General features: G+C 44.0%; 1 protein-coding gene across 4 annotated transcripts; it reads left to right on the top strand.

Annotated features, from left to right (window-relative positions):
* The first annotated feature begins 56,740 nt into the window (after window positions 1-56,740).
* On the top strand, window positions 56,741-142,912 carry PELI1 (pellino E3 ubiquitin protein ligase 1). Of its 4 annotated transcripts, none has more exons than XM_084823391.1 (8): window positions 56,741-57,132; window positions 117,020-117,078; window positions 118,084-118,228; window positions 120,190-120,319; window positions 128,612-128,713; window positions 137,201-137,398; window positions 137,521-137,709; window positions 140,875-142,389. In XM_084823391.1, the coding sequence occupies exons 3-8, from the start codon at window positions 118,158-118,160 to the stop codon at window positions 141,439-141,441; spliced, it is 1,257 nt and encodes a 418-aa protein (XP_084679517.1). In that variant the 5' UTR covers window positions 56,741-57,132; window positions 117,020-117,078; window positions 118,084-118,157; the 3' UTR covers window positions 141,442-142,389. The 4 variants fall into 4 exon arrangements, with proteins under 4 accessions (XP_084679517.1, XP_084679525.1, XP_084679532.1 ...); XM_084823406.1 differs by lacking the exon at window positions 56,741-57,132 and adding an exon at window positions 105,090-105,557; XM_084823399.1 differs by lacking the exon at window positions 117,020-117,078 and having other exon boundaries at window positions 140,875-142,912.
* Window positions 142,913-144,179: the final 1,267 nt, after the last annotated feature.

Below are 144,179 nucleotides of genomic sequence, written 5' to 3'. Positions count from 1 at the left end.
AAAATATTCATTTTGAAGAGAAACTAGATCTTCTCAATCATCCCAGAGTGCAGGACATGAAATAATGGGCTCAAGTTACAGGAAGCCAGATTCTGGCTGAACATCAGGAAAAACCTCCTGACTGTTAGAGCAATACGACAATGGAACCAATTCCCTAGGGAGGTGGTGGGCTCTCCCACACTGGAGGCATTCAAGATGAAGTTGGTCAGAGATGCTCTGACTTGGATTCCTGCATTAAGCAAAGGGTTGGACTCGACGGTCTTGTAGGCCCCTTCCAACCCTACTATTCTATGAGTCTATGATTCTAGAGTATAGCATGGAATATTTGATCAAATGCCAGTGACGACTTCATTGTACTCACATATTTGGACTATGTCACCATTTTAAAAAATTCTCTGATGGATACAAAAATGTTACTCCCAACCCTAGGTTGTCAATCAGCAAGGGTGTGTCCCTTCCCTTGCATAGGTTTCAAAGATCCTGTATCTAAATTAAAAAAAAAAAAAATCTCAAGTATAGCTTTGAGGAATTTAGAGGATCTTTAATCTTAGACTTTTCCTACAGTTTCTCAAATGTTCAGTTTACATTTACTTGGCTGTATATAATGTATCTCTAGCTGTTTCTGTGCCAAAACTAGTTTCCTGCTCAGTCCAAAGTAACTCGTGCTGGAATCCTATGCACACTTTCCTGAAGGTAAGCCTCATTAAACATAATGGGGCTTCTGAGTAGGCATACATAGGATTGTATAAATGAGCAGTATGTATCTCCCCTCCACTTAAAAAACAAACCAAAACCTCCTATTTTTATTAAAGCTTTCTGTTCATAAGAACATAGGAAGCTGCCGTATACTGAGTCAGACCCTGGGTCCATCTAGCGTAGTATTGTTGATACTGACTGGCAGCAGCGGCTCTCCAGGGTTTCAGGCAGGATTCTTTCCTAGCCATACCTGGAGATGCTGGGGATTGAACCTGGGACCTTCTGCATGCCAAGCATGTGCTCTGCCACTGAGCTACAGCCTTTCCTGTTGCTGGATAATGGCAACTAACAAACAAAACAGGCCCAGATTTGTTTCTCTGCAACCATGTGAACCCACTCTTCTCAAAGGCTTGAGTGAGGAGAAGGAGAAAAACCAACCCTCTTGTCTGTTTGTATAAAATCAAATACAGTTCAGAACTTCTCTTGCTCACCGAAGAGAATTCTCTTTAAGGATTCCTCAAGATATGCTCTGGGTAGAATAAAGAAGAGAAAGAAAGAACAGGATAAGGGAGGGAAGAAGAAGAATGGTGACTGGAAATGTGGGGGCGGCAGTATTCCCTAGGCCAAGTGGCTCCTTTCAGAGAGGTAGTACTTCAGAGGAATTTAGCAGGCTGTGGGGGGTTTGTAAGGATTGCATGTACATAGATGAACTTTACGAGGTGAGGTGGGTGAGGGCTTTTTCTAGCTTTTTTTAAACTGTAGAACCTGTTTAAAAGCCTTAGCAGTTCTTCGATCACGATGCCACATAGTCCTAACCCTCCATAGTAGCAGCTGATAATTTGACTTCTATAGATTTAATTAGCATGAAATGTCATTGGTAACTCCATTGCCACTAGTAAATGTATGTAGAAATTGTGGGTGGAAAATCTGCTTCAAGCCCATCCCATCCAATTTGATTGGTTGACAGAATTTGATTGACTGATGCTACTTTTTTCTGGCAATATCATCCTCCCACCCCCCTAGCAGGGGGCTCACTGCCAGCTGCTTGGGGCCCTGGCTCTGCTCTTACTCATCTTCCTTGCTGTGGCTACCTGGGCACTTGCCCTCTCTCAGTGGCCAAGTGGTGACAGGAGCAACAAGAAGGAGCAGCAGCCTCTGGTCCTCACGCCCTGTTCCTATAGGTGGCCATGCAGATTGGGCCTAGAGGAAGGAGGCAGGTAAATTTGGGTGTGTGTGACTGTGGCGAGGAAGAGCTGACCATGGAGGGCAATTTGCCCAGGAACCTCCTAAAATCTGTATAGTTCTATCCTCAGTCTCTGTTCTATAGTGCAAGTTATACACTCTTTCAAAATTTAGATTTCCTGGAATATTTGGGGAGGCAGAGGGAGGCAGTGTGGTTTTTTCTTTCATGTCAGAAGATGGATTATGTTCAGAATTCAGTCTAGCTTTCATGGCTTGATTAATTAGAACATTTCTCTCCTGCCCCAGCAAGCATTAAGGTGACAGACCTGCCTGGTCCTTAATAGATGCAGTGAAAACTTTACAATTCAACATCATAAAAAAGGGAAATCTTTGGAATATGTGTGGGAGGACTTGCATCTGAAATGCAGATTTTAGTGTGGCACAAAGTGAATGCAGGAGAAAGCGAAGTGGCAAGGAAAGTTGAATGGCTCAATCTCTAGAACTTATTTAAGCAGCAATTACCATACATCCCCATTGGTTTCCCATGCAGATGAATGACACCTCCTCCACATGCACCTTGAGAGAACTGAACCCACCTGCAGAATCATGCAGTGCTCTATTTTGTCTAGCAGGCTGTTAATAGACTGGCCTTTTCTGCAACAGGAGTACAGAACAGGAAAGGCAACTGGGGTTGCAAAGGCTGCTGCCTAGAGTTTGTCTGCTGCTGGTTGGTCATGTATGATGTTTGATTTGGGTGGGAATTTAAGATGCATAATCCTTGTGGCATCTGCAGGAGACACCTCAAATAAAAAGTGGAGTCAAGAGGAGTTTTTAAATTCTATTGTTTCAACTTACAGCACCACAAATATGTGTGCAAACAGAAATTGCACACCAAGATCAGGACTAGCTCACAGGGAATAGTTCACCGAAGATATTTTATTCACACACGTGTAGCCCCAGTTTCTCTTCAACACAAATATTGAGGTCACAGAAGCCCAGTCGTCCTTTTGTCTGGTCATCCCACCTGTGACCAGAGATATATTGTCTTATTCTCACTAAGACTGGGAATACAGGACCAGAATGGGGAAGTACATCCTTCACACCGGGCTTTTATCCTGCGATTGAGATTGCTCCTTCATGGAAGTTTGCGGGCTCTTTACATGACGCCGTGACCCTGCTGCACTAAATGCCCTTTGTTCCATTTTTAAATAGATCGCAGATAATGAGCTATCAAATTACCCTGTTGTGTTCCGCTTCAGTTTCTTCCGTGAAAAGACTTAAAGCAGCAAGAAGAGGAGCAGAGGAGCGAGATCAATGGAAGGTAATGGAAGACTCAAATACGGGAAGAAGCGTTGGGGGAGGAAGCGCATGTAAAGGGAGTCAGTTGTGATCCTGCATTTAAAATGGAAGCAGAAAGGTCCATTTTAAATGCAGGATTTTATGCTGGTGTAGAAATGCCCAAAGGAAGCAGTGAGAGGCTTTGTAGGTAGAAATGGATTTGCTGTAGGTTCAGGACAGACAAAGTTAAGTATTTTACACAATACATAATCAACTTACATAATCACTATCACAATCTACCATATGGTCACCCTGTGTAAATGTATGTGCTATGTGATTTTGAAACATATCTTACTAGCCATTTTCTGTAGGTTTAAAATGTTTTGTCACAAAGTCCTTGAAATTTCCCTTATGGCTATTGGTATTTTTTTCTTTCATGAGCACCATTCACCTGGTATCCTGTTGCTGAGTTCCCACCAATCAGTCTGGAATTCTTATATGATTCACCCTGGTAACATTGCTGTAAGTACCAGGATGGTGCACTCACATACAAACACAAGACTTATTGAGCCAATTCTTGCACACATTGAAAAAACCCATAGCAACACAGGCAACAGTGTCGTAGCATCTACTACATCAAAGAAAAAATTGAAAGCTATTCTGGTACAAAACATGTTCCCTATTAAGGTTTTAAAAGTAACAGTAACTGACAAAATATCAAAAGTCTAATAGGGTCCTATACTTAGACAATATCTATCCAGAAAGACACTAAAAACCTCATATACATAGCTGTCCTTTACTCCCATATCAACAGTGATGCTATAAGGGCAGGAATTTGAGGCAAGTCTATAGCCGCACTCAGCAGAATGACCAGGAAGGCCCGCAAACCCAGCAGGGCTGACTGACTTACCACATTTTGAAGTAAATCCCGTTCACTAGGGTTGGGAAAGCCCTTTCCCAAAGAAACCTAGAAAATTTAGATTTGAAATCTCCTGCCAGTAGGGTGACCAGGTGCAAAGGAAGAAGAAGATCCCTATGTCTTTAATAATTACATAGAACACTCCAGGTTTTTCCCCCTACAACTCCCATCAGCCCTAGCCAGCATAGCCGATGGTGAGAGATGATGGGATTTGTAGGCCAAAACATCTGGAGGGCCATATATTGCCCACCTCTGATGAAGAAGATGCCGTTTCAGTTCTCACATCTTATACTTTCCAAAAGTTTCTCTTCTACGCAAATACTGACATCACAGAAGCCGAGTCATCCTTTTCATCCAATCATTCCACCTGTGACCAGAGATATACAGGACCAGAATGGGGAAGTACCTCTTCAGTCAAAGGAAGTAGTGAGAGGCTTTGTAGCCATCTTGTGTCTGGAAGCTCAAATAAACAATGAAGGGCTAAAACATCTTGCCTCAGAGCCACCCTTGAATGTGTGTCACTCAGAGAACATAACAGAAGGTGGAAAAGGGCAGGGCACCTAAAACTTTAGCAAGGGAAGGATGACAACAATTATTACTTGCATACAGTTGATGTATATGCTTTCCTATGTTTTTCTGGGGAAGTTTTTTGAAGATAAATTTGGAATTGCATGCACAAGATTTCACTAGAAAATATATGTGAAGGGCACCTGAAAAAATGTAAAGAGGGGTAGTGGTAGTTAAGATCTTTAGATTTGTAGCCATAAACTAAAGGAAGATGTCACATGCCCTGAACATGACAAGCTCTGGCAAAGTTTCCTATAGTTTCACAAAGAGTATCTTCTTTGTATTGTGGTTGTGTTAACTCTGTTTCAGAACAATCAGTTCCACGAAAGAATATATTTGTTTTTAAAAAGAACAATTAAGCTGTTGACACATCACAGACTGTTCCCTTCTGCAGGGCAAATTTTGCTGGTGAGACCAGCACATCAGATGGCTATGCAGGTCTTTCCCTCAATAAACTTTGCCTCTACTAAACTTGAAATGTTTGGTCATAAATGTGAGCATCGTTACACTCTGACCCTAAGAACACTTAGTTAAAGGGAGGTTTCCAATGGAACTTTCTTCTGAGAATATGCTCATCACGGGTGTTGCTAGGTTCTTAAAAGATCCAGGGCACAGGCCCATAACACAAATTTGCATATATATATATATACATACATACATACGTGTGTGTATGTGTGTGTGTCTAAGAGCATGACTAATATTTGTGTGTGTGTGTGCATGCAGTGTGCTTGCATGTGTGTATAGATTACATAGATAAATAGCTAAAAAGGCGAATAAAAAAGGAACGCAAATAGCGCCCACTATGCTATTTGCGTTCCCCTTTTTTTCGCTGTAATAGTCTACATAAATATTTACGTAGACTAAAATGGCGAAAAATAAGGAACACAAATGGCGGCCACTGTAGCTGCCGCCATTTGCGTACGCCATTTTTTTTTTTTTAACCCAGGCGTGATAGGCTACGTAAGTCTTTACGTAGCCTATCACGTCCTGGTAACAAAAAAAAAAGACCAGATTGCAAATGGTGGCCGTGGCAGCTGGTTGGAAGACCAGGCGCCACCGCTGGAGCTGCCGCCATCCGGAATATCCGCCCCAGGTAAGTCTCGTCCCGGGGCGAATCCGCGGGGGGTGGGCCGTTCCACCACGGATTCGGGGGGCCAAATGCCAGTGCATTCTGCCTCACTGAAATCCATGGCGGAATTCTCCACCATCCCTATAATGGGCTGCAGAGAGAGACTGGGTGAGGGGATCAGGGTGGTGGTGAACGCCTCCCTTGAGGAGGGAGAGATGCCATCAGCCCTCAAGGAGGCAGTGATAAGACTGCTCTTAAAGAAGCCCTCCTTGGATCCCCAAGTTCTGAACAACTTTCGCCCAGTCTCAAATCTGCCATTTTTGGGTAAGGTGATTAAGCGGGTGGTGGCGATGCAGTTGAAGGCACACTTGGAAGAAACAGATTATCTAGACCCATTTCAGTCAGGCTTCAGGCTTGGGCATGGGACAGAAACAGCCTTGGTGGATGACATGAGGAGGGCTTTGGAGAGGGGTGAATGCTCCTTCCTTGTTCTCCTCGACCTCTCAGTGGCTTTTGATACCATTGACCACGGTATCCTCCTGGACCGCCTGGAGGGGTTGGGCATTGGAGACACCATATTATGGTGGTTCTGGTCCTTCCTCTCCGGCAGGTACCAGAGGGTAGCACTGGGAGAGGAGGTTTCAGACCCGTGGCCACTCACTTGTGGAGTGCCACAGGGTTCCATCCTCTCCCCGATGCTATTTAACATCTATGTGAAGCTGCTGGGGGCTATCATCAGGAGGTTTGGGTTGCAGTGTCATCAATATGTGGATGACACGCAGCTCTACCTCTCGTTCAAATCTTCACCAAGGTTGGCCATAGAATCCCTGTCCAAATGTCTGGAGACGGTGAGTGGCTGGATGGGGTGGAATAAGCTGAAGCTGAACCCTGACAAGACCGGGGTACTTTTGGTGGGAGACAAGAGGAGGCTGGGGGATGTTGACCTGGGGTACAGCTACCCTTGAAAGACCAGGTCCGCAGCCTGGGGGTCATTTTGGACTCCCAGCTGTCCATGGAGGCTCAGGTGTCAGCTGTGAGCTGGACAGCACTGAATCAACTCCATCTGATACGGCGGCTGCGCCCCTTCCTTCCCGACCATCTGCTCCCATCGGTAGTACATGCCCTGGTCTCCTCTCATTTAGACTACTGTAATGTGCTCTACGTGGGGTTACCCTTGAAGACAGTTCGGAAGCTACAGCTGGTACAGAACGCGGCGGCTTGCCTGATTAAAGGCAGCCACCGCAAGATCACATCACTCCAGTGCTGAAGGAGTTGCACTGGTTACCAGTTGTTTCCCGGGCCAAATTCAAGGTGTTGGTTTTGACCTTTAAAACCCTATATGGTTCCGGCCCAGCCTATCTTAAGGAGCGCCTCCAGCAGCACCAGACAGGCCGCTTAACAAGATCAGCCTCAGATGGCCTTCTCTCTGTCCCATCAGCCAGGACAGCTAGGCTGGTGGGGACGAGGGAGAGGGCCTTTTCTGTGGTGGCCCCCACTCTGTGGAACTCCCTCCCTAGGGAACTCCGTCATGCCCCCTCTTTAATGAGCTTCTGCCGTGCATTAAAAACGTTGTTGTTAAGGCAGGCATTTGGGGTGGGTTAGGGTATTTTAGAAAATGTTTTTATTGTAGAATTTCATTGTTTTAAACTGTTTTATTATATGCTGTAAATCGCCCAAAGTGGCTGGGTAACCAGCCAGATGGGCGATTAATACAATAAACAAACAAACAAACAAATAAATAAGCAAGCCAAGTGGCTCCTTTCAGAGAGGTAGTACTTCAGAGGAATTTAGGAGGCTGTACAGGGTTTGCAAGGATTGCACGTACATATATGAACTTTATGAGGTGAGGTGGGTGAGGGCTTTTTCTAGCTTTTTTTAAACTGTAGAACCTATTTAAAAGTTCCTTGATCATGATGCCACATAGTCCTAACCCTCCTTTTCGAATAATTTGAATTCTACAGCTATTTAAGAGGAATTAAAGTGGAGGGGGAGAAAGAAGTTTGTGGAGGCTGATTGGATTGATTGTGGAGGCTGTACTGAAGCTACTAAACTTCTGCAGAATCCAAAGATTCCACTTTGGGGCAGTAAAATCAGGTGCTGTGTGAAATACCAGTATTTCACATGGAGGTCTTTCTTCCCTTCCTTCTCCCTCTTCAAAATTTCATTGCAGGCAAGCTCCCAACAGTGGGCCTGTAAGAGCAGAAAAGTAGGGCGCGAGAGGTTTTTTGCACCTCAAAAAAACCTACACCAGAGATTAGGGATAGTGACTTTCTAATGGTCACCTTAAACACCTTCTGATTAGGATCTCTAATCCCCTGGGTGACTTGACAGTTTTTACTTTTTGTTTTAGACTTTGACAAAAGGAAATGTTACGCATGGCTAGCACAAAAGCCACTCGACCTAACTGTCTGAAACTGGTAGGTTCAGTCAGCTCCATAGGGCCTGCTAGGACCCCAAATTCCATGAATTTATCTGGAAGCACAAAGAAATTATAGCTCTTTACTTTGACAGATTTTGTTGGAAAAAGCAAATTTTACCTGTGGCTAGCACAAAGGCCACTAGGCCGAACTGTCTGAAATTTTGCAAGCTCAATCAGCTCTATGGGGGCTGCCAGGTCCCCAGTGTCATACATGTATGTGGAAGCACAACAAAATTGTAGCTCTTTGCTTTGACAGATTTTCTTGAAAATAGCAAATTCTACCTGTGACTAGCACAAAAGTCACTGGACCTAACTGCCTGAAATTTGGCTTATTCATTCAGCTCCATGGGGGCTACCAAGCCTCCAAATGTCATGTATCTATCATACAAACTAAAAAAGTTATGGCCATTTTTGTTGTCCGATGCAAGTCAATGGGAAAATGTAAAAAAAAATTGGCAATTAGGACAGCTCAAAAGATTCAGGGCACAGCTCAAAAAAGATCTGGGGCCCGTGCCCAGGTGAGCTCTTGTATAACGATGGCAACCTAACAACTACATGTTAAATGTGTTTATTTGTGAGTAAGTCCCATTGCTTTCAACTGAGCAAGTATACTTAGGATCACTACGTTTGTGTCAGGTTCCCTAGACGAGGGGTGTTGAACCTCTTTCAGCCCAAGGGCCAAATTTAACTTTGGAGAAGGTCTCAGGGACTGCATTTGAGTGGTAGGTGGTGCCAGAGGCAAAGGGAGTGGAGCCAAAAATACAAAATTACCAGCATATTATAATTTAAAGCCCTTGCTGCCAGTAGCCAAGCCTTTGGAGAAGCATCTAATCCTTTCAGAATGGAAACCACCCAATGATCCTTGGTTGGGGGAAAGGGGGTGGGGCCAGGAGGAGTGGGTGTGGTCTTCTGGGAAACCCTAGAAGGCTGGACTGGGATCCCAGAAGGGCTGGATTTGGTCCCCAGGCCTGAAGTTCCCCACCCCTGGCCTCGACACTGGGACTCAGTCTTGCAGCCTTCAACACGGTAATGAATGTTCCAGGGATATCTCTCATCATATGATCCTGCAAGGCAGAACCTCCTTGCAGGGTCAGGAAGATCCCATGTTTACATTTATTTCTTTATTTATTACACTAAAATCTATAATCCCTCTTTCTATGCAAAACACAGTCAAGGCAGTTTGTTTTTTCACTTGTTACCTTCATCCTGCATTGAGGGAACCAAGGAAGCATTGCAGGCATGAAGCTTTCCCCCAATCTCACACTGTGTAAAAGTCCTGGGGGCAAAGTAGGGTCTGAACAGGCCCTGTTATATCTCTACTCATTAACCGGTCTGCTGAACAACTACCATTGCAAAAGGAAAGTCCACAGGTGAATTCACCACTATTCTTTTATGGATAGCAGTAAAGTTTTAAAGGTCAATTAAAGTTCCTATGTGGAAGGCCTGATCAACTAATCTACACCCACTCACACACAGAAACACACAACTACGTGTTCTAAGGGACTCTGAGGCAAAGACAAAAATGTATGTTACAAATCTATGTAACCTACATTTCCTACGTCGTAAACAAACAAACATAAATGACACCCGCCCCCCAGGACTTATAACAAGTTTACTCAACTTTCCTGTAGGCATAATTTAAGAAGAGGGATTTTCCCCAGTTTTCCTGTGTCCATTTATTCTAACTGTAGAGTAACTTTACTATGTATGTATGTTTGCCTCCTGCTTTAAGATCAGTTACCTACTCCAATAAATAATGCAATATCTGCCTGAGTAATTGTTTGAAATATAATCTCACCTGATACCATCTGAAGCATGCAAGGAAAACAAAACTTCCCTTTCTGAGTTGCTAAATTTTAAAGGTAAAAAGCCCCTGGTAACAGAAAAGCTGGTACACCTGGGGATTTAATTCACATGTAGAAAAGAGATAATGACCTTGTCTACAAAGTACAGTACAACGTCCCAGGCTAAAACAAGGAACCTCAGGTGCTAAAGGTGAGATCTAACCTGTATCATTATCACAGACCACACGACTCAGATCTCTTCATACTTAGTAGGGAATCGAGATGCCTAACATTAGTCTGTGTAATAGGCAGGCAACAGGAAGTCTGGCCAAGCCACATATAACTACAAGGAGCTATATATAAGTACTAGGAGCTTTCCCCCCACCCCCTCGCCTGTTTGACAGAGAAATACTAGTCCTTGCTGCTTCATAGGATCGCAGCTTGGTCCAAAATCGACTTAATAGATGCATAAAGTGATGTCAGGAACCACCAAGGTTAGGCTCAGGAATGGTCAGAATTTCAAGCTACTGCCCTGTTTGGTGAGTGACCTCCAGAGACTGCAGGCTGGAGAGTTTCCTGAGCTTAGGTATAGCTTTAGACTCCAGGATTATTCCCTCCACTGAGACAGCCTACTGGCTTTAAATAGTCTAATGTAAAACTATAAACGATAAAGGGAATCAGTAGGCCCGGTATCAGCATCTGGTATGGTGGGGGTCCACCTGGGCTGATGCCAGGATTTATCATTGTTGTTGTTTTTATTATTACATTTGAAGGGCCTAGTGGTGAAACGTCAGGCATCAGGCTGGGCAGCTGCAAAAATCACCATCTCACCCCACCAGTGCCTCTGGGTTCTGTTGGGGGCCAAAGACATTTGGGACAAAGAAGATGGGGGTCACTGCAGCTGCAAAGTAGGCAGGATTATTGGCCCATACCTGGAAAGCTTGCCGGGGGAGCATAGGGGGGCACTTTGGGCCAGTCAGCCTCCCTCAAGCATTCCCCTGGGCCCCCCTGGCAAGCTTACCAAGGATGGAGGCAATGCCCAGACCAGCACTCCCCCGCCCTTTTTCCTGGGCCTGAAAGGAAGCCAGATGGCTACAGTGTGCTCCCCTGACACTTGTTCCTGCTGATGCCTGCCTTTACTCACCAGTAAGCTCACTTTGGGTTGGGAAGTGCTTGTAGGGGGCCACGAGAGAAGCGGCTCGGGAGGGCCTGGAGGTCATGTTGACCGGGAGCCTCAAACCTGGCCCTGCATCTGGTTCCAGATTAGGCCAGAGTGCAGAACAGTAGTCTTCTGGCAGCAAGAGCTGACATATTTATTATGAAAACTGCTGCTCTTCAGTAAAAAAAGAACAAACTTTCGGAGTACGTACACAAGTTAAAAACACTGTAATAATAATGTCAGTAAATAACCAGTAGCACCATAGCAGCCTCAGCATAAACCAAGAAAAGCCATCAAATCTAAAAAGCTCACAAGATCTAACAGGTCTGACCAAATAAAACTGTTTTCACCCAATGCTGAAATGACATCAAATTTGGCACCAAGTGAGTTACCCTGGGGGGAGTATTCCATAATCAGCATTCCACTACCAAAAAGGGCTTAAATCCCTCGAAGGTGGGTGAATTCTGATAAGTGCCTCTTTGTCGATAACACTCAGGCAGGATTATGCAGGAGGAAGCATTCCCTTGGCTACCCCCCCCCCAAGCTATTTAAACTGTCTAAGATCCAACAGTGAAACTGGTCACCTAGGCAGGCAGGCAGGCAGGCAGGCAGGCATACACACACACACACGCACCATGAGCACAAGAGAAAAAGGGAAAATATATTATTTTACAAAATGAAGCCAAGCAATGCATGCAATAGTAGTAGGTATGTCATATTAATATGAAGGGCACACCCAGGCCGCGTTTCCACGACAATGGAAGGAGAAGCTGATGGAGGAGTACCAGATTTTTTAAAAGGAATCGGCTTTGCTGTGAGCAGGGTTCCACGAGCAGATTCTCTGGACCAGTAAAAACCGCTTCACAGAACATAGTTCCTGGTGGGGGTGGGGGTTGGAGTGAACATCGTCTGAGTGGCAGAGGCTGCTCAACCAATAAGAGAGGCTTCCCCCCTTTCCTCCCCCTTTCTGCTTTTCCCTGAAAGTCCAGATGCACCTGCATTTCAGGAGCAAGCCTCATTGAGCACAATGGGAGTTACTTCTGAGTAGACACACATATGCTTGTGCTGGGAAAGAGGTGGGGAGAACACAAAGACGGAAACCAGTCCCCATTTTAACCCACAGGAGCTCATTGACCACAATAGGAGTTACTTCTGAGGAGACAGTAATGGATTTGTTGCGGGAAAGAGACCAAAGCCAGCCCTCATTTTAATGCACAGGATCTCTATACAGAAGCTATGAAGGAGTTACATCCTAAGGCAATGGATCGGAGCCTCACTTAATCACATTTAAGGAATTGGGCTTTGATATGTGCCGTGTCAATTGAGGAGATTCTCTGTTATTTCTGTGGTCATTGAGAGGTCAAGCATCATTCAGCACAATGGGAGGAAATACCCCTTGACTGGGGTCAGGGTGAAAGGCACACCCCAGGGCAGGGCTAGCAGAGGTTGGGGCATACAACAACTATACCGGGGAGAACCCGAGTTAAATAAAAGAACTGGACTTCAAGCAGCCTCAGGAAATCCAGTTTTTCCTGATAAGCTCCAGAGTGGCTGCTGGATGGCCACGACATCATGTATCCCTAGCAACCTCAACATGCAGCGGTCTCCGAGTAAATCGCTCGTGGAAATGACCCCCAGTCGGCTTCTTATGAGCCATGGTGTGATTGGTCAAGGCTTTCTACATGACATCCTATTGTTCTCTCCCCCTAAGTCACAGAAGGGCTTCCTTCTAACTGATAGTTATAGCTCTGGTCTTTCACAAACAGGTTGACACCATCTTGTCTTTGTAGCAACAACATTTATTCTAGGACTGTGCACCACTTTGGATCCAGATTCAAATTCCAAGCCAAAGCAGGCCAAGTCGGACCGAATTGGACTGGATCCAAAGCAGGTCCAGATCGGTCTGAAGCCGGTCAGATTGATCCAAACCACTTTGGATTGATCTGGACATTCTGCATCCCTGCTTGCACCCCCTGGATGCGTCCGCCGAGCTGCACAAGCCCCCTGCTCCTTACTGGAACACGTTGTGAGTGCCTGCAGCCATTGCTCTCTTCAAGGCAGTCACAATTTTCTTTTAAAATGGCATCTCATCTTTTCCAGAAATCAAAACTTATGAAAGTGGCAGCCGTAAGGCCATCATGTACGCAACATTACAGGCGTAAATAGTGACTCCCTTGAAGAGGGCAAGAGATGTAGGCAGTCGCAAATGGTCCAGGTAAGGAGCAGGGGGTCCGCACAACTCAGTAGGCGGCTGGCACAGCTCGACGGTCCAATCCAGATGTCCAAATCTTGCTTTGGATCCGGAATTCGAAGTGGGTTGGTCCAGGTCCAAATTGGGCTGAGGCAGGTCAGGACCAATTGAGAAGGTCCAAATCAGCTTCCAATGTAGGTTGGGGGAGGGTCCATGTGCAGCCCTAATTTATTCAGCCATCCAGTACTTTTTTTTTGCAATGCTGTTAAAGTGAATTATATTGCCCACTCTGGTAGCCTAAGTAAATACATTCCTGGCTTGTCCTATATATTACATCCCCCTCTCTTTTTAAACAGACTACCCCTTATTGTTTATTTGAAAATGAACAGCACAATTTAACATCTATTCCAAAGTCTTTGGCTTTAAGTGTCAACCATATCTGCTTGGTGTGCATTTGACATAGGGCTGATCTACACTTACGGGTTTTTTCGCTTCCAATGAGGTTTCACCGCCCATCTTTCACACTACTCAGTACCCGCCTTGAATTGGAACCAGAATTTCCCACTTCCGTGCTCCCACTTTCAATACCCTGATATCCTGGTATTTCCCCTTAATGTGTTCTGATTTTCCTCCTTCGCTACCATATCTGGTCATAGTCCCTTCCCCTGCCTGTCCATATATGGCAGTGTTTGTATTTCCCTTCTGTCCAATCACAGCTCTCGACGGTCCCATGTCATCTTCCGACTACTGATCACATAGCTTCCTCAGCACTCAATGTTTCCTCAGCAACAAGCAAAGGGCTGGATGTGCGTGTGCTTGTCTGATCTCGGAAGCTAAGTGGGGTCGGCCCCGGTCAGTAGTTGGATGGGCGACTGCCTGGGAATCAGGCTTCCTGCATTGAGCAAGGGGTTGTTCTATCCCTTCAAAGAAGACTAAGTTTTACCCCCTCCTATCCCCCGCTCCAGATGTTTTTTTTAATTCAGGCATTATCTTCAAAGAATCGTAGCTTCTCCACGGTTGTTTTTTCTAATTCAGGCATGATCTTCGAAGATTCGAAGATTTGAAGCTTCAAATCTTCAAAGATTCGAAGATTTGAAGCTTCAAATCTTCAAAGATTCGAAGATTTGAAGCTTCAAATCTTTAAATTTTCGAAACTTCTAAGATCATGCCTGAATTGGGGGGGGGGGATCGCAGAAAAGCCACAATTCTTCATAGATAATGCCTTAATTTTTTTTTTTAAAGCCGAAGCAGAGGATAGACGGGGTAAAACTTAGTCTCATTTGAAGGGATAGAACAACCCCCACTCAATGCAGGAAGCGTGATTCCCAGGCGGTCGCCCATCCAACTACTGACCAGGGCTGACCCTGCTTAGCTTCCGAGATCAGACAAGCAGGCGCACATCCAGCCCTTTGCTTGTTGCTGAGGAAACATCGAGTGCTGAGGAAGCTATGCGATCAGTAGCTGGAAGACGACATGGGCTGCTGAGAGCTGTGAGCATGGTGGGCATGGAATCAGCAGGAACAGGAAGAATTTCTGATCCTCCAATGACAGCCTCTGCCTTTAAGAGCAGGAAAACAGCACAGCGCTCGAGTGTGAACTGAGTTCGCGCATTCGCTGAAGCACCGCAATGGGGAAAATGGGTAAGTGTGGATAATCACGTTTTAATGCAAGAGTGTTTAACCCAACAGGACACTGAATTCATTGCGATGGTGGGTGCAATGTAGATCAGCCCATAGATTCTGTTTCTTTGAGCATCTTCATCCATAGTTCTGTTGACATATGTTGTATCTTACAATTCATTCAGTATACTTATCAGCTGGTGAGGAATTTTTCTTGGAACTTCTCTTCAAAACCGTCGATATGTGTATAGTATTCTGTTAACTTTCCTCTTCCCACATATTTCAATTGTCTTATATTTTACCTGTACTCCTTTCCATTCCATATCTGCACTATGTATGAATGTGGCATTTCTGCAGCACCTGTTACTATTGCTGCTTCCCAATGTCCATCTTGTTGAACCATTAGAAAATATTCTTTCTTTAGAGGTTTGAGCAACTTGGCACCTCTGTCATAATATAGTTTTTCTCTGAGCCTTAAATTTATGGTGTTTTTTTTTCTGATCTAACACCCACCCACCCTCCGCACCTTGGATGGTTGCTAAGAGTTGTCTACTTGTAGTTGAAAAACTGGATTTCAGTTCATTAACATTAACAGCTCATTAACAGCTGGGCAGGAGATGAGTCTCCTTCTATCGGTGTGTTTCTGTAATTCAGCAAGCTTAAGTATATTGCTCTGTTTTGCTTTTTTCATCATGCTTTTCATAATCTGTACATAGTTCTCTGCTAACCCAAGTAATATGGGCTCATGAGTGTTTTTTGAAAATCCTGCTGTTGGGCGAATGTTGCAAATTCAACTGATGGGCACTTGTCAGATATAGTTTCACTGCATATTCCATGTCTTGCTAGAAATGAGTTTGAAAAACTGACTACAGCACTTGCCCTTGTATGCATAACTGTTCAGTCTCTGGTTACCCCCTGTAATAGTCCACAATGAGCAAATAGTTGTTTTATTCACATAGAAACAGATTTGCCCCAATTTGTTACCATGGACATTAAGGTGTGCCTCAAAGATTGGAAGTCCCCAAACTTGGAGGCTTCTGATCATCCAATGCGGGGCAGGAGGAATGGAGGCAATCTTTGCTTCCCCATTCTCCTGCCCTGCATGTTTCGCTAGATGGGCTCTCAGAGGGGGAGAGAAGGAGGCTGGCAGAGGGTCAGGCTAGCTCATATCCTGGCCTGGAATCATAGAAACATAGAATAGTAGGGTTGGAAGGGGACTACAAGACCATTGAGTAACCCCCTGCTCAATGCAGGAATCCAAGTCAGAGCATCCCCGACAGATGGCTGTCCAGCCTCATCTTGAAGGCCTCCAGTGTGGGAGAGCCCACCACCTCCCTAGGTAACTGGTTCCATTGTCGTATTGCTCTAACAGTCAGGAGGTTTTTCCTGATGGTCAGCGGGAATCTGGCTTCCTCTAACTTCAGCCCATTATTCCATGTTTTGCATTCTGGGATGATGGAGAAGAGATCCTGGCCTTCCTCTCTGACAACCTTTCAAGTACTTGAAGAGCACTATCATATCTCCCCTCAGTCTTCTCTTCTCAAGGCTAAACATGCCCAGTTCTTTCAATCTCTCTTCATAGGGCTTGCTTTTCAGTCCCCTAATCATCTCTGTTGCCCTCCTCTGAACCCTCTCCAGCTTGTCTGCATCCTTCTTAAAATGCGGTGCCCAGAACTCGACACAGTACTCCAGATGAGGCCTAACCAGTGCTGAGTAGAGGGGAACTAGTACTTCCCAGGATTTGGAAGCTATACTTCTATTAATGCAGCCCAAAAGAGCATTTGCCTTTTTTGCAGCCACATCACATTGTTGGCTCATCTTCAGTTTGTGATCAACAACAATTCCAAGATCCTTCTTGCTTGTAGTGTTGTTGAGCCATGTATCCCCCATCTTTTAACTGTGCATTTGGTTTCTTTTTCCTAGGTGTAGAACTTGGCATTTATCCCTATTAAATGTCATTCTGTTGTTTTCTGCCCAGCACTCCAGCCTATCAAGATCACTTTGAATTTGTTTCTGTCTTCCAAAGTATTAGCTATCCCGCCCAATTTTGTGTCATCTGCAAATCTGACAAGCATTCCCTGCACCTCCTCCTCCAAGTCATTAATAAAAATGTTGAAGAGCACTGGGCTCAGGACTGAGCCCTGCGGTACCCCACTCGTTACCTCTCCCCAGTTTGAGAAGGTCCCATTGAGAAGCACTCTTTGAGTCCAATTCTGTAGCCAACTGTGGATCCACCGGATTGTTGTTTCATCTAGCCCACTTTGAGCTAGTTTGCTCATCAGGAGATCATGGGGCACTTTATTGACAGCTTTGCTGAAGTCAAGGTATATTATGTCCACAGCATTCCCACAGTCCACAAGGGAGGTTACCTGATCAAAAAATGAGATCAGATTCGTCTGGCAGGATTTGTTCTTGACAAATCCAGGTTGGCTTCGAGTAATCACTGCATTGTTTTCAAGGTGCTTCCAGATGGATTGTTTTATCATCTGCTCCAGAATTTTCCCAGGGATTGATGTCAGATTGACTTGTCTATAGTTCTCAGGGTCATCCTTTTTGCCCTTTTTGAAGATAAGAACAACATTAGCCCTCCTCTGGTCATCTGGCACTTCACCCATCCTCTGTGATTGCTCAAAGATAATAGACAGCAGTTCTGAGAGTTCTTCTTCCAGTTCCTTTATTACTCCAGCTTATCTGGCACTGGAGATTTGAACTCATTCAAAGTAATTAGGTGTTCCTTGACCATATGCCTATATATCTCAAGCTGCAATCCTGCCCCTTCAGCCTGTTCTTCGCCTTTGCCAGGGGGGGTCATAGACCCTCTTTCGGGAGAAAACTGAGCCAGAGTAGGAATAGAGCACTTCTGCCTTTTCTTTGTCATCTGTTATCATTTTGCCATCCTTATTTAATAGCTGAACAACCATTTCTTTCCTCGGTCTTTTACTTTGCATATAGCTGAAGAAAGCTTTTTTGTTGCTTTTAGCATCCCTCACTAACCTCAGCTCGTTCTCAGCTTTAGCCTTCCTGATGCCATCCCTGCAATTCTGTGCTACTTGCCTGTACTCTTCCTTTGTTGCTTGGCCTTCTTTCCACTTCTTATATGTGCACTTTTTTGTTTTCAGGTCATCTCTTAGCTTTATGTGAAGTCACATTGGCTTCTTCTGTTGTCTTCCACCCTTTTTTCTTGTTGGAATTGTTTGTAATTGTGCCTTGAGAATTTCCTTTTTTGAAAAATCCCACCAATCTTGGACTTCTTTTCTCATTAGAGTCACTTGCCATGGGACCTTACTTATCATTGTTCTGAGTTTGTTAAAATCAGCTGTCCTAAAATCCAGGGTACAGGTTTGGCTACACTTGGCTTGTGCTTCCCTTAGAACCATGAACTCAAGTATAACATGGTCGCTTTCCCCAGAGTTCCTGTAACTGCTACTTTACCCACTATGTCATCTCTGTTGGTTAGGATCAAGTCAAGGATAGCTGATCCTCTAGTTCCTACCTCTACTTTCTGTAGGAGGAAGTTATCCACCACACAAGTCAGGAATTTCCTGGTGGGGCCATGTTTTGCAGAACTTGTCTCTAGGGATGGCGGAGAATTTCTCCCCGAAACTTCGGGTGGCCGAGCGCCAACGTGTTCGGCCCCCCGAACAAGTTTCGGGGAGAAATTCTCCGCACCCCCCCTGCCCCCCGCACCCGCCCCGGGACAGGACTTACCTTTGCCGAATGTCCCTCCTGGCGGCGGGTCCGGCCGGCGGTTCGGCGGGTGTTCGTCCTGGGCGGGGGCGGCAGCCGATCTTTCGACCGGCTGCCGCTGCCGCCATTGCAATCAAAGAAAAAAAAATGCCCCCGTGATAGGCTACGTGACGATTAACGTAGCCTATCACAGCTAGATTTGCAAAGTCAGCCATGATAGGCTACGTCAATCGTCACGTAGCCTATCACGGGTGACTTTAAAAAAAAAAAAAGCGCATACGGATAATGGCGGCCCCCATAGGGAGCCGCCATTCCCGTTCCTTATTTGGTTGATGTAGTCTACGTAAAGATTTACGTAGACTACGGCGAAAATAAGGGTAACGCTTATTAGCGTACGCGCTTTTTTTCCTATTTTTTTTTTAAAGTCACCCGTGATAGGCTACGTGACGATTTACGTAGCCTATCACGGCTGACTTTGCAGATCTAGGCGTGATAGGCTACGTTAATCGTCACATAGCCTATCACGGGGGCGTGTTGTTGTTTCTTTAACTTTCGAGTTCGCGGCCGGGCGAGGCGGGAAGCCTCCTCCCCGGCCTGAATTTCGGCCGGGTGAGGCGGGAAGCCTCCCCCCCGGCCTGAATTTCGGCCAGGCGAGGCGGGAAGCCTCCCCCCCTGGCCTGAACTTCGCGGGGGGAGCAGCGAAGCGCCTCCCCCCCACCGCGAACAAGCTTCGAGGACAGGTAAGTCACTTTCATCCACCCCTACTTGTCTCCCAACAAATATCGAGGAAATTGAACTCCCCCATTACTACTACATCATGCTTCCTTAAAACATTGGCTATTGGCTTTTAAAAAGTTTCATCCTTGTCTTCTTGATTGGGTGGCCGGTAGTAGACTCCAACCACCAGGTTCCTTTTATTCTTTGCTCCATTTATTTTAACCCAGATGCTCTCGATGGGGCTACCAAGCTCATCCTCCTGTATTTCTGTGCAGAGATATGTATTTTTCACATACAGTGCAACCCCACCTCCCTTTCTGTTCCTCCTGTTCTTTTTGAACAAGTTATATCCTTCAATTGCTGTATTCCAGTCATGAGAGTCATCTCACCAAGTATCACTTTTACCTATGAAGTCATAATTTCCCTCCTGTATTAAGGGATCAAGTTCATTCTGTTTGTTTCCTATAATCTGGGCATTAGTATATAGACATCAAAGACCATGTGCTTCATGGTCTGGCTTTCTTCCTACATGTTTGTGAAGACTATTATTGGGCACTATTAGAGCTGTTCTTTCTGTCGTGGTGCATGAGCCTTCATCCACTGTTACCCCCAACTTTATGTCTCCCTTCCCTGTAGGATTCAGTTTAAAGCCCTCCTGATAAAGTTCTTCATGCTGTGGCCAAACATATTCTTCCCAGCCTTTGTGAGATGCAACCCATCCCTTGCCAACAGTCCATCTTCCAGGAAGTATAGGCTGTAGTCCCAGAATCCAAATCTCGTCAGCACCACCTTCGTAGCCAGTCATGCATCCGAAGTATTTTTCTTTCCCTTTCTATCCCTCTTCTAACTACTGGAAGGATGGAAAAGAAAACTGTCTGGGCCCCAAATTTCTTGAGTTTCCTTCCCAAAGCTTCAAAGTCTGACGTGATTTTTTCGTAGCTCCACTTGGCGGTATCATTTGTTCCCACATGGATGAGAAGAAAGAGATACCTGTCAGTGGGCTTTATGAGTGCAGGCAACCTTTCAGTCATGTCTCTAATCTGTCCTCCCAGGAGACACAATGCCTGGCGAGTCCACGGGTCTTTGCAACATACTTTGGTTTAGATTAGGGATGGCAGAGAATTTCTCCACGAATCTCCGGGAGGCCGAATGCCAATGCATTCGGCCCCCCGAAATTGGTGGTGAAATTCTCCACCGGCCCCCCGCCCCCCCCCGGGATGGGACTTACCTCGTGCGAATGTCCCTCTCAGCGGCGGGTCCCGGCGGCGTTTCAGCGGCGTTTCGGCGGGGGTGGCGGCGGCGGCTGGTCTTCTGACCGGCTGCCGCTGCCGCCATTGCAAAATAAAAAAGTAAAGTAAAAAAAAAACCAAACACATCCATGATAGGATACATAACGATAGCGTTCCCTTATTTTCGCCATAGTCTACGTAAATCTTTACGTAGACTAGACGTGCCAAACTAAGGAACGCAAATGGCGGCGCCCCATGGGCGCCGCCATTTGCGTACACGCTTTTTCCCCCCCCCAAAGTCACCCGTGATAGGCTACGTGACGATTTACATAGCCTGTCACGGCTGACTTTGGAAATCTAGCCGTGATAGGCTACATAAATCGTTACGTAGCCTATCACGGGTGTTTGTTTTTTTACTTTACTTTTTTTTTTCACAGCCGGGTAGACGGGGCACTCCTCCCCGGCCTGAATTTCGGCGGTGAGGGATGGGGCGCCTCCCCCCCAGCCTGAATTTCGGCTGGGTGAGGCGGGGCGCCTCCCCCCCCCTTGCCTGAACTTCGGGGGGAGAAGCGAAGCGCCTCCCCCCCACCGCGAAGCAAGCTGAGGGACAAGGTAAGTCCCTTTCGTCCATCTCTAGTTTCGATCCCATGCAGCAAGGAGTCTCCCACTACTAATACTCTTTTTGTAGCTGTAGGCCTTGGTTTCATCACCTCTGTTTGGCTGACCTTCAGCCTCTTGCTTAGGGATGTCAGAGAATTCCGCGACGGATCTTGGTGAGGCCGAATGCCAGTGCATTCGGCCCCCCGAAATCCATCGCGGAACGAAGCCCCTGCCCCCCCAACCCACGAAAGGCGCGCAGGATGAAGTCCCCGCCGCCCACACCCCACAAAAGGCACACAAAACAGAGCACTTACCTGCTCCCATCCGCACTGCTTTGCGAATGGCGGCCGTCCTGTGGCCACCATTCGCTTCCTCCTCTTCATAGCTGTGATAGGCTATGTAAATACTTACGTAGCCTATCACAGCTAATGCAGGGACGCCATTTGCGTCCCTGCGGAGGCCATGATAGGCTACGTAAGTATTTACGTAGCCTATCATGGTGGGGGGGGGAACCCAGCGTACGCAAATGGCGGCGGCTACTGCCATTTGCATATGCTGGGGTTTTTTTCCTCAGCATTTATGTAGCCTATCACGGCAGGGGGGAAAAAAACCCAGCATACACAAATGGCAGCAGCTACCACCATTTGCGTACGCTGGGGTTTTTCACCCTGCCGTGATAGGCTACATAAATATTTACATAGCCTATCACGGCTCAATACAGGGACGCAAATGGCGGCGGCTACAACAGCCACCATTTGCGTCCTTTCAGGGCTGCCTAGCGGCCGGATGTCCGGCTGTGGGCAGCTGGAGCCAGCCGGCAGCTTGGCCGCGGAGCGGAGCCAGCCAGGCAGGATTCCAGGGGGAGGGACGGAGCGCCTCACCCTCATCAAGGATTCTGGGGGGAAGGATGGAGCGCCTCCCCCACACTGTGGATGCCCTTGCGTGGAGCCAGGTAAGGGATTCGTACATCCCTACTCTTGCTCACTCTCATGCAGGTTCCCCTGTAATTTTTCCTCTGCCAGCTGTCCTCCATTCTCATCCTCAAGTACCTGGAAATGGTTCCCTAATTCCACTGCCTCCACTGGTGCTGAGTGTCTTCTAGATCTTCTGCTCCTGTCACCCTTTTCCAAGGAGTATCCTCTACTTCATTTTTCCTTACCTCAGTAGTTTCCTCTTCTGCCTCAGCTTGCTGTTGCTCTTCTAGCTTCTGTTCTTTGCTTTGTTGCTGTAGTTCCACCGTTATGTCTAAGAACTCTTCGTGTTCTCTTATTCCCTGGAGGGTCAACACTCGCTGCTCCAGTCCTCTTACTTTTTCTTCCAGCAGCGTGATCAACTTGCACTTGTTGCACGTGTAGGCCATGTTGTTCTCAGGCGAGAAAACAAACATGGCGCACACCTTGCAGGTCACCACCACTGGAGAGTCTTTTCCTTCCATAGTCTCTTTTCCTTTTTTGTGTCTAGCTTCCTGGTTGTTCTAGAGTAGCCTGTGCCTGGTCCTACTCACTGGAGGTTAAAAACATCGTCCCACTGGTATGGATGTGTGTGTAACAAGACAAATATTTTTCTAAAAAAATGTTAGGGGCCTCTCCCTTGACCTCCCCTGCCGAACTCCCCTGGCCAACTCCTGATTGCTCTCCCTCTTCGCTCACTTTGATCACTTGCTCTCTGGGAGCTTGCTTGTTTCTGTAGTTCCTAGACCAGCTGGAGCAGTTTCCTCTGCTCTGCTCAGCTGGGAGGCGGGAAACAGACTGAAGCTTTCCACCCACTCAGCTGCTGGGAGTACTCAGGCCACACACCCCCAATTAACTGAAGCTCTCAGGGGCACCTGGTGAGCTCACAGCCACTCAGTAGGAAATGGCCTCTCTGGTCTCCTCTCTTCTCCACCCACCGGAATGCCCCAGTGATGTAACCCTCCCTCAGTCCATCTGCCTCTGCTTTGGGACAGCTGTCGTCACTCTCCCACAAGCTTCAGCCCCTAAATTCACCAGGTACAAGAGACACCCAATATACCTAATAGGTTCCCTCTACCCAACCAGGAGAAGTATGCAGGAAATATGAACACTGTTGATAGCACAGAAAGATGAGCGAGACGTGGGATTTTATAATTTAAAAACAAATTAAAGTTTATGTAATACAAGAGATGTTATATCTTATAATTAATCACTCAGTCCTCGGTTTTACCCTGCCTACTCTGCCCCTTCTAACTCCTAGTCTCACAATCCCACTATCTAGATGTAGCTTAATCAAATTCTAAGGCTCTATGTCTATCTCACCAACTACCTATCTGCTCTCACCTTTTAAAACCTCAGAATCCTCTCTCTCTCTCTCTCTCTCACACACACACACACACACACACACGCCCCTCCCACATTTCACTCACTCACTACCAGCCAGTTAACCCTAACTTGCCTGAGTTCTATTTAATACAGCAAACACATATAAGCATTAATATAAACCCCGCATGGCAAGCATTGTCACAGCCCCCTTTTCCCCCTCTCCGAGGTCGCGCTTCGGACCTCCAAGGCCAGCTGGCATGATTCTTTCTATGCCAGCTGCAAGGGGGCAGATCTCCAACTCCCCCTTCCAAGGTTGGAGTGCTGTCTCCATCCTCTGAAGGGGGAATCCCCAGTAACCTATGACCCCCTCAGACAATGTCTAGGGGCCATGGGATTGCTCCCTCCATCTCTTTTGTTGTTTGGCATTTCACTTTTTAAATCCTAAACATATGAAGCACTTAGACTGAGGAACCCCAAATTTTGGTGTTATGAAAGGGAGAAAAAATTATCTCCCTCTACTTTGTCCATGTTATGCATAATTGTATAAATCTCTAGCATGCCTTCCCTGCCTTGCAGTACCAGCAAAACATGGTGGGAATTCTGGCAAAGCATGTAAACTACTCTTCTCTTTGCAAATGCAAGAATGTTCGACCTCTTGGATGGATAATCCCCTCTAATAGCTGATTTGGTAGTTGAGTGGTTATCATTTTGCAAATGAAATGGGGCTATTCAGAAATAAAGTAGTGGTTTCTACATAGTTGGGGACTCATAAGCTATGCAGAAGTATATAAATTTCTAAATTATAACAAAAATAGTGTTTCTACCCATCCACCCACCCCAACAAGGACACATTAAAAATCCCCATACATGTAAAACAAAACTAGCCCACTGGAGCATGAGCAAATGCTTGGTGTTGTGTTTTCCTGCCTTCCTCTTTCTTCTATATGAATCCATGGCACAACTACTAATTGGAATAAGTTTTAAAGCAGAGAAAGCAAAGTGGAAGAGGTAACATAGTTTTGTGGCAAATAAGAACATCTTGTGTGATAGGGTACATGTTGACTTGTCTGCTCAATTTTGGCCTGTAAATGGATCTCTATGGCCAGGTCTGCAGAAAGTAAGTTTAACAGTCCATATTCAGTGTGTTCCATGTTCCCTTCCAAATATCATGCTTTCTATGCCCATTAATTATTTTGATTGTTTTCACTTTCTAATTGTATTCACATTCAAAATAGGTATGTTGCATAATAAGCACACAGTATTTGCTAACTGTGGAACTAAGAGACACATATTGCGGAGCATCATTCAAGCACAGTTAAACATACTTAAGTCCCACTGGAATTACCCCCTCTGATTACAGTCAGACTGGAAATCCTTCTGTATAAGCCTCACCATATACAGAATATAAGCTGTATATTCTTATACAGTTCCCATTCATTTCAATGGAGACCGCACAGAATATGTCCCTTGTTTGGAACAATTGATATAGTTGTTCCAAACAATTGTGTTTTCCTTTTACATAATGCCTTTCTGAGTACGCTCTTGGCAATACACAGCATTGCCAGTTGTACACAAATTGCATGTATTTAAAAGGCCCGCTGTTCTTATATTTCAGTGTACACCATAAAATAGCAACATTTTGAAATAATTAAACTGGGTTAAAGAGAGCTTTGGCTATTGGGAGGTATAAAAATGTAATAAAGAAATCAATCCAACATTTGGAGCTTTCTCCCTCTCTCCTGCACCCCCGCAGCCCGCTACACTGCCCCCAGATCTTCTCCTGAGGGTTTCCCAGCCCTCCAGAACCGATTCTGAGGGTACGCAGGGGGCTGCAGAGGGAGGGAGAATTGCTGCCCTCAGAACACCTGGTTCTGCTGACAGAATTACTTCAGTCAGTGGAATAACAGCATTGGATCCAACCCATGATCATGACTGGAGATAAGGAGTAACAGTGCTTATGGATAATCCATGCTTCTGGCTGCATTTGCTTTTAATAGATAGAACTGATGAATACCTAAACATGTAATCAATATTTTGTAGTGAGGCTAAGTGCTGAACTTGTTCAGTGCTTCTTGATCAAGAAAGCAAGCTTTGAACATAGGTTTAGAATTAAAATGGGATATCAAGCCAACATGCTTTGAATGTCTAACACACTTCATTATTGTAGGCAATTGGCGTCCCCTTATTAATTCCAGGTATCCTGTACGAACCACTAGAAACAAAACAGACGAATAATCAAGGACAACATAATGCTTTGAAATGTTTTAAAGTGATTTATTGGAGTGCTCACACCAAGTAAATGTAAACACTATTCCATACAATTAAATTATATTAGGGGTTGTTTTCAAGGACTACTATCACAAACTCAGTTGCTTTGAGGCCATTCCAGAACCTGTAAGCTCAATCCTATACTTGCTTACCTGGGAGTAAATTCCATTGAACTTGGCTTACTTCTGAGCAGATATTTATTTATGCTTACATTTATAACCCATCTTTTTCCCTTTTGCATGGAACCCAAGGCGGCATACATAGTCTTCCACCTTTCCAATTTATCTTCACAGCAACCCTGTGAGGTAGGTTAGGCTGAGAGTCAGTGACTGGCCCAACGTCACCTGGTGAGCTTCATGACCAAGTGAGGACTAGAACCTGCATCTCCCAGGTCCCAGTCCAACATTCAGACCAATACACGACACTGTCTCTCTGGATAGGATTGTGCTGTGAATGCCAGTGTTCAGTATGTGCAGGAGCTCCATATGAATATCAAAGTTCCCATAGAAAACAGGAAGCAAGACTGATGTCAAGGTGGAAGCTGAGCCCATAGAGCCCCAGAGCAGTTCTGATTCTGATTGCTGTTCTTCCTCAGAATCAGGAAGAACAGCAATCCGTAGGAGAGGAGCTTGCTTATCTCTCACAAGCACAGGAGCTGGCAGAGATTCCTCCTGCCAGCATTCCTGGGAGAGATAGTGACCCTGGCAGCAAGAGAGCGCTGGAGGGGGGCTTGCTGGACACTCGGCGCAGACGCAGGAAGCAGCGACAGATGGAGGGCGCCGAAAGGAGGCGCTCCACTCGTTTGGCGCTAAAACAACGGTTGTGTCCCGAGGACCCAAGAGAAAGAGGGAGGATCTCTCCATAGCCCATAAGTTCAGAGTCTTCCCACGGTTCTCCTTCAAATGGGGACCAACTGACTTACCTAGAGCTTAGGCTACTCTGCTATCTATCCCCAGTGCAGTTCCTTGCTTAGTCGCTAGTGATTCGTATCTGTAAAAGTCATAAAGGAATAAAGGAATAAAGCCTTGGAAAGAATCCTCATTGTCTGTGTCCTGCGTTGGCTATTGGAGGGGACTGCAAGAGGCAGCTAGGGCGCTCCTGACAACCATATGTGCAGAGGTGTAGAATGAATGAATTCACACCAAATCCTGCCATCAGTCTGCCACCTGGATCTTTGGTAGGTGGCAAAATGCTCACTATCTTATTTGGGAACTGGATACGACACTGTGAATTCTGAAGTGGTGGAATTGACAAAGAGGTGTACATGATAAAGTGCTGTAATTTAATACCATGCTAACATTAAATTATATTGTATGGGCTATACAGAGATGTATAATGTGAGGCTCTGTGGTGGCACATGCCATCAGTCTCCATGGAAATGGCAATTGGCTTGCTTACATCTAGGCTGTGAATATCATGTCCACTTAGGTAAGAAAACCATGTCTGCTTCATGGAATTGCCAAGGGATACATTTGCCAGTATGTTAGAACATAAGCACTGCTGGGCTGTCTACCCCAACATTCTGTTTCCAGCAGGGGATTGCCAGAAGATTCAGGGACTCATAAGTAGGGTGTGAAGGCAGCAGCCCTTCTCCATGGCTTATCTTCAACACTTGGTATTCAGACTGCCACCAAACACAGAGGTCCCATTTAGCTAGCGCAGCTAACAGGCCTTGTTTTTAGGACTAGTCTGCCTGAATTTGTCTTAACCTTTTCAAAGCCATCTAACCTAAGGACCTTCACTGCATCTTGTGGCAGTATGTTAATTATACGCTCTGTGAAAAACACTGTATGTATGTATATGCCATGTGAGTACATATGGTAACAGTTCTGCAGATAGGTTTTGCACAACAATTTCTCCTGTGATTATCCAGTAAGGCTTGCTGGCTGACTGCAGCTGGTATGCAATGGCTGCAATAAATCACTTGCCAATAAGCTGGGTCATAAACCTGCCCAAGGCCAGGCAAGGGGGAAGGATGCCCAGAGCCAGGAAGTTTACCAATTCCACAGAGACGAGTCGGCAGGCAGAGATAAGTCCTTTTAGCAGGCCAGAGTCAAACACCAGGGATTCAAGAGTACAGGGTGAGGTCCAGGCCCAGGGTCTAAGGCAAGGCTGATAAGACCCAACATGTATGTACAACATTGTTCTCCAGCAGCTTTGTCCCTGCCTGCTTCTGCTTTTAACTACAACATCCTAGAGCAGCTGCTGGCAATCAGTCCTCTGGCTTCTGGGAACCTCTCCATCTCAAATGGACAGAGGCTCACCTGCTGTTCTTTCACGTGAAGCCACCTTTGCTCTGCTGGGGTCAGTGGAACTTCACCCTCTGAATCCAAGGGAGGGGCTACAGCAGGGCACTGATCAACAGGTGGTAAGGGGGGTTGAGTTGCTTCTGTGGTAGTCCCTTCTCCTGGGTCTGGAGCCTCCCATCCCCCTTCATCCTTGGAGGAGTCCAAGGGAGGCATGACCCAGGGATGCAGAACCTCTTTCAGCCTGAGGACCAAATTCAGTTTTTGAGAGGCTCTTGGGGGTTGCATTCCAGGGGTGGGCAGGGCTGAAGGCAAAAGGGGTGGGCCCAAAATATAAAAATACCAGCCTATTGTAGCTTCATGCTCTGACTGCCAGGAACTCAGCCTCAGGGGAGCCATTTCAACCTTCTAGAATGGAGGCAAAAAATGCACAAAACCCAGGAAACCACCAAACAATTGGTGGTTGGAGGAAAGGTGGCACAGCCATCTGGGGAATCACAGAGCACCAGGTTGGGCCCTCTGGAGGCCCAAATTTGGCCCCATAGAGGGTGGGACTTAGCCCCTGGCCTGAGGTTCCCCACTCCTGCAATAAGAGATATCATAGTGTTCTATATATTCTGGTTTGGGATATTGTACCCACAAGCATAACATGGCCAAGTCTGAGGCACCATTTCTGAAGCTACTCCTAATTCATTACTACTGATTTTTGCATATCTATGTAACTCTAAAAATAACACAGCAAGGCAGAGAGATTTAATAAACTATATGAAAAATGAAATTTTACAGAACAAAATATGGATGGATTCTTTGAAAATATATGAAGACCTGTCCCTTATTATTAGCAATCGTTTGGCCATTTTAAATAGTTTTAATCACTTTTTTAACTGGTGAAAATCTCCTTGGGGATACTTTTAATACTGTTTCAACCTGGATATTTTTTTCTGATTATTCAGCCTTAACCTGATTTATATTTATATACCGTGTAGTCCTACACACACCACACACCTACCTAGGAGTACATCCCATTGAACCCAATGGGGCTTACTTCAGTAGTCTACTCAATCTTTTATTCCAGAAATGTTTTAAATATAATTTAAAATATTCACCCAGATTTACGCATGCGCACACTTATCTGGCAACATTAACTTTAAAACCATAATCCAAAGCAACTTTTGATACAGATCAAAATACTTGGGAGTCAAATAATCCAGCCCCCAGTTTGGCTGCTTCTGTACAGCAAACAGTGTTGGAAATGGAATCACAAGCTAGAGGTAGCTGACATAGGAATTACCCACATTATGGAGGATCACTACACCAACCTAAAATCCTGCATTTAAAACGGCGCCTCCCTCTCCCCATTTCCCTCCTTATCTGAGTCTTCAATATTTCATCATACAGCAGCTAGATGGCACTGTGGTCTAGCTCCTCTTATCACGGGTTATCTTCTTTTCATGGAGGGAACTCAAGTGGAACTCAAGCACTGTAATTTGATAGCTCATTATTTCCAATCTTTAAAAAATAGAGTAAAGGTCATTTAGTGCAGGAGAAGCCCTGGAGATTCACAACATCATCTAAAGGATGCACAAACCTCTGTGAGTAACTAATCTCAATAGCAGGACAAAAGCTCCGTGTGAAGAAGCCTATAATGTTGTAATGGTTTTATTTTTTGCTGCTGGTTTTACTGTGGTTTTATTCTGCACTGTTTTTATTTTTTGTTTTCATGTTTGCAAATAAATAAATAGATATATTCTCCCCTGCTTCAGGATCCCTGATGTTTACAGAAAGGGAATCTAGTCTATAGAAAGTCTCTCTGCATATCTGTTTTTCCAAACACAATTAAATTGGTTTGTTTATACATGCTTCTGTTCCCTGTTACAAAGTTGCCCAGAAGGAAAGGGAGAGGGAATTACTGGCTTGGATCCAGACTTTGAAGCTAGTCATGATTTCAATGGGACTGCTCCAAGTATGACCAAGTCTAGATCTACGCTACTGCTTTATAGCGGTATTAAAGCACACTGATAACTGTTGGGGCACATTATGCCTTCCCTATACCACTTTTCTAGCATTATTTCCTGCTTTTTATTCCACATTATCCAATATGCCACAACAACTGTCCTTATGTCCAATAAATCCCCGAGGATTGTATAACTCTTGTGAATACACAGTGGGTTAACCAAGGTTCCTACTGGAATAGCAACACTAGAGACACATAATGTTCTTTTTTGCTGCCATGCATAGCAAGAGAAAGAAGTAGGTTGGTTGCTAGGGGGAACTGGGAAACTGGCCCATCTTGTGTAGTTCAGGAGGTGTCTAAATATGGATGAAGATATCTAAATTTAGGACCTGGTCCCTGAAAATCAAATCAGGCTCAAAACTCTTAAGCAACACAAACAGTTCTGGAATGACATGCTGGATGTATGACACTATTGCTAATGGAACTGTTAGATGTTCCAGTAACTGCACCCTTATGGCATAAGCATATGGTCTCTGTTGACTTCATGAATTGCTAAACTGGCCTTCAGGGAGCTTTCTGGCAATCAATATACTGTTTAATAACTTACATTTGGGGAGCTGGGTGGGAAACTGGGGGTCCAAAATAATTCCAGTTTTCAAACATGCCTTTTTGGACCCTTAGACTTTCACTTGGTTACCTAAAGGCAAACTCCCCACACACAAGTTCCCAAATCACAAGAGCATATGAAGTGCAGAAGCATCCAAAAATTATTATGATTAATAATAATAAAAACAGCAATGTTAAAAGCAATGGGGCTGTTTGCCTTTGCCCTTGAAAGTCTTTAAACAATTGTAAACATGTCCATGTCCATGGATACCATCTCCATGGCAGCATGGTAATAGTTAAGGCCTTGTTCTAAACATATCAAAAAGGAAACTAAAAATAGTTTGACAGTGTCAGAATATGTATATATATTTGGATAACAGTACATAAAAAGATGAGTTTGCCTACCTCTGGCTAGCTAAAAAGAGACACGAAACAGATGGGGTGTGTGTGATTATTATTTTCATAGCTCTGCACTGAATTTAACAATTAATAAACTCTGTTCTTTTTATCGGCATAAATGGCAATGTTGAGTATACACAGCTCATAACCGACACATGTCAGTGGACCCATTTTGTGACAAAGGATCATTATAAGCGATAGCTTTAGTCAATATTAGGTGTCACCTTTATTCCCTGATAGACAGCTGGCCATAATAAACATGATATGGTCTAAATGGTATGCACTCAGTAACTTTTCTGCTTGAGTGCTCAGCAGCCTGTAGTTCATTTATTCACCCTTTGACCTCTGTAAGTTAGGTGATCACTGAAATAGCAGTTTTATAGGTAGTGGAACTGAAGCACCTGCGAACAGAATGTTATTCAGTTGTGTTAGTGGGACATGCATCAAGCCCTTGTCATGCTTACAATATCAGATCGATATGAAGTTTTCTGTGCAACAGCCAGATCAAAACTAAATATGTTGGGTTGGATCCAGACTTAGTTATACTTTGCGTAAACCCATTGAAATCAATGAGACTTAAGTTAATCATCTCTGACTTGTCCCAGTAATAAAAATGGGTCTACTCTAAGCATAACTAAATCTGGATCCAACACATGGTGTATTACACAACTTATTTGAAACCCTGGCATCTTAGGGAGAAGAATTTGGAATAGGGGAAAGAAACCTGGTGCCATCTAGAAGTTATGGACTGTAACTTCCATGAGTCTCAGTCAGCATAGCGAATAGTCATGGATTATGGGAGTTGTCAAAAACATCTGGAGAGTACCAGGTTGCCTACTCCTGGTTTGGAGTGACCACTGCTGGAGGTTTTGTGGAGCTGCTCCTAGTCAAGCAGACAATATTAGGCTAGATGGGCCAAAGGCAACTTCATATGTTCATACCTATGTGCATCCATGTGTTTCCGATGTTGGCCCTACTTAGAGTAGACCTATAGAAATGAATGAGACTTGAATTAGACTTACCCAAAGTAACTCAACCAGTGGGATGTACTGCTAGCACAACAGGGAGCTAGCAGTTGCTAAAGCAACTGGAAAGGAGCGGAAACATTAGTTTCTGAAATGGGGCAGGACAACTGAGCCCTCAAAAGGCGAAAGACAGGGGTGCAAATGGTGGCCGCTACGCCATTTGTGCCTATTTTTTTGCTGTGATAGGCTATGTAAATATTTACGTAGCCTATCACGGCAAAAAAACAGGAATGCAAATGGCGGCCGCCGTAGCCGCCGCCATTTGCATCTGCAGGCTCCGCATGCCTGCGAATGCACCCAGCCAGCGGTTCCGCAGAGTTGCCGCAGAGTGGAGCCGGACAGGTTAGGATTTGGGGGGAGGTGCAGAGCACCTCCCCCCCACCGTGAATCACCCCTTCGAAAAGGTAAGTGACTTTCGCACATCCCTGCATTAAGCTCTGCAATAACATTGAACTCCTCAATGATCTATCAGTGCCATACACACTAGAAGCACCATCCTGTGCACACTTTCCTGGGATTCTATTCAATTGGGTGTGTCTCTGACTAAACATGTATAAGATCAGGCTGCAAGTGCCATAGTAACGTAGACAAAATTAGCTCCCCTAACCTTTATTTATTTCCCACTCCAACCTAGTAAATAATGCATCCTTGGAAATGCTAGCATAACTCAAGTTTCTTTTTTCTCCAGTCAGAATCAGCATCTGAAAGATCCATAGGTGCTGATTCTTTGAGCTTTCACTTTGAGCTTAATGGAGTTTTAAAAGAGACAGCTGCATGAAACAAGTTTCTACACTTATTCAAATTTTACTTTGTTCTTTGATTTTGTACATGTGCATTTTCAAACATTCACTAGTTTTGTCCACTTGATGCTGTAGATCGAGGAACTGGAAGAAGCAAGAGGAGATGGATGCTCTGTTGTTCAAAGGCCTTGGTGCCATGTTGCAGAGGGAGCAATGTGCTTGGCAGACTCCCAGACTGGAGTGGACCAAACAGCTGAGGATGCTCTGTATTCTGAAAGATTTTGAAGTTCTTTTGGGACATTTTTTCAATGTTATTGAGTATTGATTACAATTATACAAGGATTCACATCAGTCAGTCAATCTGTATAAAAGGAGTGTTGCTTATTTAATCCTGAACTGAAGATCCATCAGCTGTGGGGCTATAGGATTTGGCCACTACTCTAGCAGAAACCAGATCCTCCTCCACCATGAAGAATACACCTGCAGAACACCGTAGATATGCATGCAGAACATTACAGCAGAATGGCTAAAGTGGGGCAGTCATGCGCAGGACATGGGTGGCATTGAGGAGGCGCTCACTCCTTCAATCCATAGCCACACCCCCATCATCAGTAGTATGTTAGACCAGGCACAAGAAACTTCACATTGACTTGAAGGAGATGGGGGGCAAGGGGATAAAAAATAGCTGCCTTTGTATCAACAGATGACCTGCCCACATTGCCACAACAGAGCATAAGATATGGTTTAACTCGGCACCCAGTCATAATACACCACTACCAGTATATAAACCCTACACAATATTGGGGGCGGGGGGCAACTGTCATTTCGGAACCATTTTTAAAGGTAGCCTGTACAGTGCATTGCAATAGTCTAAAGATGGCAATGCCGTGATGTCTTTGTGTGCCCTGAAGCACTGTTTTGACACACGAGAGGGTTTTTTTTGCTTTGTTTTTAACTTGAAACCTTAGTCACACAGTTTGAGTGCTGCTTAAAAGTGTTTGGCAAACACACTCAGTCTGTGCCACTCCAGCACAGCTGATGTTTTTCTTTTAGGCAAAATTTGTGAATGTATTATCTTGCCTGGAACACAGAGAAACAATTTCCTAAGGAGAAAAGTTCACATCAGCTCTGAGTGTATTTCCTCTGTTGTGTTTCCTTTGTTTCTGTCTTTCATTCTGTAGCTGTGGTGATGTTTTCAGTACTGCTAAGGTTATGCCAACCCACTATTTTTCTGACTGATGTGGAATCATCTATATCAGCCTTCCCCACCTAGTGCCTTCAGATGTGTTGGACTAAATCTCCTAGCAGCACCAGGCTGGGGAAGGCTGATCTACATATTAACTGGGAAAATTAGAGAATGGTAAAGCTACCTAATCTTAATGTAATTCGTGAGCTCCGCTGGGCAGGATGTGAGAAACTCAAGCTCAGCTATAAAATGCTTTGGGTGGGCCTGGCCAGGTGTCTCTTAGCCTAACCATTCTCCCTTAGTCTGACCTTCCTAATTTTGTTGTGAGGCTGAAATGCCTCCATGAGCTCCCAATATATAGTCAGTGCCCAATGTACATCCAAACAATTCTGGAAGAGGCAAGCTGGAGCGGCAAAGAGAGCAAGTATACATGTTTCCTCCCAACACACACACACGCCGGTTATGGCCATCTCAGTGGCTCTGATCAGGGGTGTTGCTAGACCTGGGCCCTTGAGTTCTCAGCCCTGATTCTATTTCCCAGGGCCTGGATCTACTCCACAGAACCCTGTGTATCCATTAGCGTCAACTGAAGGGTTTTTTTCTCAGCTCAATTATCATTCAGGGGACAATTTTCAAGGGTGACTGCAGCTGGGGAGGGAACAGTTATTTCTTCCCTTCCCATGTTGTATAACCCACCACCAACCCACCTCCAGTCTTCCCTTGTATGGCAGTTAAGCCCAGAAAAATCCTTTTCCCATTGATTTGGGATGATCTAAGCCAAGGTGCAACTTAATTGAACAATTTGTTTTATTTGAGATTATTTGGATGAGAAATTAATTTCTGTCTTTGCCTCCTGTGAAATTTAAATAAATCCTAGTAATTATTTCTAAATTTGCATATTCAGATATAAATTAGCATGGGCAGATGTTATGTAGATCTGTGTCCTATGGGCCTGGGCCCTGGATCTTTTCAATGTCTAACAATACCCCTTGCTCTGATCCTCAGAAAACTCAGCCAACACAATTACTTGCTTCGTTATCTAGCTTCTAGGAAAAGTCCTGCTGGATCAGACCAAAGGCTTATCTAGTCCAATGTTCTGTTCCCACACTGGCCAACTAGATGCCCATGGGAAGCCCACAATGAGAGAAATAGCTTTTTCCCCACTGTTACTCCCTGGTTACTTGTATTCAGAGGGCGTATTTATATATATATTTATTTAATTTATTTAATTTATTAATCTCCCATCTGGCTGGTCACCCAGCCACTCTGGGCGATGTACAGCATATAATAAAACAGTTTAAAACAATGAAATTCTACAATAAAAACGTTTTCTAAAATACCCTAACCCACCCCAAATGCCTGCCTGAACAACCACATTTTTAATGCACGGCGGAAGCTCATTAAAGAGGGGGCATGACGGAGTTCCCTAGGGAGGGAGTTCCACAGAGTGGGGGCCACCACAGAAAAGGCCCTCTCCCTCGTCCCCACCAGTCCAGCTGTTCTGGCTGATGGGACAGAGAGAAGGCCATCCGAGGCTGATCTTGTTAAGCGGCCTGTCTGGTGTTGCTGGAGGCGCTCCTTAAGATAGGCTGGGCCGGAACTATATAAGGTTTTAAAGGTCAAAACCAACACCTTGAATTTGGCCTAGAAAACTACTGGTAATCAGTGCAACTCCTTCAGCACTGGAGTGATGTGATCTCGCCGGCGGCTGCCTTTAATCAGGCGAGCCACCGCGTTCTGTACCAGCTGCAGCTTTCGAACCGTCTTCAAGGGTAACCCCACGTTGAGCGCATTACAGTAGTCTAAACAAGAGGAGACCAGGGCATGTACTACCGATGGGAGCAGATGGTCGGGAAGGAAGGGGTGCAGCCGCCGTATCAGATGGAGTTGATTCAGTGCTGTCTGGCTCACAGCTGACACCTGAGCCTCCATGGACAGCTGGGAGTCCAAAATGACCCCCAGGCTGCGGACCTGGTCTTACAAGGGTAGCCGTACCCCATTCAACACCAGGTCAACATCCCCCAGCCTCCTTTTGTCTCCCACCAAAAGTACCTCGGTCTTGTCAGGGTTCAGCTTATTCCTCCCCACCCAGCCACTTTCCATCTCCAGACATTTGGACAGGGATTCTATAGCCAACCTGGGTGAAGATTTGAACAAGAGGTAGAGCTACGTGTCATCCGCATATTGATGACACCGTACCCCAAACCTCCTGATGATAGCCCCCAGCGGCTTCACATAGATGTTAAATAGCAACGAGGAGAGGATGGAACCTTGTGGCATCCCACAAGTGAGTGGCCACGGGTCCAAAACCTCCTCTCCCAGTGCTACCCTCTGGTACCTGCCAGAGAGGAAGGAGGACATAAGCGTGTGTGCCACACAGCCTCCCTATACCCCCTAAGCTAGTCTGCCCTTCTCAGGTGTAGTTAAGGACACTGTCCCTTGCCAGTTCAGTTGGTTTTTGTACATGGCATGTGGGGAGGGTACCATCTTGACCTTTGCCTCAGGCACCAAAAAGCCTTGGGCTGGCCCTGGAGGTAGTGAATAGCCATCATGGCTAGGAACTCTTGATAGCCTTATCCCCCATGAACTTGTCTAGTCCCCTTTTAAAGCCAATTAAGGGTGCAATCCTATCCAGATAGTCAGCAGCCTCTAAACTCAGAGGCTTCTGAGTATCCAATGCAGGATGGGAAGAGAGCAGTGGCTCCATACTCCAGCAGCCTGCATTTCTGCTAGATAGGCAATTTTGCCCGTCAAGCAGCAGCACCTTGGAAAGGGAGGGAAGGAGGCTGGGGTGGCCATAGGAAACAGCATCAAGCAGTCGCCCTGTTCTCCTCCACCACCTGCCCCAGGAACGCCCCCTTTTCCTTGTCTCTGCACTCTGTTTTCCGAGCGCGGAGAGGTAGCCAGTGCGATGCTCTCCATACAGGCTATAAGGGGGAGTGGAGAGAGGAGCGCAGTTTCCTGGCTCTGAGCTCGGAGCCGGGAAACTGAATTATCCTATCTCCCCCCGCCCCCATGCTTTCTGACGGGCATAGGATTGCTCTCCCCATCGGTGGCTGTCAGTTGTTGTTGTTCAGTCGTTCAGTCGTGTCCGACTCTTCGTGACCCCATGGACCATAGCACGCCAGGCCTTCCTGTCCTGCGCTCTTTCCCGGAGCGTGCTCAAGTTCATATTCATTGCATCCGTGATGCTATCTAGCCATCTCATCCTCTGCCGTCCCCTTCTCCTTTTGCCTTCAGTCTTTCCCAGCATCAGGGTCTTTTCCAGGGAGTTTTCTCTTCGCATTAGGTGGCCAAAATATTTGAGCTTCAGCTTCATTATCTGTCCTTCCAATGAGCAGTCAGGGTTGATTTCCTTTAGGATGGACTGATTTGACCTCCTTGCAGTCCAGGGCACTCGTAAGAGTCTTCTCCAGCACCACAGTTCGAAAGCATCAATTCTTCGGCGCTCAGCCTTCCTTATAGTCCAGCTCTCACAGCCATACATTACTACTGGGAAAACCATAGCTTTGATTAGACGGACCTTTGTCGGCAAGGTGATGTCTCTGCTTCTTACTATACTGTCTAGGTTTGCCATAGCTTTCCTCCCAAGGAGCAAGCGTCTTTTAATTTCATGGCTACAGTCACCATCTGCGGTGATCTTGGAGCCCAAGAAAGTAAAATCTGTCACTGCTTCCATTTCTTCCCCTTTTATATGCCAGGAAGTGATAGGGCCAGATGACATGATCTTAGTTTTTTTAATGTTGAGTTTCAAACCAGCTTTTGCACTCTCCTCTTTCACCCTCAACAAGAGGCTCTTTAGATCCTCTTCACTTTCTGCCATTAGGGTGGTATCGTCTGCGTATCTGAGGTTGTTGATAATTCTCCCAGCAATCTTAATTCTGACCTGTGATTCACCTAACCCGGCGTTTCTTATGATGTACTCTGCATATAAGTTAAATAAGCAGGGTGACAATATGCAGCCTTGTCGTACTCCTTTCCCAATTTTGAACCAATCGGTTGTTCCATCTCTGGTTCTTACTGTTGCTTCTTGACCCTCATACAGGTTTCTCAGGAGACAGGTAAGGTGGTCTGGTACTCCCATCACTTTCAGAATTTGCCACAGTTTGTTGTGATCCACACAATCAAAGGCTTTAGCGTAGTCAATGAAGCAGAAATAGACGTTTTTCTGGAATTCTCTTGCTTTCTCCATGATGCAGCGAATGTTGGCGATTTGATCTCTAGTTCCTCTGCCTCTTTGAAACCCAGCTTGTACTTCCGGTAGTTCTCGGTTCGCATACTGCTGAAGCCTAGCTTGTAGGATTTTGAGCATCACCTTGCTGGCATGTGAAATGAGCGCAATTGTGCGGTAGTTTGAACACTCTTTGGCGTTGCCCTTCTTTGGAATTGGAATGTAAACTGACCTTTTCCAGTCTTGTGGCCACTGTTGAGTGTTCCAGATTTGTTGGCATATTGAATGCAGCACTTTAACAGCATCATCTTTTAGGATTTTAAATAGCTCGGCTGGAATACTGTCATCTCCACTAGCTTTGTTGTTACTAATGCTTCCTAAGGCCCACTTGACTTCACTCTCTAGGATGTCCGGCTCAAGTTCAGTGACCACACTATCATGGCTATCAGGGACATTCAGATCTTTCCTGTATAGTTCTTCTGTGTATTCTTGCCACCTCTTCTTAATCTCATCTGCTTCTGTTAGGTCCCTGCCTTCTTTGTCCTTTATCATGCCCGTCTTTGCACAAAACGTTCCCTTGAGATCTCCAATTTTCTTGAAGAGATCTCTAGTCTTTCCCATTCTGTTGTTTTCCTCGATTTCTTTGCATTGTTCATTTAAGAAGGCCTTCTGGTCTCTCCTTGCTATTCTCTGGAACTCTGCATTCAGTTGGGTATATCTTCCCCTTTCTCCCTTGCTTTTCGCTTCCCTTCTTTCGTGAGCTACTTGTAAAGCCTCATCAGACAGCCACTTGGCTTTCTTGCATTTCTTTTTCTTTGGGATGGATTTCGTTGCTGCCTCCTGAACAATGTTACGGACCTCCGTCCATAGTTCCTCAGGCACTCTGTCTATCAGGTCTAATCCCTGAAATCTATTCCTCACCTCCACTGTATATTCATCAGGGATATGTACATATGGCAAAAGAAAATGCCATAGTTTAACCACACATTGTGAAGAGTTTTGTCTGTCCTGAATCTCCCACCATTCGGCTTCACTGGTTTCTAGCATGATGAGAGAGGGAGAAAAACCTCTCTGTCTAACCACTTTCACCACACCATGCATAATTTTATTAAACCATCATCATTATTATGTCCTTACTTGTCTTTCCCCCAGTTTTGATAGCAAAACACTGTGAAGTTCAAAATATGGAAATCCTCCCCGTCTGTTGTAAATAAGATGAATGGTGCCAGAAACATCGTAACTGCCCACCCCAGCAGCCAAAGAGTACAGCAGGCAAGACAGCAGAGGAGCAGGCGAGGACATTCAGCACCATCAAGTGATGCAGTGCCTGGTCCTTGGTAATTGCTGTGCTGAGAAAGGACCACATCCAACAAAAACTCCCCCCACCCCCACCTGATATTTGGGGTGGGTGGATGTCTGCCAGGCTAGGGGGTCTCTATTTTACACTGAAATTTTGATGTGTGCCTGGGAAATTCACTGGATAATCTGGGGAGGGATGGGTACACACAGCAGAGGCTGGATGAGCCAAGTTGCTCCAACGCTGCCTGGATTTCCAGTAGGGATGGGGGAGAAATCCTCCACGGGCCCCAGTGAGGCCGGGTTCAAAAGAATCCCCCCCCCCCGGACTCCATGGAGGATCGGGAGACTTACCTCCGCCTCTTGGAGGAATCTTCGCCGGCTGGATCCTCCTTGCCGGCTGGTTCTGGAGCATCAGCAATATGGCCGCCATTGCCGTATCGCTGGCTGGGCGGACTGACTGCGGACACAAATGGCGTCCACTGTGCCATTTGTGGCCGTAAAGGTTTTAGTTTAAGCTGAATGCAGCAGCAATCAATATGGTGGCCATATCGCTGGCACTCTCACAATATGGCAAGCGATATGGCAATCAATGCCGGCCGTATAGCTGGCACTCCAGAACTGGCCAGCAGCTTCACAGAATCGCCACGGAGCGGAGCTGGCCGGCTAGGATTCCGGGGGGGGGGGAGGACAGATTCCCCCCCCCCACAGACACCCTCCCAGACCCAGAGGTAAACGTTCCGCCCATCCTGAGTTTCCAATGAAGGCTTTTAAGCCTCAAACCAGCCAGACGGACCCCATCCAGAGCTCAGCTGCAGCAATCAGTGCTCTCTTTCCAGAGCCTACTCCTGAGGAATCCCTTTCTCCTGAGGAGAACTTTTCTAGAGGAGAGCAATCCTTTGCACAGGAGCCCTGCTAGCCTGTCACTTGAGGTGACAACGCTCCCAGGGATCAGGGGGTGGCTCAGCCTCTGCCTCAGAGGCAGAGTCCCTTTCTCCTGACAGGGATGGCCCTGCAGCCACTTCCCTTGAGGGTTCAGGCTCCTGTGGTCTGGTGACAGTCCCTGGTCTGGGGTACTCTGGGCTTCTGGGGCCCCTAGCTCCTCCTCTGAGGAGGACTCCTCCACTCGGGGCATGACACTAACCTGGAGAAGCTAACAGAGGCAGAGTGGTTGGTGGATGAGATCTTCAGGGACCTATTAGCTGTGTCTCACTCCCAGGGTGACAGCTCCCCTGAGGTTATGGAGTATGCAGGTCTTGAGGAAGGAGAGCGTCATTCTGAGGAAGAGGAAAATGATCCCTTAGAATGATCCCTTTCAATTCCTTGGAAAATGAACAAATATCCTCTTGCGCTGAGGATGTGCCTCGGGCGGGAGGGGGGCTTGTGGTAGTGGAAGATTTGATCATTAGACACACAGACAGCTGGGTTTGTGATGGGCATTCCATGACCAACAATTGGTCATGGAACTAATAATGAAGGCATTATTAAAGATGAAATTAATAAGCATAAAGAAGGACAAGCCCTGCTGAAAAAGAATTAACACAGCTTCTGCAAAGGTAAGTCCTGTCTCACTAACCTTTTAGAGTTCTTTGAGAGTGTCAATAAACATGTAGACAGGGGTGATCTGGTCAACATTTTTCACTTTGACTTCCAAAAGGCTTTTGACAAGTCCCTCACCAAAGACTCCTGAGCAACCTTAGCAGTCATGGACAGGTTCTCTTATGGATCAGAAACTGGTTAAACAACAGAAAGCAAAGAATAGAAATAAATGGTGAATTCTCCGAATGGAGGGAAGTAAATAGTGGAGTCCCACAGGGATTTGTATTAGGACCAATGCTTTCCAACCTGTTCATAAATGATCTGGAATTACGAGTGAGCAGTGAAGTGGCCAAGTTTGCCTATGACACCAAATTATTTAGGGTGGTTAAAACAAAAAGGGATTGTGAAGAACTCCAAAAGGATTTCTACAAAATGGGAGAATGGGCATCTAAATGACAAATGCGATTCAATGTAAGCAACTGTGAAGTGATGCACATTGGAGCAAAAAAACCCAACTTCAAATATAGCCTGATGGGATCTGAGCTGGTGGTGACCAACCAGAAAACAGATCTTGGGGTTGTGGTGGACAGCTCAATGAAAATGTCAACCCAGTGGGTGGCTGCTGTAAAAAAGACAAACTCCATGTTAGGCATAATTAGAAAAGGAATTGAGAATAAAACTGCCAATATCATACTGACCCTATTCAAATCTATGGTGTGACCATACTTGGAATATTGTGTACAGTTCTGGTAAAAAAAGATATTGTAGAGTTGGAAAAATTACAAGAAAAAAGAGGACAAATTCCTGGAGGAAAAGGCTATCAGTGGCTACTAGTTTTGATGGCTATCTGCTCCCTCCAGTACCAGCGGCAGTGAGCCTATGTACATCAGTTGCTGGGGAACATGGGTGGGAGGGAGCTGTTGTGATCATGTCCTGCTTGTGGATTCCTAGTCAACAGCTGGTTGGCCGCTGTGTGAACAGAATGCTGGACTGGATGGACTTTTGATCTGATCCAGCATGGCTCTTCTTAGGTTCTTAGAAGTTCTCCATCATTTTCTTTCTCTCCCCCCTCTACTTTGGCCTCCTTTTCTGACTCCTATGAATGTGTCAAAAAAAATTATCCTGAGGACATTTGGCATTGCCTTTGCTAGAGATATGACTCCAGAAAAGATTCCTATTCCTATGTGTTCTTCATCTCTGTTTTATGCAGCATTTGCATCCATCTACTTTTATACTTCCTGTACTCCATTTATGTGACATTGGCAGGATGCCATATGCATCCAAGTGAACATATCAAATACACTGTGTACTAAATAGAATTATGCCATCTGTGAGCTGGAGCACTGGCTGCAAGTGTCATATAACAATTATGCTCAGCACTCACTGCACCACAACTATTGATCTTCAAAGTACTATGGAAACAATAACTAATTTATAGCTAAACTTGGAAAATGTGCACTTCCTGTTCTACAGACAAAGAAGGTAAGCCCATGATCAACCTTCATGACTGTAGAGTAATCACTGCACCGAGGGTGCTTCCAGATGAGGCCTTTTGTTGCACTATTGCCCTGCCTTATTCACAGAATTTGGTGGGGGTCTAGATTATGACATTTTCTACTCATAATCCTCCTGTTTTCCCACAGCTTCTTCCATTTTTTTCTCTTACTGCAGAAGATCTGTTAAGAATGAAAAGATGGAATAGTTGCAGAATGCCTTTCCATTGGTAGCACTAGGACTGCTCTGAGTTTGACCATCAACAACACATAGGCATTCTTGAGGAACTAGAACAAAGGTGAGCAACTTTGGCCTACAACTCCCACCAACCCTAGCCAACATAGCTAATGGTGAGGAACGATGGGAGTTGTAGGCCAAAATATCTGGAGGGCCACAAGTTGTCCACCCCTGCTCTAGAGATCTGTCAAAGGCCCAGTTCTGATGGAGGTGGTAAACCTCTGTCACAAATGGGAGCTTTTCTTCTGATATGAATAGCAGGCATGAGGGTGATCCAGATCAAGACCACAGTGAGGGGAAAGTGTTAAAGTCCCTCCCCCTTCATGAGTTTCTTGATTCAGATCAGGCCCACTGCATCTGTTATTTACTTTAAAAAAGCCATTCCATGCAACAGCTAAATGTGTAGATAGCGTCCCTTATAGTTTGATCCTCACATAGAAAATTAGGCTATAATCCTTCTTCCTGAACTCTTTTTGTATATGCAGGGATTTTTGTTTTATTTTTGTATGAAGCAGCATTTTGTTGTGTGAAACCTATATGTGCTGTCTAATAAATGGTACAATCCAGACATTGGTTTATCTCCTCAGTGAGAACTGTTCCAAAATATGAGGATGTATACCTTCCCAAAGTGCTGTAAAACTTACTTGTCTGGGCTGGCTTTTAACAGATGGAGCGTTAAACAGACATGAGATCATTTTAATTTCTTTATTTTGTATATACATTTTTAATTACATTACTTTGTTCTTAAACTATTGTTAACTGCCTTGAGCAGAGGTGGGGTGAGAAGGAAAATAAACAATATACCAGTGGAATTGACAGAGGAATCTTCTGTCTTATATACTCTGTTTCTGTCCTAATATTTATTTTCTCTTATACTGCCTGGAGCTCCTATATTACATTGTACATCTTCCCATGACGGAGACTTCCCATGACTATATTACATTGTACATCTTCCCATGACTATGCGAACTTCACCTGGGAATGCTAATTGTGGCCCGTGGCATGCATGCAACCATAGACTTGTTTGGCGACCTTGTGATCAAAGAGTTATGGTTCTGAGTCACTTTCCTATATTAGGATGACTCTGGCATGACATAGGTCTGAAGCAACACAGGGTGCAACATTTCAGGTTTTAGTGGCTGTTTTGTATTTTAGGGGTTCTTTTGTGTCTGTCCGTTCCTTGTTAGGTAAAATGTGGGTGATCTGCTCCTTTGTTACCATGCCAACTGTTTGGCAGTTCTCCAGCCTGAGACTCTCGCCATGGTTCGCACATGCCAAGGCATGTGTCCACGAGAGGTACATGCCTACCCATCATACCAAAATGGTGGCTGGAGCGAAGTTGGTCCTAGACCTTCTGCTCCCCCCAACTCCCCCTGGCCCTTGGCCACTGACTCCAGAGCAGCTATTGTGAAGATACGAAGCTGAAAAGGTGTGCAAAGATATGGTTGAAGAAATAAGCATGCTTCTCCATGCCTCTGTAACCACACAGCCACAAAGGAATGGGGAGGAGTGAAGGGATGTCACAGCATGACACAAACACTAGGCATGCCTACCACATGCCCACCACAAAATGCAAAGGGAAGAGAGAGACAGCTTGCAACTGCGGGTAACCCACAGCAAACCAAAAACATTGCAGCAAAACGCCTCTTTGGAAATCAGCATTTTCTGGGTGAAACCCTAGTTTGGTTGTGAATTGGCAACTACTGTATATCCCAAAGAACCTTGAATCGCAACAGCCCCAGAGTAAATGGCTCATGTAGATGGGGCCCAAGCTCTCTCTGCCAGAATTGTTGGCCAGGAGGAGGTTACTCGGTACAGGGAACCCGTACTGCATCCACAGTACCATTTTGGCCCCAGCCTAGAGATTTTTGTATGCAGTAGTAGGCCACAAGTATGCTGCTTAACACAAGAATCTCCCCATTTGAATATTTATTTAGTGAAAATATCTTGCTTTTATGTCACAAGAAAGTGACCTGCCCCTGAAGGCAGCTATAATGAATCATGCAACATAACATACCATACAGCTAAAAACCAAGAAAACAACAACAAGCAAAGGTAAAGCAGGAGAAAGAAAGGATGCAGTGACTCTCAGTTTGAATTTATTCCAAAGGCATTTTACCTGGTGTCTAAATGCCAGTGGGAATAGGGAATGGTAGTTCAACAGCGTGGCTGCTATGACAGAGAAGGCCTTGTCCGATACCCATGAGTTCCACTTGTGTTGGTGGAGTAGGGCCTCTGTCAAAGGTTGGAGCAGGTGAAACAAGATCAATCCAATAAATATCATGGGTTCAAGCCATTTAGGCCTTTTAAGGTAATAACCATCATTTGAATTGTGCTTTGAAACAGACCGGAAGCCAGTGAAGATTGTGCAACATCAGAGTCACATGGGCTGGCATATGGGCCCTGGTCAAATTCTGGCTGCAGCATTTTGCACAAGCTGAAGTTTCCAAACACTTGCCAAAGGCAGACCCATGTACTACAGTGCACTGCAGTAACTCAGCCTCGACAAGACTAAGGTGTATGCGACAGCGGACAGATCTGCCTTCTCTAGGAAAGGGTGCAGTTGGTGCACCAGCCTAAGCTATGCAAACATGCTCCTGTCCAGAGCCACCACCTGGCCATCCAGAACAGAAGCAAAGGCAGGTCTAAATGCATTGCCAAGCTGTAAACCTGGTTCTTCAAGAGAGTACTGCTCCATACAGAACAGGCTATAAACCTACCACAGATCAGCTTTCCTACTGTTCAAAAGCACTTCTGTCCTTTCTGCACTAGTTCTCAACTCGTATCCAGTGCATCACTTATCATAGATACTGATTCAGGATTTCTACTGTATTCCTGGAATCAGAGGGAAAAGAATTATACTTGGGCATCATTAACGCACTTGGCTTGTGTAGCCAAGATCTTCAGAAAACCTCCCCCAATTGCTTCATGTAGATGTCAAACAACATAGGGGACAATATGAATCCCTGAGGGACCTCCATAAATCAGTGGACATGAAGCTGAACCCCAGCACCATTGACCGGAACCTGCCTTCCAAGAAGAACTGGGACAATTGCAGCATGGTACCTCCAGCCCACTAGGCCCAAATTGCTCAGTAGGATGTCACTGTTGATGAAATCAAAAGCCACTAAAAGGCCCATCAGAACCATTTTGACCCCCTGTCCAGTTCCTGGCTTATGTTGTCCACCAGAATGGTCAAGACCAATTCAATAATCCCCAATCCAGGTATGAAATCAGACTGAAAAGAATCTCGATAATTGGTATCACGCAGAAATACCTGGAGTTTGGTCACTATGATATATGTGAGCACCTTGCCCCTAAAAGGTATGTTTGCAACAGGCCTACATTTGTTCACAATGGGATTTAAAGAGGCTCTTTTCAATATAGGTCTTCTTCAATATAGGTCTTACTATGAATTCCTTCAGAGTTGCTGGTATTCTTACCACCCAGTCAACCATACCACCTCTGGATAATTTGATCAGCTAGGAAGGGAAAGGGTCAAGAGTGTAGGGGATTGATTTGTGCCTCCAAGGATCCTGCCCACACCTTCAGCTTTGAAAAAGCTGATTACTTGTTGAGGGGACAGGCATAGCTACATTGTCTTCCTGCCCCCAAGCAAGGTAGCGCCAGTGTCACATCTGGCAATGCCACAATGGTAATGGCAGTGCAGTGCGGTGTGCAGTGAAACATCTCCTGGTGCTGGATACAGGTTCTCCCCTGCCCCTATGTCTCATGGACAGAACAGCTTCCAGTGGAGTGATTCACATGCAGAACCTGTTTCCATGTATGGGTCACCCTTGATGAATTAGGGAGAGCGTGTGTGAAAATGGGTGTAGAGACACACACAGAAAACATGGGTGCTTCCAGATTGAGGGCTCCTAGTGCTAACAATCAGAAATCATTGTGCAGCTATTCCATCTTTTTTTTTCCTTAACAGATTTCTGCAGGAAGAAAAAAAGAGAAGCAGTGGGGAAAAACGGGAGGATTACAAGTGAATGACAATCTTGTCTGGATTGCCCTTAAAATTCTGTGAATGAAGCAGGGCGATTGCACATTAAAAGCCTCACCTGGAAACACCTAATAGCACCCCATATCATATGACTGTCTAGGAATTAATTGCATCAGGCTACCAACATGCATTGTAACCTAACAACCAAAGAATATTGCTTATCATGTAACAGATGAATATTCTGTCCTACTATCTAAATAATTGTTCCCGCTTCTCCATCATAAAGTTCCCCTTGACTTCAGACATCTACAAATAAGCTTCAGGAGGTTAGAGCATTATAGAGCTTTGATGTTTGTTAATTACCATGCAGTAAATTACGTCTCTAATGGGTTCTAAAGAAAATAATTTAATCTACATTCAGCATTAGACTGATTGGTTGCAATAATTTACACATCCACCTACTTAACTTGGGTATATGAATACATTGTTACTTGGAGAGAGTACACAGTAAAACTGAAAGACTGTAACAGCAGATATTATTTCCCCAGTTTGGGCATAGTTTGAAGTGGGGTTTTAGGCTGAATTGAACCAAACTGCTTGCTATAGGGTTTGCAATACAGTGGCAGTGGTAGGAAGTGTCAGTCTATCCAATAATTACTGTAATTAAAGGACTTTTTAGTCTTTGCTAATTGAAATTAGTTATAACTTACATCAGCCACCACGTACACATTAAATATTGACTGCTATGACAACAATGATAACACTTCTAATAAAGATACTGCCTTTAACGTAGACTCATATTTTAATGTGACTGCTCGGTATCTAATGACATAATTGCAGGTCATATTGCCATTATCCAGGCAAGCCCATATAGTCTGCTACAAAACATAACTGTGTGAGTAAACAAATCCAAGGACCTGTGAGCTATATTTTCAGTTTCTTCAGCAGAATTATTTTTCCCAGATGTTTGTGAATTAATGTTAATAGTCTTAGGTGTAAGATACTTAATGGAAAATTTACAGAAAGAGACAGAAAGGCGGTCAAGTCAAACAAGGATCGGTTTTATTAAAACAACTAGGTACAACCTGAAGTATGGAGTGGGACGTTTACAGAATCTTTAACAGCTGTCTGTCCAGGTTTCCTATGGAGAGAGACTGAGCAATAAGGAACTGGTCCAGATTCTGGCAAAGTTAAAATTACTACGAAAGTGAAGTGGACTTCTAAACATGACAAAAGGCATAGCTGCACTTAGTGTGACAGAACATTGGACTGCTTATTTGTTATGAAAATGCGGGTTCCATATGATGTTCTGTATTCTATAGTGTTCAGATGTCTTCCTAATTCCTTTAGCAACTGTTCACACCTTCCACTTTGAAGACCAAGGATATGGAAGACAGAGGAGTCATGAGTAGTTTCCTACAGACCTAATCTGTGACAAAGAAATGAAGAGGTATCCAGTGCATTGTTACATGTTCTATTGATTGGGGTCCTGATTGATTGACTGATTGATTCCTCCCCACGGAATCCTGCCCGGCCGGCTCCACTCCTCGGCCAAGCTGCGGAGCCACCAGCTGGCTCTGCCTGCCCGCAGCCAGACATCTGGCCGCTGGGCAGCCCTGCAAGGACGCAAATGGTGGCTGTTGTCGCCGCCGCCATTTGCGTCCCTGTATTGAGCTGTGATAGGCTATGTAAATACTTACGTAGCCTATCACAGCAGGGGGAAAAACCCCAGCGTACGCAAATGGTGGTAGCCGCCGCCATTTACATACACTGGGGTTTTTTCCCCCCTGCCGTGATAGGCTACGTAAATACTTAGGTAGCCTATCACAGCCTCCGCAGGGTCGCAAATGGTTAGCCGTGATAGGCTGCGTATTTATGTAGCCTATGACGGCTATGAAGAGGAGGAAGCGAATGGTGGCCGGACGGCTGCCATTCGCAAAGCAGCGTGGACGGGAGCAGGTAAGTGCTCCGTTTCATGCGCCTTTTGTGGGGTGGGGGCAGCGGGGACTTCATCCCGCGCGCCTTTCGTGGGGTGGGGGGGCGGGGGCTTCGTTCCGCGACGGATTTCGGGGGGCCGAATGCACTGGCATTCGGCCTTACCGAGATCCGTCGCGGAATTCTCTGAAATCCCTAAAAAATATATCCTTTCAAGCTGGTTCCATTTCAAAATGGGTTTGAAGAGGATAATGTGGCTACAACCTTAGTTGCAACAGTTTTAGACTGTTTTAGACTCCACTGAACTGTGTAAATGATCATTATAAGTCACCTTATTTAATTTTTCTCACATGAACTTATGTACTACCAAAATAGGATGTGTGAGATTTGCTGGTTGAGCCATACAAGCAGTGTTAGCTGGCTGGGTCAGGGCCTTTCTGTATAACAGAGACTGTGTGCTTGTACAGTTAATTCTAGCACCTGTAGTTCGGAGAGACGTATAGTTCCTATGTGACATGCTGTCAAGCATTTCCTTATGAAAAGTGGTATTTATAGGTATTAAATTAATTTCAAAAATGAAACTTCTTAACTGCTTTCCTGGCCTGGCAAAGGAGACCAGGGTAGTTATTTCTGGGAAGCAGCTCCCCCAGGAAAACTGAACTTGCAGTTGAGGGGCAGTTGAGGCCTAGCAGAAGACAGCCAGAATGTGTGTTGCTCACAAATTCCATCTTACAGAGTCTTTCCATAGAGGCAGATTGCTGCATGTGTTGTACCTGCACTGGTGGCAACAGAATACAGGATTACATGAAATGATCCTGTGGGCTGTTCCTTTTTAAAACTATAAATTAAATTTAATTAAAATTGTTAAACTGTTAAAATTGATTCAGCCAGCAAATGCTCTTCTGCAATCATTTTCAGTGGATGTTTCCCAAGCCCTTGATGTCATAGCCACAATTTCAGAAGAAATTATATCACAGCGAAATGATGGCAGTTTTCAAAGCAGTCTTGAAGAAGAAGACTGAAGTCTATAGATGAAGGAGACCAATCAGATCATGCAAATGAAATAAGACCAGTGCCAAAGAGGGCTTGTAAATCTAGCTCTCGCCTACAAAATATGCTGATATATGAGGGCAACGTCGCCAGGCTGTGAACAAGAACCGTTCCACAGATGATGAGACTTTTAGGAGAATATATCTCAGTGCAATTGATACAGTGAAAGGTGAAATGGCAGCTCAATTTTGTGAAAGGAATATGCACATTTCAGCTGCCAAACAAGCTCTAAAGAATATAGACACAGATAACTTTCTTGACCCAAACAAGCTTACACCACTGTGTGAACTTTCCAAATGCACTCCACAAATCTAGGAATTTCAGACGTATCCACTGAGGTAGTACAAGGATATGGCAGAATCCTGCAAACTCCAACACTTCACAAGCTTACTAAAACATTGCACCTGTACAAGGAAGACTTTCCATGCATGTACACTGTATGCTGCAGGACTCACCTTTGGTACATCTACAGCTGTGTGTGAAAATTCATTCTCACCTTTGGCACATGTGCTGACACCATACAGGTGTTCAGTGCGTCATCAGAGAAAAGAAAACTTCATAATCTTGGCTTTTGAAAGTCACATTTTTGAAGGAATTCCAAGTGACAGTTCCTCCACAGGTTTGCAGAGAAATCATGCATATTAGACTTCATTAACAGTTCAGATCATTATGGTAGGATGATTGCACAATATACATTTACCTCCTAGTCACTGTTATTTAGTTTACACAACTATTTTTCATGTGGAAAATATTGTATTTTAAATTATTTGCTTTTTTGTAAACTTCACAAGTCGTAGTTCCTAATTAAAACGTATAAAATTGGGTTTTATTTTTGTCATTACCCATGAAAACAGTTTTCTTCCAAAACCTCTTTTATAGTTACCACTGCCCCAACCCTTTTGTCCTCCAAAGATTTTTGTCTCTGCCCACCCAATGAAAATTGTCTTGCTATGCAGAGTACATCATGAGAAACGCCGGGTTGGATGAATCACAGGTCAGAATTAAGATTGCTGGGAGAATTATCAACAACCTCCGATACGCAGACGATACCACCCTAATGGCAGAAAGCGAAGAGGATCTAAAGAGCCTCTTGTTGAGGGTGAAAGAGGAGAGTGCAAAAGCTAGTTTGAAACGCAACATTAAAAAAACGAAGATCATGGCATCTGGCCCCATCACTTCCTGGCATATAGAAGGGGAAGAAATGGAAGCAGTGACAGATTTTACTTTCTTGGGCTCCAAGATCACCGCAGATGGTGACTGTAGCCATTAAATTAAAAGACGCTTGCTCCTTGGGAGGAAAGCTATGGCAAACCTAGACAGCATAGTAAGAAGCAGAGACATCACCTTGCCGACAAAGGTCCATCTAATCAAAGCTATGGTTTTCCCAGTAGTAATGTATGGCTGTGAGAGCTGGACTATAAGGAAGGCTGAGCACCGAAGAATTGATGCTTTCGAACTGTGGTGCTGGAGAAGACTGTTACGAGCCCCCTGGACTGCAAGGAGGTCAAATCAGTCAATCCTAAAGGAAATCAACCCTGAGTGCTCATTGGAAGGACAGATACTGAAGCTGAAGCTCAAATATTTTGGCCACCTAATGCGAAGAGAAAACTCTCTGGAAAAGACCCTGATGCTGGGAAAGACTGAAGGCAAAAGGAGAAGGGGACGGCAGAGGATGAGATGGCTAGATAGCATCACCGATGCAATGAATATGAACTTGAGCACACTCCGGGAGAGAGCGGAGGACAGGAAGGCCTGGCGTGCTATGGTCCATGGGGTCACGAAGAGTCGGACACGACTGAACGACTGAACAACAACAACACTCCTGTATTTATGGTTATTGAATCACTCATCAGAAATCAAACAACAAATTAAACAAGCAACGAACTTTGTAATCCTCATTATCTGAAAGCTCATTTGGGAGCTATTTGAAAGATCACCTTCTCCCTTACCAGCCTGCCTGGTCACTGAGGTCATCAGATGAAGTAATCCTGGTGGTTCTGCATGGACCTGAGGTCTGTTTAAAGTCCACTGAGAGTAGAGTGTTTAGTGTACTGACTCTCTCTAATTTGAATTCCCTGTCTGTCGATGTCAGGCAGGTGCCAATGGTGAATTATAGAATAGTAGGGTTGGAAGGGGCCTACAAGGCCATCAAGTCCAACCCCTTGCTCAATGCAGGAATCCAAGTCAGAGCATCCCTGACAGATGGCTGTCCAGCCTTGTCTTGAACGCCTCCAGTGTGGGAGAGCCCACCACCTCCCTAGGGAATTGGTTCCATTGTCGTATTGCTCTAACAGTCAGGATGTTTTTCCTGATATTCAGCCGGAATCTGGCTTCCTGTAACTTGAGCCCATTATTCCATGTCCTGCACTCTGGGATGATCGAGAAGAGATCCTGGCCTTCCTGTTTGTGACAACCTTTCAAGGACTTGAAGAGCGCTATCATATCTCCCCTCAGTCTTTTCTTCTCAAGGCTAAACATGCCCAGTTCTTTCAGTCTCTCTTCATAGGGCTTTATTTCCAGTCCCCTGATCATCTTTGTTGCCCTCCTCTGAACCTTCTCCAGTTTGTCTGCATCCTTCTTAAAGTGTGGTGCCCAGAACTGGACACAGTACTCCAGATGAGGCCTAACCAGTGCTGAGTAGAGGGGACCGAGTGCTTCCCGGGATTTGGAAGCTATGCTTCTATGAATGCAGCCCAAAAGAGCATTTGCCTTTTTTGCAGCCACATCACATGGTTGGCTCATCTTCAGCTTGTGATCGACAACAATTCCAAGATCCTTCTCGCTTGTAGTTTTGTTGAGCCATGTATCCCCCATCTTGTAACTGTGCATTTGATTTCTTTTTCCTAGGTGCACAACTTGGCATTTATCCCTATTAACTTTCATTCTGTTGTTTTCTGCCCAGCGCTCCAGTCTATCCAGATCACTTTGAATTTTGTTTCTGTCTTCCAAAGTATTAGCTATCCTGCCCAATTTTGTGTCATCTGCAAATGTGATCAGCATTCCCTGCACCTCCTCCTCCAAGTCATTAATAAAAATGTTGAAGAGCACTGGGCCCAGGACTGAGCCCTGCGGTACCCCACTCGTTACCTCTCCCCAGTTTGAGGAGGTCCCATTGATAAGCACTCTTTGAGTCCGATTCTGTAGCCAACTGTGGATCCACCAGATCATTATTTCGGTGCTTTGTTTGCAGTTCCTGCAGAAGACATATTTAAACAAGCCTTCCCTGATTGACCAATTATGGTTTTATTGGCATAATTTGATTTTAAATGTTTTAATTTTGTGCTTTGACTTTTCTTTTTATTGTTCACTGCTCAGGAGTCTTATTGGATGTAGAGTGGTATATACATTCTGTAAATAAAAAAATAAAGCTCATGAAAAATCCTTGTGACCTTTGGAGATAGGTTACAATCCTGCAGTATAGGTAAATAAATATAAATCAAAAGTGGAATAAGTTAATGTCGCTCTGAAAAGCAACTTGCAGTCAATTTAAACTCACAACTCATGTCAGGATGGATAAAATTCAGTGGTAATCTGAGCATACAGGAACAATCTGGAAACAGTGTGCATAGAAGGAAGGTGGATTATTACAGTCAATGGAATTGTTCTTTACCAATGCACTATCAACAAACTTTTGGAAAATTCTTCATTGGTTTTTATGGCATCTATTCTAGCAACCCAAGGACAGGAATAGAATCCAAGAACTCTTATGTTTTAGCCAAGGTTATACCATTGCTTTCCCCTGGATTTCAGTAACAATTTGATTCCTCAGTTACTCCTCAGTAAAGTGTAGATAATTATGAAATCCTGTTGTAAATCAGGATTTCACAGATTTACAGATTTCACAGATGTCTTGAGGACAATGAGTTAGGCTTAAAGATTTGGATTATATAAGTGTATTAGTAATTATTATTGGTCTTATAACACAAGCATATGACAGACACATTTGAAGTTTCTGACCCTTTAATCATCCTTTCTGTGCAAGTATGATCACATATCTCTAGTGCATATAAAGAACATTTTAACTAAATGTATGATAATGGGCTTCATTTCTCCTGCCTGAATTAGTTTCTAAAGATCTCTGCAGTGTGCACAATGGCTGACAGAAGTGTGTCCAATAAAGTACCAGCTCTAGCATTTTCACACTTATTGAACAATGGCAATCCATGTGCAAAACAAGACTTCTGTGGAGTCTTTGATTGTTTGGGTGCCACATGCACAAACATGAACAGGATAGTGAGATGGTTATCCATGTGTTCCCTGAAACAATGATCAGAGGTCATTTAACAGCTCTGATTACCTTTGGAGGAGGAGTGGGGTGGATTTAAGCTTTCCCTATAGGTAGACTGAACATATTTGGAAGGGTATGCACCTGCAGATCCTCTGCTGTATGTGAATATCTTTGAACTGGGACCTTTATGTTTCTTAGAGCCTGATCCTAAACATCAAAAGTATTTCCTACTGGCTTTCTGATTGCAGACTTACTATCTGGAATCACCCTGGCAATAAGTCCAAGAATATTTTGGCGCCTTAGAAACCATTTTGTGTGTTTGTTTGAGTCATCTCTACTCATTGAGCTATCTATGCATTTGTTCACCTTCGTCCCTTGCCTCACCCATTCCCCCTGCACCGTAGCTTTTACTCTCCATTTCGTCTTCTTTCCCAGTCAACAGTTAGATTGTAAGGTCCTTATGGGCTAGACTTTCTCTTTCTTGTTTATGGTACTCTGTAAAATGGGTGCAGAATCTCAAGCTCATGGGCCCAATCTGGCCTTCTGGAGTTCCCTTTTCCTGGCCACACCCCTTAGCTTTGACTACCAGTAATTTGGAGTTATTCTATATTTTTTCACGTTTCCTCCCATTCTAAAAGGTTGAAATGCTCATCCTAAGGCTCAGTAACTGGCAGTAAAAGCTTTAAGTGAAAATATGCTGCAATTGTGGCCCTACCCTTTTTGCCTTTGGCTCCACCCACCACTGGAATATGGTGCCGGAGAGTTTCACCAAAATTGAATTTGGCCATCAGGCTGAAAGAAGTTCCCCACCCCTGTTGAAAAGCACCATATAATTGATGGTGCTGCATATGCAGTAAATAATAATAACAAATAATGACGTGACTGCTCTCTTGTATCTCTTCTCTGTGAATCAAGACTGGAAACTTGCATTAATTCAATAATTCATAAACATTTTGTTAATGTTGTGTTCACAAGTCCTGACACAGGTAGTGTGAGAAAGAAGTATGCTCAGTGGGTATTAGTAGAAAATTGGTCATGCAGCCACCTAAGAACAGAACATGCAACTCAGAGGAAACAAAGAAGTAGAATGTTTAAAATGTTTCTGTGTTTTAAAAAGTCAAAACCAAGCTAATGCAGGATCACAAGGAATCTGGCTATGCTTACTGCATTCATCTGTGCTCCTTAAAATATTTCCCAGTAGATTCAGCTATGGCTATAAAGTGGAAGCCAAGAGGAGCTATGGTGATAAGAAGCATCATGGATAATTTTTTGGCATCCCTAAAGTGTCATTTTCAAATGTGCCTGTCTGCCACCTTACCTTTTGGTAATATAGCATCTAGATACATTTTTTTGAAAGACAAATACACCGAGAACAAAATGGGGGGAGGGGTATATGAACAGAATAACTGGTTGGTCTTCCCTGTACTCACTTAGGAGGTGTCCCCCTAATTAGAAATGGGAAAAAAATACGTTCAGGGCAAATGGGATTTATTTATTTATTTATACATACATACTACATTTCTATGGAAGCAGTGACAGATTTTATTTTCTTGGGCTCCAAGATCACCGCAGACGGTGACTGTAGCCATGAAATTAAAAGACGCTCGGTCCTTGGGAGGAAAGCTATGGCAAACCTAGACAGTATAGTAAGAAGCAGAGACATCACCTTGCCAACAAAGGTTCATATAATCAAAGCTATGGTTTTCCCAGTAGTAATGTATGGCTGTGAGAGCTGGACTATAAGGAAGGCTGAGCGCCAAAGAATCGATGCTTTCGAACTGTGATGCTGGAGAAGACTCTTATGAGTCTCCTGGACTACAAGGAGGTCAAATCAGTCCATCCTAAAGGAAATCAACCCTGACTGCTCATTGGAAGGACAGATACTGAAACTGAAGCTCAAATATTTTGGCCACCTAACACGAAGAGAAAAGTCACTGGAAAAGATCCTGATGCTGGGAAAGATTGAAGGCAAAAGGAGAAAGGGACAGCAGAGGATGAGATGGCTAGATAGCATCACCGATGCAATGAATATGGAGTTGAGCACACTCCGGGAGAGAGCGCAGGACAGGAAGGCCTGGCATGCTATGGTCCATGGAGTCACGAAGAGTCGGACACAACTGAACGACTGAATGACTGAACAACAACTACTACATTTCTCTATCACCCCATAGCCGAAGCTCTCTGGACGGTTTACAAAAGCATAATGTCTGTCATTGAAATCCCTGTTTTCACGTGTACATATGTAGATAGCAATTTGCAGTTTGTCCATTTTTCAAGTCATATGGCTTACGATGTAGACCAAGCAAAAGCCCTTGGCCAGGAGTAATTTATGCCTCAGGCTTGTAGTATCTCATCACAAGCCTTCCTCCCCCTGTATTATAACAGACTGACCAGCAGCCCTTGGCTAAATCTGTGCTTACATTTTGAAAATTGGTAGCCCTACCTTGGAGAGTTCCGTCTGACAATTTAAGGTTGCAGACCTTTTTCAGAAAATTGAAGGTGTCTTGAAAGCTGGATCATTGATTATGATATACACTCATCCTACTGTATTTTTGAGAAAACCTGCAAAACCTGTTTGACCCGAGGTGAAAGTGTAACATCAGCAACAGCAAAAAGTCCATACAACTATGTGAAGTGATGCCTCTCTCACAACACTTTCAGCTCTGTATATGTCAAATACTTTTGCATATATCTTGGCTGTTAATTCTGAGTTGTTTGCGGTTGAATCTCCTATTTCTCCCCCTGCCCCTCTTTTTGTATGCATTTGTTCTCCTTTTCCTAATGTAATGCAAATGTGTATTACATTATTTTTGGTATCAATATTCCACGTATGTAAAGCTGGCAGCGGTGCAGTCGCTCTCAGTTTCCTCCTTGCAGTGTCAGCCGTCGAGAGCCGTCACCCTTCCTTTCGGAAGAACTACACTTCCCGTGCTCCTTCAGAAGGTGGTGCATTTTTATGAGGTCACCGTTTCCCCTCCCACTTTTGGGTCTCTGTGTGTATGTGTGGTGGAGCCGCTGCTGACCCAGAGGGCTAGAGGCTTGTTCGAGAGCTTGGTTGTTCGGATTATCGTCCTCCATCCGCCCTGATCCCAGCCACAAAGAGGGCGAGCGACGTTGTTGCCTTGCCGCGAGCCCAATACCCTCTCTCGTCGCCAGCCGCGGTCACTTTTGCCGGAGCTGATTTGGAGCTGATTTAAAGCCCCCATCGAGAATTTGTCTTCCCCCCGCCAGCGGCAGCCTCCCCCCCGCCCCACGTCTTCCTTTGCATGTAGGCGTGCGGGCGGCTTTTCCTGGAGGTGATTGATTTACAACCATCTCTGCTGCCGTTCTGCGAGGGGGTGCCTGTGGCTTGTGCTTTTGGGGCTTCCAGCCAGAGGAAATCGCAGTCCAGAGAAGAACGCCACGAATTTGTATTGAGTAAGTATCCCGACTCTCAATCTGTACAGGGTAACAATTTATCGCTTTGGCTAGGGGGAACTGGAGGGGAGAACGAGAGGAGATTTTAAAACGAAAAGGAAGAATGCCCCCCTCCCTTCCCCAGTTTTCTGGCTGATGTTTCTTCCTCCTCCCATCCCCATCCTAGTTTGTTTGTAGCCTCTTGGCGGGTTTCTGTTTAGGATTGTGTGCGTGTTCTTTGTCCTCCTTCTCAAAGGGGAAATTGCATAGGCGCCCGAGTTCGACAGTCCCACATCCTCTCTTCATCTTCCTTTTGGTAATAAAATAAAATAAAATCTGGCAGTGTCGTGGGAGGTCTTTGTCATGGAGCTTTCTGCTAGGAAATTTCTCCCCCTTTTGTTTTGGTGGTGGTGGGGAGATTGAGGAAGATGTGTTTCTTAAAACTCTGGATTTCTTTCTTAATTTGTCTGGATGCTAAAGCAGTCCCAGACATTAACTGAAGGATAAAAACGGCAAAACAAAGGAGTCTTATTATTTTGTGCTAATGTACATTAGAGCTTTATTCTCCGATGTTCTTATTATGGCCCACTGCCTCTTAAAGGGGTTTCCACCATTAGAGGGAAATGTGTCCCTTTTTATTTATCCTGGTGGTTATAAAGTTATGCTTTAGCATTCTTGTTCCTGTGTCTTCTCCTCTTAATATTCTCTATATTATCTTATCTAAACTATATATAGTCTGACACTTACATTCTCCCTGCCTCCACCACTATTTCCTCAAATGGCTCAAATGGCCAAAATAGAGCCATTTAAGGGAATATTGCTTAATTGCTAATTTCTGTCTTTTATAACTGAAAAAGAGGGTTCAATTAATCTTGCGGGGGGCAGGAGTGTTGTGGCTAAATTATGGCATGTCAGTCTCACAAAGTTATGTTTCTTTTTTTAAAGAAAGCATTTTTGAAACTGTACCTTCTTGTTTGCAGTTCTAGTAGTTTGCTCTTAAAACTTGCAGTTATTATCCCTATAAAACATAGTTCCATGAGTATATGCATATAACACTACTTTCCAGTCCAGTGTTTTGTTTTCCACATTATCATTTAAAGGCTGCATGTTTTGTTTTGGCTGCAAGTCAACTGACTTTTTCAGTGCAATCTTTGTGTTAGTTCCTCTTCTCAGCTTACTATTAACTAAACTCCAGACTTCTCCTCAACTTCCTATCAACTAAACTCCAGACTTCTCTGCTCTCAATCTGAGCTGTACAGCAATAGAATTAGCTTTGTCTCCACGATGAATTTGTAAAGGAGGCGGGGAGGGGGGAGCAAGAAGGTTATGTTTCCTGTTTTGCATCTCATAAAGAAGATATAATGAATTACTTACCAGGATTATTGGATATTTAGATTAGTTAGATGGATTCTATGCTGCTTTTAGTCTTGCTTTTTATGCCTTTGTATGCTATGTTTTGCGTTGAATTGATATTTTCTTGTGTTGAGAACGTCTCATGCTTGTAGTAGATGGATATTTGAGACCTCACACTTTTCAGGAAATAATGCCTAATAACTATCTAGTGGTTAGACATATTTTAATGTTTATGTGCCCAACTCAATATTCAAAGAGTATATTTCTAGAAAACTGAAGCTGGGCTCTCTGAAATTGGCAGCCTTCTCCAACCTGGCACCCTCCAAATGTTTTGGACTTCGATTCACATCAGCCCCAGCCAACATATCCAATGGTCAGGAATACTGGGCATTGTTGTCCAAAAGGTCTGGAGGACACTAGGTTGGGCAATGCTATTTTAAAGTAATGGCTAAGGTGTAGGCAACCTGGTGCCCTCCAGATGTGAGATGTAGTCCAAAACATATGGAGGGCACCAGGTTGCCAACCCCAGGTTTACTTGGTTGGTGCACCTGCTTGTAGTGTCAGTGTGTCACTTTTGAGATTCCAGATCAAATGAAGTTGGGCTCTCCCCTGTCCTAATCCCATAATTCTGATTTCCTGGCCAGAGCTGGGAACAATAGAGATATTTCATGTCAGTCTTTGGGTACAAAGGCAGAATTGTATAGGCAGTGAAAGCAAAGTAGCATGTTACAAGCAATGCTTAGGTTTTATTTTCATAAGCTTGAGGATATAGACTCCAATTCCTGAAGTCTTTGGAAGCCCACTAAGCTTCATTTTGACACATCTGAGAAATAATCTAGGGGTCTCTCTCAGTCCTTATATATGCCACCAAATAATGTTGGTGAAGTAGAGCATGACAGTGTTTATTGTATAAATACAGGAGTCTTTGTTGGTATATCAAAAGTTAGAGTGTTGGTCAAGCTACAGTACTTAACTACACTGATATTATGCCATTGGGGTGGTTGGTTGCTTTTTTAAAATGGAGGTTCTCCTTCTTTCTCGGAAGAAAATGATGGAATCCCTCATTTTCTTTCAATATCCGTGCTGTGATAAGTATAAACATGTAGTCTCTCTGCCTTCCCGCCAACTCCCCTTCCATGCTTTAAAATGACAGATTAAAAGGTGACGTGTCTGTCCGCTTCTCCACTCTTTGATTACAGTTTGGGGGATGAAGATGTGCAGATATCTGCACCCTGCAGTTTCCCCTTGTTCCAGCTCCCCTGTTCTTCTCTGTTTCAAGAAGATATTGCAGTGGGTTCCCAGAGGGAAGTGGATCTCTATATAGAGATTTGTGGGCGCTGTGTAAGTTAAGGGGAAATGAATATATCTTCTTCCTACTGGGCTTCTTCCAGCTTGACCCAAGTCTGTAACATGCAAGAGTTATACCACTGGTGATATTTCATCTATCTTATACTTCTTTGATGTATATGAGGTTTTATGCCATTTGCATTAAGCTTACAAGAATTCACTTCTGCCTGTTCTTGAGAAGTGTATCAGATGAAGTAGGCTTATGCATATTGTGTATTGATTTAAATCAATACAGTATGTTTTGATTTAAATCTCACCAAGAGTGTACGCTCATTTAGATCTCTTTTATAACTAACATATTCCTAAACACAAGTGTGCACTGATAGGTTCTACCACAATTAATACTGTTTTACAATTAAACATATCTGTTATAGTATGTAGGGTAAATCGGAACACTGGCTTATGCAGGTCACATGTGTTTTGCACTCATGTCTGTTTAGAGATGTGAGGAGGAGGGTATTTGTGATTTTTCTTTATACTCTCTATACCAGGGGTGGACAACTTATGACCCTCCAGATATTTTGGCTTACAACTTCCATCGGCTCTAGCCAGCATAGCCACTGGTACAGGATTATGGGAGCTGTAGGCTGAAACATCTGGAGGGCTACAGTTCCCCACCCCTGGCTCTATACCCCACCCCTGGCTCTATACATATTAAGAACACTGAGCAGGGTCATTTACTTGAAGACCAAGGCTGCAGTCCTGTAAAAAGTTAGGATGCCAGAATCTCACTGGAGTCAGTAAGATTTAAGTTGAGGTGGCGATATGTGCAGTGAAGAGAGCTTTCTACTCTGCATGTATCGCGTCCGCGAACTTGTGCCCAGTTGAGCTGTTCAGTGTGGTTAGGGAGCTGAGTCAGCCCCCCCCATCTGATTTTAGAGCCTTCAGTAGCTCACTCTGATGCCTTTAATGAGTTTTTTGCGGATAAAATCTTTCGAACACGAGCCGACTTGGATGCTGTCGTAGGGACAGAAATCAACAGTGGGGTGTCCAGCAACTCTGCTTGCATGATTAAACTGGATCATTTTCAGCTTGTGACTCATGATGTGGACAAGCTGCTTGGTTTGGTCAAGAAGACAACTTGCCCTCTTGATCCCTGCCCATCCTGGCTAGTAGTCCAGGGAGGGCAGATGGTAAAGCAACTTTTGCTGAATATTATTAATGCCTCCCTTAGGTATTATTAATTACCTAAGGGAAGGTAATTTTCTATCATGTCTAAAAGAAACAACTGTTAAGACTGTTTCTGAAGAAGCCTTCCCTTGACCCTCTGGACTTCAATAATTATATGCCAGTAAGTAATTTACCATTTTGGGGCAAGGTAATCGAGAAGGCAATGTCCATTCAGCTCCAAGCAGTCTTGGATGAAACAGATTATCTGGACCCATTTCAAACTGGCTTCAGAGTGGGATATGGAGTTGAGACTGTTATGGTGGATGATCTTCACCTGGAAATTGATAGGGGTAGTACATCCCCTTTGATTCTTTTGGATCTCTCAGCGGCATTCAATACCATTGACCATGGTATCCTTCTGGATCGCCCGAGGGAGTTGGTGGTTGGGGGCACTGCTCTGCAATGGTTCTGCTCCTTTCTCTCAGGACAGGTCCATGTTGCTCGGGGATAGTTGTTCCTCAAAAAAGGAACTATTATGTGGAGTCCCTCAGGGCTCCATTCTAACCCCGATGCTGATCAATATCTACATGAAACCACTGGGAGAGGTCATCAGGAGGTTTGGGGCTGAGTGTTATCAGTATGCTGATGACATCCAAATCTATTTCTCCCTAACATCTTTATCCAAGGAAGGTATGACTCCTCTGAATGACCACATGAAGTCAGTAATGGGCTGGATGTGGGAGAACAAACTGAAATTGAATCCAGGCAAGACAGAGGTGCTCATCGTGAAGGGTCCTAATTCAGGTATTGAGGTATGTCAACCAGTTCTGGATGGGTTGCACTCCCCCGAAGGAGCAAGTTCGTAGCTTGGGGGTGCTTCTTGACCCAACCCTACTCCTGGCACCACAGGTGGAGGCAACGGTGAGAAGTGCCTGTTATCAGCTTCGGCTGATACACCAACTACGCACAGGAACATGTGGACCTGGTAATGGTGGTGCACATGCTGGTAACCTCTAGGCTTAATTTCTGTAATGCGCTGTACTTGGAGCTGCCTTTATATTTAGCTTGGAAACTTCAGCTGGTACAAAATATGGCAGCCAGGTTGGTCTCTGGGACACCCCGTGGAGACCATATTACACCGCTTTTAAAATCTTTACACTGGCTGCCAATTTGTTTCCGAGCAAAATATAAAGTGCTGGTTCTTACCTTTAAAGCCTTACGTGGTCTAGGTCCAAGGTACCTTGGGGAGCGCCTTCTCCCCTACGTCCCAGTCCACCACCTAAGGTCCTCCGAGGGCTCTCTGTTGCGGCTGCCTAATGTGAGACTGGCAGCCACAGGCAGGAGGACCTTTTCCTTCGCCGCCTCTCAGTTGTGGCATAAACTGGTGGTTGAAATGCGCCTGCTGGCCTCGTTGAAGGTCTTTAAGCAGGCATTAAAGACTCCAGCAGGCCTTCCCTTTATAGAACTCTCGTTCCTTTTGCTGACTTTTGTATACTATTTTAAGCAATATTGTTTTAAGCTGTGTTTTATTGTTGAATTTTTTAAAAATTGTTTTTAGTTCAAAGTTGTTTTTAGCTATATGTTGTTTGTATATATTGTCTGCATGTTTTTATGTAAATAGTTTTTAAACTTTGTGTTGTATTTTAAAGTTTTAACTTTTGTAAACTGCCCAGAGAGCATCGGCTATGGGGCAGTATAGAAATATAATAATAAATGATGATGATGATGATGATAATGTTGCCCAACTACATGGAGGACTGCAGTGCAAGTGGAAATCAGGGATGCTAAGCTATTCCATATTTTTCAGTGAGATGGTAAGTAGGGTTGTGAACCAAAGAACCACATAATTACTTCTGTGTGCCAAATGGGATTTTGGTGTTGTATTTTGCTACTGAGGGTATTTAAAAATGTTGTTTCTTATGGCATGTGGAGGCTGTCAATGTTTTACTTAAAAAAAAACAAAAAAATCCCACTGGAGTACAACTAAAGAAGTATTTGGATCCTGGTTTTTATGTTTGTTCTATTCCTTTACTTTGGCTAGTAGAGTTATAAATATTAATAACTTTAGAATTGCTTGGCTTGAGTAGTTAGAAGGCATAAATAGTAATGTGCAACCAGCCATGTATCCTCAGTACATGATTCTGGTGAGATATAGGATGACATCATCTGGATTCACGAGTTGATTCTTAATGTTTGTGATGATTGCTAGCCCCTGGCCCACCACTTATGGCTTGACTAGCCATTTAAAATGTATGGTTGCCACTGGCCTCTGCTCTGTGGGTGATTCCTGTCCCTTGTGCTGGGCTTTTATAGCAGCTCCTTCCTACTGCCTCATGCGGAAACTAAGAGACAGGTGACCTTTGTGTGAGCAGCCAAGTAAATCATTTGTATGTTTACTCACAAGTAAATCTTTGTGTGTTCAGTGAGGTATCCTCACTTGTGCATAGGATTGCAAACTTCATCTGTTTGCAGACTGTTAGCATTCAGGAAGTAACAGGTATGTGAGCTATTTTTCTATATACAAGCTATCTGGTACTTAAGGCCACAAAAAGCTTGCCCAACTTGGAGGAGCATTAGAAACAGCAGCCCTTCTTGTTCATTTCTAAAATGCCTATTCTTCAGTCTCTATAAATTCACAAGTGCCCTAACAAAACTGTCCATGGAAATGATGGCGAAGTGCTGATTTTGGAATTAGGTCAAGTAATGTTAAATGCTGTTGATGCAGTTTCTTTGAGAAAAAAGTGAGCACACGTTTGTCTGATCTAGTGTCTCATTTTCCTTTCAGCATTATTATTATTATTATTATTATTTATTAAATTTATTAATCGCCCATCTGGCTGGTCACCCAGCCACTCTGGGCGATGTACAACACACCATAAAACAATTTAAAATAATAAAATTCTACCATAATTTTTTTTTTAAAATACCCTAACCCAACCCAAATGCCTGCCTGAACAACCACGTTTTTAATGCACGACGGAAGCTCATTAAAGAGGGGGCATGACGGAGTTCCCTAGGGAGGGAGTTCCACAGAGTGGGGGCCACCACAGAAAAGGCCCTCTCCCTCGTCCCCACCAGTCTAGCTGTCCTGGCTGATGGGACAGAGAGAAGGCCATCCGAGGCTGATCTTGTTAAGCGGCCTGTCTGGTGTTGCTGGAGGCGCTCCGTAAGATAGGCTGGGCCGGAACCATATAGGGTTTTAAAGGTCAAAACCAACACCTTGAATTTGGCCCGGAAAGCAACTGGTAACCAGTGCAACTCCTTCAGCACTGGAGTGATGTGATCTCGCCGGCGGTTGCCTTTAATCAGGCGAGCCGCCGCGTTCTGTACCAGCTGCAGCTTCCGAACCGTCTTCAAGGGTAACCCCACGTAGAGCGCATTACAGTAGTCTAAATGAGAGGAGACCAGGGCATGTACTACCGATGGGAGCAGATGGTCGGGAAGGAAGGGGCGCAGCCGCCGTATCAGATGGAGTTGATACAGCGCTGTCCGGCTCACAGCTGATACCTGAGCCTCCATGGACAGCTGGGAGTCCAAAATGACCCCCAGGCTGCGGACCTGGTCTTTCAAGGGTAGCCGTACCCCATTCAACACCAGGTCAACATCCTCCAGCCTCCTCTTGTCTCCCACCAAAAGTACCTCGGTCTTGTCAGGGTTCAGCTTCAGCTTATTCCTCCCCATCCAGTCATTCACCGTCTCCAGACATTTGGACAGGGATTCTACGGCCAACCTTGGTGAAGATTTGAATGAGAGGTAGAGCTGCGTGTCATCCGCATATTGATGACACTGCACCCCAAACCTCTTGATGATAGCCCCCAGCGGCTTCACATAGATGTTAAATAGCATCGGGGAGAGGATGGAACCCTGTGGCACCCCACAAGTAAGTGGCCACGGGTCCGAAACCTCCTCTCCTAGTGCTACCCTCTGGTACCTGCCGGAGAGGAAGGACCAGAACCACCGCAATACAGTGTCTCCAATGCCCAACCCCTCCAGGCGGTCCAGGAGGATACCATGGTCAACGGTATCAAAAGCCGCTGAGAGGTCGAGGAGAACAAGGAAGGAGCATTCACCCCTATCCAGAGCCCTCCTCATATCATCCACCAAGGCGACCAAGGCCGTTTCTGTCCCATGCCCAGGCCTGAAGCCCGACTGAAATGGGTCTAGATAATCAGTTTCTTCCAAGTGTGCCTTCAACTGCACCGCCACCACCCGCTCAATCACCTTGGCCAAAAATGGCAGATTTGAGACTGGGCGAAAGTTGTTCAGAACTTGAGGATCCAAGGAGGGCTTCTTTAAGAGCGGTCTTATCACTGCCTCCTTGAGGGCTGATGGCATCACTCCCTCCTCAAGGGAGGCGTTCACCACCGCCTTGATCCCTTCACCCAGTCTCTCTCTGCAGCTCATAATGAGCCAAGATGGGCAAGGATCAAGTAAGCAGGTGGTCGGCCTTACAGATGAAAGCACCTTGTCCACTTCATCAGGAGGAAGAAGCTGGAACCGATCCCACAAAACCGGTTTGCCACAGGCCGCCTCTCCTACAGCTTAATTGATGGTGGTTGCCCTTTATACCACCTAGGACCAAAGGAAGAATCTGACACATGCAGGCTTTCTGTGTGGACTAAGATTCCTGAGGGAGGGACACCTCTGGAAGAAGAAGAAAAAAGCTGCCAAAGATACAGCATTTCCATATTGGCCCATACTGTCAGTCAGCTGAATGTGTGTGAGAATACAGCTCCCACAGATGTGCACATATCATTGACGGGAAGAGCGATGTTGGGACTCCTCTTCTTGCTTATTCGATTCCATCAGTAAAAACTGGATGGAAGATACACACAGTTGCTAAGGGAGACACAAGCTCTTCTGGTCTCCTCTCAAACGAGCTTGTATCTCCCTTAGCAACTCCCTGTACCTTTTGAGGAGAATGGATATAAATATTGGCCTGCTAGCTTTGCATCCTTATGCTTGCATATTTGATAGTTGCTTCCTGAAATAGGTTCTTTAGCAGAATGGACTGGAGTCTGGAAGCTCCCCCCCCACACACCACACACCCTTTACTGACAATCACAACGTTCTGCTTCAAAGTGTAGGCAGGCAGAGGACTAGCACAAGCTGAAAACACAGCACTTGTGAACTGTGTGGGTCAGATTACAGTTTTATACTGCCCAGTAGCCAAGGCTGTCTGGGCAGCTCACAAGTAAAACCATAAAATACAGCCTCGAAAAAAACATAATATAAAACTTTTAAAAGTTTGAAATACCAGGTAAAGCCCAGCAGCAGTTAAAGCCCAGGGAAAGCCTGTGTGAAAAGTTGTGCTTGGAGGAGGTGTTTAAAAGTTGTTACATTTTCTGCCTCCCGAACTGTACAGATGAGGGTTTTCCAGAGTGGGGGTGATGCCACAGAGAAGGCCCACCACAGAGGTGCTCGACCATCAAGTTTCCATTTTTAAAACAAAGCGTGTGTGAATGTGCTTTTAACAGGCTTGAAGTGAACTTGCATTATATTCTAATAAAGACGATGATGATATGACAGTATTTAGTCTTAAAAAACACTGGCAATGTGCTATGACGGCTGAGAAGAGAGGAGAAAAGGGCCATGGATTTTAGGAACTCTGGTATGTCTTTGGGCACCCTCCTCTTGCTAGATTCCTAGTAAGCAGAGTTTAGGATGCACCAAGGCCAGGAGACTGCCTGAGCTACTATAGGTCTCTGTTCCCATCCTGGTTGGGGATTATGAGAGTTGTAGTCCAACACATCTGGACAGCATCAAGTTGCAGAAGACTGGGGTAGAGCTTTATCAGCAGCTGCTGCTGTGAGAAGAGCACAAAGGAAGGCCTTTCCTCTCTCCCATCAAGACTTTTCCTCACCCTCTGCAACTTTGCCACCATGAGGCAAGCAGGCATATCTCTTCCATACCTCACGCAGCAAACGTCAGTTAAGATGTGTGATCATTGCAATGGGATTCTGCAGACAGCTTGAGGTGAATCAGATGTGGCTGTTCCTTATTGGATCTGTGGTGCCAAGTGATGACTTACACGTGTGAATGAGCTGTTATAGGTCAAACACAGGGGATAGAATGTTCATGTTATTTGACATCGCCTCAAATGCATTGCTTTACAGTGGGGTTGGTTCTAATGTTCAGCTGTGAGTCAAATGATGAGAACTTGAGTCCAAAAGCAGCAGCTACCTTAAATACAAAATCAGTACATTTAGGGTGCAATCCTATGCATGTTCAGACAGGAAAAAAGCCCACAACTCCCAGCATGCTCCCATGGCTGGCTGGGGCATGCTGAGAGTTGTAGGCCCTTTTTCTGTCTAAACGTGCATATAATTGTGCCTTTAGACATTTAGATGTGTGCGTGTTTAAACTTTGCCCTGTCATGAGAGCAAATACAATGGATATTTTAGTGAAAGGTGCAACTGAGTAGGTTTGGGGTACATACTATTGAAATAGCATGTAGCTAAATTAAATGTTTGGTATGTGGTTAGAAAAAGAAATCTGAAATGCATCACATATGTAGGTTTACTATAAAGTAATTCACTTCCTTTCAAAGCAAGTCATAGCTCATTCCACTTCTGTAATGCACCACTTGGGATGTGTTGCTAATTCTAAAAATATGTCAGTTCCTCAGTTTCCCACCATCTGCTGTAAACATGGCTCCTCCCTCTTTTTTTGGCTGTATGTGTTTTCCTCTGAGGAATGTTGAAACATGGGAGAAATAAACATAGTAATTAAAGTTGCTGTGGTCAGAACTCTGTTGTATTTCAAAGGATAAAGAAAAATGACTTGAAGCTTGCCTAGTAAACTCGGGAAGCACACAAGATATTTAGCGTTATACTTAGCATCTTACGTGGGCTGTTCTTGGCTTCTGCTTGATGCTTTCCCTTGCAGTCCAAATTCTGGCACTTTATTTTCCTATTGTGCTAAACTGAATGCTGAATTATCCAAAGTTTCATCTATATGTCCCAAATTTTTGGGTGTGGGGGAGATGGGTTCCTTTGCCCATGTCATGTTTGCAAATGCAGACGGATTAATTGTGCTTTACCTGTACACCAGACATTAGAATAGTGTCTACTTCGTAGGATAGGTATATAGGCACAATTCAGCAGGGTTAGTCATGTGCAGAAGGTTGCTCTTTAAAACAAAATGTAATCCATGAGAAGCATGTAGATAATAATTCCCTTGTGAATCAGTTTGATAGATTGCACTTACATCTTTCTAAATGTCTTGGCTCTTGCAGTTTTCCTGTCTCCTAGTCTATATGCCACCATTCACAGTGTAGCAGCAGGAGCAAGGCCGTTAATGGCGATGGTATGCATTGTCTCTACAACTTGGGTCAAGAAGCAATGTATATGATGAGGTTTAACAGCGTTTCATAACCCTTGCCACTATTTAAAATGGCAGATGTTGGCCCTCTGCCAATCCATGTGCAGCATTTCATAAAGCTTGCCAATTAGCTCTAATGTTGTCATGCCTTCAGAGACTACCTTGAATTGATGGGTATTTTTTAAGAAAAATGCTGCAAGTGGAAACGATTAGTAGTTCTGCTTTGTTCTTCAAAGCCATGGTTGCTATATTCCTGGCTGTTGGCAGGCTCTGTCAGCAAGTACTTCGTGTTCTGCAGGACTTCTGCCAGATTTAGTGTATTGCATGTTCTGAAAGCATCCAAATCAGATTTTGTTCAGTTTTATACTTTGCATCCAGTTTTACTGAATTTCCTTAAGGTGTTTTTTTTGTTGTTGTTGTTGCTTTCCATGGAGGATTTTAGGATGGATTGGTCACTACTGGTGCACAGAAACCATCTTATAGACAGACTCATAAAAAGAATATGGTGGTCTGAGCAACTCATTTATGTAAATCACAATTAAGAGGTTTTGTTTGAACTTGTCAGGTTTATTTTTAACTATAAGTATTTTTATAATAAAAATATTTAATCGGGAACCAGAGGGCAGAAGGGAAGCACACTCGAACCTCTGCTAATAGTCTGGGGGGCAAGGGCCACTGGCGATTCCCACCACCTGCCCTCTCCCAGGAAGAACATCATGGCAAGAGGAAAACCAACTGGCCCCAACCCTCAGCCAGAGAAGGAGCGACTATAGAGAGCTTGGTCCCACCCCCACTGCTAGATAGAACGCTGGCTCAGTTGCCCTAGGACTGCAGAACCAAAGGGAGGCAGGGCCTGGTTCCATCCACCAAAGAACTAAGGGTTGCTGGGTTGTATGTGTTTGTGTGGGGGGGCATTTGTATTATTTGTTGCTTGTAAACTACCTTGAGAATCATTTGAATCTTCAAAATAAATAACTACTGTCCTTCAGTCATATTCCCAGAGTGGTTTACAAAAAGAATAGAAAAAGAATAAAACAGCCATTTCATGAAACTGTTGGCTAGCCTATGACTTTTTGGATTGCCTACTTCAGGTAAACTTTTATTGAGAACAAAGTCACTCCCTTTTCTTTCTTAAGGCTCCAAAAGTATCCCTAGACAGTATGGGTCCATGAGAGTGTGTTGTTGCTGCTGCTGCTGTTGTTGAGAACAGACGTGGTAGATAAAATGAACGCATTTGGCATGTTAAGATGATCAGCAGGAATTTCCTCAAGGAAAATGGTGCCTCATCTGTAACAGAACTACATTGTGAGGGTGTCAAAAGCATAGGTGAGACTTGATCCGGATGAGAATGTGCCCAGTCACTATTCATTTGACAAGGCTCCTTACATGGCATGAAAGCCAACATATTTTGTGAATTAGCAACTAAAAGCATGTAGTAGACAAAAACCAACCAACCCTGCTCTCCTAGTGGAGAGAAAAAAGCAGGAAGCCCAGAGGATCTGCCTGGAGACTTCATTTATTATAACTTGCACTCATAGCTGTAGACCACATTTTCTGCATGCAGAAAGTCAAAGATTCGATCTAGACATTTCTAGAATCTTGGGTATCGGGAAAGATCCTGGTCTGAGATCCTTGAGAGCTATTGCCAGAGTAGATACTACTGGGATTGCTGGACCAATAGTCAGTATAAGGCTTGTTCATGTGTTCAAAAGGAACAGAAGCAGTAAAATGTACCCCTCCCCCTGCTTAACAACAGCTAAATCCAAAGGCATCACGTGAGGTGTAAGATTAAAGCCCAAATGGCTGCAAGTATATGTGAATGAAGTAGTATGTAAGGCTTGTGAAGCGCTTCGTGGGACTCACCTGTAAACTTAACCGTTGGGGAGTCTTTTATAAACTCACTCCACCTTTCGAGCCCTACTCCATCCGCAACAGAAAACGCAAGAGTATTGTAACAGTAGTTAACAGTGAACAAGTTTATTTTAATTTTCAATGTTAATACGTGCATATATATAAGCAATATCCACTTGAATAGGACTTAAGAAGAGGGAGGTTCGGATGACCTCCCCATGTGTGAGGGTGCCGTGAGGCTGCACAGGCTAGTCCTATTGCTGGCACGGCCATGCTTCCCACTGGTGGCACGTTCAGCCAGTATGTGAAGAGGCTGTATGCACATCCTTCTCCACATGAAGGGCATCCTGATTAGGCCAGGGTCCACCCTTGTGTGGAGGAGCGCTATGCACATAGAGTTTTTTCACATCAGCTCAACACAGGTGTTGGGGCATGGCTATGTGCATTAGCAGTGTGTGTGGGGAGGGGGGAATAGTTTGTGCTGCCCTGTAGTCTCCCAACACATATTGTTTCAGTATGTGGGGATGGTCTGAAAATTCCTAATGACGTATAGGGCAGGAGTGGGCCTATCTGTTAAAGGAGCCGCACAGTAGTAATGGTGTACTGTTGGCCTGGTGAGAGAGAGAAGCCCTTTGAAAGGGGAGGGAAGGGGACAGCCTCTCATTGTGCCACCTACCCAGGAACATGTTGGGATCCACTTATAGGTCAAGAAATTAGATGGCATTCTTTTAAAAATACGATAGTAATATTGTTGTTGTTCAGTCGTTCAGTCGTGTCCGACTCTTCGTGACCCCATGGACCATAGCACGCCAGGCCTTCCTGTCCTGCGCTATCTCCCGGAGCGTGCTCAAGTCCATATTCATTGCATCGGTGATGCTATCTAGCCATCTCATCCTCTGCCGTCCCCTTCTCCTTTTGCCTTCAGTCTTTCCCAGCAATAGTAATATTACAAAATCACAAAATGAAAATGCATCCTTATTACAGAAAAGGAAACGGTATATATATCAGGTATACAAATAGTATACAGATCACTCTGCACACCAAAATTAATAGCCAATAACCTAGCTGAACTAAACAAATGTTTCTCTACACTGCTTTAAGTCTCAAATTGCTGGATACGTATGAGCTGAGATCACAACAAATGCACACATTCTAGATATTGATTCTGCCTTGGAGAAGAGAGGCAACTCTTGATTTAATCTGAAGTAGCAACTAGGATCTGATACAAGATATATGAACTCTCAAACTGTTTGGAAGTACTATTGAAATCAACATGCATGAAAGTAGAAAGTTATTCAGAAACAAGCAGCATTTAATTTCAGAAGTAGAAACGTTTTTCAAAAGTGAGAAGGTTACATAAAAGCAAGCTTAAAATATATTGGATGCAAATAGCTTTGGGAAGCTATTTAAAGCAACCATAATACAATGTTTGCACCTTTTCTTAATTGGTGTTATACACATTTATAATACAGCTGATGTGGCTATAAAGACCTGAGTTAAGGTCATAAAAGGCAAAAAGTCTTCCTTGAAGGAGTGGAAGGTTTTTCCAAATGAAGAAAATAATATTTATTCTGGCAAACCAAATGTTAAGCGAAGAAAGAATTTGAGGACAAAATTGCTAAAGATAAAACAACTAATACACATTTCTCCCAGTACATCAGAAGCAGGAAACTTTTGCATCAAACAGTCAGGAAAAATTCTAGATTGCAAGGGGTGGGGGGAAGAGTATTGATGAATGACGGGAAAATAGATTCATATTGTTTACTCAGGTGTGGGCGGACTTCAGGCTTACGTGATCTACTTTGTGTTTCACTTGAACTCCACAATCCACCTGCTTTAGTCAGTCATCAAATGGTACTGGAGGTGGGGTGAAGTGGCAAATCCCATCACAGAATTAACTCCTGTAGACTGTATGAACAACTGGGGTGATCTGTCTATTCAAGAACAACTCTATTTCTGGGTTATTTCAGATTAGCGTGTCTTAATGCTTTGTAAACATGCTCAGAAATTCTGAGCAAATTACTTCCGTTTATCAGAGTTCGTAGCCAAGGCAGCTGTAATGATCACCTTATCAAAATGAATTGTTGCCACCCCAAGATCAAATATCTTAATAAGCATAGTTTTCCCAGATTTTCTATGGAGGGGGAAATGTTTTTTTTACTAGCAACTATTTCCAGTGTGAGCCAGTAAAATAGTGTTTGAACCTCCCAACACAGAAACACACACTGGCTTGGTTTGCAGATAACACTAACTCATGGTTTATTTAACCCATGGGTTGCTGACTTCTGGGTTGTCATGTGTGAATGCAGCCACAAACAACCCAGAAAGTGAACCCATGGTTTGTTTTTGGGTTGTGAACTCTGGGTTGTTTAAATCACGGGTGGTTGTTACATGTAAACCCAGAACTGTGAGTTGCTCATGGTTTGTTTCACCAGGCTACAGAGGTGGCAGCAAGAGTGGTTAAAAACAACAACAACCACCAGTTGCTTTCCATGCTAGTACTACAGCACTGTAAAGGCATGTGGGATATATGGAGGGTTTGTTTGATCATCTGCCAGACAAACCCTGACTAGGCCAGTAAACCATGGGTTAAATAACCGTGGGTTACCTCTGAACTGGTTTGTGCATAACAACAACCCTGAGTACGGGTGGTTGTTGAATCATGGGTTGTTGTTATGTGCAAATTCTGCACTATGTTTAATTATGGGTTGTTAACCACGAACAGCCCAGAGTTCACAACCCAACAACAAAGCATGGGTTCTCTTCCTGGTTGTTTGTGGTTCACAGTCCATAGTTAGAGCACAGTGCAGGGTTTGCACATAACGACAACCCATTATTCAATGACAACCCATACCCTGAGTTGTCATAACATGAGAACCAGGCCAATGTGCGAACCAGGTCAGTGGGAAAGCCCTTATCGGGGCGGTTCACACGTAGTGGCAGCAAATCATAGGTTAATTAATCCACAATTTGCCATGATGTGCCACTGCCATTTTGCATGTGCAATTCTGATCAGCCTTATTGGGCGTTGCTCCATGGAATCCAAACCTGAATACTGTGCCTGTGTTTGCATGACACGATAACCCATGATGGCTTAGCGTGTTGTCTGTGAGCTCTTTCTCCCACGCATGGTGGCTTATTTCCCCCAAATAAGCTACCCTGAGAATCCACAGTCTGCAGCAAGGGTTATTTTACCTATGGTGGGTTAACGTTTTGCCTGTTACGCCAGCATAGGTTATGGTGATCGCCTACAGAGCCGCTTGGGAAGAGCAGCAAAAAAAGCTGCCGCTGCTCTTTACTTCTTGAGCAATCTTTGTTCCCAAGATATGCCTTGTAACAGATAGTGCTGCCACTGCTCCAACCAACCCCTTTGCTGCCTGACTGCTCCCGCCTCCCTGGGGGGGGGGGGGTGCACTCTGTAAAGTTGCTTTCACTCTCACGTGTATCTAATTGGCAGTGCATCCTTGAGCAAACTTCTTTTCCTGCCACATTCAGCTGTCTCCCCCACTCCAAATCAGCTTCCCCCTCCCCCATGCTTCCCAAATGGTTTCACCTGTGGTTAAATCCTCACTTTTCCATGGAAAAGTCACACATTTCTCCAGTAGTGCCTCTTGTGCCTCCCCATAAGAGGAACCTGTATATTAAATTTTGTCCAGTTCCTGCAAACTTTAGATTCAAAGCAGTATTAAGCAAGCACAGAATTAAGCAAACCAATAAGCCGCTTTATACGCCAGTAAAAATTTTCTTTTTATTCTATGTTGTTGATTGGCTGTTGGTGAGTGGGGAGCTATCAAAGGCTTCGAAACTGGGGTGGGAGGTAAGGAATAAGGACTGGAGAAGAGGGGGTAGGAGCAAGAAGGAAAGGGAAGCAAACAGGATTGACATAGGGTTGGGAACGGAGGGAACCAGCAGGATGAAGACACACCTAATGCAAAGCAGACCAATCGGAAACAGGCTGTTGACAAGGTGGCAGTGAGATGGCAGGATATGGTTTCCACCACAAAGGAATCTGGGATACCTGCCCAGGTGGGAGGACTACAGGGAGAGGAGGGGCAAGGGGAGGAAAATAAACTGCGCTGTTTAGCTTATTTGTCAGATTGTGTGACGGGGCATAGTAGGCTATCTGCAAAATAAGCTACTCTGCATGGCTTATGAGCCACTGTGGGTTAATGTGACATGTGAACAGGCCTTATGAATTAATTGTGGGTTGAACAACCCATAGTTAACCTATGAACATACCCACGATTAACTCATAGTGTCTGGGGTCGGACTTCATTGAGCAATTTCCCATTGAGCTGATCGGAGGTTGCATATGCAAAATGGTGGCAGCATGTGCACAGCACGCACCACAGCAAATTGTGGTTTGATTATCCCATGATCTGCTGCCATTACATTGACCAGGTTTGCATATGTCAACCCAGACTGTGGGTTCATCCCAGAGTATGGGTTGTCCTTGAATTGTAGGTTGTCATTAGTGCGAATCCTGCACTGTGGTTTAGCTATGGGAACTCTGGGAACAACCCAGAGTTCACAACCCAACAACCACCAAGGATTCCCTTCCTAGGTTGTTCGTGGTTAACAGCCCATAGTTAAATTATAATAACCAGGACATACTCTGGGTTGTTGTCACATGTCAGGCCATTGTTAATCTTGAGGATTCAATTCACACATGCAGTGAGTGGGTCAAAACTGATACATACCAGCTATTTAAGGTGGGTAGAAAAGGGATTGGCCACAGTTTTCTTCTCAGTTAATAGATACTAATTCATTGAGTTCCAGGTCATCTTCTGTCTCTTTATTTGCTTAAAAGCTTTAGGATTTTGTCTTATTTTTTTTCTCCAAAACTATTGCTACAATGAAATTGTTAAAAGCTTTCAGAACTGAGTCAGCTGAAAATGAGGTGAGGCCCCTCCTGTGTTGCCTCTCATTCCCAAAGATGAAACATCCTTCAGAGCATCTAGTTGTCCTGAGTCAAAGAAACATGACAAAACTTAACAGCCAGTTTTGCTTATTGCAGGGTTTTATTGGAGGCATTGAAACCTTATTGCCTTTTTTTGGAGGCTATTGACTCCCTCTGCCATAACTTTGGAGAGAAGTTTTTGTCTCAAGCCTGAATATATGTTTGTGTAGGTTCTTGCAAGTGTGACTGTTAATATACTGGGTTTCTTTGCCCTTTAAATTTCTTGAGGGTTTTCTGTAAATGATGGAGGAGTAGATATATAAATTCATGCTTCTCCAGACAATGCTTTGGTGAACTGGGAGCATGCCGCAGCTCCTCTCCCCTTGCATGCTTGGGTTTAACTAGTTACTTCATATTGGCCCAGTTTGCATGTAATGACAACCCATGGGTTGTTGTCAGGGCCATGAGTGAGGGAACGAGTGTGCTGATTCCCGTGCACTTGCCATTTCCGTTTTGAATCAGCTTTAATCAACCATTGTGACATTGGGTTGTTTGATGTGATGTCCGAATCTGGAATTTTGGATTGTTGTAGGGTTAAACAACATAGGGTTTAAGCCAACCCTATGTTTAAGGTGTAAGGTTTGGATGTCACGATGGTTGATTAAAGCCGATTCAAAACCTGGCACTTTGGATCATTTAGGGTTAAACAACCCAGAGTTTAACCCAGTGATGACCTGTGGTTTGTTGTTGGCTTAAACCCTATGTTGTTTAACCCTACAACAATCCAAAATTCCAGATTCGGACATCACATCAAGCAACCCAGGAATGCTGGGTTAAAGTAGTCAGTTAAAGCTGATTAAAAGTGGAAATGATGAGCATGCAGGAGGCAGCACGTTTGCTCCCTTGCTTGCAGTCCCACCAATTCATAGGTTCAACAACCCCAGAATTGGTGTTACATGCAAAGCAGGTCACTAAGTGCAAACTGTACTTTGCTGTTGCAGCCAACAATAAGACTATAGTTTAGAGGATCAAGAAATGCCTTGGTCATTGTGAACATTCTGTGCAGATGCAGTGATGCTGGAGTGGAGATCTGAAGGGCCAGGAAAAATTCAGAAAAAAAACAGGTTTTTTGTTTTTCCAAGGGCCATTTTTGTCCCGTCGCCCCCGGAAAAATTGAACAGCTTTGGATTATGAAATATTTTCTTTTAGAATTTAAGACAAGGTATGTATGTATTGTAGCCAACCCTTTATTCCCTCCCAAATGATTTCTAAAACTATGTAATAAGACTTTTATAGACAGACTAGAGATATAAAATGTCTGGAAATAATGAAGCCATGGGGGGAAATTATGTCCTATAAAGTGCTGGTTATGTCCTATAAAGCCCTGTACGGCTCAGGTCCAGGTTATCTGAAAGACCATATTCTCCCTTATGAGCCTACTCGTGCCCTGAGATCTTCAGGGGAAGCCCTTCTCGCCATCCCACCATCATCACTGGCATGCCTGGTGGGAACGGGGGAGAGGGCCTTCTCGGTGGCTGCCCCAAGGCTCTGGAACTCCCTTCCCAGGGAGGCGAGAGTGGCACCCTCCTTGATATGTTTTCTCAGGCATGCAAAAACTTTTTTGTTCCAGCAGGCCTTTGGGGATAACTAGTCTGGACCTGGAAAAATGCGACGTATGGATACCATTTTTGTCGTTCTGGTTGTCTTTTAATGTTTTAATGTCTTTACAATTTTAATATTGATGACTTAATTATATTTTTAACTTTTATACAGTTTTATTTATATTTCTATTTATAGGTTTTAATTGTAGCAGTTTTAACGTTGTAAGGCTGCCTTGAGTCCCAGTATTGGGAAAAAGGTGGGATATAAATAAATATAGTAATAATAATAATAATAACAACAACAACAACAATAATAATGGGGGAAAATGTTTTTAATCCTCTCTGTAAACTTCTCAGCATAGATATTTCTTCTATTTCTTATTAACATTAGTGATCCAATGTATCTTTTACTGATAGACATTTTGGGATGCTCCAAGTCATGCTCAGTTTCCCAGCATGTGAACAGAGTCACCATATCATAATATGGAAGCAAATCTACATTCTTGACAGCTTGGGTTTTATTCTACCGAATCCTGTGTTTCTGGACTTGTCTTCCTCTGCCTCCAGTTCTTCCTGCTTCTAGGTTGATTCAGATGTTTCAGGGACTACTTGCTGAAGTTCCCTCTGGTCAGACATAAACCAGGGATCTAAAATATGTAATGTGTAACTTGGTTTGGTTTAAAACTTTGTTTAATATACCAAAAATTATCATGTTTGGTATATTACATTTTAAAATTTGAGTTTATTTAGACAATAATTACAAATTTACTAATTGAGTTCACTTAAAGTTTTCAAATATAATGTTAATTTTATGAGCAAACCAAGTGATACATAATATAACTTTAGGAACATAAAGGTTGCTTCACGTTCTTAAAGCAGACTTCCTCAACCTGATGCCCTAGTGTTTGGGACTCAGTGGCCAGCATTCCTGACCATTGGCCATCCTGCCTGAGGCTGATGGGAGCTGAAGTCCAAAATATCTGGAGGGCACCAGGTTAGGGAAGGCCGTCCTAAAGCAACAAAGTGACTTTAGATATGTAAAGAGTGCCAAAAAAAAAAAGTATTGTTTATTTTTCAGTTTCAAATATCCTTTTTATTCCTGAAAACCCCCCGAAAAAACTCAGTTTTTTTTCCCATGGCTTCAAAATTTCCAGAAGTTTTACATCTCTGTACCAGAGTAGTAAGCTTTCTCTGCTGCCCTAGCCACAACCAAGTAGGTCTCTTATTGGACTCTAGCCTGTGTTCAGTTTGATTTGTCCCTCATGTTTTCCATCAGTATTGCAGTCATTGTCCCTCCTCTTTCATCACCCTCACTTTGCTGTTAAACCAGGGACCTGACCAGCCCCTGCTAGGGCGGTGCTTAGGAGCAATAGTGTCAACTGTCCAGGCCATTTCCATATCAGATCAGCCAAGGCTTCATACAGGCAGCAAACAAGGCAGGATGTGCATTTAGGAAACCATTGAGATGCAGCCCTCTGGTGGAATGCCTAGTGTTCAACTCTTTTTGGCCCTGATGAGCAATGGTAGAAGGATTCGTTCTGAGAAGAGAGAGAGGTTCTGAAGAAACTGTGAAGAGGGAGAGACTGAGGCAAAGAAGAGAGGTCCTGAGGAGGCTGAGAAAAGACCAGGAAGGAGAGCAGCAGCAGCTGCTCCACGGCCAGCTGTCAGTGGCTGAGGCCTACAGCTACCTCTGAGCCCTGGACTGCACAGCTAGAGACAAGTCTTAAGAAACCGCCCTACATTCAAGGACCGTATAACTATTGGACTCGATTCCCTCCATTGCATTGTTTAGATTCTTCAGATTGTTTATTCATTTGCATGTTTGTTTTACTTCCGCTCCTGTTTTCCTTTCAGTGTTAATTAAGCCTAGTTTTTGGTTTCTTTCTATCCCAATAAGTTGTTCACTGGTTTTCTGCCCCACCCGCTTTCAGGGAACGAGGTCCTGGTGGTCTGGAGGCACCACACACTAGTTTGGGGCTGGCATTTTTCTCCCTAACCCATCCCACTACTATACCATGGTTTCTGCCACCCCACAGGGTTGCTGGTAGGGAAAGGGGGCTTATATTTGAAGGTACCACTAGGATTGTTTATATGTGTGGGTGAGATATTATTATTATTATTATTATTATTATTATTATTAAATTTATTAATCGCCCATCTGGCTGGTCACCCAGCCACACTGGGCGATGTACAACATACAATAAAAAAGTTTAAAACAATAAAATTCTACAATAAAAACATTTTCTAAAATACCCTAACCCACCCCAAATGCTTGCCTGAACAAGAGTGTTTTTAATACACGACGGAAGCTCATTAAAGAGGGGGCATGACGGAGCTCCCTAGGGAGGGAGTTCCACAGAGTGGGGGCCACCACAGAAAAGGCCCTCTCCCTCGTCCCCACCAGTCTAGCTGTCCTGGCTGATGGGACAGAGAGAAGGCCATCCGAGGCTGATCTTGTTAAGCGGCCTGTCTGGTGCTGCTGGAGGCGCTCCTTAAGATAGGCTGGGCCGGAACCATATAGGGTTTTAAAGGTCAAAACCAACACCTTGAATTTGGCCCGGAAAACAACTGGTAACCAGTGCAACTCCTTCAGCACTGGAGTGATATGATCTCGCCGGCAGCTGCCTTTAATCAGGCGAGCTGCTGCGTTCTGTACCAGCTGCAGCTTCCGAACTGTCTTCAAGGGTAACCCCACGTAGAGCGCATTACAGTAGTCTAAACGAGAGGAGACCAGGGCATGTACTACCGATGGGAGCAGATGGTCGGGAAGGAAGGGGCGCAGCCGCCGTATCAGATGGAGTTGATACAGCGTTGTCCGGCTCACAGCTGACACCTGAGCCTCCATGGACAGCTGGGAGTCCAAAATGACCCCCAGGCTGCGGACCTGGTCTTTCAAGGGTAGCCGTACCCCATTCAACACCAGGTCAACATCCTCCAGCCTCCTCTTGTCTCCCACCAAAAGTACCTCGGTCTTGTCAGGGTTCAGCTTCAGCTTATTCCTCCCCATCCAGCCATTCACCGTCTCCAGACATTTGGACAGGGATTCTACGGCCAACCTTGGTGAAGATTTGAATGAGAGGCAGAGCTGCGTGTCATCCGCATATTGATGACACTGCACCCTAAACCTCTTGATGATAGCCCCCAGCGGCTTCACATAGATGTTAAATAGCATCGGGGAGAGGATGGAACCCTGTGGCACCCCACAAGTAAGTGGCCACGGGTCCGAAACCTCCTCTCCTAGTGCTACCCTCTGGTACCTGCCGGAGAGGAAGGACCGGAACCACCGCAATACAGTGTCTCCAATGCCCAACCCCTCCAGGCGGTCCAGGAGGATACCATGGTCAACGGTATCAAAAGCCGCTGAGAGGTCGAGGAGAACAAGGAAGGAGCATTCACCCCTATCCAGAGCCCTCCTCATATCATCCACCAAGGCGACCAAGGCCGTTTCTGTCCCATGCCCAGGCCTGAAGCCCGACTGAAATGGGTCTAGATAATCAGTTTCTTCCAAGTGTGCCTTCAACTGCATCGCCACCACCCACTCAATCACCTTGGCCAAAAATGGCAGATTTGAGACTGGGCGAAAGTTGTTCAGAACTTGAGGATCCAAGGAGGGCTTCTTTAAGAGCAGTCTTATCACTGCCTCCTTGAGGGCTGATGGCATCACTCCCTCCTCAAGGGAGGTGTTCACCACCGCCTTGATCCCCTCACCCAGTCTCTCTCTGCAGCTCATAATGAGCCAAGATGGGCAAGGATCAAGTAAGCAGGTGGTCGGCCTTACAGATGAAAGCACCTTGTCCACTTCATCAGGAGGAAGAAGCTGGAACCGATCCCACAAAACCGGTTTGCCACAGGCCGCCTCTTGCTCACTAACTGTATCCACAGTGTGCAGAGTAACACACCTAATCTGATCAATTTTATCTGCAAAGTGCCTTGCCAAAGCCTCACAGGAGGCCTTAGAATGCTCCAGTGGTTCCGGAGCCACAGGACCAACCAGGCTCCGGAGCACTTGGAACAGCCTCTTGGGGCAGCACTCTGCAGACGCGATGGAGGCAGCATAATATTCCTTTTTTGCTGCCTTCACCGCCACGTGATAGGCTGAAGATACAGCTCTAGCCCGTGTCTGATCGTCTTTGGAGCGAGACTTCCGCCACCGGCGCTCTAGCCGTCTCACCTCCTGTTTCAGAGCTCGTAACCGCGGATTGAACCATGGTGCAGTCCGAGCCCTGTTCAGGGGGAGAGGGCGTTTCGGAGCCACCCGATCTAATGCCCCAGTGATTGCAGCATTCCAGCCACCCACCAGGGTCTCGACCGAGTGGCCGTTGGCATGCCCCAGAGAATCCCCAAGCGCGTTCAGGAATCCATTTGGATCCATAAGACGCCTGGAGCGGACCATTTTAATGGGTCCTCCACCCCTGCAGGGGGGTTGTGGAACCGAGAAGTCCAACGTCACCAGATAGTGATCTGACCATGACAAGGGGGTGGTGGTGGATATACCCCCGACTTCCAGATCACTCCCCGCTTCTCCAGAAACAAACACAAGGTCTAGTGCATGACTGGCTACATGGGTGGGCCCAGTTAGAATATGGTGCAGCTCCCAGGAGGCCATGGTCTCCATGAAGTCCCAAGGTGCTCCTGTGAGAATGGCCTCCGAATGTACATTGAAGTCCCCCAACACCAGTAAGTTAGGGGACTGCACACGCACATCAGAGACCACCTCAAGCACCTCGGCCAGGGAGTCAGTCGTGCAGCGGGGTGGACGGTACACGAGCAGAATCCCCAGACTGCCCTTCGGGCCCAACCTCCAGTACATGCACTCAGCAACCTTGGTCTCCCAGAGAGGGGGTCTGGTGAAGACCAAGGACTCTCGGTAGATAACAGCCACTCCCCCTCCCCGATCCCCAGCCCTCGGCTGCTGTGCATACGAAAATCCAGCTGGACACATGGCTGCAAGGGTTGGAGCAGCAGCCTCAGCCAGCCAGGTCTCCGTAATACATGCCAGGTCTGCACCCTCATCCAGGAACATGTCATGGATGAGGGAGGTTTTCTGGGTAACAGACCTGGCATTGCAGAGCAGCAAACAAAGGCCAGAAGATGGGGTCACGCCTCCCCCAGCCATCCTTTGGCTCTGGACAGGCCCAGAACAGGGGACAGATACTACACATCTCTCCCTTGTTCCCCTTACCTGGCATGGCCTGCCCCTAGCGCTCCGCCAGTGCCTGCCGCCCAGCCTCGGTATGTTCTGGCCCCCAACACTCCCCCCACTGCCTCCATCAGGTGGACACATGCCCCCTCGCTCCCGCCTATCAGGCAGGCTACCCACCCCTAAAACCACAACAAAATCCCCCAAGAAAAAGAAAACACACACACACACACACAATTAAAAATCCCCTTAAAAATAATGCCAGGCCGGAGTCCACAGGGAAGGCCAGGTGGTGGTGGTGGCGGTGGCAGCAGCCGCTGCCACCCCAGCAGCAGGCGCACCTCTTCCCCAGTGATGGTGGTGGCCTCTCCTGCAGGCCCTGGCTCTCCCAGGCCACCTCAGCCAGCCAGCTTATGTAGCCCCTCCAGAGAGCGCAGGTGGAGCAGCACAGCTGGCTCAGTACCTGGGGGCCTGGTCCTGCAGGGACTGGCGGTCTGCCAGGCAGAAGTCTCCAGGGAAGGCCTGGTGGTGGTGGCAGCAGCAGCAGGCCCAGCAGCAGCAGGCCCGCCTCTACAATATGCATTGTAGTCCTTGTTTCAAGATGTGTATTCCATTTAATTTTAAAAATATTATTTTTCCCTATCTTTCTCTCTTATACTTCTGATATGGCAACTACTAGGTGCGTTAAATGGTGCAGGAGGAAGAACCTTGATCCCACTCAAGCTCTTAAAATCAATGGCATCCAAACAGGAGTTTCCCCTTATTGAATCCATTCTGAATATTCTGCAGAATTTTAAAATCAAGAATTATTTTAAATAACTTTTAATGTATTACTACTGCTTTAGTAGAGTGGAGTGTGGATGTTGCAGCATCATAGTTACCTCCCCAAACTGCAGAGTTTACAGAGCAGACCCTGATTTGCCTTATCCCCACTAGCTCCTCAAAATAAGCAAACCCAGTTTCAGCTTTGGAGAGTTTCCCTAGCAGACTTCATGCTTTCTTATCGCAGGACAGCAAGGCTGCTCAAGATGTTTTAGATGTGTGGTGTGATGTGTCTGTAAAAGGCCCAGGTGAATAAAAATGTCCTTGCCAGGTGCCAAAATGATAGAAGCTTGACTGTGTTCAATAGCTGGAGTGCTACCACAAAAAAAGCCAGAAGGCAGGGGCACCCATGAAAGGGCCTCAGAGGATTTTTTTTTTTTTTAAGATTTGGATATTGATATAGGGCCTAAATTTTAGGCCAAAGAAACTCATAGATTCTCCGCCTGGACACAAATCTTCATAATAAAATCCTAATGGCTGCTACATCTCCAATGTAAAGCAACCTCCAAGGGTAAGCTGTTTAATTCTCCCCATGACAATTAAGAAAAAAATATGTCTTAAATGTGATAGACTTTTACGCTACCACAAACAGCATCAGTGCCTGAAGACATTATAGAAGCAATGGGGAAAGTTTTTAAAATAGGCTGTAAAGCCACACTATGAAATCAGCCCCTACCCACCAGCCCATTTAGTGGAGTTATTCCTTCCCAAGCTGGTGAGGGTGATTTTGACTTTTGGCTGGATCAAGTAACACAGATCCTACTTGAGTGGTCATGTTTGATGCAAAGAAAAGTAAGAGGATTGTGGAAAATATGAAGCCTCGTGCTGCAGATGTGGCCCGTGTGTTAAAAGATAGTAGTTGCTCTGATGCTACAGCGAAGGATTACCTAATATTTCTGGAGGACAAATATGGCACTGCTGATACTGGAGAGGATCTCTATTTTAAGTTCAGAACCATAAGGCAGAATCCTGGTTAAAAAAGGTCTCTGATTTCTTTTGAGGTTAGATAAATTGTTGAGGCCCCTTCATGGATCACTGCTTTGTTGTGGCGAAGGGGCTTGCGTAACTCAGTGAAGCCATAAGCTATGCCGTGCAGGGCCACCCAAGACGGACAGGTCATGGCAGAGAGTTCTGACAAAATGTGGTCCACTGGAGAAGGAAATGGCAACCCACTCCAGTATTCTTGCCAAGAAAACCCCATGGAACGTATCACAAGGCTAAAAGATATGACGCCGGAAGATGAGCCCCTCAGGTCGGAAGGCGTCCAATATGCTACTGGGGAAGAGCAGAGGGTATTTCCAAGTAGCACCAGAAAGAGTGAAGCGGCTGGGCCAAACCCGAAAGGACACTCAGCTGTGGATGTGTCTGGTGGTGAAAAGAAAATCCGATGCTGTAAAGAACAATATTGTTTAGGAACCTGGAATGTCAGATCAATGAATCAAGGTAAGCTGGAGGTGGTCAAACATGAGATGGCAAGATTGAACATCGACATCTTGGGAATCAGCGAACTAAAATGGACAGGCATGGGCGAATTTAATTCAGGTGACTATCATATCTACTATTGTGGGCAAGAATCCCTTAGAAGAAATGGAGTAGCACTCATAGTCAACAAAAGGGTGGGGAAAGCAGTACTGGGGTACAATCTTAAAAATGATAGAATGATCTCAGTACGAATCCAAGGCAAACCATTCAACATCACAGTAATTCAAGTCTATGCCCCAACCACTGAGGCCGAAGAAGCTGAGGTTGATCGGTTCTATGAAGACCTACAACACCTTCTAGAACTAACACCAAAAAAAGATGTCCTCTTCATCATAGGGGATTGGAATGCTAAAGTAGGAAGTCAAGAAATCACCGGGATAACAGGCAGGCATGGCCTTGGTGTACAAAATGAGGCAGGACAAAGGCTAATAGAGTTTTGCCAAGAGAACATGCTGATTATAGCAAACACTCTTTTCCAACAGCACAAGAGGCGACTCTACACATGGACATCACCAGATGGTCAATATCGAAATCAGATTGATTATGTCCTTTGCAGCCAAAGATGGAGAAGCTCCATACAGTCAGTAAAAACAAGACCTGGAGCTGACTGTGGCTCAGATCATGAGCTGCTTCTTGCAAAATTTCGGCTTAAATTGAAGAACGTCGGGAAAACCACTAAACCGTTCAGGTATGACCTAAATCATATCCCTGATGAATATACAGTGGAGGTGAGGAATAGATTTCAGGGATTAGACCTGATAGACAGAGTGCCTGAGGAACTATGGATGGAGGTCCGTAACATTGTTCAGGAGGCAGCAACGAAATCCATCCCAAAGAAAAAGAAATGCAAGAAAGCAAAGTGGCTGTCTGATGAGGCTTTACAAGTAGCTGAGGAAAGAAGGGAAGCGAAAAGCAAGGGAGAAAGGGGAAGATATACCCAACTGAATGCAGAGTTCCAGAGAATAGCAAGGAGAGACAAGAAGGCCTTCTTAAATGAACAATGCAAAGAAATTGAGGAAAATAACAGAATGGGAAAGACTAGAGATCTCTTCAAGAAAATTGGAGATCTCAAGGGAACGTTTTGTGCAAAGACGGGCATGATAAAGGACAAAGAAGGCAGGGACCTAACAGAAGCAGATGAGATTAAGAAGAGGTGGCAAGAATACACAGAAGAACTCTACAGGAAAGATCTGAATGTCCCTGATAGCCATGATAGTGCGGTCACTGAACTTGAGCCGGACATCCTAGAGAGTGAAGTCAAGTGGGCCTTAGGAAGCATTAGTAACAACAAAGCTAGCGGAGATGACAGTATTCCAGCCGAGCTATTTAAAATCCTAAAAGATGATGCTGTTAAAGTGCTGCATTCAATATGCCAACAAATCTGGAACACTCAACAATGGCCACAAGACTGGAAAAGGTCAGTTTACATTCCAATTCCAAAGAAGGGCAACGCCAAAGAGTGTTCAAACTACCGCACAATTGCGCTCATTTCACATGCCAGCAAGGTGATGCTCAAAATCCTACAAGCTAGGCTTCAGCAGTATGCGAACCGAGAACTACCGGAAGTACAAGCTGGGTTTAGAAGAGGCAGAGGAACTAGAGATCAAATCGCCAACATTCGTTGCATCATGGAGAAAGCAAGAGAATTCCAGAAAAACGTCTATTTCTGCTTCATTGACTACGCTAAAGCCTTTGATTGTGTGGATCACAACAAACTGTGGCAAATTCTTAAAGTGATGGGAGTACCAGACCACCTTACCTGTCTCCTGAGAAACCTGTACGAGGGTCAAGAAGCAACAATTAAGAACCAGACATGGAACAACTGATTGGTTCAAAATTGGGAAAGGAGTACGACAAGGCTGCATATTGTCACCCTGCTTATTTAACTTATATGCAGAGTACATCATGAGAAATGCCGGGTTGGATGAATCAGAGGTCGGAATTAAGATTGCTGGGAGAATTATCAACAACCTCCGATATGCAGACGATACCACCCTAATGGCAGAAAGCGAAGAGGATCTCAAGAGCCTCTTGTTGAGGGTGAAAGAGGAGAGTGCAAAAGCTGGTTTGAAACTCAACATTAAAAAAACGAAGATCATGGCATCTGGCCCCATCACTTCCTGGCATATAGAAGGGGAAGAAATGGAAGCAGTGACAGATTTTACTTTCTTGGGCTCCAAGATCACCGCAGACGGTGACTGTAGCCATGAAATTCAAAGACGCTTGCTCCTTGGGAGGAAAGCTATGGCAAACCTAGACAGCATAGTAAGAAGCAGAGACATCACCTTGCCGACAAAGGTCCGTCTAATCAAAGCTATGGTTTTCCCAGTAGTAATCTATGGCTGTGAGAGCTGGACTATAAGGAAGGCTGAGCGCCGAAGAATTGATGCTTTCAAACTGTGGTGCTGGAGAAGACTCTTACGAGTGCCCTGGACTGCAAGGAGGTCAAATCAGTCCATCCTAAAGGAAATCAACCCTGAGTGCTCATTGGAAGGACAGATAATGAAGCTGAAGGTCCAATATTTTGGCCACCTAATGCGAAGAGAAAACTCCCTGGAAAAGACCCTGATGCTGGGAAAGACTGAAGGCAAAAGGAGAAGGGGACGGCAGAGGATGAGATGGCTAGATAGCATCACGGATGCAATGAATATGAACTTGAGCACGCTCCGGGAGAGAGCGCAGGACAGGAAGGCCTGGCGTGCTATGGTCCATGGGGTCACAAAAAGTCGGACACGACTGAACGACTGAACAACAACAACAAATTGTTGAGGAAGGTGAAATCTGAAGGAGGAGTAGAAGCTTCTAGAGTCTTCCAGGTAAGGATAGAACAACTGATCAGGGGAGGGATTGAAAATGAACTCCTTGTGACCAGTTTGCACTTAAGGGAATAATGAGAACATCCTCCTTGTTTCTCAGATATTTTGAGAAAGTTGAGAGGGTAAGAAGAACGAGAGGCTGAAGGAAAGTAATCCAGAATAGCAACAGCCAGTTCTTGTGTGAACAAGGTTGTATGCACATACTAGGGCAAATCTCAAGAAAGTCAGCTGCCCAGGCAACTAAATGAAATGCAAGACCAGATAACAGAAATGTTGGTGGCTTTGGAATCCCTCAAGGAAACCCCCTCAAAAGATCCTGGAAAAGGACCTTCTTCCACACAAAGTCTACCACACTTTCTTTGCGTACAGTAGAATACATTTCGTTATAATTGTGGGAAAAATGGCCATCTGGCGTCACAGTGTTGGAATGCTAGGAACCTTGACTTAGTAACCAGACTTAATCAGAAGTCGGGAAACTTCAGAGGGGGTCATTAAAAGAGCCAGGTGCTGACCAGACTGCCGCTGCATGTGGGCTTTTAAGAGCCACGCTGGCCACCAAGAGATGTAAGAACAAAAACGAAATTCCACCAGGATTGGTGGGCCCATGAGACATCCATTTTCATGATGATAAAAGGACAGCCTTGCCAATCCATATTAGATAGTCTGTCATAGGTAACATATTTCACAGGTCATTTTTTCAACACTGCTTATCTTTCCTACCTCTTCATCCTTTAGATGGTCTCACCCTGTAGAAACTGAGTAAAAATAAATACCCATATGATAGTTGCATTGAAGCGACTGAGTTTCTGAAGGATGTACTTGAGTTTGTCCATGCTGTTGATACCCTGGTACCTCTGTGTCCTGGACTTCTCACTCCTAGTCAGACACCTTTTCTGATTAGGACCAGTTCCAACATGCTTACCATCTGGATTATTTGAGGGTTGTTTCCCCGTCAAACAAGCCATACTGCCTCGGTTTGGATGACATGACAAGCTGTGGCCGGGTGGTTTATGCAAATCGTAACTGCGCCATGGCTTAAACGAGCCACAGTGACTTATATAGCCGGCAATGATTGTGCGAACTGGCCCCTTGCGTTCCTCACAATTACTTTACTGTAGTCTCAAACTGTGTGTTGGGACCCACCAGTGGGTCTCATCATTTTCAGGTGGGTCTTAAAGCCTTAGGCTGCCCAGTGCCTCTTTGCTTGATCACCTTGTGCCATGGCTGCACCATGCACACTCCGTAGGCAGGTTATGGCATGGGAGTTGGTCAGACAGCAATGTTAATATTTTTAATAATTTTTAAAACTGGGAATAAAGAGGAATGGGATTAGTGAGGGAAGAGGAAGTGAATGTAAAAGCAGCAGGAGGGAGGGATGAAACTGGCAATTAAAGATAGGATACAAGTTAAGTGTGAAAGGAGAAAGGGAGACTAAATGAATAAAAATACTTTGAGAGGCATGTTGGGAGAAGGAGAAAAACAATATAAAATTTAAAAAATACTCTACTTAGTGCCTCTGGATCTGCAAATTCTGTCTGAAATGGGGAAGCTAAGTAATAATATCTATTCTGGTTTTGTTAAATGTGCTGATGAGAAAATGAAAAGAGGACTTATACTGCCATTCCACTATTAATTTTCCTCCCTTACCCTTTCTAGCAATAGCTGAGGACAGGGGCAAGGCAACTTTAAAAAGTTGTACTTAACACTAACTACATAAACTAACGTATTTTAAAGACTTATAGAAGGCACTGTCTCATAGAAACGTTCCATTTGGAACTAACACTATTAGCACTTGGTTAACTAACAAATTTTCTCTTTCTCACACAACTTTTTTTGGGGCTGTGCCTGAATCCAAATATTGTCTCTGAGCCATGCTGTACTTCTAAATAATTACTTGGAAGAAAGGAGTCCTATAGAAGGATGTCATTAAACTGTTTTAAATTATGATGCATTTTGCTGGTAGAGGAAAATGACCATATTACTTACATTTCTCAAAGAGGCTGTATGCCTGCACTTTGATTTCCATCACCTGCTATTTCAAATAATGACTTTGAGTTGCATCAGTAGATGCCCGACTTTATGTAGCCAAATCAGCTTGTTTTTGCTAAGTCTCAGTCTTTGTTACTGTATTTAGACCTAATTTAGTTCTAAATGCAACCAGCATCTTCATGGTACAAAACCATAGTTGTAACTTCTCCCCATCCCTGCCACTCTTCCTCCACTACTTCTCATTTTAAAGCTCCCTGTTCTTTAATGGCTGCTGTATAGTGTGGCCTTTTGTTAACTAACAAACCGTTTAAACTGCATTGTGGAATGCATATCCTTTTAGAGCACCCCAACTCAACCTGGTGTCCTCCAGATGTTTAAGATGTTTAAGCTTGAGCCGGTGGAAGTTGAAGTTCAAAATATTTGGAGGTCACCACGTTGGGGAAGGCTGTTTTAGAGACTGACCGCATTCAGATGTCATGTTCTACTGCTTTCTTTTTTTTACCTACAAAAGTGGTTGGGGGGCAATGGGACAGCTCCTGCCTTTACTAAAAGTCAACAAACAAATCCCTTGACCCCTTATCTTTTTTGTTGAATGGTGCACCCACTGTAACAAGGATGTCATAGGCATACACATGCAGCAGACTGAGGTGGTAGAATGAACAGCATCACCAGAATGCAGTTGGGGGTTTTACATTTTTTAAATGCTCCCCTCCATTAAAGTTTCCTTACAAGTAAAAAAACAGTGGAGCAGACAAATAGCTAGGCTAAGTTCTTTCTCTTTTATATGCTACTAATTTTTTGTCTGGGTGCTTTAAAAAAAACCCGGGGAACCATTTCAGATATGGGCCACCTCATCTGTTGTGTAACCATGTTCCTATCCCATTCCTCTGTATGTATAGATCAAGCCATAGTCTTAATGCTAACATTTCTTAATGTTAGTCAGACATATGATATAATCTCAGGACTGCCATGTGACTTTGTACTTAATCTACTTCCAAATTCCAGAACTGGATAGATTTTCATGGCCTTGATAGAACTTTGGACCCTGACAGAGCTGGATGTATTGTTCATAGTAAATAAATGGTTTGGAAACATTTAGTCTCTTGTTTGGTAATTGCTTTTAGACAACATGTCTAATAAATCGTTTCAGTATTTTAACCGTTGAGTCTTTGATAGCTAAAATGTATTATGTGGTGTGATACAATGGATTTTCTTCCTGAAATCTGCATTTAACAAATCTTAGTATTCATATCATGTACTGTCCAGGTAGTAGTGCAAACATGAAACACATTTTAGAATACAGTCAGGGCCAGAAATATTGGAGCAAGGATAACTGTTTTGGCAGTTGGCCTTTGTACACTACCACATTGAAGTTGAAAGGAAACACACCCAGATGGGAGCGAAGTCAGGACTTTCAGCTGTAATTCAAGGGGTTTGACAAAAGTGGGGCACTAACCATTCAGGAAGTACAGCCAGTGGCATACCCCTCCCCCCATCGTTGCTGGCTCATAAGTTATGGAACAAATGGCTGACAAGCAGCTGCATGGCCAGGTGTGGCCTGTTTCCTGGGAGCCCCATGACCAATCAAGCAGATAAAAGCCCTGGAGGTGGCTCTGAGTGTTACATTTGCATTTGGTAGCTGTTCACTGGAACCCCCAGCATGAGGTCCAAAGAAGTGTCCATGCGAGTGAAGGAGGCCATCATTAGGCTGAGGAAACAACATAAACCCATCAGAGAGATAGCAAAAACAGTGGGAGTGGCCAATACAACAGTTTGGAACATCCTGAAAAAGAAGGAATTAAGTGGCAAGCTCAGCAACAGCAAAAGGCCTGGAAGACCACGGAAGACAATTAAAGTGGATGACTGCAGAATGCAGCTCATGGTGAAGAGGAACCCTTTCACAACATCTAGCCAGGTCAAGAACGCTCTTGAGGAGGTAGGCATGTCATTGTCAACATCTTCAGTCAAGAGACGGCTTTATGAATGTAAATACAGAGGCTTCACAACAAGGTGCAAACCACTGGTGACGCTCAAGAACAGAAAGGCCAGATTAGCCTTTGCCAGCAAATACCTAAAAAAAGCCTGCTCAGTTCTGGAATAAGATTCTTTGGACTGATGAAACCAAGATTAACTTGTGCCAGAATGATGGGAAGAGAAAAGTATGGAGAAGGAAAGGAACAGCTCGTGATCCAAAGCATACCACATCATCTGTCAAACATGGTGGAGGCAATGTTATGGCATGGGCATGTATGGCTGCCAATGGAACCGGGTCACTGGTGTTTATCGATGACCTGACTGCTGATAAAAGCAGCAGGATGGATTCTGAAGTGTATAGGGCTATACGTTTTGCTCAGATTCATCTGAATGCTGCCAAACTGATAGGATGCCGCTTCATATTGCAGATGTAGAATGACCCAAAACATACAGCAAAGGCTACCCAAGAGTTTCTGAAGGCAAAGAAGTGGGATGTTCTTCAATGGCCAAGTCATTCACCTGATCTCAACCCAAGAGAACATGCTTTTCACTTACTAAAGACAAGACTAAAGGCAGTAAGACCCACAAACAAGCAGCAGCTGAAGGCAGCTGTAGTAAAGGCCTGGCAAAGCATCTCAAGGGAGGAAACTCAGCATTGGGTCATGTCCATGGGTTCCAGACTTCAGGCAGTCATTGACTGCAAAGGATTTTCATCCAGGTATTAAAGGCGATCCTTAAGTTTGAAATGATGTTGGTTTGTTCCATTACTTATGAGCCACCAAGGATGGGTGTGTGTGTGTATGCCACTGGCTGTACTTCCTGAATGGTTAGTGCCCCACTTTTGTCAAACCCCTTGAATTACAGCTGAAAGTCCTGACTTCGCTCCCATCTGGGTGTGTTTCCTTTCAACTTCAATGTGGTGGTGTACAGAGGCCAACTACCAAAACAAGTTATCCTTTCTCCAGTATTTCTGGCCCTGACTGTACATCTTTGTGCCCGTCTGAGAAATTTTTATGCACTGTACTTTGTTCATCTTTCAGTGTGACTTGCAATAAGAGTTTAAAATAGGTTTTGCATCAACAGATGTTACTATTTGTATTGTTTAAAGTCTGGGGTTGGGATGTGAAAAGCATTTGGGCAAACTTTTAAAATTAAAACTGTTCCATACAGCAGGTCTCTGGCTAATGTAATCAGATCTGCTGCATTCCAGCTATAGACTGCTGATTCTTTGGAAATGAGTGACCTAGTTCACGTGTTGCAGTGGAGGATGAGTGGATTGTGTGAGCTGTGTGTGAGTAATTCTCACTTTTAATTAACAACCCAGGACACATACACCCCAATTCCTGGGTTGTTTCATGGTGTGCGAAACCAGAAATCCTTGGATTGTTTATGAGTTAAACAATCCAGAGTTAACCCAACAACAAACCATTTGGCAGGCTCTCATAAATGTCTGAGTAGGATTTTCAGGGGACTGGAGGGGCTGCTGTGGGAAGGAGGAAGCAGGGAAGTCCACTTCCATCAGCACAGTTGATCCAGTATAAATCTGGATCCAACCTAATTTTTTAAAAACGCAAGTTTAGGAGCATTTTTGTGGCTTCTCATCTTCTAGACACCGTATGTAGAAAATTTGGCATTGTCATCCCATTCTTAACGGTTGGGCTTAAATACCTTAAGCTCCTTGGTATAAGCTTACCCAATGGCTGTGTTCAGACATAACACTAAATTGTAGTGTAGTGCTTCATGAACAAGCCACCATCTTGTGTGGCCTCCTCTCTCTTCATCTGGCATGGACATGGAGAAGGAGGACAGAAGAATCTGTTTCCATTTTCAGCTAGCTGCAATTCATCATTTCATCCAAACCAGGAGAAATTGGTTAGCTTTAACTATGGTTTGTCCAAACCATGTTTAACTATGGTTTCTCCAAACAAGCCAGGATTGCAAACCATCTTTCCTATGACCATGGCAGAGATGACAGGGGTAAGCAGGCCCTGTTTGGTTTATTTTTATGTGTACAAACTTTGAGCTCATGTGCGCCCCCTCTCCTCCAGCCTGGTCATAAGGAGGAGATCAGAAGCTTTTGCTTCCATTTTCAATTAACCATTGTTTAGTATGTCTGAAGCGCTAGAGATCAAGAAAAGGTGGCAAGAATATACGGAAGATCTGTATAGGAAGAATAATAATATCGGGGATAGATTTGACGGTGTGGTCAGTGAGCTAGAGCCAGACATCCTGAAGAGTGAGGTTGAATGGGCCTTAAGAAGCATTGCTAATAACAAGGCAGCAGGAGATGACGGTATCCCAGCTGAACTGTTTAAAATCTTGCAAGATGATGCTGCCAAGGTGATGCATGCCATATGCCAGCAAATTTGGAAAACACAAGAATGGCCAACAGATTGGAAAAAATCAACTTATATCCCCATACCAAAAAAGGGAAGCACCAAAGAATGTTCCAACTATCGAACAGTGGCACTTCTTTCACATGCCAGTAAGGTAATGCTCAAGATCTTGCAAGGTAGACTCCAGCAATTCATGGAATGAGAATTGCCAGATGTACAAGCTGGGTTTAGAAAAGGCAGAGGAACTAGAGACCAAATTGCCAATATCTGCTGGATAATGGAGAAAGCCAGGGAGTTTCAGAAGGACATCTATTTCTGTTTTATTGACTATTCTAAAGCCTTTGACTGTATGGATCATCACAAATTGTGCCAAGTTCTTGGTGGGATGGGGATACCAAGTCATCTTGTCTGCCTCCTGAGGAATCTGTATAACGACCAAGTAGCAATGGTAAGAACAGACCACGGAACAACGGACTGGTTTAAGATTGGGAAAGGAGTATGGCAGGGCTGTATACTCTCACCCTACCTATTCAACCTGTACGCAGAGCACATCATGCGACATGCTGGGCTTGATGAAGCCAAGGCTGGAGTTAAAATCTGTGGAAGAAACATTAACAATCTCCGATATGCAGATGATACCACTTTGATAGCTGAAAGCAAGGAGGAACTGAGGAACCTCATGATGAAGGTGAAAGAAGAAAGTGCAAAAGCTGGGTTGCAGTTAAACCTCAAAAAAACCAAGATTATGGCAACCAGCTGGATTGATAACTGGCAAATAGAGGGAGAAAATGTGGAGGCATTGACAGACTTTGTCTTTCTAGGCGCAAAGATTACTGCAGATGCTGATTGACCTTTCTCATCCTCTCCTCCTGTTGCAGCCCCTTGCTCCCCCAGATCTGCTCTGGAGGGTCACCCCAACCTTCCAGAGCAATTTAGGAGGTGGCAGGAGTGAAGGAGAATCATTTCTGCCAGCAGATGCTGTTCCATCAGCAAACAAATGCTCCATGTGTTTCACTCCATGTGTGGAATGCATACCATTCTACTTAATTTTCTGAAATGACTATTGATGTAAATGTGTTTTTGGGACCCAAGTAACATTGTTTTCATTCTGTTCAGATACTGATTTTTTCCCTTCTGTCTACAGAGCAGTATTGCCTTTTACTGCTTTCACTTACAAAAGAGCCACATTTCTTTCTTCTTGGGAAAGAAGAGGCAGCTGTTGCCGGTGGGCCAATTCAAATGTTAACAGGTCCCATGTATCGGAGCTGTTGTGAGGAAACCTTTTTCAATATAGTTGTATGTGGCATTTCTCATGGATACAAGCAACTGATCACTGATCTGAATTATCAGCATAGCCCACATAGGGTTATTATTATTTTTTTCCCTATAGCCAGTCCATAGGCTACATATTGGCATTTGAGTTTAAGTAGTATGCTTAGCTTAGAAATTGTACCATCTTTCTCCATTCTCTTCTATGCGTTATGCAAACTAGGAGAGGCAGGTACCAGAGGCACAGACCTCTTTCACCAGGCATCAGGAATAAGTGGGAGTTTGATGCTGATGCATAGTCTTGAAGCAGGTGGTGTGTAGGCCTTTCCTCCTGTGCAGTTGCTGAGGAAACCTTTCTTGAGGGATGCTGAGGAAGTGGGTGGCAAAAGCATGGTGGAGTTAGAATTGTGTGGGTTGAGAAACTATGTACTATGCATTTTGGGATGACTTCTGCTGTGTGTGACTTGGAGGTTGCTTGAATTCGTCATTAGGTCAAATGTGAAAACACTGTTGATATTAAACAAGGTGAGACAAATAGGGCTGGACTTATCTAGAGGTAGGTCTGTCTTTAGCATCCTTTTTCCTTTACTTTTGTTCTAATTTTGGATTTGAGGAGAAGTGGGTGGTGCAATTTTTATTTCTGGCTGTAGACTAATCTCAGAGGGGCTATGCAGTCAAAGTACAATGGTGAGTAATGCCAAAAATACCTACTTGCAAGGAAATTCTTTTTTGCTGCATGATATTACAGCAAGATGGTGTCAATATAGGAATCTGCATGTAAACAGTTTGTTTACCCAGCATTGTTAGTCTTTTTAATTCTAGCTTCTGTTTTGGTTTTAATTGCTGAAGGGTCATAGCTCAGGCAAGCTGAAGGTGTAGAAAAGAGGCCATAAATACAGGTTTGTGTGTTGTGGGGGGGATACGTTTTTAGGGTGAACGACTGTGTTAAAATAGAGCTGTCCAGCATACAGACAAAAGTGACACTGAGCCTATTCACTGCACAAAGTGGTAAAGTTGCAAGCTACTAGACCCCCTCTGCTTTAACTCTTGCTTCTGCCAACCATAGCTTAGCTCCTGAAATTTATTTATTTATTTACAATATTTATATACCGTTCCTCATCAGAAGATTTCGGAGCGGTGAACAACATGATAAAGAATAAAACAATGGTTAAAAGAGTTAAAACATTTTAAAAAAAGACAAATCCCAACGAAGTGGAGTTCAACAAACCACAGCTGGTCATGCAAGGAAGGCCTCTTGAAAGAATAACGTCTTCAGGAGGCGCCGGAAGGAACAAAATGTTTGCGCCTGCCTGACCTCTAAAGGCAGGGAATTCCACAGGAAGGGGGCCACCACACTGAAGGCTCTTCTCCTGGTGGACTCCAACTGGGACATAGGTCCATGTGGAACCACCAGGAACATGCCCTCTGATGACCTCAGAGACCGGGCAGGTTGGTAGGGAAGGAGGCGCTCTCTCAGGTATCCTGGTCCCAAGTTGTTTAGGGCTTTGTACACTAGTACTAATACCTTAAACCTGGCCCGGTAGCGAATAGGCAGCCAGTGCAGTTCACTCAGCAAAGGGGTTACATGCTGAAAAGGGGCAGCTCCTGACAACAGCCGAGCTGCTGCATTCTGCACTACCTCCAGCTTCCGTACCAGCCTTAAGGGCAGCCCCACATAGAGCGCATTGCAGTAATCCAGTCTTGAGGTTACTAATGCCTGTACCACTGTGGTCAAGCTATCCCTGTCCAGGAGAGGCCATAGCTGGCGAACCAGCCGAAGCTGGTAAAAGGCACTCTGAGCCGCCGCAACCACTTGGGCCTCCAGCGACAATGATGGATCTAGGAGTACCTAATAAAGAGAACTTATTTGCAGTTCAATAAGTGGCAAATGTTTGGCAGCTGGATGAGGCTTTAGCAAAAGATTATATGTACCCCTCCCTATGGCAAGGGGCCATACCTCAGTGGGTAGAGCACATACTTGGCATGCAAAATATCCCAGGTTTGGCCATTTGCGTCTCCAGCCCACTTGTAGCAGGGCTGGGGAGAGACCTCTGCTGAGGCCTTAGAGAGCTGCCAGTACTGTAGAAAATACTGGGCTAGGTGGACCAGTAGTTTGACTCTGCATAAAGTAGCTTCATGTGCTCATAAGAAGATGTGGAAAGGGGGCATGGGAAAAGGTGAAGGTTGATGGGTGGCGTTAAAAGCTTCAGTACTTATCCACTGAATCCATGGAACAACAGTTTTTCTAATACACAATATGGCCACAATCTCTGACTTCCAGTGGGTTGAGTTCATAGTTTAGTGCAAGTACCGAGCTGCTATAGTGTTGAGGCTAAAGGGAATGAGCATGAACCAGGAATCTTGGTTCAAATAACTGTCACTTGAGGCACAGGTGAACTCAGTGGCACGGAGCACTTTTTATCAGCTTAGGCTGGTATACCAACTACGCCCTTATCTGGACAGAGATAGCCTAGCTACAGTGATCCATGCTCTGATCACTTCTCGTCTGGATTACTGCAATGCGTTATACGTGGGGCTGCCTTTGGAAACGGTCCGGAAACTTCAGCTGGTCCAAAATAGGGCAGCAAGATTGTTAACAGGGACTGGCCTGCGAGCTCATATTACGCCAGTACTTTTCCAGCTGCACTGGCTGCCAGTCCATTTCCGGGCCCGATTCAAAGTGCTGGTGTTAACATTCAAAGCCCTTAACGGCTTGGGGCCAGGTTATCTGAAGGATTGCCTCCTCCCATATGTGCCTGCCCGGACCTTAAGATCATCGTCAGCGGCCCTTCTCCGTGAGCCTCTGCCAAAGGAAGTGAGGCGGGTGGCTACTAGGAGGAGGGCTTTTTCTGCTGTGGCACCCCGGCTCTGGAATGAGCTCCCTAGTGAGGTTCGCCTGGCACCTACATTGTATTCCTTTCGGCGCCAGGTGAAGACCTTTTTGTTTTCCCAGGCATTTTAGCATTTTAGCTTTCTAAATTTTTTAGCTTTGCTGTTTTAAGTCTGTATTTTAAACTCCTGCACTGCTGCTAGGTTTTATTGTGGTTGTATTGTTATATTGTGGTTTTAATGTTCTATATGTTGTAAATTGTTTTATTGTGTGTTGTTTGGTTTTAATTTTTGTGAACCGCCCAGAGAGCTTCGGCTATTGGGCGGTATAGAAATGAAATGAATGAATGATTGAATAAATAAGAACATAAAATAATATCTGCTGAGTTAGATTAAGGGCCAACAGGGCCAACCAGATGTTTCTGGGAAGCCCACAGCAGTGGGGCATGAAGACAACAGCCTTTCCCATCAACTAATATTCAGAAGAAAGTGATCTCTGAACTGGGAACTCTATTGCATTTCAATGGCTAATACCCATTGCTAGATGAATCAGTAAGATCTCTCTTCTGCAATGAGATCAGTAGGTGGCCTCAGCAAGCCACCATTCTTTCAGCCTCAGCCCCCATCTGCAATATGGAGATAATACTGGCCCTACCTTACAAGGATGTAAGGAATACAGCAAGTTATTGTACATGAAGCACTTTTGAACAGTATACAAGTTATACAAATACGAGATGGTAGTATTGCATGAATACGTGTCCCAAGTATCCTGGGATTTCTTGACTAAGAATCAGCAGCCTCTAGGTTAGCAGGCCATGTAAATAGCATGTACTGCCCAATACCTGGCTCTCTAGAAGTAATTAAATTTAGAAGTGAGATCTCCATCTGTCATGTTTATTCCCCATAATGTGTATAACTAATTTCCCTAGGCACTGGAGAGTAATTCCTTCAGCATATAGTCAACTGCAGTTGGCTGCAGGATGATTCTTTTGAGGGAAAGCTAGTTGGGCATTCACTACTTGAAAAACTTAGTCCCAGCTGGTAGCAATAATGGAACTGCTGGCCAGCTGCTGGTATATAACATTATAGATAGTCTGACATTGTAGAGTGTTTGGGCTGGAGTAGTAAGCAAGAATGGTTATTCCCACATTTCTAAAGAGCACTCCTGCAAATTGCTATTGAACCTCAAAATGTTGAATGTGAAAGTGTTGATACACATTATTACTCTAATAAAAGATGTTTCTAATCTGCTCCAAGATCCTCAGCAAAATGAAGAGTTAAGGTAGTGACATTAACCCTTTGGGCATGACATACTAAATAGCATTGTTGATGTAAAAAGAACAAATGATGGTCAGATTGGAATAAGGGTAGGGTAGCCACTAGTTAGGATGGTTGCCACAGCACAAAGCCAGGATACTTTAAGCATCTTCTTGCATAATAAAACCAGGAGGCAATTCAAAGGCATTTACATTAGGGATCCTGGAAGAAGGTTGGATGGATATCACTCCAAAATGAAGAAAGCCTGGTCTAGATTCTGCTGCTGTCATTTAGTGCTAAAGGATGAACAACTCCATTCTCCTTGAAATTAAGAGCTAGTGGTTTTGTCACTCGATGGAAAATTATCAGTGTCTTACAGACAGGTAGTGTTGTTATCCAAATAAATATGAGGAATGACTAAAATCAACAGCTAGCTTTTTGCTGCATTGTCAGTAAAGTAATATGTATTTATACTCTCCTCAGCTTGCTTAGTGCATCCCTGACTATTAAAAGCATACAGTGGATAACATTACCAGCTGATAGAATCCAAGGGAACCAATCAAGAGGCCATGTCACTTCAGGGACTGATAGGAAGCCAAGAACCAGGTACCTGGCAGCCTATGTCTGCCTCCATTAAAGGGAAGAAAGAACAGGGAGCAAGGTTGGCACTGGGTGTGAGTAACAGAGAAGACAAGGAAGAAACTACATGCTGGAGCAATAAGGCAGGCAGTGGTGCAAAAGTATATTCTTGAAGATGGGGTACTAATAAATTCCAGCTGTTGCCCGAAAATGAAGAGTCATAATTAAACATCATGCTAACAAAATTTACGAAACATGCTGGACAATTTGGGCAAACTTTCGTGATACTATATCAGCTTACTTTAAAAAATAAACATAAAAGTAGAGTCTCACCTTGCATATAAATTTGCATACTATCAATTAGCAAAAATAGCAGTTTCACTTCTGGATTTTAGCATCTTCAGTCAACTTATGGTTATATAGAGAGAGATAAAAATTAGGCTAACAAGTGCTCAGAAAGTTATAGTACATATAAGTGGCTCAAGTGAGCACATTCATTTGTTGTTCTGCTGTTTAAAAAAAACCAGGGAGACTTATTCAGAAAGGCCAAGAGTATAATGAAGGCAATTCCATGAACTTACTGATTTGTATATTAAATTATCTCCATAACATGGGACAACAGTTGACTGTACATTTTCTGAACTTTCTCAGCATCTATTACACACAAAGCAAACTTACAAGTAATGCATGTTTCTAAACCTGAAAGCAAAGAAATATTTGAAGGCCTGTAGAACCTGCTCTAGGTAGATGTGCTGCACAATTCTGTGCATATCTGCTCAATTAAACTTACTCCCAGGTAAGTGTGCATAGGATTGCAGCCTTAGATTAAAGTTTGTTAATAAAATATTAAAATTGTCACAGTTTTCATGTAACATAATGTCTGGGGTTTATTTGTAGTGTTGGACTAGGAGCTGGGAGATCCGGGTTCTAGTCCCCACTTGGCCATGGAAGCTCACTGGGTGACTTTGGGCCAGTCACAGACTCTCAGCCCAACCCACCTCACAGGGTTGTTGTTGTGAGGATAAAATGGAGAGGAGGAGGATAATGTTAGCCGCCTTGGGTTCCTTGCAAGAGAAAAAAGGTTGGGTATAAATGCAATAAATAAATAATAAAAAATTATACAAATCTTAAGACAGAAAGTTCAGCAATGTGCTATGTGTTAATGGAATTATTATTTTATTAATTATTGCACCATTATTGCATTGTGTACCGTGGTTTACAAAGAACAGGCTTGATAGGTCTCTATCAAGGAGCTTACTTTATAAAAACAAAGTGGTGAACTTTTAAGGTGCATTAAATTATAATGTATTCAGCCCAACATGTTTCGAGTAAAATCTCCACAAGGGGCACTGTAAAAACTCAGTTGTGTGTTTGTGTTTGTTCTTTATACGCTTTCTTACATATGGGAATCATTTTGTAACAATGCATGTGGAGAATGAACACACATGCATACTGTTGAGTTTTTACAGTGTGTCCCTGATGGAAATTTTAACTGGAATGTGTTGGGATGAATACCTTATAATGTAGTGTGCCTTTAGAGGTGTTCTTCTCTTGTTCCTAAATCAGCTTGAGTACCACATGAGCACCACAGAAATGAGTGCAGTCTGGTGATAGAGGAGGCACTACCTATTGGCTAATAATGTAAAGGCAGTCATAGCTGCATTTGAAAGGTATAATATATTGGGCAAATACTGAGTGACTTGACCAAGGCCACCCAGTGAGCTTAACAGCCATTTAGGGAGCAATCCTATGGCTGCTAGTCAGCGGCTAGACAGCCACAGGGTATGTCGGTTTCAGGGAAACAATCTCAGAGCCTGTGCTCCCAGGTCAGTTCCCGGAGAACCAACCTTCCCCACCCCACCCCCCACACTGCCTCGCAGGCAGCTCGGAATGGCCCCGCGCTCTGTGCTCAGAAGAGGAGCACGGAGCGGCGAAAATGGGGTGTTCCAGGGCGAGGAAGGCAGAAATGCAGGTACAACACATCCTATGTGTCGTCCAGCAGCCGCTTCCCCCGCTCCACCTTCCCATGGCTAGACAGCCGAATCCCGATGTCTAGCTGCAAATGCAGGGTGGCTGAAGCACAGAGGGGACGATCCCCTCTGTGCTTCTCTTGCCCTGCATTGGATAGGTGGTCGCCTCTGAGCTTGGAGGCGGCCACCTATCCCCATAGGATTGCGCCCTTAGAGATTTGAGCCTTCGTTCCCCACGGCCCTCCAGCCACACCATTCCACTGTCGCTCCAACATTGTGTGTTTAGTGGTACATTTACTGCACATCCTGATGTAACAGCAAAACATGCCAAACTGGTACCTGATATATCTTCAGATCATATAATTTAGATTCAAGTAATGCTGGTTTAGCTAGTTCAACAGGGGTTCAGTATTGCAGAGTATGCTAGTACAGAAAGCAGAAATGGATCTTAACAGTATACCTGTTTTTGTAGTAGGCTAACTAATAGATCATAACAAGTTAGCTTAAGGAGTTTTCAAGCCTCTCTACTGAGAAGGGGAACGCTCCTAGGCATCGCATTCTACAACATTATAGCAATTGAAACGAAGGTTGGCACTGGTGATTTCAGAGCAGAATGAGCAAGAAGATAGTTGGTAGTATGCATGTAGGCCATGCAGTCTGGGATCTTGTTAGACTACTTAATACTTCTGGCTTCTTAAACAGATACGTTTCTATCTTTCGTTACTGAAAAAATAAGGCTTGGGAAGAAAGTTAAAGTAGCTTAGATCTCATTTTATTTTTTTTTCCTTTTTTGATTTAACAGTTCCAGGATGAGGATGTCACAGACTTTCTCCATTCCTACCTGCTTAGATTGGCAGCTGTCATGGTCGTTAGCGTATCTTTCTTGCTTTACAAAATCATGCCTACTAGCTAGCTCTTGACAGTTTCATAAAGTGGCCCTAGGTAAATGCTGTTCCAGTGGGATTAACTTGTTCCAGTTTCCATTTCCAAGACTGTAGATAAAATGTGTAGTTCTAACTAATGTATAAAAGTTCTCTTTCACTAGAAATCAGGTAGTCAACATGCTTAATTTGGTGGTTTTCTGTCAACAGGACTCCATATTTATCCTTTTGAAAAACTACAGTGATTTACCGTCTGTCTGTTTCAAATGACAAAAAGCTGACATTTCTTTTGAAGTAAAGTTTCAAAAGACAACATGGAAAACAACACTCTCTGCAGAAAGTGCCATTGAATGTGCTATGTGGACACTATAATATGATGATAACGATGCCACGTAAAACCCTCCTGTTTAAACAATGCAGTCAGAGTATGCAAATGTATTGAACTATAGAAAGTGCAATATGGACTGATGAGCTGCTCTGACACTTTTTCTATATTACATAGGAACTTTTTTCAATGTCAAAAACTCAAATTCTGCGATGTCAGATTTTTGCTTGCAGTGGCCTCTATAAATTATCCAGTTTTTTATTTGTTAGACACAAGTGGTGTTCATCATCAGTAGAATTAGAAACTTGACTTGGGCCTGTGCCACCTACATAGGCTCACTGTCCTAATTGCAAGATGGTGTAATATTAAAGCAAAAGGAGGAATGGAGCATTATGGATGTGGGACAAGGATCTATGAGGACTGATAAAATGCCTTCTTGACTTCAACCTGCTTCCTTCAATTAGGCTTATTTCTGCAACTCCCAAGCTACTAGCTTAAGTCACACGTGGAGAAAGTTGGTAGTGATGGAATGAAAAAAAGACATCCAAATCCAGTACCATAGTTATAATAGGGCCTCCTACTTCCATGAGAACTAGAAACGTACTAGTCTTTTGAAATTCTTTGATTTGAAAATTTAGTTGAACAAATAAGCCAAAAAGAACTGGTGTGAGTAGGTCTTTAGAGTAATTTTACTTGGGGGAGCAACTTTTAAAAGGTTATTCTGCCCCAAGAAACACACCTCTCAGTTTGTTGATGGCAGACTAACAGTCTGTGTGAAAACTGGGGAATCTGCCATTGTCCCACTGCAAAACTGTTACAGAAGGTGTCACATTCAGCTGCATTTCTATATTCTATCTAACACATGGAAGTGAAAGATGTAAGAGGGTGTGGTGGTGGTGGTGGAGTCCCATGGAGGGTAGAGTTGTACAATCATGATTCATACTATGCTTGTTTTAATGTTATGGATAACTTCACTTTTATGGGCAAGAGTCATGGTTGTACAACCCTACACTCAATCTATTTTTTGTTTTATCAATTCAGGACTTGTTCTTTTTAAGTTTTAAGATCCGATCTGTGCAGGCAGTTAGATTACTGCTGTTCCCTTTTTTGATGGTTGCTTGAACTGTTGCTTTTGTTGCTTAATTTCTGGGCTCGTTTGGTTAACTACATTGTTTTCCATTATTACTGGTTCATAAATAGTTCATCTTTTTATTTTAGATGTTGTTTGGCCATTTTATTGTTGTAAGCTGCCTTGAGTTCTCTTTTGAAATAGGTGGAGTATAAGTTTTTAAATATAACTATTTTTATTTTGTCTTCTCCCCACTTATCTACAACACTGGTGATAGCAGAGGTTTTTCATTAAGTCTCCGAAAGGTTCATCTTGAGAGGCCTGGTCTACTGTGTGTGTCCTTGACAAATCGGATATATCAAGTCCATATTTTGCTATTGCCCAGGTTACAATGTATCTAGTCTAACTCACCAGTCCTGTTTCTCTATTGTCTTGTACCTAGTGTAGTCGCCTACACCCAGGTCATGTGGGTGTAGGCAATATCTACTTCCATTCTGATTTAGGTTGACATTTTTACTTGTCTTGCTGATAGAGATACTGACTACTAGAGGTAGGGTGAAGAAACATTGGGCTTATTCCCACTGACTACATTGGAGTTACTCCAGGTTAATTGGGGGTTCATTCATACTAAGAGTCTACCGCACTGCACTTATACTTCATGGTAATAGCTTTCATTTAGTTTGCTTATTGCCTGCAGGGCTGTAGCAGCCCTGAAGCAGCTCCAGTGTGCCTTTAAGATACAGACTGTCGTTTTAGAGCTGAATCGAAGGGAGACAACTTACTCCAGATTATTATTTTGTTCTTTTAAAAGTGTGTGTATGTGTGTTCTTAATAAAATGGATTACAGGGGGCAGGTGTCATCTGGATATTATTCAGTTGTTTAGATAAAAGACGAAGCTGGTGTGAAACAGAAGCGGCCTATATCAAAATAATACTTCTGCTCCAAGGTTCCTGACTCAATTCCAAATGGTAATGTTGACTTGGAGAGCCTTACAATGCAGGGTTACATCTTGTATATGTTAGAGATTACCTTCTCTATGTCCTATTCTGACTCCTGTGGATATAGGGCAAGATGTGCAACCAAATGCCATGCTACCGTCTCTAGGGTTAGCTGAGAGCCAATTCTTCTTAGTGTTGTCTGAAAAATCAACTTCCAGTATTCACAGGGACTGCTTCCCAGTTCTGTAAATGATTGGTTTAATGCACTCCTCTTTTGGCGCCATGGTGCACAACTGAGGAATGCAGTAATATCCTGGGAAAAGGCAGATTCCTTTTGACCTCTCTGGCTCACCTGTACGCTCAGTGGTAAGTCTACATTTAGCATTGCTAGTCCATTGACCCGCCCTGCCTCCTTGCAGATTACTCTCCTGTAGGTGGTGTCCAAGGCTGGCCAAAAAGCTCTTCCATTTGTACTTTAGGAAATCAGATGCATTGAAGCAGAGCATTCAGTCCTCATAACTTAGAGCACTAACTTAGAGCTGGTACCTTAACGTCGGGTGTTTATCCGTAAAAGTGGGTGGACGCACAGCTGACTAGGTGTGTGTATCTTTATTGAAATGGATGAATGTCATGATGTACCTCTGATTCAAAACGGCCTGCTCTGGAAGTGTTTCTGCTGCTGTTTGTCTAATACCTGCAGCATGAGAGAGTCAGCGATGATGTGGAAGGTGAAAAAGCTAGTTGATCTAGTAAATGCTAACTTAAAAAGAAAAGGGGGAAAAAAGCCTGTATCAGTACAGTTATGTAACACAGGCTGACAAGGAAATAGAACAGTCTCTCTCCAAGACTCCAATCCTGACAAGCTGCTGGGGATTCAGTAAAACGTCTTTGAAAAACTGTATACCACGCCCTCCCTCCACTTCCTTTTTTTCCTTTTTGGAATCGGAGACTAATTTTGGAAAGGGAAGCAAGATGCTAGCTCTGAAGCCAGCCAATGAGATCGGGCTGCTGCCAAGTGTTTACCTAGCTTGCGTAACTCTGGGCCTGCCTCCGTTCAAGTCAGAATATGTATAACCCGAGTGGCTGAAGTAAAAGAACACAGGGCAAGACACACTCAAGCTTGGGAGTTGGCTGTCTGAAGCATACCTGTGGATTTTATGGATTTCATCTTGCTTTTTCATTAATTCAAAAAGATTGACCCCCCCCCCTCATTTATACCAGCATACCGTGGAGGTGTGTGTGGAGGGGGTGGGGAAATAGTACGAAGAGTGAGAAGCCACACTGGTAAGTGCTTCAGTCCTGGGGTCTTTGTTGTCATACTATATTTCTGTCCCCAGGAGAATGTATCTGAGTGTACAAAGAAGAGCTCAAATATTCATTTTAAGATTAGATAAAAGGTGATTTGAAAACAGAAGCCTGTCTCATAGGCTCCTCTTTTGCCAGAACTGCAAAATAAAAAAGATATACACTCTTACCATGTACTTAGAAGGAAATCCCATCAAAATTGGCTATGAATTTTAAGTGACTTTAGGATTGCAACTACATGCCTGTTTATAGAATTAGATTTTTGGATGCTTCCTAGGGAACTTGCAAAACTAGGAGGGGAATGTAGCTTGAAACATATCAATACCTTTTTCTTTTTTTAAAGTATGTTTTACATTTGAATATGTATTACTGGTATAAGAGAACCTGTTGCCACAATTAATGGAGAAAGGAGAAGTACATTGCAGTGTTTGGCTTGTCCAGGCATTTCAAAGACATTAAAAAGGATTTTTATCATTGACCACATGGAGACATAACAAACTGGAATCTGTCATGTTACAAAACCCACCAGATATATTTGAAATATATAGGGTTTATTTTTAAATCAAGGTGTGTGTTTTTTTAAGTTCATAATGTTGCTAAAGTTTATACCTAGTTCTTGAGCATTAGAAGCACTAATTACTTTCCTATCACATAATGAATTGCTATCTAAATAGTTATGGTAACTTTCCTTTCTTGTCAGAATTGGTGGTTATGACCCTTCTGCTGTGGTTGTGGCTAGTGAATCGTTTAATATATTTAATTTCTGACATAGCGGAGCCCGGAATGGAAGCCAAGTGAATAGATCCCTAATTGTGGAAGTGTGTGTGTGTGTGTGTGTGTGGGAGAGGCAAGCCACAAGTTATAGGTGTATAGGAAAAGCTGAGGGAGGATGGCAGAGGGGTATAAAATTGCTGGCTGTACATTAGTGGCTGAACCAAGACAAGATCTGGGTGTGCAGGTGAGAGAAGATATCAATGGGTTAAACTTTAACCGTTAAAGTTTAAACTATGAAGATTGTATACGCAGGTGTGCATGGATCGCTTAAGGGAAGAGGGCAGCATGCATACATTCATGCTGCTGTGCTTGTAAAAGGTAGAAGATCAGAACCTTCCTGTTTTCAGAAAAGCATGCATGTTTCAGAAAAAGACAAATAGATACATTTTTTAAGGGAGAGAAAAAAGACCAGGGAGATCCAGAAAAGCAGAAAAAATAAACACATGCACTTTCTGCAAAGGCAGTGGTAAAGCTATTTCTATGATCCTTCAGTATTAAGGGTTGTATCCAATGTTAGTCTAAGTTGATTCCCATTCATTTCAGTGGGTCTACTCTAAGTAGGGATAATATTGGCTACAACCCACTGATTAATCTGTGTGCACATGCATACACACTGATTTCTGAAAGGTGGGGCTTTTGCAAGAGAATTCACCCAGGATCATCTTACCTTAGCTGAGGGAATTCCAAACAGCATAGTCCTCAGATACTGCAATTCAACAGCTCCAGGTCTTTTAAAAGATTATGCTTTGATTTCTGTACATATCTGTGGAGCTTTGAGCAATTTCATTTTTACGGAGGTTTTCAAGAACTGTTGAGACCTTTATAATCTAATTTATCACCTCTGTTGATAATCGTCTTATAAACCACTGTTTACTGTCATGAATGTTATATCCCATTTATGGGCGACAGAGCAAAAGAACCGTATTTTAAATAATAATATAATCATATTTGCATATGTACAGAGAGAGACTGGCACAAAAAAACTGCAGTCTAAAAAAAACCAGTTACTGTTTTTCCATTTAATATAACCAAAATAACTCCAGCATCTTCCCAGCATAGTGCATAAGCCATCTGGGAAGACTATGGTCTTGAAAGACAGGTAAAAAAATGGATTAAATAAAATAAATATAAATCTGGGTTATTTTTATGAAAGCATTCCTTAAATTGGGCAGACCTCTGTGGCCTAGAATACCTTAGGTTTGTACTTGGACTGTACTGTTTATTACAGTGGGTGAATGTGTGCTAAGGATTCTGCTATGTGAGTGGGGGAGTGGGGGTAGCTTAGGGGTGAAGGCAGACATTTTAAGTATGGTGGAAGTGTTTTGAACACATCTTCTTTGCCCTGAAATCAAATACCTTGGTATGCAGCCAAAGTGTGTTGAGACCACTTCCACCACACTATAAGAAAGTCTGTCTTCAACCTAGATGAGTGAAGTTGAACTGAAGCCATAATATCAGAGAGCAGGGAAGTACCGCAGAGTATGGCTGAGTTGCTGTACATGAACTGTTAATACAGTGATGTCAGTGCCATATAGTCTTAACATACTCTAGTTTGAGTGTAGGGCTGGGGTGATTTACTCCTGTAGTAAAGCTAGAAAATTGATCCACAGAGATCCACTCCAGTTCTCTCTTCCCTGCTCCATGAGAACTGATTTCTTTGGTTCTTCAGCTAGCTGTATGAATGCTGTCACATGGTGATGCCACTTACATTCTGAAAGACCTACTACAAATCCAAGTTCTAAGATATGTAAAGTAAATATTAGGCTGAGAGATGAAGAGAAAAGATACACAAAACCAAGAAACACATAAGCATGCTTCCCCTGCATGTGTTACAGAGAATCATCAATGTCATGGAAGTTTAAACATGAGCATGATGTGTGCTTGTGTTGTTCATGTCTCCTGATCCTTGCATAAGAGCTCTGTGTAAGGTATGGTTGTGTGTCTTATTTTTGCTTGTTTTTTTTGTCTTTAATGGGATAACAGTCATCTATGGGTAAAATATAAAGGTAATTAAAATAGTTCAGGGATCAAAGTAAAATATCAGAGTAAAGGTGGGGCAACATGTTTGATAAACACAGGTCTACTGCTCAAAATGCAGCCCCATGTTGAATTCTTCCTTTCCATATTGTGAGATCTAATTTACCCAAGTCCTGACTACTAATGTGTAGTATAATTTACCCAAGTCTCCCCCACTCTGCATTATTGTCTAATATTTGATGAAAGGGAGCCACATATGACATGGGGTAATTATTCCCTGAAATGTTACAGAGAGGAAAGAGGAGAACTTGACACAGAGGCAGCCCCATGCTGCTTATAATCTCTGGGTCCACCACTTTAATATACAATGACCGAGAAGAACAAATTCAGCCACACACTGAAGGGTAGAAATTCCAGACACAGAAAGTAATATAGTACCCACCCCCTAGGGAGATGGAGGAAAATCAAGGCAGTGTCCAAAAGAGGAAATGTTGTGATACTGAGTACATTTTTAAAATTCCTGTACGTTAATTGGGTAAGCTTATATTCAGGTCATGATGAAGGGGCAACATTTCTAGTACAATGAGGGAGCAATCCTATAGGGATAGGCAGCCGCCTCCGAACTTGGAGGCAACTGCCTATCCAGTACACGATGGGAAGAGTGGGAAGGGGATCGTCTCCTTCACGCTCCAGCAGCACTGCATTCGTGGCTAGACAGCCAGTTCCGGCTGTCTAGCCACAAGACATTGGAGCATGGCATGGGGAGGCCAGATGACACACAGGAAGTGTCATACTGGCACTTCCACACTCTCCGCCCTGCCCCCAGGACCCCCCCCCCTTTTGCCCCGCTCTGCACTGCTCTGTAAGTGTGGAGCATGGGGACGATCCACACTGCCTACAGGGAGGTAGTTCTCAGGAACCAACCAATCCTATGGCTGTCTAGCTGCTGTCTAGCGGCCATAGGATTGCGCCCTAAATGAATGAAATGTAATTGTTGCTGATCTGCTTTGGAACAGTAACAACAAAGCTATTGGATTTATCACATGTATCTAAGAGTGGGAAATTGCAAAGAAAGCTCAACATATACTGAACTGGTTCTCACAGAACACTAACCCGTGGCTTATTTAACCCATGGTTAAACTGTGGTTTGTTTTCCTACCCAGGGTTTGTCTGGTTGACGATAGAACTAACTGTGGTTTATTTTCTTAATTCCTGGCCTGTTTGTTTCCCTCCTCTTTCACCTGCTCCCTCCATGTATCCCAAATGTCTTTCCAGTGCTGTAGTACTGGCATGCAGAGAGGCCAAGTTTGTTTGTTTTTTACCACTCTTGCCCACTACCACCTCTGTAGCCTGGTGAAAAAACTCATGAACCACACATGGTTCTGGGTTCATACATAACAACAACCCATGGGTTCTGAACCCAACCCAAGCCAGAGTTCATAACCCAACAACAAACGCGGGTTGCCTTTCTGGGCTTTCGTGGTTTGTTAGCAGAGTTGCCTTCACACATCACTACAACCCAGAATTCAACAACCCATGGGTTAAATAAACCATGGGTTAGCATTATATGTGAACCAGGTCTTAGTCTCGAGAGGAATTCTAAAAAATGAGGGGTTTAAAAGAAATTGCATAATTATTGACAAGTTGCAAATTTACCATTTTTGAGCAAGGTATTTGAGCACATGATGGTATCTTGACCAAATTATGGGCTCTTGGATGAAATGGATTATCTAGATCCACTTGAATCCAGCTTCAAGCCTGGTTTTGTGACGGTTAGTTTTGGTCACCTTGGTAGACTGTGTGTGGGGAACAAGATGGGGTAACATTCCTCATGGTTCTACGGATCCTCAGCAGCATTTGAAACCTTCAAACACAGTATACTTCTGAACTACCTAGAGGAGTTGGGCCTAGGAGGTACCATCTTACAATGGTTCCGATCCTTCCTTGAGGGTTGGTATCCGAAGATGACACTGGGGGCGTTAAGTTGGACACCTGAATTTTCCATTTTAATTAGTCAGGCTTTTATGTGCTTTTGAGAGAATTGTCTAACGATAAGAGAAAACCAGACTTTTGCCTCCCTTCCCTAGTATTCTTGTTGCATGTCCTGCTTGCGTTCTTCAATAGCTGATCCTTAGATTCTGTGCAAATTTAGAAAATAGCTTGTATAGTTTCTTCAAGAGTTGAAGAATGAAGGGAAGGGAAGATTGTAGGTAGCAGTACCACTCTGGCACCAAGGAAAACTCTTAGTTAAAAGTAGGTGGTAATGTCACACTGGCAGTTTTAAAATAGCCTGTGCAAAAAGAAAAAGATCCATGTAATTCTGAGGCACGACACTGTGTGTGGGAAGTTGAGAACATCACAGATAATATGTGGGATGGTGTTGTGGTTTCCTCAGAGGAGGATCGGCTGTTGCCTTTTCATAACTGCAAAATGTTCCAAGTTTTTTTTCTTAAAATGTATTTTGTTTAGGTTTTGTATTTGAGCTTAACCTAAAGGCTCCAGGCAAATAACAATATGCAATACATTATTATTTATAATAGAATATACCAATGAGCCACCAGAGCATGAATGGTTCTTCCTAATGATCACAGGATTGCTTAACCCTGGGTTGGCCCAATTGAAGCCTCCTATACTGGCTGTGTTCAGACATTATAATAAACTAGGGTCTGTTGTTACGGAGATGGGCTTCATTGAGCCTTTGGTTCACTCGCTCCTTCCTTCTATTAATCTCTGATATGGCCATGAGGAGGAGATCAGAAGCTTTCACTTTTGTTTTCGATTAACCACATTTTGGTTGTTACATCCAAACCTGGACAAGCTGGTTTGTTTCAACAAGGCATAGGTTAAGGTTTGGATGTAACAACAAGCTGTGGTTATTTAAACCCCACCCGCCACCCCACTCAGCTTCCAATCTCCTCATGCTCAAACTGAGAGAAGAGAGTTTATCATTATATTCAAATACAGCAGCTATTGTGTCTGAAATATGCTCAGATTAGGGACATGCGCACTGGACAGCTGGGCAGGGGTTCCTGCCAAAACTTCCTCAGTTGTAGAAGCTTCCTGAATCAAGGCTCCATGCAGGTGCAGAGCCCATATGTGTGATGCATAGAGACTATGAAGAACTATCAATAATTCTTCTGTGCTTTAGCATTTGAACATGTGCTGATTTGTATTCCTGGTGGGTATTTTTTCGTTGGACTTGCATGCTGTTATAACCTCTAGGAAAGCAGGTACTCCTAAGGTATGCAGAGCCCAGCTCTTAAGGCTTTCATAGGTTAAAGCCACCTTCTTTCAGCTGGCCTTTGCCAGCCAGAATGGACAAGATTCCCCTTTGCTCCTGTGCTTCTTTATCCTGCTTAAGCACCTCTTCTGCATCATTGGGATAAAATAATTCAAATTAAGCTGTATAAACCAGGATAAAATTGCATGTTGGTACTGACACCAATTTCTGATTCTGTAGGTAAAATAATGGTTTCCAAGTCATGCCAGATTTGTGATTTATACGCACACACCTTGTCATGGCCAAGCAGAAACAAGGGAGAAAAAAACCTTAATGTTGTATGGTTTGGGGGCTGGGGGTGGTAAGAGATGGACTTGGTCCGAAAGGTAGCTTATAAGTATATAAATAAAGGATAATCTGTTTCCACTGTAGTGTGAAACCTCCAATCCCGTGCGCTGCTTGCCTCATGTATTGGGACAGTGGGACAGGCCTGTGATCGTTAGGAAGAACCATTCCTGCATGGCAGCTTCCGAGTCTTTAAGAGTGTTTTATTATGCTAGGGCTTTGCATTCTTTCCCTGTCCCTTCAAACATGTATGCTTGGAGTCTGCCAGATTCTGAATTAAGCAGCAGAATTGTACTGAAGTATAATTATTAGCAGTTTAATTTATTAGGTATAGATGTTCAGTGGTGTCCATTAGCCATTAATAATTTCTTTAAAAGAGATTTGTGTTTGAATTTTCCCCTTTGCATGTTATTGTTGTTTGGCAAAGTGCTCAGTGGGATGTTTTTAGACTCTACTGATACCAAACGTGTATTCTTCCAAACAGAAGAAAGGATAAATTTGCACAACTAATGTCAAAATTATACTTTCACTTAACGACCTACTGCTGCTGTCTTTAAACCTTGTCTGCACTGGGTGAATGGTTTAAAACTGATTGTAACTTTTAAAGCTATGCCATACATAGCCCTCTGACATAAGAGCATGCAGGACATGTCTGGGAGGGGGGAACTGAGACGTTTGTGGATTTTGGGGGGTGGGTGCGGAAGATGCAGGATAAGCAATGGACGTTCCAGGATAGTACTGTATGAGCCAGATAATTCCTGGAGTATAAAGACTTGGTTAAACAACTAAAAAAGAAGCTATAGCTTTTAAAAAATTGGATTGGTGGCTTAGATTACACTGCTGAATATTCAAGATAAAACTGTTCATTATACTGTGTCCAGTGTTGTGTAGTTCCATAAGCTATCCATCCTCCCCTCTCCCATCACAAGAGTTTTGTAAAATGAAGTATTAGCATGTTGACTTCATTCTTGTGTATTCTAATAGAATTCTGTGAATTGAGCTAAACCCAGTAGGAAAACATGCCCATGATACTAGTTCTAGGGGTAGACAACCAGGTGCTCTCCACATGTTTTGAACTACATCTCCCATAAGCCCCAGCAAGCATGTTGAAGGAATATAGGCATTGTAGTCCAAAACATCTGGAGGGCACCAGGTTGACTCCTTGTACTATTTAATAGCCTTAAAGGACTCAAAGCATTAGTGACAAGATAAGATAACCAGTTTGCTAAATGTATGCATGATGTCCAATACATCTGTTATGCTGAGGAAGTACTTGCTCATAGTACATGATCGTGCTAGTGGGAGAAAGTATTGACATTTATTCACTTGCAAATGTTTTGTAAGTAAGGTTGTACCTCTTTGCATTCAGTAATGAAGAGCTATAGACTCCCATCATTCCAGTCAAGAAAATGCAATTTACTGGAAATTGTGTTTCTTTTACTTCTTTCCAGTTTGCTTTGTTTTGTGTCGTCCTGCCATCCCTGCTTTTGTTGTGTCCAGTGAAAGTTATGGTCTTAGTAGTTTTTAAGACAATATAAGCAATTGTCTTTGGAACACAATTAGGGCAGTAGTTGGAAAAGTTGGGCTAAAGGGCTGCTTGCTGATGGTAGCCAAGTGACCTACTGACCTATGAAGCAGTCTCTGGGAACATAGGGCAGTATCCAATCCTGCCCGTCTGTGCAAGAGGGCCACTGCTGCTCTTGTCCTGCTCGTGGCCAGTCACCCCAATTCTGTTGCGCAAGCAGCCCCCACTGCTTGTGCAATGGTGATTTAGTGCTTCCGGGGGCAAGTCCTAAAACAATGGAAACACTCGCTTCTGGAAGGGGGAAGGTCAGCGGAGCTCCTTATGCAAGCTCCTGACCTGCCCCATTCCAGAAATGAGCATTTCCACTTGTTTCGGGTTGCCTTCGGAAGTGCTAAACCACAGTTGTGCAATTGGTGGGGGGTCGCTTGCGCAACAGAATCAGCAGGACTGGCCTCATGTGCCCAGTCACCATTGGATCACCTACGAGTAGGTCTGCTAGATCAGATCAAAGGTCCATATAGTCCCTCTGCCTTACTGGTCTTCTTACCCTTGCCTGGCAGTAGCCCACTTATGGCCTATTCCAGGAAAGGAGATGCAGGAAACACTAAAGTTAAATCTGATAAAGGATATATGGGTTGTTGGTAACCCATGTGGTCCTTATATGGCAGGGTTGGGTAAACTTCAGGTTTGTGGGATTTCTTTGTTTTCTTTTCCTAGATCCTTGAGATCGACCAACCAGAGCCTGTTGCAAAAGACACACACTTAGAATTAAAGAGTTCGGAGTCCAGGAATTTGTTTTGAGTACCAGAACTTAATGAAGCTCACAGCCGTTCCACACAAACATCCACTCCTGGTTACCCCAAACATGCTTAATTTCAGCAGTATAATTGTGTTGTTGCTATGGTTAAACAATTGTGAGTCAGAACACTTTGCTGATTTACTGCAAAACACCCAGAGATCTACTTTCTGCCCACCCTGCCATATGGGGATCTAATTCCTTGTGCAAGAGTGAGAGAATGGTTGGCTTCCTGGCCTGTTAAAAACCTGGAAAAGGTAGCACTACCATGAGTCATGGAAGAAGAAATATAGTTCTGTCTGAACAGCAGCTTTGAGGATGATAGTTCTGTGGTAACAGAAAACAGGCTATGGGCAGGTGGAATACCTGTGGGGAGGATTTGTACTGTAGCGAGCTTTGCCATAGAATCTCCTGTCAACCAATTTAACTGTCGACCACTGATGTGTGGTGAAAATAGAGTCTAATAATTAAAGAATGAGCTGCAGGTTTTTAAAGTTGGACCCATTTTACACTGCATAGATACAGAACTGAATATATTATAACAAAACACTTGAATTTGTTTTGGTACATGCATGTATAAATATGACAAAAGGCCAGTTATTAAGATCTGTAGAAGAGGCCCTCTTGATGGCGCCATTGCCTGCAAAGGCTGATTTGTCTGGCTGCTCTGGCACACATGAAGGGGCTTTCTCCTGTGTTGTTCCCAAACAGTGGAATGCGCTTCCTTGAGGACTATAACTGGACCCCACTCTCCTGGCTTTTAGAAAGTGGGTGACAACACATCTCTTTAATGTAGACGTTTAAATTATGTAGTTGCTTTTAATGTTTTTTCTATTTTTAATGTTCTTGGTTTGTTCTTGTTTTCTTTTTTTAAATTGTTCACTGCCTTGATGAATTTTTAGCAAATAAGGCAGTACATAAATGTTAATTTTATATATGTATGTATGTATGTATGTGTGTATATATCCTTTGGAATTCTTCCGTTATGGAAGTGGTGTGGTATTGCTCCATAGCTTTATGTACCGCCTGAGCAATTGAAATTGCTTGGCAGTGATGCCAGTTCCTGGGTTAGAAAGCTGTTGACTCTTTTCAAGTAATTCCAGTGTTCTAACTTTATCAGGGCAGTGTGGATGTAGCAATAAGGCAGTGGGAACCACACCACTGCTGTCATCTTAAAAGCTGGCATTTAAAGGTTAAGTTTACAGATCTGAATTGAAAATTCCAGCCAGTGGACATAGCAAGAGATGTGCCATGCCGTTTGTAGAGCGGGTGTGCCGATGTATGCAACATTAACGTTACTTTTACTGCTGTCTCTGGCCTCTTGAACGCCGCAGGCTCTTGAAGCATTTCAAACTTGGAATAAACTGCATTGGAATAAATGCAGTTATTCCAATGGACTGACTTTCTGGTGCTCGCCTCTCCTATGTTCAAAACTCAACTTTTTGGTGAAGGAGAGAGAACCTCGTATTCAGATTTGATGATGTGGGTTTTCCAGTTAGTGAACAAGTTCTAAATTCATAAGAGGAGGGAAATGTTTAAAGGCTGCATGGTCAATATATACAGAATTAATGTTTGTCTGTTGCAAGTTCTACAGATCTTTGTGCGCTCTGTCTTTGGTAGGGTTAGGGCTGGAAGGCAGAGGACATGAAAGGGAAAATATGTTGCAATATTTGACCAGAAGTGAAAACGTTTTGGTTTTGCTTCTGAATTGGCGCATTTTGTGTTTTTAAAATAGTCTCATTCAATGAATATAGTATGAAACCAGTTTTCCCCCAGTTGAAACACATTGAAAAGAGGCTAGTCTTCCTAGCTATAGTTTCTAATGTAACATAATGCTACTTCTGTGTTTAGAAAACACAGTTAACCACAAAGACCCTCTTATTCCAGCATTTAAAAACAACACCCAAGTTTTTTTATGAATCTCTGCTTAAGCCCATGCAGCTCTCTAACTGATGGTGTTCTGGGATCCTGGAATCTAGGATAATGATATCCTGTTTAACTTCACAAAGCTGTTTAACCTTTTCCTTGTATTCATGAAGTAACTGGAGAAACCTGCTGGTTCTGCTAAAACAAAAATTATGTATAAAACAAATTATTTGAAGGAAGCTCCTCAAACGTTTCCATCAGCTCTCTTTTTAAAATATGGGTGTACAGTTTAGGGGATGTGCTAGGCTAACTTTAGCTGCCCTCCTGCATATGGAGAGGTGCTCATAGCTCTGAAAACTGAGACATTTTGGATGAGATTAATTTGGATCCTAATTGGAAATAAGTTTAGTATCTAGACTTTCATTTGGCCGTTTTGTATGCTAAGAACAAAAGAATTGTCCCACCATGCCAGCTGTATCCAGGGCTTGTAGTCTTTATCGTGAATACATTATTTTGAAGTTGGTGGCAAATTGTCCACCAAACTTTTTCTTTTCTGTTTTTGCAGGTTGGCAGTGACTGGCATGCAAAGAGCAGCAGTTACAGTGTTTGGGGTTTGGATATAGGAAACCCAGATTTGAATGCATGTTCAGTCACACAGCCCTCTGGTTTGGTGTTGAGCAAGTAACCCCTTCTTGGCCCGACCTATTTGTCAGGGAAGTTGTGAAACTAAGATGCCACTTTGAACTCCAAGGACAAGTATCAGTGTAATAAATAAAGGTGGTCATTAAAGTTATGCTGCAAAACGGTGATAGGCAAACATTTTGGGCCTGTGGGAACATTTGACATCTTGAAAAATTGCCTCGGGCACCACCACAGATTGCTGGGGGGATAAAATGTTGGGGCCACCTCTCTGAATTCTCATTTTTTTTTACCCCCAGCTCCAGCCATTTGGGGGCAGAGGACTTTTGTCTCCACAGCTATTCAAGTCAACAGAAAGGTATTGCTCCATTGACTTAAACAGAGGTGGGAGGGGGGTAAGCCCATCCACTGCCAAGGACTTTGTTGCCCAAAGGGTCCTTGATGGGGGGGTTGGCTTCCTTCACCCACCCCACCATTTTTCAGCAGGGCAGTTTCTCTCAGCCTCTATTTAAGTTAATAGCATGCCACATTACAGACATCTGCTGTAAAACATGCTTTAAAAAAAGCTGTCCTGATTATGGATGATAACTAAATGTGGAATAACAGAGCCATACATTCTGGCATATGGAAGAAGTCCTGTGTAGTGAAGAGGGAGCTCTTGTGTGTTGGTAGTGTGGCTTTTTCCTCTAGGAAAAAGGTCACTTGGCCAGTCATTTTGAACTTTATTTTGAGTGGCATTATTCCTTTTCTCTGTTCCAATGCAGACATAACTTTCTCCAAATGCTAACCATTTCTGTTAAACTGCAGAAAAATATGCCAGGGCCATTTGTCACTTTTCACACCATGTTTCTACAATATATACAAGGTTGGGGGGACACGTGCACATGCATGCACTCGCATCAAACATGATAGCTTTAGCTGGCATGCACACTGGAGGCCTGTAACATTTCCTTATTGTTGGTGGCTGCTAGAGTGATCCATTCTGAGCCAGATATTTGAGCAGGGTTGAAAGAGTTTCCCAGGGCTCAGAAGGATTCTGCAAGCTCCAGGTGCAGCTCTCTGTGCATCACACTAGAAATTTTATTACTACCCTTCAGATACTTTCTTTCCTGCTGTACTGTAAGGAACCTAGGTGTGATTTGGAAGCAGAGTTGGAAATGAGTTTCTTTATAATATGACTCTAATTAGCTGTCAAGACAAAGCACAAAGCTGGGCTAACCAGATCAAGACACCCCATTGCTACTTTAGTGAATGAAGTGATGAGCGGATATAAATTACTCTTGGTCATTCTGCATGCTCACTTAATTCCCTGTGCTTGGCAAAACTGATAGACATAACTAATTTTTCCTTCATCTTTCTATAGGAAATAATGAACAAAGTGTGCCAAGGTTCTTGATCAGAGAAGTGGAATTTGAGGTAAAGGAATTAACTAGGCTCATGTTTTCGCCTGAACAAGAAAATCATCCATCAAAAGCACCAGTAAAATATGGTGAACTGATTGTGTTGGGGTAAGTGCCTTACATTAAAATGAGATACTGTAAGACTGCAGTTAACCCTTCAGGCAACAGCTGTTTTGCTGGTCCTACTTGTTGCCCTGTCATGTAGCGATTTGCAGTGTAGTCTGGTATTAGGAAAATTATTTCCAGTGACACTTTCTTCTAGCACCCTGACTTCAGGCTAAAACAACTACACACTGCTGCTGTAGGACTCGATGTTAGGGCATGTCTGCATGATCTTGCTGTTTGTCATTGGGCATGAGTCAGCCAAAGGTGAGTACTTTTAGGCTCCATTAATTTCAGCAGGAGAGATTAAAACACGTGCTTAACTTTCTTGGTGAAATCAATAGGGTTTAACTTTTGACTGTATTGCATCATTTATTTTTAAGATGTTTACAGTCCACTGGTATCTAAATAACTGATCTGTCAAGACCTGTAGAGGAGCCATGAGTCTATATGGCTGCTGGGGATGATTGTGTAACCAGAGCTAGCTGGCTTCCAGTGGTGTTTCCTTTTTCTTCCTCTTTTCTCTCCTTTTTCTGCCTCTTTTCTCCCCGGAAACTTTCTGTACTACAGATAGTGCCCAATAGCTGAGAGTTTGGAGCAGAGGAAACTGTAGTCTGGACATCATTTCAATGCCCTTCACAGAGTTTCTGCGCTTTGAAGCCTATACAGTCTTGTGTTAGCGATCTATTTGTTCTCTTTTCCTAACTGGCAAAGGGCAAGGAATATTCCCAGTGATTAACGCAGTAAGAAAGGAAAGGGAAAATGAAACCATGGCTAAATCTTTTCCATGCTACAGAATGTAGCAGCAAACATTACAGATAGGAACTGGTTGGAAATGGTACGGCATTCATATTGAACTAGGCTAATGTTATAATTGCAATGAATATGAACCTGAGCACGCTCCGGGAGAGAGCGGAGGACAGGAAGGCCTGGCGTGCTATGGTCCATGGGGTCACGAAGAGTCGGACACAACTTAACGACTGAACAACAACAGTGTTATAATTCCTTGTTCAAATATTCACCTGAACCTGTCTGAGGCAATGTAAGAAGGGACAGATGCTTGTGTATGTAGCTGAAGATTAATGTTTTTTAGTTGGTATTATAGAAAAGGGTGGGGAGGGTGCATGCAGCTGAAGACCGGTTCTGATGTAACACTTTATATTCACAGGATAGTTTTTAATTACTCCTTTGGAAGCATATAATTGGAAAAGTTTTGCTAGAATGTGTAATCTATACATCGTGTACAAGGATCCTATTAGCCTTGACAATTTCACATACATTCTGTATTCATGCAATGTTTTTTAGAATGATCTCAGTGTATACGTACCATCAGAACTATTATCTTCTCTGATACAGTCTTCAGAGAACGTATTATAATCCGGTGATTCTGTAGGAAAATACAAGTCCACATTTCTGCAACTCATTTTTTATTATTTATTTATTTGTTGTACTTATATCCTGCCTTTCCTCCAAGGAGCCCAAGCCAGTGTACACGATCCTCCTCTTCTCCACATTTTATCCTCATAACAGCCCTGTGAAGTAGGTTAGGCTGAGAGTCAGCGACTGGCCCAAAGTCACCCAGTAAGGTTCATGGCTAAGTGGGGACTAGAACCCAGATCTCCCAAATCCCAGTCCAACACCCTAACCACTGCACCACACTAGCAGTTTGGCTGTATCGTTTTTGAATATTTGTGGATATGCTGGATCCTGCTGTCTTTTGGAAATTGGAATGAGCAGTGTTTCCAAATCCCCTATCCTTGGTAGAGCTTTTTCTTTTCTTGTTGCATTCTTGGATCCATAGACTTTTAGAGATCTATGTTCCTATTCCTCTTGTGTTCGCCTATAGGCACAGACTGCTGCTACAGTCAAGGCATCCACCAGTTTTATGATAATATGTCCAGATTAATTCAGACCCCCCCCCCAAAAAAAAAATCCTGTGTAATTTTCCCTGCACTATTCTTCCACAGGTACAATGGCTCTTTGCCAAATGGAGATAGAGGAAGAAGAAAAAGCAGGTTTGCTTTATTTAAAAGACCCAAAGCAAATGGGGTGAAACCTAGCACGGTCCATATTGCCTGTACGCCTCAGGCAGCAAAGGTAAGCTTGATTAATTAGGTTTCATCTTCAAATGCCTGATCTTGTTTCTTTATATACCGAGTAAGTTAAAAGCAAATGCTAATAAAGAAGTTGGCTGAATTATTCCAGAGTAAAGGCTGGTTACTCTGAAAGGCCCATCTCTCCTTGTGGACAAAGACAATTTTAATACAGTTATTCACACTTGTATCCTGCTCTTCCTTCACTGAGCTCAGGGTGGTGTACATGTATTTGGATTACCCAGCTTTATCCTCACAACAACCCTTTCAGGAAGGTTTGGCTGAGGGGGTGGGGAGAGTCAGTGACCTAGTGAACTTCATGGCTGAATGGAGATTTGAACTCTTATCTCCCTGCCCAAAGACCAGCACTCTGACCACTACATCACACTGGCTGTAGACACCTTGCACTCCTTATTTTTGCTGATACTCTGTTGTGTGAATGTTGTAAATATTTGTATGTGATAGGTACTGTCTGGAAAAATGAAGTGACACTGCGCATGTGTTGAGGGCTTATCAGTGTTGGAAGGTTAGGGCCTGATTAAATTAATAGTGAGGCTAGGATAGGGAAATATTTGCAGATAGCTGAAAGTAGGGCTTTGGCTAAGGATAACTTGCATTACAGAAGTAGACTTTGAGGATGGCTGTGCCTTAGGGGAGAGGTTGTGGCAGACGTTGGGAATGGCACAGTAAAAAACACAGTGGGGAAGGTGAAAGGAGGAAACAAATAAGGCCAATAGCAGGTAAACTGGCACAGAATGCAGAGAGCTAGGAGGGAGAGCAGGTTCCACATCATCTGGCAGAGAAAATGAGAGAGGGCCAATGCATGGATTTAATAAGGTGAGCAGTGATATTGGAGGAGTCAGAGGAGAGAGAATCTGAATTTACTGATGTGGGAAAGGATAATGAGGAAAATAAACAAGGAAACCTCTGGGTTATAGAGCAGGTAAAGAGAAGAAAGGACAGATGTTGGAGGTGCTGAACTACATGAAGCTCATGGGAGAGCAGGGTGAAGGCGAGTGAAGAGTAGAGATGACTCCAAGGTTTGTGCTCCTGCAGAAGTGGCAGGGTCCTGTGCGGTCGGGGAGGGGCTTCATTTCTGTATTCTCCATATTCCATCAGATATGAGTGGAACACCAAGGAGGAAGTATTGGCCAGATGGTTGAATGACTGTGACTGGACAGGAAGCCAAGGGCTGGAAGGTTTCCTGACAGCTCAGGGGAGATTCCTGCTTGATCTGGTTGGTAGTTCTGTTGATGTTCCGGTCAGTCTCTGGAATGCGAGATGGCCTGGGAAATAGAGCATTGGTTGCCTGGTACTCTGGGGAATTTACAGCAATCAAATGCAAATGGCAGAAGTTTCAAGATGAGATCAGCCAAATACAGGCTAGAGCCCACTTTAAGGCCCACTTTACTTATTTATTTTATTCAATTTATGAGTCTCTGTATAGTTGAAGCTCTCAGGGCGACATATATAATAAATTTTATCACTGTTGCATCTTCTCAGTGCCATCATGCAGAGCTTTTCTGGGTGTGAAGAGTCTCCTTCATTTGGAGCTTCACGGAGATCTCCTGGAACTCTTAGTAGCTTATTCAGACTTGTTTGCTTGGCCTTCTGTGGATAAAACACTTGCTTCCTCTCTGACAGACTACTAATTGATTATCGTTCTAGAGGAATACCCCGCAGGTGTACTGTCATTGCACTGCTTGGGTAGCCTTAAGTTACTGCAGTGTCAGTGTACTGACAGGGTGTTTGGAGAGCTCTGGCCTACCATGTTAATCTGGAATTAATATACCATACCTGTATGTATGAGACAGACTCTTGCTAGTCTTGACTGATCATATCTACCCAAAGGGGCATGGCCAGTTGGCTGCAGCCGGTGGTTCATGCCTCCTTGAGAGAGGGAATAGTCTCAACCACCTTGAAGGAGGAGGCCAGTCATAAAGAAGTCTTCTTTGAACCCTTAGAATCTTAACTGGCTACAAGCCAGTTACCAGTCTCCTTTTTTTTTTTTTTTTTTTAGGCAAGGTGCTTGATGGGGGTGTGCAACTCCAGATATTCCTGAACAGTGTGGATTATCTTAGACCCATTTCCGTCCATTTGGCCCAGACAAAAAGAACCTTTGGCCCATTTTTGGGACTGAGATGGTATTGGGTCCCCCTTGCTCAGGGGTCCAGAACCTCTGGCCTGCCAGGCACACCAGCCCAGCCTGGGGAGCCTTTGGGGGTTCTTCCAAGCAGTGGGTTTTAGGCTGTAAGCCAACCTCTGCAGGCATCCCCTCAGAGAGTAATCCCCGCTGTTATCTCTGATTGGAGATAACAGCAGGCATTCCCTTGCTGGTGCGTGCCAGCAGCAGAACCCCCACTGTTATCTCCAATAGCTGTGAAGAAGCAGGGCTCGCCTGCGCAGGAGGCAGCAGCTGCTCTCCTTGGCATGGGATAAGACCTGCAACCCCACATCCACCCATCCCTGCTGGCATCTCCAGTTCAGAGGGGTGTAGGGCAGGGGTGCTTCTCTTCGAGGGAGAAGTGATGGGGACAGCCCCGCCTTCTCCCACCTGGCCTCTTTCCTGCAGTGGGGGGAAGGAGGCGGGGCAGGCGAAGCAGCAGCAGAGGCGGAGCCCCTTTTGCTTCTCCAACAGAGGAGTGAAGGGCACTCAGCCGGCTTGGCCACTTAGTCTTCCATTCCTCCCTTCCCTAGTCCTTCATGCTTCCCAGATTCACCTCCTTTCCCAGGCCATTCTGTTTGGGCTGATCAGCCAGTTGGGCCCTTGGCCTGCCCAACCTCTTCATGGCAATATGACAAACAGTACATCACAGATTAAAAGCTTGGGAAAATATAGGTCTTTGCCTGATACCCAAAAGGCAACAATATCTAGGGAGAGCATTCCACAGATGAGGTGCTGCAACCGAGGGGGTGCTATCCCCCATCACCGCCCATCTCATTTCAAATGGCAGAGGCACCCAGAGGAGTGATAATGGAAAATAGACTGCTAAAATCACCCCTACGTATTCCTAGTCACTAAATGATTGCCCAAGCAAAGAAGATACTCGGGCTTTCATGAGGGAGAGAGTTTTCATGGTGCTTTTAGGAAGTCTGCCTCCTACTCCATTGCGTAGACAGTGTTGGCATACTCCTTGGAAAGCTGACTGTGATCTGACTGCTACAGTGGTAGCAGCAAGTCCATTTTCACCACTAACCAAGATATCTCGCAAGCCGTGGTTTATCATGATGGGAATGAGCCTAATCTCTCCCTGCACATCCCCCCATCTCACATGCTTCTCCCTCCCTTTTTCCAGCACAGCCACTAGGAGAACTTTGGAAGCTTTTGGTTCCATCTTTATTAACTGTGGCTTGTCATGTCATCAAAACCCAACAAGCTGTGGTTAATCTTAACTAAGGTTTGTTTGAAACAAGCCAACTTCAAGCCATGTTTATGAAGCTGGCATGCTTAAAAAAAACAGATTAATCACCATTTAGTGTTTGGATAACATGCTAAATCGCAGTTGATCAAAAATGGGAGGGAAAGCTTCTCATCTTGTAGCCACATTAGGGGAGGGGAGTGCCCAAGTCCATCAAGATAAACCATGGTTTATTGTGATATCCAAATGCAGCCACAGAGTAAATGTCCAACTCGAAAGAGACAAGAATAAAGATTGTTTCATATGTAAGTAAAGGGGTGGAGTGTGCCGCTGTATGGATGGAAGTTTGTATCTGTTTTGCTGTGGCAAAATTGATATTTGTGCATTAGTATCATGTGTGAGAGTTGCACAATTCATACTCAGAAGTGACCTTTGAAACAGCCCTCAGTGCCCTAATATCGAAGACGATTATTTTGGGCTGGTGAAGCTTAAAATAAAAGGGACCCACTTCATGTCTCCCAGCTCATGTGATTTCATCTTCCAAGCCAGAAGTTTGAGCTCACAGAGGTATATCTCTGATCAGTTGCAGACAACAAGGCATTGTCTTACGAGACAAATAACCACCATCTTCCCCAAGCCTGTCAAATGGCGAGCGTAGTCTTGTTTTGCAAGCTCTTTCCCATCCTGCATGAAGTAAATTTCCATTTCCTTTGTTTTCTAGTAGCACCCGTTTTGTCCAAGTGACTTATTAATCACCGCAGGATATAAGCTGGAGTAAAAAGAGCTGTTTAAACACAAACCCCACTTTTCTTCCCTGAGTCCCTGTGGTAATAGCTGGGAGGAAGGGGAGGAGGCTCTGTCAGCCATCACGTTTTGTGTCTCATCCTTTGTGGCACTTAATCATCCTGAGCATCTTAATCATTCAGTATGTCTAGGCCAACATATGGCTAACAGTAGGCATGACTAATGTGCTTGTCTCATAGCAACATGTGTTCTGTTGCGAAGCAGTAAGTGGGACCAGTTGGGTCTGTTTTGTTGGATAGATCAGTCATGCGCTTAAATAAATAAGATTTCTGTGTAATTCATAGTTGTGAAGTGACACACCTGCACCTAATTAGCATCTGTTAAGTCCAGGCTTTGGGTGAGCTCAACGGGAGGCTGGTAATAGTAGCTTCTAGATGTATGCTTTGTGGATAGATCTGTGCTGGGGGTGATGGAAGTATCTCTGCAGCAGCTCCCAAAAGGGCTGGAACTCCTAATGAAACAATCAAGGCAATTGGTTTGGAGCGCTCTTGTGAATCTGTGTTCCGTATTTTTCATCTTTCAAAGCTACACTGGGGTGGGATGGCAGGCAGATGCATCAGCACTGCCTTCCATTGTCATTCAAAATGGGCTCCCCTTAGGCTTAGGGCACCTCATGTTTCCACTAGCACTCACCGAAAGGAGACTTCTTGCAGAAACATCAAGAACCAGGCCTTCTTCAGGATGCTCAGCCCTTTCTCCAGAAGTGTGCAGTGCTGCGTTTTGTACTTCTGGAAGAGCTGCCACCCAAAGCTGGCAGTGGTGGAGCCTTATTGAGAGGCTGCGCCCTGGTGTCCTCCTTCATTGTGAAGGGCTTCTCGGAACACCACACTGATCCAGAATTAGTCTGATGAAGAGGGATGGTGAAAACCTCTGAACTCTTCATCAGTGTTCTGACTTCATTTCACTTTGGATTCTGTAGTGTAAACTTCACGCTGTGCCAAGATATGTGCCAAGATATGCTACACATGCGCAAAGTATGTGTGTGCATGTGTGGGGTTGGAGGGTGGGGAGATGACTTTGAAGGCTGCATCCTAGTAGCATTTTTAGACCAGTGAGCAAACCTATCCATTTGAAATCTGTATCCGTTGAATGGATGGTCTGCTTTACAAGACAAACTTACAAGAAAACTAAAGTACAGAACAAGAATAATACACAGGAAAACACACAGGGACTCCCCCCCCCCATTTATTTAAGCTATTCATATGCTGCTTTTTCCACTTAAAAGGCTACAAAGTGTCTCACAAAAACACACAGAATACAAGTAACAAATTGTATCAAAAATATGAAATCCTAATGCCAAAAAGTAAGCAGAAGACTTAATAAACGATTGAATTATTTTTAATGAATAATGGGAAAGTTGTAACTTACATTATACGGCATCGTAGCAGTGTCTTCCAGGAGCCTGTATGAGGTTAGCAGAGTAATTCCATCCTTTGTAAAAGGAAACTCCCCACTTGTGTTTCTTGGTCATGCAATTTGGCAGAACATGATCCTAGCCCACCTACACAAAGCATAGAAGAAGGGACTTACATACTTGGGCTGGATAGCATCAGCCAGAACCATAACTGGTTTATACAGTGCAATCCTATACCTGTCTACTCAGAAGTAAGTCCCATTAAATACTCCCAGGTAAGTGGGTATAGGATTGCAGCCTTGGTTAGCAATGGGAGGAAGGCCTGAAGGATTATGGTCCCTCTTCTTACGGTTGCTCCAGGATAGTAGCTACTTTCACGAGAGCCAGAGGGAGGAGGAGTCATACTGAGGAGCATCCGTGGCCTCATCACTGCCATGGCAGGCTGAGTGTTAGTGGTGGGAGAAGATGCTCATTAAATGTAGTTCTTTATGCTTGCTCATGACAAATAGTTGTGTTACAACTTCCTTGGAATGGACAGCTGCCTATTTTTTTTTTTTAGCGTTGGAGTTCTGGGCCAGAAACTGTGAAATGATAAGTCACAAGATCTTAGCACTAATAGTGGAGATGTAGTGAGCTTTCTGAATATACTAAAATCCATACACTCCAATATTTCTTTCCTAACCAGGCGCACTAGAAAGTTGAGATAGAAATGAATATTGGCAGTTTCACCACATCTTTGTGAACTTTGTAAGTCCTCTCTCTAAAGATGAAGTGAGACTTCAGAATGATGACTGGGTTTACCTAGGCTACCCTTCTCCCAAACTGGCACCTTCGAGATGGGTCAGACTCCCAACTCCCAGCTGGAGGGTGCCAGGTTGGAGAAGGCTGACCTAGTAGAAGTGTGCTCTCTTGCGTTTAATTGCTCGTGCTAATCAGTTTGTTTATTTATTCATTCATTCATTCATTCCATTTCTATACCGCCCAATAGCCGAAGCTCTCTGGGCGGTTCACAAAAATTAAATCCAAGCAACACACAATAAAACAATTTAAAATATACAGAACATTAAAACCACAATATAACAATACAACCACAATAAAACCTAGCAGCAGTGCAGGAGTTTAAAATACAGATTTAAAACAGCAAAGCTAAAAATTTAGAAAGCTAAAATGCTAAAATGCCTGGGAGAATAAAAAGGTCTTCACCTGGCGCCGAAAGGAATACAATGTAGGCGCCAGGCGAACCTCACTAGGGAGCTCATTCCAGAGCCGGGGTGCCACAGCAGAAAAAGCCCTCCTCCTAGTAGCCACCCGCCTCACTTCCTTTGGCAGGGGCTCACGGAGAAGGGCCGCTGACGATGATCTTAAGGTCCGGGCAGGCACATATGGGAGGAGGCGATCCTTCAGGTAACCTGGCCCCAAGCCGTTAAGGGCCTTGAATATTAACACCAGCACTTTGAATCGGGCCTGGAAATGGACTGGCAGCCAGTGCAGCTGGAAAAGTACTGGCGTAATATGAGCTCGCAGGCCAGTCCCTGTTAACAATCTTGCTGCCCTATTTTGGACCAGCTGAAGTTTCCGGACCGTTTTCAAAGGCAGCCCCATGTATAACGCATTGCAGTAATCCAGACGAGAAGTTATCAGAGCATGGATAACTGTAGCTAGGCTATCTCTGTCCAGATAAGGGCGTAGTTGGTATACCAGCCTAAGCTGATAAAAAGTTCACCTGTGCCTCAAGTGACAGTTCTGGATCCAAGAGCACCCCCAAACTACGAACCTGATCCTTTAGGGGGAGTGCAACCCCCTCCAGAACAGGTTGAATATCACCTAGCCGGGCAGACGAACCACCCACTAACAGTACCTCCGTCTTGTCTGGATTGAGTTTCAGTTTATTAGCCGTCATCCAGTCTATTACCGTGACCAGGCACTGATTCAGCAGTCACTGCCTCACCTGGTTTTGATGTAAAAGAGAGGTAGAGCTGGGTGTCATCTGCATATTGATGGCACCTCAGCCCACACCTCCGGATAACCTCCCCCAGCGGTTTCATGTAGATGTTAAACAGCATGGGGGATAAAATAGAGCCCTGTGGAACCCCATGGCACAATTGCCATGGCACAGAGCAGTAATCCCCCAGCACCACCTTCTGGAATCGGCCATCCAAGTAGGAGCGGAACCACTGCAGTGCAGTGCCTCCTACTCCCAACCCAGACAACCTATCCAGAAGGATACCATGGTCAATGGTATCGAAAGCTGCTGAGAGGTCCAGGAGAATCAACAGGGTGGCACTCCCTCTGTCCCTCTCCCGGCAGAGGTCATCCCACAGGGTGACCAAGACAGTTTCCGTTCCAAAACCAGGCCTGAAGCCCGACTGAAATGGATCTAGATAATCCGTTTCATTCAACAGTGCCTGGAGCTGTCCTACAACCACCCGCTCAAGCACCTTGCCCAGGAAGGGGATGTTGGCCACTGGCCTATAATTGTTAACATCCTCTGGGGCCAGGATAGGCTTTTTCAGGAGTGGTCTGATTACTGCCTCTTTTAAAGCGGCAGGCACCACTCCCTCTCTCAAGGAGGAATTTACAACCTCCTGGACCCAGCCGGACAACCCCTCCTTGTTTGATTTAATAAGCCATGAAGGGCAAGGGTCAAGCACACAAGTGGTCGATCGGACTTGGCCAAGCACCTTGTCCGCATCCTCAGGCCTCAGTAACTGAAACTCATCCAATAAAATGATTTATTTTAGTTGTTTGTTTATAGTAATAACTGTTTTCTTTTCTACAGGCAATAAGCAACAAGGACCAGCATAGTATATCCTATACCTTGTCTCGAGTTCAAACGGTGGTGGTCGAATATACACACGACAGCAACACAGACATGTTTCAGGTATATAAAGTATGCATGTGTTGGAAAGCAGACCCATCAATAATGTCGCCATTGTCAGACTTGTTTCACGTAGGAAGTAGGAGCTGCAGGTGCACCAGGATCAAGTAACACTTATCTCTTTTTTTTTACTTCACTTGCCCAGGCCGCCACTAACATCATCAACAGTCCTGAGAAAAGCTAAACAGAGAACGTAGGTTACTGGGAAGTTTAAAAGTGTGATAAATAAATTTTAAAAAACGGAGTGACCTTGGGGTTTATTGGCTGGGGGAGATGGGAAGGAAGTCCTTGTACGTAAGCCAAGGGGTCAGGGCTTTGTTCGTTTTTTTGACACAGACATCCGGAGTAAACATTTTTTGAGGGCCTTGCAATTTGACCTTTCTGTTCCTTCCTTGTCTGTCATACTCCCCCACCCCTTCTATAAAGGGGCTTACTTCACCAGCAAATTTTGAAGTTCTGCCCAGCTGAAAACCATTCAGAATCAATCACTACAAGTTAGCTATAAGGTAGGCAATGTGCTTCTAAGGGTACAATGACCATCTCATGTGTAAAATATTAGTAGACTTCTGTTTAGAGAGAAATTACTCTTCAAACCCTCTACTCCAGTTTTGTTCTGGTTTCTGATCTGAATTAAACTTGCTGACTTCGGATCAAAGCTCTACTAATACTCTACTCTGGGCCCACAATACACTCTTCACCTGTCTTATTTACTGTGACTTGTACACCGTTGTGTGCATTGCAGACCTGGGGCCACTCTCTTAACCATGGATTTTCTTACTTGTGTGCCTTCCTCCTCGGTTGCCTTGATGAGATCCTGGCTTGAACCTTCCTAGATCTCGAGATTTATCATGTTGATCACAAGCACTCTTAAATTCAACTTCCAGAAAAACACCCATGTTTCATGTCTGTAGCAGTGAGAAAAAAAGTTGTTCTGTCCATGCCATCTGCATCTCCCATGGTGACAGGAGTCCTCCATAGGCAGCTGCCTCCATCAGCTGTGAGGTGCCAGGAAGAGACCCTGGCCAGTTGAGAGACCACCATGTGGCCCTCCCAACATTGTTGAACTGCTGCTCCCATCAGCCCTAGCCAGGATCACCACGAGTGAGGGAGGATGAGTGGTCCAGTCCACACATTTCCCATCCCTGTCTTAAACAGTTGCTCTGGGTCACAGCGTTTTAGCTTTGAAATGCACTGACAAGCCACATACCTGACACCGGGCCAACTATTTTGCCAAGCAAGGAAATAAAGGAAATATACCCTATCTAAAATATCAGGCTTTTTCCTGAAATTTAACACTTGCAAAATTCTCCCCTACAAATAAGTCCCTGCAGACAGAAAACTAGCATATCAGGGAGGAGAATTCTAGCCTAGCTTTTACCCTAATATGCTCCTTTTCTACATATAGAGAATTTTTATCTCACAGGAAGCATTCAAAATGTTACAACCCTACATTCCAGTAAAATGTATTATTACTTGATTCTTCTGATTGTATAAAGTGGCCCAGGGACACAGAAAAGGGCAATCTAATATTTGCCCCATGTGAATAGCAACAGAGATTGTGAGAGTCACAGCTGAAAGTCCATTAAAGAGAGCTCAACCAAAACCTCTGCATCTCTCGGGGTGGGGAGGGGAGTTGAAACACTTCACCTTTTGTTCTTGCAAGTGTGGGTCAATGGGTGGAACCTGTCGGCTTTTCATCACTTCAAAATAGGGCAAGTCTAGGTGCCACTTATTATTTAACATTTATAACCTTATCTGCTAAAAAGCCATCAAGGCAGTGTACAGTAATTTAAAAGAATAAAACCTTAAAACTATAAAAGCGAAAACATAAAAAATAGTCAAAACATCAAGACTACATATTTTTAAAGGCTGAATTGAAAAGATGCATCTTCACACCCTTTCCAAAGGTCAAGATAGTGAGGGCCAATTGTAGTTCTTGTGGGAGCACATTCCATAGTTTGAAGGCAGCACAGGAGAAAGCCTTTCATATGTACCCGACAAACGGGCTTCTGCAGGTAATGGCACCCTCAAGAGGGCCTCTCCTGTAGATCTTAATACTTGGACAAGTTCTAAGGCAGTCCCTTAGATAGCCAGGGTGAAACCAACACCTTGAATTGCACCCGGAAAGCAATTGGCAGCCAGTGCAGGACTTTCATGACAGGTTTAACATGGTCCCAAAATCATGCACCAGTTAGCAGTCTAGCTGCCACATTTTGCACCGACTGAAGCTTCTGGACACTCTTCGGATGTCGATTATTGCACTGCATTAATCTAGTTGTGATACAACCAAGGCAGGGATAACTGTTGCCGTGTCAGACCAATTCAGGAACTGCTGCAATTGGCGCACCAAGCATAATCAGTCCTTGCCATTACTGCCACCTGAAGATCCAGGAGCAGCGTAGGATCAAGAAGTACCCCCAAGCTACAGACCTGATCCTTCGGGGGAGCGCAACGCCTTCCAGAACAGGTTGAGTCCCAAACTCCAGGTCAGGCTTTCTGCTGACCAACAACACCGCTTTAACCTCAGCTTGTTCATTCTCATCCAGCCCATTGTCATACAGGCAACATTTAAGGGCTTCAGCTACTTCCTTGGCGTTAGGTGACAAAGAGCAATAGAGCTGGGTGTCATCAGCATATTGGTGACACCTTACACCAGAGCCCTGAATGACCTCTCCTAGTCATTTTATGTAACATGAAATGAGCTTCGAGGAAGAATTCGGGAACCTTCAGGAACCTCAACAACAAGATCACATCCTGTGGATCATCATAGATCAGTTACTGAGGAGTCTAACAGTAATCTTCCAGCACCACTTCCTGGACACACCCCAACAGTAAAGACCCAAACCACTGCAAAACAACACCCTAAGGCTCAGCCCCAAGTGGCCCAGAAGGATGCCATGGCCGATGAAGCCATGTATCATCATCATATGATTCTCTATTTCTATGTCAAAAGGCACCGAGAGGTCCTGGAAAAAGAATAGGGTCATAGTCCCCCCCATCCAATTCCCTACGTAGATCATCCACCGAGGTGACCAAAGCAAACTCAGTCCCATATCCCAGCTAGGGATGGGCAAACATGCAATGTTCGAGCTCATTGAGGTTCTCCGAATTCTTCCTCAAAGCTCATTTCACCTTGTTTGCATTCCCAAATGTGAGCATCTTTTTTTCCGATCAGGAAAAATGCGCATTTTTAAAAGTGTGCATTTTTTCCTAATTGGAAAAACACATTTAAAAAAAAAAAACAATGAATTTTTCCCATTGAAAAATGTGCATTTCCCTCCATGGGTTAAAGTGTGAAAATGTGGAGGAGGGGTTGCACTTGTGCTCAAGTGTGCATTTTCGGAAGTGCCCACTTGCACAAGTTCAGGAAATTACAAAATATTTCCCCAAAATTACATTCTTGTTCATGTTCGGGGTTGGAAACAGGACATGTTCTCATGATTTGTGAACGGGAATGAAATTCTTGTACATCCCTAATCCCAGCTAAAAGCCCGGTTAAAATGGGCCCAGATAATCAGTTGCATCCAAATGCATCTGCAATGCTGCCCCATCTTCATTGCTATGGAATGGGGGTGCAGAGAAAGGGGTGACCAAGGGCTACAAAAATAGAGCTCAGAGCACACTAGTTCCAATAGCTGCTGTCTAAATAACTCTAACTTGATTATTTGAATAACCAGGAAGGATGAAGTGATTCCCAAGAGTTCAAACAGCGATGCTGGGTGAGGTTCTGCTATGTTAGGACCAAGCTACACATGATGTTGAAGGCATAGGTAGCAGCTACTTCTTACTTTATTTCTTCCTCTAAAGTAAATGCAGCCCCCTGATCTTGATCGGGACATTAGCATGGGGGCTTTAACTCTTTGCCCTCCACTCTAGTCCTGATCCAGATTAGGGAGTCCACACCTGTAATTTTCATTGCAAAAAATGATCCATTTGTTTTACAGGTTGCTTACTACATCTTCAGAGTAAAGCGTGGTTTAGGTCTTACATTCTTGTAGCGTCCCCTTGAGGACAATGATGTTCTGGTTTTCCAGAAGGTTTAGATAAACTTGAGAAGTGCCAGGTACTTTTTCTAATAGGGGGTTCTTGGATTGCAGCCAAGCGTAAGAGGGCAAACCATTGTTTTCAGCCAGAAACAAAAAAACAAAGCTTTTGCTGTTTTCTCTGAATTAAGTAGCTCATCTGTGCTCTGGCTGTATGTGAGTTCAAAGAGCAGTGGTGCAGCTAGTTAATTTTAGACTCTGGACTTACTACATTTCTGTTATGTTAGAGTAAGCCAACAGCAACAGGTATGGTGAATAATACATTTTAAAATTAAAAATAATATAGAAAATGCGCATTTTGTGTAGGGCCAAAAAAACAAAAGTATCAGCATCTTTTAGCTTAAACCTCTAACGGCCAGTAACTAAGCCTTAGGAGAAGCTTTTCAACCTTTTAGAATGGGAAAAAATTGCACAAAAGTGAGGAAACTACGAAACTATCAGTGGTCAGGAGAAAGGGGGCGTGGCCATCGGGGAACTCTGGGGGGCCGTATTTGGCTCCCAGCCCTGCGATTCTGCACCCCTGCTTTAAGCACTCCATCTACCTTTTCATGGACTAAAGTTTCCAGCCAACCATTCAAACCCAGCAGAGATCCTTACAGACAATCTGATCAGCTATTTAACTAGTATAGTTAACTAGTATAGTTATGTGGCACCCAACCATGCCACACACAAAAAGGAACAAAGAAAAATGTCTGCTTTCTGACCAGAGACAAGAAAGTAATAGCAAAAATACAGTGTTTTCATATTTACTTGCATGAAAAAAGAACCAAGCAGAGGTTGGGCTTTATGGCTGAGTGGGGATTTGAACCAGGGTAGTCTTATCAAGCTTGTTCTTACACTAACCACTATAACACATTGCCTTGCTCACCCTTATGGGGAGGGTAGTGAATTGATGGGAAACTTTTGCCTGAGAGAAATGAAATTTAGCCTTTAAACTTCATAAAACATCCCAGCATCATCCTATTCTATTTCTGAAATGCTTCCATCTAGCCCCCTCCTTTCTTCCCTCCTATGCACAGTAACCTGGGTATAAGTCTCATTAAACTCAGTGGGACTTACTTTGGAGTAGAAATACATAGGATCATGCATAGCAGCTCCCTCTTACTTGCTAGCTCTCCAGGCAGGTAGGTGTGGTATTCTTTTTAGGAAAACCCTGTCAGAGAGCAACTCCTTGGGCTCACCAGTTTTCTGCTAGTGCACATTTTTAACACAAATCCTTCTTTTTGTGACCCCTCCCCACCTTCCTAATGTTATTTATTTATTTAGTATTATTACATTTATATCCCGCCCTTTTTCCTCTTGCAAGGAACCCAGGGTGGCTTACATGGCCCTTCTCCTCCTCTCCATTTTATCCTCACAACAACCCTGTGAAGTAGGTTAGGCTGAGAGTCAGTGACTGATCCAAAATCACCCAGTGTGCTCTGTGGTTGAGTGGGAGACTGTGGTTGAGTCCCAGTCCAACACTCTAACCACTACACCACACTGGCTCGCTTCTTCTGGCTTCTTGCTCTCCATTCTCTTGCTCTTAGGCATTTTTAAAAGCATCTCTTTCAGTGTCGTGACTGACTTGAGGCTTCCACTGGAAAAGGGATCAATGTAGCTGCAAACATATCTCAGAATATTTTATTTCTAATGTATTATTTCTTTAAGGATTTTTTTTATATAAACCAAAGCTTCTTTTTTAAGGCAACCAAAATGATCAACGTACAAGTCCCCTATGAGTAAAGGTTACATTGTGTGGGGCTCTTTAGCTAAGAAAAGCGAGTAAGAGGAAACATGGTGGAGGTGTATAAAATTATGCATAATGTGTCCAAGGGGATGGAGAGATGTTTTTCTCCCTCTCCCATAATAGTAGGAGCCAAGGTTATCCTATGAAGCTGATTGGTGGGAGATTCAGGACAGATAAAAGGGAGTACTTCTTCACACAGTGCATATTTAAACTATGGAATTCACTACCACAAGATGTGGTGATGGCCACCAACTTGAACCACTTTAAAAGGGGATTAGACAAACCCACGGAGGATAAGGCTATTAGTGGCTGTTAGTCATGATAGCTATATATATTACCTCCAGTATCAGAGGCAGTATGGCTCTTTATGCAAGTTGCCTGAGAACACACATAGGAGGGTGCTATATCTCTCATGTCCTGCTCGTGGGCTTCCCACAGACTTCTAGTTTGCCACAGAATGGACTAGATAGGCCTTTAGTCTGATCCAGTGCAGCTCTTCTTATCTTCTTAACTCCCCCTGCCCCCCAATCTAAGGATGGTGTCTTCTGCATTAAAAAAGGCAGCCATCGGCTCACCCTACAGCACCCACAGATCCTCGCTGCTTGTGCCACTCTGGTACCAACACATACAGCCTGTTCCCTCTCCACTCAAAAGTGTTGGTGTGTGTATGCGCTGCACACATGTATGATGCCTGCTGCTGCCTCTAAGAAACCTTTCCCCAGAAACCTTTTCCCAGGCAGATGGTGAGCACACACACACGTGCTCTCCCCCTCTGATCTCTGTCTCTCTCAGCTGATCTGTGTCCTTCGGACACACAGATGTGGTGTACAGAGAGATTTAATTACATTCTCTCCACTTTTTTAAAGAAAATTTTTGTTTTATTTGGATCATTTATTCATTTGGGATTTCCAGCTTGCAAGCATGCAGCTCAGCTAGTTCCCTTCTCCTAGCTAAACCATGCATGTTTCTGCTTGGCATTAAGCCCCCACCCTCTAGCACGTTTCTTTGCCCAGCTGGTGGGAGGGCTTTTTTCTCCTGCTGTTTCCTTGGCTTTTCCCAATGAGGGTTCCTCCACGGCTAAGCTCCTTTGCAAGCTGGGATGGAAGAAGTTGAGATTGTGTGAAGTTTTTCATGACTGAACTGTAGCTCAGTGGCAGAGCCCCTGCTTTGCATGCAGAAGCTCCCTGGTTCAATCCCTGGCATCTCCAGGTAGGCCTAGGAAAGAATCCTGCCTGAAACCCTGGAGATCCCCTGCCTCTCAGCATCGACAATACTGGGCTAGATGGACCCAGGGTCAAGGCAGCTTCCTGTGTTCCTGGTGGAAGCAGAGTTGGCTCAGGGTGAAGGGCAGACTCAAGCAGCCTGGTGCAATCTCATGCTTCGTGTGCACACTCTCCCACTTACTACGGAAAGTGAAGCCCAGGGCATGGGCAGAACAGATGGAAAGGGAGGGATGGAGAGAGAGAAGTGCTGCTGCTTCCTTTCTCCCACTGTTTTCCTCCTCTTGTCTCCTTTCCTGTCACAGCGTGTGCTCTGCCTCCTCCTCCCTGTCGAAGCCAGTGCTCAGTTTGAAGGGGAGGAGGCAGGTGAACCAGAAAAGAGGCTACTGAGCCAGCTCTGCCTGCTCAGTGGTGGCTATGTTGGGGGAGGGGGGCTTTGTTTACTATGCAGGATGGGGGTCCCCGGATTTCTGTGCCCAGGTCCCATAGTAGCATCAAAGTAGTATCATAGTAGCACTGTTGCATCATAGTAGCATCATAGTAGCATCATAGTAGCACTGCCAAAGAGCATTCATGATTGCAGACTACCGTACTTTGCACAATCTAGCTGGGATGTGTTGAGGGTCAGAGAGAAAACAATGCCTGAGCTCTGATTCACCACCACAAAGACATCAGAAACAGCACTGCTGGCTAGAATGTGCTGTGGGTTCACAAACCGACTGAAAAGTTTTCTTTGCCCTGGAGCATGACTACTGCTCTGTAACTTTGACACATTGGTAACCCATTTTTCAGATTGACCTGTGGGGTTTCTGCTTAGGAACGTTACAGTGGACTGAAGGACCTTTTTGTGTGGGACCTCACAAACCTCTGTTATGGGTTTTGGTAGTTATTCTCTGGGCTGTGTTAAGATTCCTGTATTAGGGTAACATGATTGCTCGGGTGATGGATGGATGGATGATATTTGTGCTTTCCTCCACAAATCTCAACATGGCATATGTGGAATTATCCTATCTTCATAACTCTGTCAGATAGACTTGGCATAGACCCAAGTCACATATCAGATGTATTTTAACCTAGGTTTCCAAAATCCAGGTCTAAAGCCTTGCACAGTACGCCACGGTGCTTTGGTGCATTTCATTCCCACAAGCCACAGAGCAGTGCCATTTTGCCTATGGCTTACCCCACCTGAGAAATGGTATGGAGGATTGGGGTAACCTGATGGGTGTTGTTCACACAACCCCCCGAATGATGTTGGCATGTTGTTCTCCTGCCTTGCACTCTCCTGGGACTGTTCTGTGATTCTGGCTTATAGCAGATATGCACCCAAGCAGGAGAGCAATGTATGGCCGTAAGTCAAGTGGTCGGGGATAAAATAGTAATTGGGTAGACACGATTAGATGCTGGAGACTGAGCTGGCGGGATGGAATGCTGAACGTTGACTTCTAAAAAGCTTTATTTTACGCCATATCTGAATCCATATCTGTTTTATTTTTGCCAGATTGGACGATCAACAGAGAGTCCTATAGACTTTGTAGTGACAGATACTGTTCCTGGCAGCCAGAGCAATTCAGAGACTCAGTCTGTTCAGAGCACCATCTCAAGGTTTGCCTGCAGGATAATCTGTGAACGAAATCCTCCCTTCACAGCAAGAATATACGCTGCTGGCTTTGACTCCTCCAAAAATATCTTTCTAGGGGTAAGGAGCAGTCTCCTGCTGCTGCTCAATGCAGGTTTAACATTTCAACTTGCTCTCCAACAGATTTGTAGATGAATGAATCACAAACGAATAAAAGCTGCTGCTTTGATGTTTTCCCATAGGAGAAAGCTGCCAAGTGGAAGACATCCGATGGGCAAATGGATGGCTTAACCACAAATGGAGTCCTTGTTATGCATCCACGCAATGGATTCACTGAGGATTCCAAGCCAGGGGTGTGGAGGGAGATATCTGTATGTGGGAATGTGTTCAGCCTCCGCGAAACAAGATCTGCTCAGCAGAGAGGGAAAATGGTAAGTCTGAGAATATCAAGTTTGCCAGGTAACTATAAACAATATAACTCTGCAACCTAAGTAAAAGCCAGAGGTTTCCTCCTGTATTATGATGTCATGCTACATTTGGAGTGAACTGCTCTATTTCTATGAGGATCTGACCTAGTACGTTTCAGATATTTGAGAATGAGGATCCATATTGATAAGAGTGCCTGCATTTTGCCACCAGAGTTGTTAAACTAAATTATGTATATTAATTTAGTGAAGGTTTCTGTTTGAACTGCAAAGTGTGAGGTATGAGATGCATTCTTTGGAAGAACTCTTGCAGTTACTCTGTTCTCCTCTTAAGTGCTGCCCACCCCTTGCTTCCTTCTTCATAGCTTTTACATTTAGAAAATATTTCTTCTACCAGGTCTGTGGTACATAGGGCACCACCAAATCCTATATGATGCAAGCAGAATCTTAGAAAAATCAATGGAGGGAGCAATTCTGTGGCCGCTAGTCAGCAGCTAGACGGCCATAGGAAATGTGGGTTTCCAGGAACCGACCTCAGAGCCCGCACTCCGAGGTTGGTTCCTGGAGAACTGACCTTCCTTAACTTACGCACTGCCTCGCAGGCAGCGCGGAACAGCCCCAAGCTCCACACTCGGAAGAGGAGCATGGAGCGGCCAAATCGGGGCATTCTGGGGTGGGGAAAGTGGAAATGCCGGCACAACACATCCTGTGTGTCATCTGGCAGCCTCCTCCCTCGCTCCACCTTCCCATGGCTGGACAGCCAAAATTGGCTGTCTGGCTGCAAATGCAGGGCAGGAGAAGCGCAGAGGGAATAATACTCTCCGTGCTTCTCCTGCCCTGCATTGGATAGGCGGTCACCTCTGAGTTCGGAGGCCTATTCCCATAAGATTGCGCCCTAAGAGTCTTGTGGCACCTTAAAGACAAATTTATTATGACATAAGCTTTCATGGTTAGTCCACAAAAGCTTATGCTGTAATAAACACGTTTATCTTTAAGGTGCCACATGTCTCTTTGTTGTTGTTGCTTGCTGCAGCAGATGAACAGGGCTGTCCCTCTGGAAATTGTTTCAATGGAGGAATAGCAGAAGGATACCTAAAAAGCATAAGGAGATCTGCTTGTCTGTTGTGGGAAATGTATCATCAGTGGGATTCCGTAGCCCAGCTCCTAATCTACGGAATTGCTATCACTGCCACTTGGTTGCTCAGGCATGTGGGCAAGCACAAACATATGTCTCAAAACAGCACTGTCTCTGCAGCTGTGGATATACACAGCTAAGCATACGGGCACGTTCGTGATGGTTCAAGAGTTGCACATGCGTATTTCTAATCCCCATAAGGCATACGTACCTACTTGTATACAAAACATATTGTAAACAGACAACCTGGGACACCTGAGGAATTTCAGTCTTTGTGAATTCAGGTACGAACTGACCAGATCTGCACTTCCTAGACTAACGTGCAGATCAGAATCCATTAGATCCTGCATTTCTCCAGAATATTGCAACAAAGTTCCCTGCTCAAACAAAATCTATCGAAAGGCTCTTTAAAATGAGTATTTTGGGGGGAAATGCATTCAAAAATACATATTTAAGTATATATTTAAATCAGTTTAAAAACAACAACTATAAATTAATGCAGAAATGGGATGGAATGGGCTTGAGTGAATACATGTAAAAGCGGCACGGATTGGAAATAGACTGATTCATCCATCCCTGCAGGCAACACACATTTTCACTTTCTCCCCTATCAACAACACTGAGGGAGCTGTGCAGGGTATCTTACTCTAGGAAAGAAGGTCCCGCCTGCCCCAGGCGGTGGGGAACAGTTGGACTTTACCAGCTGCTCTTACTTGTCTGTTGCAGATGATTTTCAGAGCAGAAGTGCTCACAATTGCTTCTTTGTAGCTTTCAAAGTTTAGTGACACTTGCATGATCTGAGTAGATCATGTTTAGAAGAAATAGTAAAATGGAAAAGTTTGACCCAGATGTGGAGGAACTTCCTAGAACGTTATGAACCATATGCAGATTGGGATTTGGTAATTTAACAGCTAAATAAGTATGGGGACAGATTAGGAGGGAAATGCATGGCTGTATAAAATGCCAATGTTAATTCAAAAAATGTCTTTTGTAATAGTTATGAAGTGTTTGGATAAAATATAGATTAAAATGTCGCGAAACTGAAACTGGTAAGTCTTTAAGGCGCAATCCTAACGATAGGTGACTGCCTCAGAACTCGGAGGCGACCACCTATCCAAAGCAAGGCAGGAGAGGCATGGGGGGGGTGTCGTTCCCTCTGCGCCTGTCCTGCCTCGCTGTTTTTCGCTAGACAGCCGTTTTTAGCTGTCTAGTGGCAGGGGGCCGACCAAGAGATGAAGCTGCCGTGCAACACATTGGATGTGTCGTACGCGCAGCTCCCCGCTCCCCGCCTCAGAACACCCCCAGCCCCGCCCCTTTTCAGTCGCTCTGTGCTCCTCTTGCAAGCGTAGAGGATGGGGCTTTTCTGCACTGCCTCTGAGGCAGTGTGGATGAGAGGGGGAGTCGGTTTTCTGGGAACCAACCCAGAGCGCGGGCTCCAAGATCGGTTCCCGGAAATGAGCATATCCTATGGCCCTCTAGACAGTGTCTAGCGGCCATAGGATTGCTCTCTAAAGGCATCTTGCAGAAGATATGCATATCTGGTAGAAATCAAAGGGCCATTTTTTCTGTGATGGTTGGTTTGAATAGCCTATTCTAGAAGAGGTGATATTTTCATGATTCCAGTCTTGGTGCATATTTAAAACCAATGTTTATATAGTACACTTAAAGTGCTTGAAGTGCTGCACAAATGCTGTCTTGGTAAACTTTAGCCTAAAATAGGAGGCAGTATTGTAACTTTTTGCTTCAGGCTGAGATACCAAACAAGCATTGGTTTTCACATAACTTGGATTAGCCATCTTGGACAGAATTACGCTGTAAAGCTTTGAAAGGAAGGGTGTTTCTAGTTGACGAACTGGCTTCAGTGTCCTGATTTTGCTACCTTTTAAATATCTCAGCCTTCAACAATAGGTAACTGTTGCTCATTTTGTAGGTACATATAGGGTTGTGTGAGAATGAAAACACTGAAGATCAAGATCAGATTAAGATATAAAAAGCTATTGAAATTTTGTGAAATATGTGTATGTCTTCCCTTCCAGGTTGAAAATGAAACCAACCAACTCCAGGATGGTTCACTGATTGACCTCTGTGGAGCAACCTTGCTGTGGCGTACTGCAGAAGGGCTTTCACGCACTCCAACAGTGAAGCACCTGGAAGCCCTAAGGCAGGAAATCAATGCAGCCAGGCCTCAGTGCCCTGTGGGTTTTAACACATTAGCATTTCCTAGTATGAAGAGGAAAGATGTTGTAGATGAAAAACAGCCTTGGGTTTACCTGAACTGTGGTCATGTCCATGGCTACCATAACTGGGGGAACAAAGAAGAGAGAGATGGGAAGGACCGTGAATGCCCAATGTGCCGATCTGTTGGTCCCTATGTGCCTCTCTGGCTTGGGTGTGAAGCTGGATTTTATGTGGATGCTGGGCCTCCAACTCATGCATTCAGCCCGTGTGGACATGTGTGCTCAGAAAAGACAACTGCCTATTGGTCCCAGATCCCTCTTCCTCATGGTACCCACACTTTTCATGCAGCCTGTCCATTCTGTGCACATCAGCTTTCTGGTGAACAAGGCTACATAAGACTTATTTTCCAAGGACCTCTTGACTAACGCACACACACGTGTTACCCAAGGACTGTATTTAAACTTATACGCATAAGCTAAAGGATTCTGATTTCAAGTGAACTGTCGTCTTAAATCAACTGTATTTCATTCTCTGGGCTTTGACAGTTTACTTTGAGATGAAGAATACTTTTATTATTTCAGCAGTTAAATTTCTCTGTAGATAATGGAAGAAGTTTGGCTACGTAGAAAAGACTGGTGGTGGGTAGGTGGGACAGACAGAAGCTAGTTCCTGACCCATCATTTTTTGAGACGGAAAAGATGAAATTATTTGCCTTCAATGTAATGTTTTGAATATCATGCATTTAATATCTAAAAATTGTCTTTTTTTTAAGTATATAACTGAGGGTAAAAGTGATCAGTTCAAAAGGACATTCGTTTACAGCTTGGATGCAAACATCATGTAAAATAGAGCAACGTGTATAGTAACTCCTTTTTCTATTTATCTTTACTATGAAAAAATATCCTAGATGAGTTGGATAGAGTAGCATGGTAGTGGTGTGTTGCATCCATTGACTGGATGCGTAGAATAGTTCTTGACCAGAGAAGGGGGAAATGATAGAGGAATTTTCTTCATTTTGTAAAAGCTTAATTGATCTACATTGAGTTGATAGAAAAGCAGAAGGTTTTAAAACAAAAATTAAAGCAAATTACGTTGATGTGCTTTTTAAAAAGGCTTAACATGTCAGATAATCCAGATAAACACTTAGTTTTTTCTTTCTCTCTCTCTCTTTCTCTGTCTGGTAGAACTGTAACAAATGAACTGGTCACATAACATTTACCTGATACTTGGAATATGCAATTTATCCTTCAATGAAGTTCTTTTCTCCCTCTGTGTTAAGTATTCTGTGTTTGTTTTGTTTTTTGTTTTTGTTTGTTTTTGCATTTGCAACACTGAAGGGTTTGTTTATTTAAATAAAAAAATAACCAGGGCATAAAAGGTTGTTGTTTTTTTCCTTTCTCCACTGATAGAAACAAAAGAAATTTAGCCAGGAAGATGGTCAGGTTCATACATCATATTAGGAACTGACTGATAAAGGGACACATTAAGGTAGACTAAATGTATTATCCTATAAACATGCACAAAAATTCATGTATATGAAAGCATGCATAGCATACCATTCCAAAAGTCAATGTACTTTTTGATCTTACAGATGTGAAGGAAGCTGTTTGGTTTTCCAGCATATTAATGGGGAGAGAAAAAAATGTCATTCCTGTTAACAATATACAAGCATCTTTCTAGATGCAGTTGGACCTCCAAATACAACAATGTGATACAGAAGTGGGCCCTTGCTGCTAATCAGAGATGTGTAATCATCCTCTGGCCTGTGGCATCTGTGTTGAAAGCACATGCAGAACAACTCTGTGTGGAATATGCCATTACCACAGGGACTGGTCTGAATAAGAGCATATGTAAATGTAAATACATATTGCTGTAAATAAATGGTTGGTAACATTGGAGCACTCTGGGAAGATTATATTTATTTACTACAGGGTTGGATCCAGATTTAGTCATACTTAGAATAGACCCACTGAAATTAATAAGATTTAAGTTAGTGACTAACCTAAGTCCCATTAATTTCAATAAGTCTACTCCAAGTATGGCTAAATCTTGATCCACCTCCATAAATTTTCTATACTGCTCTTCATTGTTGATTCCAGTGCAGCATATAACATATTAAATAGATAATAACAAATAGCACAGAACAATTGTGGCAATGGCAGGAGGCAGGCTTTTAAAAAGTACTTAAAAGGCCTAGGACAATAAAATTTTTGCTTGATCCCTACAATGTAGGTGCCAGGCAAGCCTTCTTAGGGAGGGAGTCCCACAAAAGCCCCTCTCCCTGGTCGTTGCCTGCCTCGTGCCTGATGGAGGGGAACACCCAAAGGAGAGCAGTGGGAGATGCCTATAGAGTACAGGCAGGTTGATATGGGTGCAGGAGGTCCTCTTGGTACCTGGGTCTCAAGCTGTGTACCAGCATAATGAAGTAAATATTAAGGCTGAAACCAATTCTCGGCTTCCATTCATGCACAACATAGTATATTACTGCATCAGAAATGTAGAACAATTATCCACCAGGAAAAGGAAAAAGACAAGGATGTCTACTACAACAGCAGCTGTAGACTAGCATTCAAACCTAGTTGTGGCCTTGTACTCCCAAGTTGCTCTGTAGCTTTCTGTGAATTCTTCTGTGTTTTGAATCAAACCAGTCATGTGCTACTACTTTCCAAGTGCTGTCTGGGCTTCCAGAGGCATCTGCCTGACCCCTGTTTTGAAACAATGCTGGTTCCTATCTGGACTGATCCAGTGTGCCTGTATTATGTTCTTATAAGTATGATATCTAAATCATTGCAATCTTGTCACAAGATTGCTTGTCTTTTTTTTCTTTAACACTTCTTTTTCTCTCTCTTTTTTTAAAAATAAAAGCAGGCTTCTAGCCCTCATGGAAGAGGGGGGAAAGTGTAGTTTGTGCCAAAAACAGAGAATTTGGGTGTTCTAAACCCTGAGGCCTCTCATTCTCAAATGTGCATTCTGGGAATTGGTTATCAATGAATGATAAAGCAAGGGAAAATGGAATTTGATTTTATTCTCATCTTCCACACAATTTCAGAATGAACCTGGACCAGATATACCACCTTATGGTAATGGAACTGGAGTTGTCTCTATCCAAGTGTATGGACCAAGTGTTCAGTATGCTATTTGAACTTGAAGGTAGATAAGCCAG

Source organism: Heloderma suspectum, chromosome 1, assembly GCF_057233095.1.
Source record: "Heloderma suspectum isolate Gila_16-S chromosome 1, 16-S_ref, whole genome shotgun sequence".
Lineage (NCBI taxonomy): Eukaryota > Metazoa > Chordata > Lepidosauria > Squamata > Helodermatidae > Heloderma > Heloderma suspectum.
Note: the sequence above shows the minus strand (reverse complement) of the source record. Positions and strands in the feature narration are given on the sequence as shown.

What these genes read in the sequence shown, in the direction of transcription:
- PELI1 (XM_084823399.1), top strand. Translation starts at nt 118,158, where the DNA reads ATGTTTTCGCCTGAACAAGAAAATCATCCATCAAAAGCACCAGTAAAA. An exon ending in GCAACACAGACATGTTTCAG is followed by an intron (nt 128,714 to 137,200) that starts GTATATAAAGTA and finishes TATTTTTGCCAG; the next exon opens with ATTGGACGATCAACAGAGAG. An exon ending in CCAAAAATATCTTTCTAGGG is followed by an intron (nt 137,399 to 137,520) that starts GTAAGGAGCAGT and finishes GTTTTCCCATAG; the next exon opens with GAGAAAGCTGCCAAGTGGAA.